At 40.9% G+C, this 144179-nt stretch overlaps 1 protein-coding gene across 1 annotated transcript; it reads left to right on the top strand.

Annotated features, from left to right (window-relative positions):
- Positions 1 to 32719: 32719 nt before the first annotated feature.
- On the top strand, positions 32720 to 90930 carry angpt1 (angiopoietin 1). Its single transcript, XM_034094526.2, has 9 exons — positions 32720 to 33598; positions 59604 to 59759; positions 60374 to 60495; positions 61612 to 61844; positions 68067 to 68194; positions 69550 to 69651; positions 72842 to 73014; positions 83546 to 83676; positions 88158 to 90930. Exons 1-9 carry the CDS (start codon positions 33191 to 33193, stop codon positions 88319 to 88321), a joined length of 1617 nt encoding a protein of 538 aa, XP_033950417.1. The 5' UTR covers positions 32720 to 33190; the 3' UTR covers positions 88322 to 90930.
- The last annotated feature ends 53249 nt before the right edge of the window (positions 90931 to 144179 follow it).

The following is a 144179-nucleotide window of genomic DNA, read 5'->3' on the forward strand; positions in this document are numbered from 1 at the left end:
ATTGAAACTTAATATTATTGCTTTCAATTAACCTAATACAATTATGTGTCATTTGTTTAAATAACACATTAAAGTCAACGTTTCACATTCTTTTCAGTGTATTTTTCTATGTCCTATGCACCATCCATTAAATAATTGTACTGCGACTAAAATAAGTAAAATCATAAAAATAAATAGTTTTTCATATTATATTTTTCCAAATAAGATCTTACTCAACTTTAGTGCATTGATCATTTGGTGATAAAAAACATATTTAATGTATTCAAAAATATTAATGTGTCCCCTATTAACCATCCACCTGTCATATTAGGAAATCCTCGGGCCCTAAAAAGGGTTTAAAAAAGATATATAGTATATAATGAGTTTGTGGAGGTTTGGAAGTTGTTAAAAATGTAGGTTTCACAAAGCTGCACATTATCACCAGAGCAAAGTACAATCAGCTCAGCGACAGTGCTGGCGTTGAATCACAGTTGTCAGTTTCCAGTCAGAAGCTGGATTGCATCTGGCTTTATATCAAACTCCCGAGGTGACAGCGAGACTGTGTTGATATCACAAGAGGGTGCTAGTCACCACACGACACACCAGCCTGCACTTTCAGGGAACTAAGTTACTACACAGTTTCACACTCAAACTCAAGGGTGAGAATGATTATATAAATCAGACTAAATATGTGTGGAATGCAGGGCCTTTATTTTCAATGACATCAAGTTCAAACAATTCCACCGTCTCCCTTTGTGACACTTGAGCATCTACACACCTAGGCTAAACCGCCCTTGGCATATCAGCTCTGTGTACTTTTATTCATCAGTCTGTTTCTAACTATTTTCTGCTGGAACCCAAGCCATTGGGTAAGTGCACCAGACTCATTGAACAAAGATAGAGATCCCTGGTTCTTAAACAGAGTCAATATGGGATTGTATCAGGCTCTGTCTTTGCCAGCAACCTTGTCAGGCTTTGGCTGAATTGGTTTGATTCCAATTACTTCTGAACATTTGAGGACTTTTGTTATTGTTGTTCTACTGCATTTACGGAGAATTTAGCAAACAAATCTGTAAAATCCTATAGAATCCTATAGAATCTTGTAGAAATAGAATGTTATAGAACATAATCGTATTTGTAAGCCATGCTAAATAATTCTATAGAATACTATAGAAATCTCTAGATCATTCTGTAGAATACTATACATTGGCACTTTTCTATAAACTTCTATAATTAAAACTATAACAATCTAAAGAATTCTATAGGACAGAACCGACTCATGACATATCTGTAGAAATCTATAGAAATCTATAGAAATCTGTAGAAATCTATAGCATTCAAAGAAAACATGCATGCCATTTTCTCTCTGATGCAACCTATACTAGATTTTATAGAATTCTATAGAATGATATAAAACTCGTCTTTAAATTGGAATAGAGAAAATCATAGTAATCTACATAATTTTGTGGAACTGAGCTACTTTGCAAAAGCTGTACGGGTAGATCCCTTTGAAATCTTTACAACTGTATACTGGATTATGTGCCCAATTAAATTATGTAACCAATACATAACCATACACAACCATACAACATATTGGAATGGAACTCTAAACTGTAATACTCTAATACACTGTCCTTGTATTCTGATGTAAATGCTCCAGAATTTCTGTGACTGCATCTGTATGTATACGTTGATCACTTTTGTTATGTAACTAATTATCTGTTACAACTGGAGATTAAAGCTAAGTGACATATAACAATATCTATTGTTAGTGTGAGTCTGTTACAAACAACTCATTGGAGTCTGAAGTACTCTACTCTGTTTTGCAGTCTATTATACACTGTAATAAAAGATCGTAATTTTACAGGAAATAACTGTACATTTGTATAGTAATTATCATGTTTTTTTAAATAACTTCCTGTAAAATGACAGATATTAACTATAAATTAACAACCCAAAACATTATTTTAAGTATTTTTACAACAACAACAAATAACGTTTATTTCCTTTTTTTTTTTACAGTAAATGTACTATTTACAGTATTTTTTGCACTTTCAGAAAATATATGCAGATGTACATAAAATAAAAAGTATTATCTGTAATTAAATATGTAACTCGTAATATAAAAGTGTATTACTATTATAAGACTTTAAGATATTTCTTTGTAATTTTAAGGTAAACATAAAACTGTCAAAAAAAAGCGTCAAATAAAAAAAACATAAAATGTAAGTAAAACATTTTTACATAAATCATTTTCTCAATATTTGATTGAATCCACCACAAACACAAAATATCCAATGTTGAAAGAAAAGTAAATAAATATGTTCTCATTAAATTCCTAACTTACTAAACATAAACATCTACAGTTGACAATATCATTAAAAAAAATTAAAATCATAGAAAGTGGAGAAATCTCTGCAGGGAGGACCGAGATTTAAAACACACACTGTTATTTACTCAACAATAAGTCACAGTTATCCTTATTTTATTTATGTGTTCTGTTGCTGTGCTTTTTTTTTCATTAGTCAATATACAGTAATAAGCCTTAGTCTTACAGTATAATGTATGGTTTTCGGATTCTGGCCGACAGCCAGAGCTACGGCACTTGAAATAGAATTCAGCCAAAACACGGCAGACAAGTCAGGCATGTTTGGAATGAGTCCACAACACTCCTGATTGGTTAATATAAACGTAATCGAAGAAACCTGCCAAAGAGAACTGTCCCCGCCTGTCTTTCACATTTGAAACATCCACGTCAGTTTGAGCGGGTCTCCTCCTGCGAGCTACAGCTGTCTGTATGTCTGCTGCAGGAGTTTATGGATTAATATCTGGATCGTTTTACATCTACATGTTAAATATGAGCATCGGGACATCAACAAAGAACAGAAGACTTGAGATCTGGTGAGTCCTGCAACTGTAATGGAGTTAAATATGTATTTAGATAATCCTTAGTTTGTGAATGTTTAATTTTTATTTAAGGTTACGTTTATTTTTCTAGTTAGCTGAATTTCTTCCCGTTAAGTTGGTATGCATCATTAATAGGTTGTTAAATGTTAAGAAGCCCTGAGATGCTGTTCTCATTCATAACACTCCGTTCGATGTCTCACTATGGGATGCGCCTCAACGCGTATGCAAACAAAAGCATCAATCTCATTACGTCAATCCTGATTGGCTGGTGATCTTGACGTCTACGTCAGGGAATCCACCCACCCTTTAAGTAGCTTGCGCTACGTCGCAGCGTCATTCAAACACCTCTTCTCGCTTCAGAGCACATCTCGAATATCAGTAAGCGGGCTAGCTTAACGGTCCACAGACTGAACCCAAGCTAACATTCAGTCGACGGGTACTTGCCGGTTACTTTTTTGCTTTGCAGAAGAATTGAACAAATATTAACACACCAGTTAATATTGTAATCTGCCTCGCCGTTTTTTCTTTCGAAATAACGGTAAGGTTTGATTTTTCTCTTCAAACAGTAACACACCTGTTGCTAGTTTATCCCTCCGCGCCGACACCACGGCGAGCGGGGACGCTAAACAGCTAACCACTAACGTTCGGCTAACTTGCTCGTTAGCTCTGCTCTATATATTATAAGCTAACATGACTAGCTAATGTCACACTGTGTGAACTAAAATACTTTTTGTATTACTACATCATACATGCTTGGTCCAAATCACTGCTAAAATTAATTATATTTGAAAATGTATAGTAAAGAAACACTCAGCGATGCATGAAATAACATAGCAAAACAATACGGGTAATGTTTGACCCATGTTGTGCCTTAGAAGTGTAGTGATACAAACATGATTTTTATTGAAAAAGTAAGAAAGGGAAAAATAAAAATTAGAATTGGTGTTGATCCAAAACAGGTTAATTGAGGACCTGGAATCCTGAATGGTTAAAGTAATTTATTGCAAAGATATTTACAATTAAAACTAATTCGGGTCACTTTTGACACATGTTGGTTGTATGTTGTGTAACAAAGGGTTAACATGACAGCTGTGACGTTCACTATTTTGACCAGTGGACAGTGAGGACTATGGAAGAGAAGATGTGATGGCTTTGTGTGGAAAGCTGCTGATGCCAGCCTGTGTCCCTCATCAGTCTCTTCAGGCAGCACCCAGCTATTCTTCCATCTTGCAGATGAAAAGACTTTGATATAGTAATAACTAACTTGTGTCTAACATAATATTGAATGTGGTTTAGTACAGTATTTAAAAAATACCCCACATTGTACATGTACAGGACAATCAGACCTTGTTCAACAAAGATCATCAGACAATTGTTTTGTCTTTGAGGTACAGCCACAGCAGAGAGTCTGAGTTTGAAGAAAACACTTAACATTTTATTTAGTGTTGTTTAATCAATCAATATTTACTGGTCTTGAATTTCCTCACTGGATTACAAAATGCTCGAATCTTATTGTACAGGGACATTATGCAGATTTAATCACCTGAAGATGAAAATATAGATTCATCGATATGTACCATTTTAAGGAAATAGACTGTTAGTGGTATTGACCGAAGCTCCGCAGCTGTAGCTAGGCGCTGCTAATGAAAACTCAAGTGCTCAATTTGTTGGTTTTTCTTTTTTATTAAGAATTGACTAAGCCAAGCATATCTTCCTCTTCGAAATCCCAGTTGTACTTCGCTAACACGCAGTGCCTGGGAGGGTGCGTTTGATTGTTCCCACCCTTACCTCACTTATGAACTAGGTCATGTTAGACAAGCAATCCAGTGGTTAGTTTTAGGGTAACCTCCATTGTTTGTTTTTTTATTTATTCACTTTAAGAGAAAGGGATTTCAGAAACAAGTCTCACAAGTTTGGCTCGAGGTAAAATTAACAAAAGCTAAATGTTGTTAGACTATGTTCCCCCGTTCTAAACTTATGAAATAATCAATGCCTTGGGATGCTCTTAACGTGTGTGTGTGTGTGTGTGTGTGTGTGTGTGTGTGTGTGTGTGTGTGTGTGTGTGTGTGTGTGTGTGTGTGTGTGTGTGTGTGTGTGTCTCCATCAGGACCAAAACCTCTCTCCATCAGGACCAGAACCTCTCTCCATCAGGACCAGAACCTCTCTCCACCTCACCAAGGCCCGCCCCCCCCACTGACACTTTACCTCAGCCACAACGCTGACTCTATGCATTACGTAATGGAGATCACAGGATGGTAAATAATGCAATGTTTAAATATTGCTTACTGCACATATTTTATGTTCTATAATTTATTGCATTCTATTTCTTAATATAGTTCGCTATCTGTGTACTTTAAAAAAAAATGTATTTGTATGTACGACACCTCCTCATACGTGTGAACCTACCTGGCAATAAACCCGTTTCTAATTCTGATCTTTTTGTCCTCTAGGTTGCACTACAGGTTGTCTACAGTAGCGCAGAATGGACAGAGGAAACATGATTGGGCCTCAAGTTTTTTGCAGCCAATATAAATTATCCTACAACTTGGGATAGGAGGGTGAGTGAACAAGTTATCCATTAGTTGGAACCTACATCCCCATTGTTAGACGTACTAAATCCTGCACACTGCTCCTTCAAATTGACAATGTGGACATATGTCGCCATTTTGCAATTTCTGTAATTTTCAGTTTAGAATGTTTCAAAGTAATCTTAGTAAACTTTTTGTTTCTACTGTTTATAAGTATGATGTTTAAATATGAAATGCTGTATTCATTAGTTGTACTATAATTCTACAAATATTTTTATATTTTAAGTTTTCAGAGTAATTGTTTCCTACAGAACATTTTGTGATGACATTTTGTTGAACCTGTTTGATTGGAAAATGTTAGAAAAAAGCTGTAAAATAACAGTATTCTAGCTGTAGAACTTTAGGTTCTGTATGTATTTTAGTGTTTGATCATACAAATCTAATAAAAAAAAGTGTAAAAAACAGTTTTTCTCATCAGAACTTTATTTAAGGCTTTTAATGTAACATTTTAAGACAATGGATTTTGAAAAGAGAGGAAAGTTTCCTCTAAAATCTTTAATGACAATTTCTGTATACTAATTGCTTTTGCACTTTATTTCAGTTAAAGTATTTTTACTTTAATTTGATGGTTTTTGTTTGGCTGCTGCCAGTCATTTGGCCGTTTTTTTACGGGTTTTTTGCCCGTAGAAGTATTAGTGCTGTACTTTTATTAAAGGTTATTGACTGTAAAAAGAGAGGCTAAATCTGTAAAATTACAGTGTTTTCCTGTAAGATCTTTAAGGAGAATTCCCATAAATTAATGTTATAAGTTCTGCAGAACAATTTTATAGAAAACAATAGCAATTTTCTATAGGATTCTATAAATTATTTGATGGAATCTATAGTAAAATTCATAGGTGAATTCTATAGAATATTTGCCAATATCCTGCAGTATATTCTACAGAACTTCTATAGAAACATCAATAGATTTTTCTATAGATTATTTTGCAGAATCTATAGTAGATTCCATAGGTAAATTCTATAGAATATCTGCAAACATTCTATAGTATTCTTCAAAGAAGTTCTATAGAACTCGTGCATAGATCTTTCTATAGTATTCTATAGATTTGTTTGCTTCCATGCTCAATACAATGCTTTAGTCAACATCTGATATTAATATTTCTGCATGACCTAACTCTCAGATAAGCATACTTAACTTATAAATGTTTCTAGGTTATTTTTTCTCTTTCATAGAGACAGACAAAACTTAAACTAAATATTACTTTCTGTCAGGGATGAGCCGAGCAGGTATGACCCAATTGCAGGACAGACAATGGTTTGAACTGAAAATATCTTTATTTCAAGGCTAACACGTAAAACATTAAACATAACTCAGGTCCTTGTAAACTCAAAGGCAAAACAACAAACAGAACGATAGTTACGGCTGTAACTACGGTTCTATGAGTCCCGGATGACCGCCAGAGGCGGTGCTTTAGCACTGGATATGTCCATCGCGCGCATGTGCAGCTCGAGTACCAATAACAACAAAGTCACCTGTGACCCACGTGACACCGGCTATATCAGCCGGTATTGTCAGAGGATCTGTTCCCCGAATCTTCTCGCGAGCACACAAGAATTCTGAGTGACAGGGAACTCTGGCGGTCATCCGGGACTCATAGAACCGTAGTTACAGCCGTAACTATCGTTCTATTTCGTCCCTACTGACCGCCAGAGGCGGTGCTTTAGCACTGGATGACCTATAACAACAATGTCATGAAGAATCCAAGCCCTTGCTCACCACTGGAGGCAGCGGAGCTCGGCAAAAGGACCACGCCCAAAGAATGGGGAGTGGCGACATTGACCTGATGACAACTGGAGAATGTGCCAGAAGACGCCCACGACGCCGCGGCGCAGATGGTCTCCAGGGGCACCCCTCTCAGGGCAGCCCAATATGTTGAGATGCTCCTTGTAGAGTGGCATCTCAGCCTGGTGGCAGGGGGCGGCCACTGGCCCCGTAAGCCTGTGAGATGGCATCGACAACCCAGTGGGGAAGCCACTGGTTAGAGGGCCTAACCTCCTTTAGTGCCGCCAGGGCAAACTCAAGAGCTGCTCCTCCTGCCGTATACAGGCAGTAGCCTTGATATACGCCCTTTGGGCACCCCCCGGGCACAGCAACTTCGATGTGCCGTACTCCTGAATGTCAAAGCGTGCCAGCTGGGCAGGCTGATTGAAGTGAGTTTGTGGAAGGACCCCGGGCGGGAATGCCACATTTGCCCAAAGGGCAACGCCTGAGAGTCTCACCTCGGGCATGTATTGTTAATGGAGAGGACATGCAACTCCCCGACTCACTTCCCTGAGGCTATGGCAAGCAGAAATGCTGCCTTTGTGGGCAGCCACCTAAGCCCCACCTGGGCCAGGGGCTCGAAGGGAGGAGGTGATAGGGCATCCGGCAGCAAGGGCAGGTCCCAAGCCGGAGCCCTCGGGGTGCAAGGGGGACGCTGCCGTAAAGCCCCTCTCATAAAGAGGGACACCGACCTGTGGCACCCCGCCGTGGCGCCGTCGACCCGAACATGTCGGGCAGAATCGCAGCCACATAAATTCAGAGTGGAGTGAGAACGTCCACTATCTAGAAGGGACTGTTGTCTAAGCAACAATGTACATGCTGTCCCCAAGGAACACGCACATTCTTGCCCCCCAGTTGGGGTAGAAAGTGCGTGAGTGCAAGCTGCACGGCCCGAAGCTCTAGCACGTTGACCCGGCGCGCACTCTGCTGGGCAGACCGCTGACCCTGAACGGTCCTGCCCTGCCGCACTGCACCCCACCCTGAGAGACATGCACCTATGGTGATGGTCTCCTGGCGGGATGGGATGGCGCCCAATGGGCACGCCTACCAGAGATAGGCCCTGCCCCTCCAGCGTGACGGAGAGTGGAGCACTGCTGCGACACCCTGACTTCACTGTGCCTGTGCCACTTGGCGTCCAAGTGAAGGCTGTTCAGCCACATCTGCATGGGGAAGTAGGCATCCCTCGGTTGGGAACCACTCCACCTGTGCGTATGCAGTAGTCAGCATATAGAATGGCAGCACCTTCAGGAATCTGTTGATTCCTCTGAGGACCAAGATCGGGCGAAATCCGCCGACTTTCTTGCTCACGAGAAAGTATGCCGAGTAGAACCCCCTGGCTAAGCAGAGGGTCTTACTGGGTTGATTGCGTCCTTGGACAAAAGGACGGACAACTCTTGGCCCAGAGCTAGGGCCCCTGCCGGATCGCTGATGACTGTCAATTAGACCCAGCCGAAGGCTAGGGGCCGGAGCTGCGGTCCGTACCCCTGGGTTAAGGTGAAAACCACCCAAGGGACGGAAGTACAGACTGCCCAGAAACTGAGCTGCTGCTGGGAAAGCAGCCGCCGACCACCCCCGGGATTTCAGAGCCCAGCCCCCCGGACCCTGGAGCCTCTTGGGGGGTTCCGGTAAGGCTCTGGGGCACGAGGCCGCCTGGAAGGCGGGCGACATGGAGCACGAAAGTCATTGGGAGGCGGTTGAGTGGGCCGCTAAGACCTCTGCAGACCACCCCTGTAATCCAGCGGCTGAGTGCGGCTGCTAGAGCGGGTCCTGGGCCTGCTGGGAGTGGGCACAGGTCTGCGAGGACCCGAGTGCTGCTGCCTGGTCTGCCTAGCTTGGGCGGCACACTCCAGTGCCTCCAGGGCAGCTGATCTAAACAGCTCCCCTGGCTCGACTGGTACGCGACGGAGGACTCTCCGTCAACCGGAGGAGGTGCGTCAGCCGAAGGAGGGGCACCAACCGAAGGAGGGGGGGGGGGGGGGGCCTGGCCCCTACACCGGGCCCAGGCTGAAGGGCCAAGAGGCGACTTCATCATGCCCCTATCGGAAGCTAGCCGATCCACTTTAGAGGACAGCCTATTTCTAGTCCTTCTATTGGGGGGAGCACACAAAGCCATCGCTCCCTCATGTCGCCGGGAACGGCCGAATTGATCTGGAGGAGTACGTGACAAGGAGAGGTGTCTGTTGGCTGCTGCCAGACGTTCCACCTCAGTGATTCGAGCCACTCTGAGCACCCGAGGCATGCAGCTACAGCTCATGCAGGCGTTTACCGTGAGAACCTCCCTCAGATGCTCGAATTTCGTCCCCACTGACCGCCAGAAGCGGCCGAGGCAGGAGGGGCAGCAGTCGTGGCCGTCCTCGGGCTCAAGAGAAACCCTACAGGCGCTACATGAATGAACCATTCTGTAGGTAGCCAGATGCAGCGTAGCCGGGAGCGGGTGCGGGAACACAGCCTTCACCAGCTACCTGCTTAATGGAAAGAGTCGAGCGTTGCTGCTACTCACCGAACAGAAAGAGGGATGTAATTACACCCACGTTACGGCAGAGGGAGCGGGAGCGAGATCACTGCCTTCACCTAGCTGGATTAGTAAATAAGGCAGTTTACCAAGAGCGGGGGCGAAAACACTGCCTTCACTGGCTGAGCTAGAGGCGAGTGCCAGATGCAGCGTAACCGGGAGCGGGTGCGGGAACACAGCCTTCACCAGCTACCTGCTTAACGGAACCAGGCAGTTTAGCGTCTACCAGGAGCGGGGGCGAGAACACTGCCTTTACTGGTTAAATTAAGACGAATGCCAGATGCAGCGTAACCGGGAGCGGGTGCGGGAACACAGCCTTCACCAGCTACCTGCTTAACAGAATAAACAAGGCAGTTTAGCGTCTACCAGGAGCGGGGGCGAGAACACTGCCTTCACTGGTTGAGTTAGAGACGAATGCCAGATGCAGCGTAACCGGGAGCGGGTGCGGGAACACAGCCTTCACCAGCTACCTGCTTAACAGAAAAACAAGGCAGTTTGGCGTCTACCAGGAGCGGGGGCGAGAACTGCCTTCACTGGTTGAGTTAGAGACGAATGCCAGATGCAGTGTAACCGGGAGCGGGTGCGGGAACACAGCCTTCACCAGCTACCTGCTTAACAGAAAAAACAAGGCAGTTTGGCGTCTACCAGGAGCGGGGGCGAGAACTGCCTTCACTGGTTGAGTTAGAGACGAATGCCAGATGCAGTGTAACCGGGAGCGGGTGCGGGAACACAGCCTTCACCGGCTACCTGCTTAACGGAGAAACAAGGCAGTTCCGCGTCTACCAGGAGCGGGGGCGAGAATACTGCCTTCACTGGTCGAGTTAGAGACGAATGCCAGATGCAGCCTTCACCGGCTACCTGCTGAACGGGAAGAGTAGAGCGGTGCTACTACTCGCTGAACAGAAAAAGGGATGTAGCTACATCCGCATTACCGGTAGAGGGAGCGGGAGCGAGAGCACTGCCTTCACCTAGCTGGGTAAAATAAAGAAGCTAACAGTATACGCAAGACGTTAGCCGAGCGGCTGCTGCTAACGATCAAGCGAGATCAAGTCAAATAACACACATGTTTAAGACCAGATAACTAGCTTCTAAAGAATAGAATAGCACAGAGCCGTAGTTACAGCAGTAACCATGGCCAGGGCTCACACGGCATCTAACCGTAGTTACAGTAGTAACTATGGCCAGTACTTACACGGCTTAGAACCGTAGTTACAGTCGTAACTCTGGCCAGTACTTGCACGGCTTGGATACTTACACAGCATAGAGCCGTAGTTACAGTAGTAACTCTGGCCAGTACTTGCACGGCTTGGAACCGTAGTTACAGTAGTAACTATGGCCAGTACTTACATGGTTTAGAACCGTAGTTACAGTAGTAACTATGGCCAGTACTTACACGGCATATAGCCGTAGTTACGGTATTGCCTATGGCCAGTACGCGCACGGCTTGGAACCGTAGTTACAGTAGTAACTATGGCCAGTACTTACGGCTTAACCCCGTAGTTACAGTATTAACTATGACCAGTACTTACACAGCTTGGAACCGTAGTTACAGTAGTAATTATGGCCAGTACTTACGGTTTAGAACCTTAGTTACAATAGTAACTGTGGCCGGTGCCTAAAAGTGTCAGCCAACGGCTGCCCACTAGACAATATAATATTGGGAGGATGAAATTCTCCTTAATGGCCATACATGCAGAGCACACGGCACACACAGTGAAGATTGTTCTCTGCATATCGTCCTAGTGCTAGGAGTCTAGTACTAGGAGCAGTAAATACCACGATATAGCGCTACTGCAACCATACCATGCGTTTACCGGGAGCAGCAGCGAGAGCACTGCCCTCACCGGCTGAGTTAAATAATGAAGCTTAACCGTACATGCAAGGTGTTAGCCAAGCGGCTGCTGCTAACAATCAAGCAACCAAGTCAGAACACAATGTTAAGACCAGATAATTAGCTTCTAAGAAAGAGAACAGCCCGCATAGAACCGTATCTGGTTACAGTAGTAACCGCACATGCCGAGCACACAGCACCCGCCGTGAAGATGTTCTCTGCATATCATCCTAGTGCTAGGAGTCTAGTACTAGGAGCAGTAATACAACGAACTAGCGCTACTGCAATCAAACCCTATGCTACAGGGAGCGGGAGCACTGCCCTGAGTTAATAGTTAAGCTCAACAGCAAGGTGTTAGCCAAGCGGCTGCTGCTAACAATCAAGCGACCAAGTCAGAACACAAATGTTAAGACCAGATAATAGCTTCTAGAAAATAGAAAGTACTTACCTTACTTTCTGCATCTAAACGAAAAACGGGTTTAAAATATGACACTCTTGGCTTTCCATACTAAATCGAATGAGGGACGCAGCCAAAGCTGGGACTCAAATGCTAATGATAGCTCGGGCACAACGCCACAAGCAGAACTTTCAAAAGAGCATAAGGGCAACTTTATGGGAGAGGAAGCGGGAACACTGTCGTCACCAGAAAGTCTAAGCCACAAACAATAAGACGGTAATCAGGACAACTTGGCTGGGAGCGGGTGTGGAAACACAGCCATCACCAGCAACAAGCTGACACAAACCTGTCTGTCGAGGCTCTGCACAGCCGGCGCAGCTCCTGGAGGACGCGTCTAACGACCCGTAGCTCCGACTGTCAGTCGCGAAGCTTCACGCGGCCAGCTGTTTGCAGAGAAATCCCTCAGATCAAACGTTCAAACCTGAACGCTGTAGGCTACGAAAACGTAGCCACGGTACCCTCGCGCAGCGAGAAGATGAAAAGGAACAGATCCTCTGACAATACTGGCTGATATAGCCGGTGTCACGTGGGTCACAGGTGACTTTGTTGTTATTGGTACTCGAGCTGCGCATGCGCGCGATGGACATATCCAGTGCTAAAGCACCGCCTCTGGCGGTCAGTAGGGACGAAATAGAACTCTATCCCTTTCACAAGACTCACAAGACTCACACAACCACCAACAGAAAACCAGAACTTAAATACAGGCAGAACTAATCAGAGGACTAGACACAGCTGGGCAGAACAGGAGAAACACAAGGGCACCAGGTGAACAGAATCAGACAGGATGGAAAACACAGAGACAGGAAGCAACCACAGACAAAAGACAGGGGATGCACACCTTTCAAAATAAAACAGGAAAACAGACAGATCGTGACACTCCAAAATAACACACAGAAAACACAGACAGATGGTGACACCTACTTACTCATTGCTTTGATGTAAGCAGTTATGAAGCAACAGACTGAACGTTTAACAAAGTTTTCACTTGTGCATTTTGGTAGATTGCCTTTTCAAGTTAATCATCACTATGAAAACAATATAATATGGTTACTACCATATTCCAGAAAACAAAACAAAGCTACGTAGTACGTACTACATCAGAGGTGGGGAACCTTTTTCCTCTCAAGGGCCAACAATTTTTACAATATCCTCAGAGGGCCGTACAAATTATTGAGCTCTGCTTAAAAAAACTAAAATCACAGCCCATTCATTTCATTCTGTGCAAAGAAAAAGCAACCTCTTAATCCAGATATCTCGCTATGACTCGCGTATGCATGCACGTGCACGGTGTGGCGTGACCACCAAAACAGAAAGATATGGACACACGGATGTGTGCAAATGTATTTAGTTTCCTATACATGTGAACATGATTTAAGTGTAGGGGTGGGGGGGGGGACCTAACCTCCTCCAGCACCCCCGGGAGGAGATTTTTTTTTAAATGTTGAAGTTAAAAGCATCAATCTGGTGCACTTTGAGAGGAACATTAGGAGATCTATGGATACATCTCAACACCCATATGAAACAGAACTGGAAGCAGATTTCTTTTTCTTTATGAATATTTGACAAATCACTCCCCTTTCAAACTGTATTCTTGTTTATTAATAACAACTTTTGTTTACTGTCATATAGTATGTTATACCTGTTTACTTTATTCTCTTGTTCTCTTGTCAACTATAATGATCATAAAGATGTGCCTTTACCTCACTGGTTGTAGAAAAAGCTTCTTATATTCGTTAGCATAGCTAGCTAACCAGATGCTAATAACAACAAAGTTATTGACTGTATGATCAGTATGACAGATGAACAGATCGCCACTGGGCTTTCAACTAAAGACACAGACGCGCACAAACTGCAGCATGTGTACGGCTCCTTATGGGTACTGCAGTTTCTGAAGTGCTGGAGCGGCTTTCTGGTGCTCTCCGTCAGAACTGCACCCCTGTCACTCGAGACACATACCACGTGGTGACACGTTAGGCTCGTGTTGTGTTCAAGGACCCTGATATTGGCCAGGAAAAACAGGCACGCGCTTGTTTAATTTTTTGCGGTCTAGATTTCTTACATTTTTTTCTTTTTTGCGTGTGTTTATAAATTACCTCGAGGGCCGTACCAAATTGTCTCGCGGGCCGTATACGGCCCGGGGGCCGGAGGTTCCCCACTCCTGTACTACATAGTAGCCTACTTTGCATGTTTGTTCTCTGTGGCTAACTGGACAAACAACTGCATACAGTAAACACATACTGGCCCAATGTGCATGTTCTTGTTCTTTGGTGTTATTTATAGATCTGTTACCCTTGGTGGACCTTTCTTACAGATTTGACGCTGGTTGCTTTAGTCCAGGGGACGACAACAGGCGGACCGCGGTCCGGATCCGGACCCAGACGCCGACCTATACGGACCCGGAGCTATAATCAATACATTAATAGGGGATTTTTCGGCGCCTCCCGCGTTTTTAACGCTGATTTGGGTGACTTGTGTAATTCGTGGAGAACCGAAGAGTTTTCGTTTTGGGGGTGGGGGGGAGGGAGTCCGTCCGACAGACGGACAACTTCTCACTTCAAAAAAGAAGAAGAAATCTAGACCGCAAAAATAATTAAACAAGCGAGTACCTGTTTTTCCTGGCCAAGGACAGGTTCATGAACACAACACGAGCGTAACGTGTCTTCACGTGGTATATGTCTCGTCTGAAAGGAGTGCTGAGCACCGGAACGCCGCTCCAGCCCTTAAAATATTGCAATACCCATAAGGAGCCGTACACATGCCGTAGTGTTTGCGTGGCTGTGTCTTTAGTTGTAAGCACAGTGGCGATCTGTTGTTATTAGCATCTGGTTAGCTAGCTATGCTAACGAATTTAAAGAGCTTTTCTACAACCAGGTGGAAGAGAGCTCTCTCCTGAGAGGCTCAAATAACCTCAGCTCAGTGAGGTTAAGGCACACCTTGATATGATCATTATAGTTATGAATGAGACTAAATGAAAAACAGGTATAAAATACTATATGACAGCAACAAAAAAGTTGTTAAAAATAACAAGAATAGAGTTTAAAAGGGGAGTGATTTGTAAAATATCCAAAAAGGAAAATATGCTACAGTTCTGTTTCATATGGGTGTTGAGAGATGTATCCATAGGTCTCTTCATGTTGCTCTCAAAGTGCACCACATTGATGCATTTAACTTTAATATTTAAACATTACACATATCCACAGTATTTAAGTAATGTTAATTGACAATAAATATTGTTGTTTTTGTACTTTCTTTCTTTGATTGGCAGTCAGTTGTTGATTACATGCAGACGTTGATAAAGCTACAGGTCACTTCAATATATATCACACTAATTCATGAAGCAACTTAGACATGTTGATGTTCCGGACCTTTGCATGGGGACATTTTCTCTAACTGGACCTCGTTGAATTTTAGTTGAAGACCCCTGCTTTAGTCATTGAAGCTAGCTTGGTTTTTGTTTTTAGGGATTGATCATTTGCTTGAATGTAATTTACATTTAGACAATACGAGCAAAGCCATGCTTTGAGATAAATGCCAACATGCTGAAAATAAAAAATGCTTAATTGTTGGTTATTAGGTAAATATACTCCTCAAAATGCTTGTTAGCAGTGATGACAAATTACAGATCAGATTGAATATAATAATGTCTTGCAAGTAATGAGTCGTAAACCAAGATTTTGGAGGAATTTACATTTAAACCTGATTATGACACTGAAAAAAAGGTTACTCAATCAACAAAAAAATTACTATTTATACTGAGGGGAACATGAATATGTGTACCAAATTGAATGTACCCAATTTCCAGCCCATGTTGGCACAAGAGGAAAACTCCTGGGATTACCAAATACTCTTGGATTAAGATTTAGGATCCATCCTCTTGGGACCAAGAATGTTTGTACTGACTTTCCATGCAGTACAGTAAATCCTATAATCGTTGAGATATTACAATGATACTCTAAATGGCGGACCAACTGACCTATTGATAACATTTCCATCCGTAGACCCTCACCACTAGAGACGATGTCAAGGGGCAGAACCTGAATTGAAAATAGCTTAATTTTGTTACGATCTGTCTGTGTTGGTGTTTTGTCTTGTCTAGATCTGTCTGTGGTTTTCTGTCTGCGTTGTGTTTTGTCTTGTTTAGATCTGTCTGTGGTTCCCTGTCGTTAGTTTCCCTGGTGTGTCTGATTACCCGATTGTGTTTACCTGTGGCCCCTGTGGAGCTATTTTTTGTCACATTAATCTGCATTTGGGTCCTGCTTCCTGCACACACCGTAACAAATGTATCATGTGTTATTCCATATGTGAATGCTAAAGGTGTTGTCTCATGTTATGTGGGATTGATTTTAGCTCAACTACAGTATAACATTCAGTGAATGACCAATTGGCAGAACCCAGGGGAAAACGTTATGTACTCAACATTTTCTTTTAGTGTGTGTATATACATTATACAGTAATGTGTACATTATGTAGTGGCGAACCATCAGGGCCTTCAAGGAATTCAGAGAATACCCTGGAATACTCAGATAAAACAAACAAAAAATCGATTTAATTATATATATATATATAACATGTAATAAAATGTATATAAAATGAATAAATGAGAATCGTATCCGTGTTGTTGATCTGTAATATTACAGTGTTAAGTTGATTTGTTTGTCCTTCTCGGACCATGCACTAATCATTTCAGTGGTTTTGTGTTAGAAAAGAAAGCAACCAATCAGATCTTGTTCTGGGTCTCTGGGTAGACCAACCAAGGTATTCTACATCCTCGATAGAATGCTCTGGCCGTTGCACTGAGAGTGTACGTTTGGACTGACAGTTTGATCAACCAATCATATATTGATTTGTAGCCAATGGGTGTATTCTTTCAGAGTTCCCCTCTGTTCCAGGGTACTCTAGAAGGACCGGTAGTTAACTGGCTCGAGACAGAGGATCTAGATGAATGCAACGAAGCAATTCATGCCGTTTTATTGTTTTTAACGTTGAAATGACAAGTGCAACAGGTGAAGATGAAGTTGTTGCGGAATTGTTGTGAGTACCTTTTTCAAGACGACAACTCAGTGAAATATAACAACCTATGAAAACCAAGAAGCAATGCTGCATTTAAACAAAAAAAAACCTCTGCACAAAGTTTCCATGGCTCATACTGGAAGTCAGAAACACAACTTCCAAGCGTGATCCAACAAAGCTTTACACAAGATCCTTAGCTTTTCACCTCTTTCTGTGAAATGAATGTTTAGCCTTTAGTAATTTAAGATGTTTTTGTAACTTGCACAATACTCACTGAATCACTCCAATTTCCCGCACAGACTTAAATGTTTGACTGAAAACCTGCATTCTGAGCGAGAAGGGCCAAAAGACAGAGAGCTAGGATTTATCCAGCTTATATTATTTTTTCATTGTTTTTAAATCACAGTGATGACCACATAAGTCTTCAGAGGTCAACAACTCCATTATAACTATACCTCTGCCTATTCTTTATATGGGCTGTTTAAAATCCCCGAAAGGTGCACACTGACAAGTCAATGAGTCATTCATTAACGTCACTTTTTAACAATATGTTGACCGTTTTCTTCCTCATTTCTTTCTGTTAACCCCAAAAGAACACTATTACAAGTTAAATCCAAAATGTTCTATCAAAGATACAGGGCCCTGCTTTTGCCAAGGAGCTATGTTGTGGGGATTTACACAAATCCTTGTTTTCTGCATGGACATCCAAGGTACAAGACAGAAATGACATGTCGCGTTGACAGTCCGAATCTGATTATTTAAAAAAAAAAAAAACCTATAGAGAGGTTATCACTCTGAGCTCTTCTCCAAGCATGAAGACGTTTTCTGGCAACCAGAGCTAAGCATAGGAAGATGTTCAGCTCATAACGTCTCTCTCACCATGGCAGGGGGAAGCAGTCTTGAGGAAGAGAGAAGAAATGGGCCAGCATGTAGTAGGGGTGGAGGGGGGATGGAGTATTGAAAGGCTGGCTGGTCCTGCGTGGCATTGTGTGACGGACAGGCTACGGATGATATAAAAGGTTCTGCCCTTACACGTTTGTTGTTAATTATCTGTTAGGAGGGTCCGGTTGGATGCATACGTAGATAGACCCCTGAAATTGTCGATCTGGCATCATTAAGAAGACTTATGACAAAAGTTGTATGGCTAAATAACTTGATTTCTTTTTTTGAGAATACTTCTCTGTTTTTGCACTTTTATCAACACATTTTACCTTCATAGTTTGTGATGTCACCTTTAATTCCTTGGTGATAGGAATGTTTGAATGTATAATTGTTCAAAATGAGTTAAGGGCAAAACAAAGCGTTTCTTCAGGTTCTTGGGATTTAAAATAAATATTTCGAAGCTATGGACTGATGCATTTTTGACATGCCAGCGCAGAGGAAATTAACTTTTACGTTAAATAAAACCTTCTACTGCCAATCAAAATGGGGCTTGAAATGGATAAACAAACAACTCTTATGAGCATTTTATGTTAATTTTGTTTTAGATGGAAACTCGCAAATCCTTAACCTTGCAGGCAACATTTCAGTTGGACAACATCTTTCAACATTAATGTGAGTCAAGTAACTTTTTACTCCCAAAAAACATTCAGTTGATTAATTAAAATCAATTCTCTCTGAAAGCACTTTTTCCCATCCACGCCCAGGAACCTGGGGTGCAAGTCCACCAATAAAACATCTTTAACACCACATTTTGGCGACCCATTGCTAAATCTTCCATGAGCTCATTCTTTATCTTAAAACAGAAACAAGATTTCAATCAACCTATAATCATCAGCCGTCGCCCAGCAGAGTTATGAAAATGTGTCCAAGATAAAAATCTATCTGATGTCCGAACTGGAACAATAAGATATGACAGACACTATTCATCACAAATGTATCAAAGGCATACTGTAGGACACCTTATTTACAGGCTCATCTACTGTGTTAAAAACTAAGGTTACTATTCATTGCCATGCATACATTTATCATCAGTTTAAAGAAGGTCCATGTGAATCCAACCCTTATGTCCTTACCCTACAAACGATAAACAATAAAATATTTCAAATGTCTTGAACGACAACTCATCTTATTTATTCGTAAAGGCAGTGTTAACCATTTGTGTTTATTGTAAATAAGAGCTTAAAGCAATGGTTAATATTATAATGTAGTAGGATGCAGTTTTGTTTTTATATTTAAAAACGTTGGGAAAAGGACAACATACATTTTGTTGCAGAAGCCTGGTCAGTTTTTTATTTTAACTTTGAATGGTTATCTGAATCCAAGCTATAGAAGATATTTCAGATGTTTAAAACTAGTGACTTATGACTAGTATTTCTGCTGGAAGCTCTGTGCCCCTCCAGGCCTGAGTTCTGTCAACTATTAGACCACTAGGAGCAACAAACAGACCAGAGAGATCGTCGAGTTGGTCAAAGCTCGATGTCACAGGGGTCATGTACCATGTGGTGGTGCTTTTGTTCCCCATTTGCTTAATTAGTTTTCATTTATTTTTACTTGGTAATAGCTGCTTTAGTGCGTGACAAGTTCATAGCCACAAACTCAAATTAGCACCCTCCCTGGTGTGTCCTGGAGGGCCTTCATTGATTGTGTTTAGTGTTGGCCTGCTGACCCATCCAACAAAGTGACATGATGTAAACCATGGGTGCGCTTCTGGCTTTATTTGACATGACAGACCTCTGGTAAACATATAAACAGCATTGCCAAGTTCATAACAATTCTCCACCTTCGGACTAATTTACTTTCGTCAAATTGATAAGGTCAAATGATCACTTGTGTGAGCACAACTTACTCTGATTTAAAGGAATCAATTCATCAATTGTGACAGTTTAATGAGACATTTGTTTCTGATCAGCAGCTGATGAGTTCACCTCCAAGAAGCAACTCAAGTGTCTCACCGCGTAAAGTGCGTGGGGGGGATGTGGAGGTCTGGTTTGTAGCACGGTCAATGTTTCTGACAGAGCACTGAAACACCCGTCCAAATCACCAGGTGAATAACTGCCAGTTTGCAGGGCGACATGTTAGACACGCTCTTTTGCTATTTGAGCTTTAATAGGCTGCTAATAGCCCTGCTTTCTGGGAGGTGTTTAAGGTCCACACTATACTCTGTCACTCACTCCCCTGACCTCATTGTGTTTCTAATGGTTGAGGCAAGCGTGGCCAGACACTGACGCAATGATGCTGCACAGGCCGTTTCCATATTCAGAGAAACTGTAGAAAAAGCCTCTCTGATTGTCAAGACGGACTTAATTTACTTCCTTTATCTCTATAATTTAAGGCTATATGTTGAGTTATCAGAGGATCTTGTGGTGCTATCAACATTTGGGATATGTGTTATTTATCTATTCATATCACTTTGACACTGCACACTATCCCACGCACTTGCTAAGTCTTAAGAAACGTCCTGCATAAGATCAACTGTTTAGCCAGAGACAGAAATGAATTGCTTGGCTCTGTGACATTTCACTTTATGAGTGTGCATAGGGATGTGGTCATTTTTGTTGGGTGCTTTATTCCATATAGATGCCATAAAAATATGATCTGACAAGCTTAAACATATTATTTCATAGCGTTATAAATCCCATTTTGGCACAGTAGCAGGATTGGCAGGAGAAAATCACTGCCGGTCACCAGCTGATATTTTTGCAAAAGAAGATAACCACCCTAAATGGTAAAATCATGTAATGTCCCTTTATCTTTTTGGTTTTATGTTTCGATGTTGAATTTCAATCAAAAGCTACAGAAGATATCCCTTTTGATGCAGATCAGCTTGTGGTTATCTAGTTGTGACTCATGTGCTTCTCAAACTGCAACAGAGTTTATTAAAAGTGTAATCCCATTTTCATGATGACAGTGAAATTACAGAAGATCGCTGTCTAATTTCTCCATCAGTTTAGCCTCAGTGAACTTTTGTCATAGTCACAATAGTGTGGAGACAAAAACAGAAATGCTTTAAAGAACCTTTGAGTTACATTTATGGGTTATCAATGGGGTGAAAACAAAACCAAAACAAACTAATTCCTTGAAATGACTGCAGGAATGTGAAACTTGGTGTGAAAATGAGGAAAGGGTCAAAACCAGAAATTCCACTGAAAAAAGATTGTTTTTTAACCCAGTTTATTTTTTGTGAAGCAATACAAATAGAAACTTGGTGAGATATAAACATATTGAAACATATGTTACATTTGAAAATATGTTCATATTGCTATGCATTTATCAAATATAGGCTAACCTAAGGAAAGTTAGTGACTCAGGTGGTGACAGCACATTATCCAGCAATTTACCTGACCAGGTGACGACACATTTTATTTTGTTTACCAACTTTCTATTTATCTTCTTTGCAGAGACAACATTGATGGTAGATCTACAAATGTTAATATTTGTTGGCAGCAAAAAACCTTGATTGGTGAATCAACTACATGATAAAGACAACACTGGTTTTTAGTGGGGTCACTTTCTCTCTTGAACAAGGAGCAAGCGACGGACTGTCAGAGCGGCAGATAATGAAAATATAAGAGTCACTTTGTGCTGTCATCAGGTGATTTAGATCCAGTAGACATAGAGGAGGCACAATTGAAAACAGACCATTTTGTGGACCTGGGAAAGTGGTCAGAGCCAAGATGTAATGACAGAAAAAGTAAAATCCCCTCTACTCTTAAATGTATTTGCAGCATCTAGCCAGCAAATTAGTTTCTGATGATCTCAGGTTGCACATACGTGCGTATAGGGAGAACTCCCAGACAATTTAAGGAAGGGCTGTGCAGTGCTAGACCACATGGGACCTCAGAGAAAAGGTATTTCAAAGTATCATCAGCATAACAACAAAATGCAATGTGAAAATATGATTGGTGCCCTGAGGCACTCCACACTTTATAAGGGATAATCCATCCGAGTATTGTATGACCAAAAACAGATGAGGCGAGAAGGTTAACAGATGCAGATGCTTCTGTTTGTTTCTGAGACCATGAAAGAGAGATTGGTCCCCTGGGGTTTGATGGCTATGTGAAGTTGATTTATTCTCTTAAGCAAATATTTACATCTTTAGCACATGAGACATGACCATTGCCAATGTTTTGGACTTCATGTGTGATTTTTCACTCACAATAGTCAACATGTGTGCTTCTTGTTGCCCTGCGATGACAGTTTAGTAATACAAAAAACAAAGATGAAATAAAGACACGATCATTTTTCATTCAGCATGCGTCTTCACTACTTTATAAAAACTGATATAAGCTGGGGAACGACATTCTCAATTCTAAATATTTCATAAGCAATCTTTAAACCAATGATTGATTGACTGTAGGCAATATTAAATCATAAGTCTAAGAGAACTTTTTCTGAAATCTTACAAATCAAACCAGTATTCTCCACTGTGTCTGCTACATGTAAGCTGCATTACATGTGTATCGCTTTATCATTCGTAACCCAGGTTTGAAAATAGATGTTGCATCAAGAACAGTTTTGTAGCGATCCATCTTCTCATGGGGCTTTACTTTATGCACTACCTGTCACTGCAAAGACTTTGCGAACATTCTTTGGCTATCAGCAAACTAACCCTCTGTCCATTAAAGGATTACTATTATGACAGAATCGACAAAACCCCGCTCTCTCTGGTGTTGGCCGTGTCATACTTCATAATATTCGCAAAACAGAGCTGTGAGAAGGTGTAGGTGGGAGGGACAGTGAAGTACAAAGACCAACACTTTGTTCATCAGACCTCTTATCTAACTGCTTCCCCTCCATCCTTCTTACAGTACGCTATGAGTCAGCTGAGGGGAGTGGGTGCTGAGGTATACGCTAGAGGTTTAATCAGCCCCTTCCCCATTCATCACCATATTGCTGGAAAGAATGCAATGCATCATCCTAAAAGAAAAGAGAGACAAAGACACAGAGGGCTATAAAACACAGGAAGTGTGTGTGTGGCAGTGTTGCCAATCCATTTTTGTGCACTGTTATGCACAGTCTATGGTTATGCTTCCTATGCATGTGAGTCATTCAATGTGATGGGCAACATGAGAACAAAGGCAGGGAGTGACTTATTTATTGCTAAAGCATGTGATCTCATACAAAACACACTTACACACTAAGTCAATATGTGTTGTTGATTCCACAGGCAGGTTAAGTCAAGAAAATAACACTGCGCTGAAGTCATGCCCTTTTCCCACGTCAGGAGGACCAACTGGCCCCATTACCACAGAAGAAAATACAACAAGACACATGGCAGCAAGCTGGCTGTGCATTAAATCGAAGAGAGCAAACAGAACTTGCCTGCGGTGAAATTAGCAGAATGAGTAAGAAGATATAGCTCAGCTTACTGTATCCCCTCTGATGTATGACACTGAACAATGTAGCCTATCCGAGACCAGCAAAAAGGGCGTCTATCAGCGTCCTCGTGATGGATGTCAAACAGTGGTCCAAGTAGCCAGGCTAAATTAGTTAAATTAATTAAAGCTACGTTACTGTCTTCCCCACAGCAGATCAGGTTCCATTGTTTGATAATGTTATGGAGCGCTTTCAAACACCAAGTCCAGGATGTCATGCCAAAAGTAACTGGGTTGCTGTGACTGACAGAAAAGCATGTTTCTGTTTATAACCAACATCAGATTGTGTAATCCTACACATATTATGAAGGAAACATGATGATATCAGCAGTCATCTGCTTGTATAATGTATCAGCCTGCTGTTGTCTACAATGTTAAACTTGACTTTATCTGATGTAGCTAAAGGATGGAGAGTGAACATAGACAATATTAGCTAACGGCTGAGGAATGTGATGGGTGAGGGTCCTAAAGTTACTGACTTAAGCTGGGAAAAAACCTTGAGATGATTAAAACACACAAAGAGTGGACACTCCATACAAAACAATATATTTTCCCATATATTTTACTCCCAACTGGCCCGCAAAGAAAATGATATTGAACACTTGAGTAAATACATTAGACACCCTCCAGGTAGAATTTGATGAGAGTATGCATGCTGGAGACGATAAAGGGAAAAACGTTGCGCTTGCCCCCAACGTTGGAGAGGTTCTGAAAAAATAGTACTTGTGTAGACCAGCAAATACACACAGATGAAGATCCTTATGCATTACACATAATGATCATTACAAGTGGTCATCTTCAGTTTCTACTTTTGGTTGGACGAAATAAAAGGCGTTTGAAAATATCCAAATATAAAATAAATGTTGAAAAGTTTGCCCTTTGTTCCTTATTGAGTCCCTGTTTTGCACAATCCCTACCATTAGTGTGGGTAGAGTTAGCATGACCCATGGATAAACAATTGTGATATTATAGGAAACATGCCATGTAGAAAAATACCATTATTTTTCTTTTATCATCCCAGAAGAACCAATGAATTATGTTTGTTCCAAAAGACAGAAATGTGCCTTCCATAACAAATCCACCTTATTATTTGGCCTTGCCGTTTTATATTCCTATTATCGTGGAAAGAGCAAAGGGATGGCAATGCCTTTATTCCTATGATTTTGTGCGTGTGTATGTTTGTTCTTGTCATTGTGTCTGTAGGTATCGGTCTGAGACACTGATCAATTGGTCACCACAAATCAATTGCGAGGTTAAGAAGGCAACATGCCTAATCAATTGCATGTGTCTGGAAGGTAAAGTTCATGTGATTGTTTCATTTTACATGTATTCTGTTTTTGCACATTTTTGTGTTTTGCAAACTACAGTTTATTTAGCACTCTAGATTAGAGGCAGAACAGACAGTTGCATACACAAAGTATCATTGTAGATATCTTGAGTGGAGCCAAACCCTCTTCTGAACTCTTCAAAAAGCATTGCAGCAGCAGCAAAGGTTACATGTTCTTTGTGTACTTGTGTTAACATGGGTTTGATTTCGATAGTGAATTGATAGCAGGGTTAGGGTTAGGGTAATTGACTTGATTGTGACACATTTGATCTCAGTGATATGCAGAAAAGGATTTCACCATACACAACAGAGGCCAAGTAAACAAAAAAGTGTGATTGAGAAGTTGGAAAAGGGCAAATCAGATGGGACCAGTACCAGTAACAGACAGAACGTCTTCAGGAATAATAACATCACTTTGAACCATGAGATCGAATTTGATACAATGATAAAGTAGTAAAGCGCAGGAAAAACAAATGTGGCTGAACTTGAAAATGGACCCAAGGCTCTCATCTTTCTTTTTTTCTTTCTTTCCCCCTGTCTGTTTCTATTGTTTGCTTATGTTTGTCATTTATTTTGCATCGCTACCATGGTGCCATACCCCCAACTGCAGGACCAACAGGAGAGTGGTTACCTTGACCACGGACGCCTCCTTTCTTCTAACTTCTTGTTTCCTTTCTGTTGCTCACACTGCTGGAGAAGAAGTGAGAGTGAAATAAAGCCCCTTGAAGTAAGAAGTGGAATAAAAGATTTAACATCATACTGACGGACAGAAACCTCCTTAATTTTCCGTTCACCTTGGCCTGAACTTTGCCTTGTGAGGCGAGGATGGGAGAAATTAAGGCGGGACGAGGATTGTGCATGGCTGCTTTGACAGGAGATAGAGGCCATGCATGTGGGGAGTGCGGACTTGGAAACCCGGGGGGATAACGAAGAATGACAGCCACCTTGTGCTAATGGCTCTACGGTGTCACTCTTTCATTGGTCTCACCCTGATGACATCATTGCTCCAAGCAGGAAAATGTCACAATGGCTTATTCAGGAAATCCATCAAATCATCTGCTGCTGCAGCAGAATTTATTGTGGGCCACAATGGGTGGAATGAGGCAGACTTAAACATCTCTAAGCACTGTGTGTTTATGTAGTTTTTTAAAAACGTATTTGTTTCAAGTTGAAGATAAAAAAAAGAATAAACTTACATTGTCAGTATTTTTTTTACTTTCAAAAGTTAGTCTAAGAACTGCTTTGAGCTTGATACTTATTGTAAACGAAGAGAATGTTAACATGCATTGCTGATGTTTTGCAAGTGTAATGTTCACCATCATCATGTTACAGCATCTTAATTGTAAACATTACATTACTATTTACCCTGAGGTAAACATGGATGCCTGTATCAAATGTCACTTTAATCCATCCAATAGCTGTTGACATGTTTCAGTTTGGATCAAAGTGGTAGACCAACCAACCGACCTTGAACTAAATCATTTTCGAATGTTGAATTTTTCTTCCTTGGAGATGGCTCTGTGAGGAGCTAAAGATTTCTTAAACACTATTCTCCAAAAGTGTAGCAAAGAAAAACAGTTCTTATTGAGCCTCTGTTTAACTATATACTCAGCTGGATAACAATTTTCCCCTCATAATCCTTTTATGTTTGTCTCTACAAGGAAAACCATTGGAGGTTGAGCCCCAGTATTATTTTCCAAAAAGGATTTCCGTAAGCAGGCTTAAAACCTGATCTTATTACTTTATAGGATTATTGCAAAGTTGTTTAAGTGGCGTCAGAGAGTAAGCCACCAGTGTAACTCTTCACTCCCTTCACATGCCCTTCAGCATATCCACTCCCTTCGCAAAACAAAATCTTCTCAAAGCACACACAAATGTATAAATCCTTAACTCTTACCTTTAAAGCCATTGAGTGTGAAAAGTGAAGCCATCACTCAACGAATTGCTAACAAGGCTATTGTGCGTGAGATTAATGGTCCCTCCAAGCCCCAGCATACCGGACTGTGGATCTTTCAGGAGGAACTCAGGTTATGACAGGTCGACCATCACCTCAAAACATGAGAATAATACACTAGAGTGACCCGTATTAATACTTGCAAATTCATTCAGCATTACCATGACACTGAGTTTGAATGTGTGTGTCCATGTGTGACCGTATGCATGTGTGTGCATACACATCTTTAATCACCATCACCATGACAAACGGTAAGGCTTAGGGGTGAAAGAAAAGGTGCCATCAGTGTTTTGGCTGGGTTGTGCAACCGTTTAATCAAATTCAAATATTCAGAGTTGAAAGAAACAGGCGAGCAGTGAGAGTTCTGAAGCTATTCAAGCATGCCTGAATGAGTTGCTGAGGTTTGTCTTTGGAGTCAAAAGGAACGCTTTTTGCCTTTTAAGTCCAGGGACAACTGCATTTATAACCCAGAGTGCGCTTTGTGTCTTGGCCAGGATTAGAAGAGTAAAGAGACCAAATGAATAGTGGTGGCACATTGTATGTGTCAAAGATTTAAACATCATTTTAGATTTCATAACTTTCAAGTATTTTTCATAGTGTAAAAGTGGCTTTTATATAGCCACAAATGTACTCAGAGCCATATAATTTGTTTCAGAAGTTGGGGGAGACAATGAAGTCTAAGGGTACAATATGTGTGTTTGTATTCATATTTGTCACATTTATGCAATATAGGCCTACAACAAGTTGAAATACCAGAATTTCCCTTTAATGAACCACAAGAATAAAACAAATGTGTTTATGTGTTTATTTAAAAAAATATATGAAATGTGCATAGGCCTACCTACCGTAACAGGAATAGGCCTACACTGAAACAGTTTACTTTGCTTAGTTGTAGGCCTACTCAAATGATTTTGTAAAGGTCATAGGCCTACAGATAAAACATTGAATACATTACATTTTTATTTTGTATTTAGGTGAGAATGCCTACTGATTATTACTTTGTTAAATTACATTTATATATACATATATTTTACCATATTGTAACCCAGGTTATTTTTGTATTTCCAATGTACATATGTTCCCTAAACGCCTCGCCCATCGGTAGATGTACCCACTAATAACGTCTCCCACCGCGAGATAATGTGTAGTGTAGACAGGTGTGTGACAGAAGCTCAGTTAGAACGGAAAGCTGCAACTAAACACTAGGAGAGGACAAACAACAGTTCATCTGTTAAACGGTAGCCTACTGCTGACTACAGTTAGTGAAGTTATAGTGGAGGCAGGACAAACTTAGTGCGTTTTGTCCCAATTAACGTTGTGGATTCAGTTATCCTGGTGAGTTAGCTGCAAGTTACCTTGTTAGCATTACGTTTCTGTAAAGTTGAACTGTATTATTTCACTTTGAGGAATCTAGTAAAGCAAAAATCTGTCCGGATATAACGTTTGTGTGATGTGAAGTAGGCCTATGGATTATTGAGCTGCAGCTCCCCAGTCCCCACCTGTGTTGACTTAATTGCGGCCTAGAAGCTAAGCTAAGTGCAACATGTAGCCGATAGCTGCTGGTCTAGCTCTTTTAGGACATATTTACGTGTTGGAATTTGGGGCTAATGTGTATGTGCTGTGAAAGTGTGTACGGCTGTATGACTACTGTTTGAGTTTTCAAAATGGAATAGGAGGCAGACATGTTTATTGAAGTTGCTGTAAAGGGTTATGTAAATTATGATAGGCAGTGAAACTGGACAGCAATCGTGCTTGGCCTTTATGGTTGCTGTTCTGAACGAATGTGTTGAGCCTGTTTTCTTCTTTTTCTATTAAGAGTGGTGAATACTTTCTGTTAATAAAAATGGAGCTGCTTCGACTCCTGCTCCTTGGTGCTTGTGGATGCCTTCATCTTGTCTGGAAACTGACATTTGAATGCTGTGCTGTTCCATAGCTAAGGTAAGAAGAAAAACAGGAAGCTTAACTAAGCAAGTTTATATTGCATTTGCCCTATTTTTATTTAGAAGATGTCACTTACTTTTCTGCTGGTACCAAGACTGACTTGGCAGCTGAACAGCAAGGATTACCCGAGGCAGGTAAATTAAAGGTTAAGAGGGTAACCTGGATTTGAAAAAAGGAAGTGTAATACATAACTGAAACGGTTTTAATAGATTGATTTGTATTCTATCCTTAGTCAGTGGTTGTGTTTGTTTTTGTGACATGGATGTCCTGACCGAACCTAAAGAATAGAGTTAAACTAGAGATCAAAGTTATCCCATGACCAAATCAGACTTTAAGATCTAGGGTATTATGGAAAACCAAATATAATGTATTGTGGTACCACGTGATGGGACATAATTCAGCTCTGGTTATTGTGTTGCAACACAGACCCGTTAGAGAGGGCACCAGAAGCTAGGTTCATTCATGCTAGCTTCACAGCAAGTAACAAGCTAATATCTTAACCTGTCTGAATGTTCTTTGATAATAAAGTGTGGAGTTCCATACTGAACACACCGCCTCCGACTCCCATTAATCGGCTCTACAGTATATATAACCAGATATTGGACCAGCAGTACAGATAAACCGCCAGGGAAAGATAGACATGTGATACCTGCATTGTTGTGACTGTGGCCGTTTCTTAATCTCGAGGATTCTGGCTTCCAAGCCAATATTTCAAGGATGCTTCGTCATCGAGTAACCCGAAGGACTGTTCCAATCTCCAGCATACTTGCAATTCCACCAAGTCCGCGTCCTTGGTTTGGGGGAAATTTCGAGGCTGCACATGGGTAGACTTCGCGTCCTTACAATCCCAACAATGCTTTGCGCACCGACCAATTTCAAAAACCCTTGCGGAGAATTGCTGAACCGACGCAGCACACATTTAAATGTAGGTATGTAGTGGCGTAGAACATGTGTTGGTAAATATGTTACTTTGTTACATTTGTTTGTTATCATCAAAAATGTGTTCCGTGAAAGTAAAGCAAGTTCATAATTAGATAGACATCGTGAGGTATTTATTTTCGGTACAGTTTATGTTGAAACCGTTAGAAAGAATGGCACATTTGTTAGCCTGTTCCATTCTTCTTCGTTTTCCGAAGCCGTGGCTTGGAAGTATACTTGCTTAGTTTCTGAAGGAAGTGACTTGGAAGTACGCGACTACCAAGCCAGCATCCTCGCGATTGAGAAACGGCCTGTCACTACCCGATCTGCAGCTCTGCCCAATCTGCAGTGCGCATGTGCGAGATCGTCCGCCATATTGGACAACTCCGGACGGCAACCCAAGTAGGACAACATTGACACAGTGGCTTTTGGCAAAGCTCAAAAAGAAAACTCGAGAGAGATGAGTTATTGTTATTACAACGTGACTTCACTATTATTAAACAACTATTTTTATTGGGTTCTTTTATTTGGGGTTAAGTACATTGTCAGAATAAGTGAGAAATGAATTTAACTTCTGTTAGACAGCTATCATACTGAATAAATATTTACTGTGAATGTATGGTACATGTTTGCTTGTCATCTTTTTCATTACTGCCTTCGCTTGGATGTTGCTTGGATAATACGTAGAGCCAATTGCAGTATTGTGTTTTAATGTCTTGCATCCTTATTTATGTCCACAAAACAGGGTCGCAGTTGTAAAACATTGCTCCAAAGCACAACTAGTGGTCAAAAACTTTAGTTGAAACTATAATAGTTAGGTGAACAAATATTAAGCACAATAGGAATGACTGGAATAAGGTCTCAAAACTCTTCTCACATCATGCATTCAATTGTTGATCACATGCGGAAGGCAGTGTCATGCTGATTGATGTTAAGCTATACAACATGTCCTCCCAAACTTTTGACAAGTAAAACATTAGCAAGATTCCCATGAAGGCCAGCTGCCTCAAGGCCTCTCACAACTGACATGAACCGCTCTGTATTTGACTGTCACCAGCAAAATTATTATTGCATTCCACCAAACTGGGTGTGTGTTTTATTCACAGGAAGTAAAGGACAAACGGCATGGGACCGCAAGGATAAACAATGTATTGTACTTTTGTAGCTTTGAAAAACGGGTTTGTTCTCTCAATAACTTTACATTCCAGAAAGAAATCAGATCTGAGATTACACCACTCGGTTACCGACACATACACATAAACAGCTTGTGCTTCATCATAAGCTTGTTCAGATGAGCCAATGCTGGCTGCAATACAGCAGAATATGAGCATATTGACTTGGATGTTGCAAAGTGGTTTCAAACATATTTTAATGAAAAGCATGGATACAATTTGGTATGAAATACTAACTTTCTATATAAAAAGATCTGGCTGAAATGAAACTAACTAGTAGATTTCTATCAGTTATAGATAGCAAGTAAATATTACATCTTAGAGTTGGTTGAATCTTTTCAGGCAACTCTGGAGAAAAAAGTCCTACATTTACACTTGATGGATACATACAGTACATGCTGTTTAGCAAAAGGGTCAATACATTGTTCACAGAAGACTAGACAGCACTTTTTTTCTTTGTTTTTGTAGATTTTACAGAAGTGATGAGTAGTTTTAATTTTTGGCAGTTACCTCCCACTCGGTTTCCCTTGGACACAGTAACTGGCCCCCATGTAAGGGCACCACCAAAGTACGTCAAACAAAGACAAGCGCTCCTAGAGATATTTGCACATGCTTTGTGTCTTGGCCAGTCTGGGTTATTCGAGGGTTTTGTTATCTTGGGTCTCCTTCATGCATTTGTTCACACCGCCCCTCGGCTCCCACACAGAGGTCCCAACTTTTTGCAGCCCCCTGCTATCACTGAATACACACACTCTATCAAACACACACATGCAGGTTCGCGCAGACATATTTAGTATAGCATATACGCATGAGCAGGCACATGGAGACGGTAAACACTTGTACACATTGCCACTTTTAGGAGCACATGCACACTCAAGCACATGCACTGTCACACACATTTGGATGTTTTGGACCAACAAAGGAAAGTTGAAGTCTGGCCAGAATTCAGCGAGCTGTGTCTCCCAGAATCAGAAATTTAAATGGGTGTCCAAAAGAAGGACTTGACCTTTGATCTGGTGCCTTTCAGCGCTGTGTTTCCTCACTCTGCTCCTTCTTCTAGCCTAATGATGGAGACACATTCCTACTTCCCCTGCTCATTCTTGGATTTCACTTCTGTTTCTTCCTGAAAACATGACAACAGAGTGTGTGGGATGGAGACATACTGTACATTAAATGCAGAATCTCATTCAAATTGGGTGAGTTTTTCAATCAAGACATTTTCAATTGTTATTACCGCAAATTAATCCAGATAATACTGAAGTTAAAAGCCTAGGAAAGAGAGAAAAAAAACCTGCAGTACAGTTACTACTAGCACTCCTTTTTAAAATGTAAGTTTGAATACAGTGTTTGAATGACAACTCAGCCAATCAATATAATTCACTAACCAACAAGATTACTGCTGTGGTCGTTTGATTGAAGTGCCTAACGCCACTAAGCTGCAATGATCACCCAATGCACAAAAAAGTTCAATCCATAATCTAACCCTAGCTGCCGTTTTTGTGCGAGACGGGTCACAGACGATTGCTAAGTATATTTTACTTATTTTATTTAAGTGATTGCGTAAATCGGTCAAAATTCCTTTGGGTTACACAGTTAATTATTAATATTCCTTAACACTTTAAGGGTCTTGGGAAATATAGGGCTTCAACCTCCATTAAAAGAGGAGAAGAAGATCTCACTTGTCATGATCTAAGTTTTCTATTGTCAGGAGGAGACAAAAGCAATTTGAGTCAGACTATAAAAAAAAAAAAGAAGAAATACACCTCCCTCGCGTCTACTTTTGATATAGCACCTGTCACTGTACAGTATAGAAGGGAGTAGAGTTAAATCTCAGGAGCAGATAAATTAAATGCACACGTTTAGACAAGTTCTTTCTGTCAACACAGGGGCGAAAAGGCAGGTCAACCACATGAGCCTCGAGCCAGCAGAGCCTGTAAACCGATCCTCGTAGTCTAAGCACATCCTCTGTGTTGGGGTCCCTTTGCTGCCAGGCTCACACACACTGGTGCGTGCACACATACTTGCATTCCTCTGCAGGCTCTGCGAGGGGCAGGCGCAGAGTGTGCTGTATGTTTGGCGCTGTTCTTCAGAGTGAGCGTCTCTCTCACTCTCCCCAGTCGTTAAGTCAGACAGCAGAGGAGGAAGGGAAGGCAGAGAGTCCAGGGGAGGTCTGACGACACCATCTCAGCTCGCTCGGCACCTTATTTTAAATGCACAGATGGATCAATGCAAGCACACAGTCTGGCTTTGATTTCCTGGAGAAACATCAAGATTTATAACAGAGCTGTCACACTGCAAGACATGCGTGCAACTTTCCCGGCCAGGATGAAAACTTAATCTACGTTTCCAAGGTGAGAGAAGCAGAAGCTTTCAATGCTGGAGGTCCAATGTAAGGATGGATGACACGGGCTAACAATGTTCCTCACCACCTTCTGATCCAGCTTTAAAGGAACATCCAGCTAAACAAAGAAGATAAAGTAACTGAATTCACCTGCAACCTTTACTCGAGGCTGATATGATGCTGTGGTACAACTTTGGCCGGCACTTAATCTCGCTGGGAGCATTTCTGGTGATCGTGAGCTGCGGAGGAGGGGAGCAGCGGAGAGGGACAGAAAGCAGCAGCACAGGTGGCAGCAGCAGCAGCAGCAGCAGCAGCAGCAGTAGCAGCAGTAATGGAGGAAGTAGTAACAGTAATTACAGCAACAGGAAATTTCATAAGATCCAGCATGGCCAGTGCACCTATACATTCATCCTACCTGAGGGAGACGGAGCCAGAGGAGGCGCCTGCAGGGAGGCGAAAGCCGGTAGCCCAGAGCACAACTCTCTCCAAAGAGACGCTCCGCCAACTGAGCCGGAGTTTCCCAGCCAGAAGATCGAGCAGCTCGAGCACATTATGGCGAATTACACCCAGTGGCTTCAGAAGGTAAGGATGCATTTTTTTATCTGATTATCGGTTGTTTGATATTGCGTCACATTTTCTTAACGGCAGGTCAAATGGGAATGCAGTTACATTTGTCTTGTTTATTTAGATTCATGCTGACAATTGTACGTATTGAATCACGTCTACAACAACCCTGCATGGGGCCGGCTCTAGTTTCTTTTGAAGTGGTCACGCTGTAGTTTATTTGTTGTGATATTTGTGTTTCCATGGGTGTGTGGTCTCCGCAGAGTGTCTAGTTTGTGGCTTCACGAGATAACTTGTTTTGGTTTCTGGATGAGGCTCTCAAACTAAATCCAGGCCGTGTTTGCTGTTTTCTTGTAGTCCCCTCATTATTTGTCACAGTGTTTGTCAGAAGAAGTGTTTATGTGCTTTAAAGGGAAAGGATTTTTGTTTGGGTGATTCTATGTTGCCAGACTCCAAGTGAAATGAGGAGCAGGGATGGCAGTGAAAAAGTGCACAGAAAATGGTGATAAACTGGATGCAACATATTGTAAATTATTATAACATCTCAAAATAAGTTTGGTCAACTCACAGGATAGCTGTATTTCCTTTGTTGCTGATAATTTACATTTTTTAAAACAAGGATTTTATCAGAAAACAGAATGTGTATTTAATAATCGATAAGACAGAGTAAGCAACATGATTGATACTATCATCCCTGCTATGCTGTTATGTAACTGTGTACATTGGCTGATTTGAACTTTTTGTTCTGGATGACTCACAGCTGTCTGATATTCTGGCTTCTCTAGACATCTTGTACTGCTGCGACTCCGGTCTGCCGCTATGTAGCCGACCAGCAAACACTATCTATTTTTTACAACTTACTCTTTATTTTTCCCTGAGTAAACTACCCTTTAAGTAAATTCCACAGATGTCCCATTGAGTTGCACGGAGCGTCGGTCATAGAGCAGAGGTAGTTATATGTCAGTCGCCCCCTGTTCTCCAGTGGGCTGTCTCTTTAATGGCAGGAAGTCAGAGAAAGAGCCTCTAGAGACACTCAGAGGAGGAACAGACAGAGAAAGAGAATGCTCCCTTTATTTATTCAAGCCAAGGACGTGCGAGTACAACTCGAAAATCCGGACTTGAATAAAAGAAGAAAACTTTGATTCTTCTGTATAATAAAAGCAACATAATCTTCATTTTTTTTTTTAGAGCTGATATTATGTATAACAACTCACATTTAATAAGTCTTTAACAACCAAATTACTATTTATTTATAGAGCCACCAAGGTGTGTACTATGTTCAAATATGGTTCTACTGTAATGTTAATGGGTTGCAAATCGGGAGGCCATCACTGATATGGCTTGGCAGGCACTTTGCTTTTCTAAGCTTTGAGACTTTGTGTCTCCAAAGAGAGCGAGACTATCTTCCTGAAATGAATACTTGAATCAAATAAACAAACTTCCAATTTCGGCATAACCGGCTCCTCAACTTTCTAAAATATTGTTCTCAAACAAGATTAGGAGGCTTAATCTGTGATTAATTGCTTAAAGCTAATGGTTTATTTTTTTGTCTGCAAATCTTTTGCATGCACAGATAACACCTGATGGATTTGATTGATTACAGAGGGACTGGGAAAATGAATCACCCTGAACTTCATCAATACCCCAACTCTTTTCATTAGCAATAAGCATGTCCTCCCCAAATCTGTCTGAGCTACGCTGGTGTGTGCCTGCTTTTCATTTACTCTCAGAAAGTAAACTTCTCACTCCTCAGGTTATAGGAAATAGTAATTCCTCATCAATTACCTAGGCGTTGGTCGTAGTATGTTACAGCAAGATGTTGATTGAGTTTGTAATTAGGGAGGTGTTGTATTGGAGGCGGCTCCACCCTCCTGCAAAGGCAGATGATGTTACTTAAGCTAGAGCAGATACAATTCCGATATACTGTATGAGGTATTTTGAGTGTACAGTTCAGAATCTGTGAAATATCAGCTTATCATCGGTATTGTATATTACAGGCTTTATCTCAGTTTAGTGTAGGAATTCAATGTTTATGGTGTATGTCAAGGTTTAAAACGTGGTGTACATGTACTGTATATATATTCACCATCAATTGAGTTTTTAGATTTTGAGGGCTGAACACATATGCTTTTATCTAATCAAAGAAACAGAAATGCCTGCACCTTTTTTTTTATTGATGAGTTTCTACACCAGTGTGCTATTTTAAAGTCTGTAAACCTGTGTGTTTCTGCATTGCTCCCAAAAGCGATCCATGTGTCAAGAAAGGCCAGGGGTGAAATAACACCGGCTTTATCTTTGCTCAGTGGACCTCATCCGTCTGTGATAGTACAAGTGATACTATGAAAACACAACGGCAGCGTTTGTAGACTGAAGGTTTGACTAATGAGACCTCTCGTGTAACTTTCTCCTTAGATTTGAAGAAGGGTGTGTTTGAAAATGTCTGCCATCACCATTTATACTGTCATACCTCTTTCCTGACATTCTGGAGTTTTGCTTGACTGCACATATACTTCATTTCAAATGTAAAAATAGTTTAAATTATTTTAATTTTTGAATAGACATCGCTCTAAGTAATGTCTGATGTTTGTAAAACATAATTCCCTGAAAGGATGGGCTTTTGGAACATATCAAACTTTAAAAAAACACAAAGTAAAAGATTAACAGAAGAAAGGAATTGGCGTAGACATTTCAGAGGGGACACTTAAACACACAGTGGTAATTCAGCCTAATTGCACTACATGGGGGGGGAACATCAGGATGCAGTTAACATTTTTCATTGGACAGAAGATTAAGTGTCCTGGCCAGTCTATCTATCTCAATCAAGCAAGCCTGCTTGTCTAAGTGAAAGCTCGCCCTGATGTTGCTCCAGCCAGTCCTGATGAAAGAGACGGACGGAGGAGACCGATCCAGATAGCACTCCCGTGGTTCGGTGCTCAGTTCAGTGTGGGGGATAGAAGGGAGAGAATGATGCAGCAAACAGCTGTTGGGGAAGCATTTTAAGTCAACCCAGGGTAGAGTATATGGACCAATGATTACTTCACTGTTCTTCCAGCAAGGCAAGGAGCCTCAGACAAGCTTGGCTCTGAACTCAGAGAGAAGATGCAGCAGAAAACAACTTCAAACATAAAACAATAACAATTAGTCTTTAGTTGTGTATTACATTTTTAACAGAGCATGGAAAAAAAAGGCAGTGCTGGAATTAACAGAAAATATATGATCAATTATCAATGTAATTTTTGTCTATCCCAGACACAAGTTGTCAATTGTCAGAAGATTATTTAAAAAAAGTTAGATTGACCTTTTGAGATACATTCCTCAATTTGAAACATTCAGCGATGTATGACTCAAACATCCACAATCTTACTGCAACCACAAATCAAGTTTAAAAACCAACTAATCAGATAAACTACATGAAATTACAAACTGGAACGACAGTCAAATGCAAAAAAAACAACCTCAAACTCATTTAGCAAAAACTGCTGTTACATTTTTTTTTTATTGGCTGAAGTTTTAGGAAAAGAGACATTCAAACAAGGGATATTAAGAATTCAATACCTGCTCTGTCATTTAAGACAATTTTCATCTTTCTTAAAGTGTTGAGTTTTGAAAATAAACTCTAATCCCAGTAAAATGTTGTTGTAGTTATGCTAGTTTGTAGGGGTGTAACGTTTCACAAACATTTCGGTTCGGTACGTACCTCGATTTTTAGGGCACGGTCCGTTACGTTTTCAGTACAGCAGAAAAAATGACCACAAAACATAAAATATATTTAGATTTTTTTTAATTATTATTAAACTGTGAATAATGTATTCACTCAAATAAATACAAAATAAACATTAAGGTGCAGTATTTCGATTAACTGAAATAATCTGTATTTGAACTTTACTGTACTAGTACTCACAAAACATAAACTATTAGTTTTGGGTTTTTAATTATTATTAAACTGAATATTCACTCAAATAAATACAAAATATAATAAAATAAACTATAAAGTGCAGCATTTCGATGAACTGAAATAATCTGTATTTGAACTGTACTGTACTAGTACCTAAGCAGCCAGTTTGACATTATGACTTGCTTGTCATTGTATTTTCATGTTTTTGTAAAGAAAGATTAACTTGTCCACATTGCTTGCTGAAAGGGCAAAAGGGCAAAAGGACTGGCACTAACAATGTCTCCTGCTGTGGAGAACACCCTCTCGCTAGGGACAGAGGTAGCAGATACAGCCAGGTAGCACTTTGCTAACATGGCAACATAAGGATATTTGCCGTTTGTAATAGCTTTGGCTCGGTCTGAACTTTTTGCGAGTGGTGGAGGCTTAAATGCTAGCGGGAGTTGGGTTTGCACTTCAGTCTTTTTTCTTTTGGTACCGGTGATATTCACGTTCCGGTGATGCCTTTTCAAATGAGTGTGCAAGTTTGATGTATTGCCAGCCGCGTAACCAATTTTAGTTGAACAATGCCGACAAACAGCTTTGGTTCGGTCCACCTGTCTTTGTCCGTCATCCTTGTACGTAACTGCAAAACCAAAATGTTCCCAAACCGGAGACTTCAATGATGCTGGAGGATTTTCGAGCTCAACTTTATCTGCTTTTGCCAATTTCGACAGTTCCTCAAATTACTGACTACATTTGAACTCATCCCTGTGACCAGCTCTCATAGTATGCCTCTCGTTCAATGAAATGACTTGGTCGCTCTATGACGCGTTGAACCCAATGTGAGCAAATTACTCTGAATGCTGCGACGCAGCACCTGAGATTACTTCCAAAAAGTTGTTCACGTTCTCAATTTTTTACGTTTAACGCTATATTCGTTCGGTACACTTCGGTACACACGTGTACCGAACCAAAGGGCCCGTACCGAATAATTTCGGTACATATACCGTTACACCCCTACTAGTTTGGCTTCTTGATCAGAAGTGCAATGAGGATTACTCTTGTTGGAAACATGACAATGGATGGGTTTTAAGGATAAATATAAGGCTGACTCTATGAATCATGCATTTTACAACAGATTCAGAGAATATCCTCTCTTCTTTCATTAATATTTCAAGGACAATGAAACTTTGGCACAGTTAAAAGTTTAGCAAGCCAAATTTTGTTTCTGCTTTTCTGAGAGAAAGTAATGGATCCTCTCGTTTCCCTCCTGGCGGAGATGGTAACGAGTGGTTGAGAGCAGTGTTTCTTGAGAAGGCTGGCCTGTGCCAAACTAAGCTGTTGTACAAAGGGAGGGGAAATAACTATCCACACTGTCTTATCCCTGTGAAAATCCCATCATTATGCCTCTCAAGAAACATGTACTCTGCTGCATAAACAGTGGTTTAAAAGGATATATCGACATGTGGGCAGCAGCTTGTTTGCCTTACATACTGGGAGTTCATATGAGAAAGAATATGTTTCTCTACTTAGTGCTATCAGAGGGCCACACAGCATGCCTAGGGATCCAAGGAGAAAGCTATCTATTTTAGGGGTGACTGCCTCTGAGAGTTTATTTTCACTGATAATGTGTGCCAAAACTAACAATTGGATGATGCAGAAAGGCTAGGGAATGCTCCGAGGAATTGAAAGCTCTTCCTTCCTGACCCCAAAAACTTGTAAAAAGGAAACCATGTAAATTGCTGAAGGACACTACAATAACAGCTTCCAGAAAAGTTGTCTCGGCCGCACTTTCACTATGACTGAAAACGGAAAGGAAACAGAGCTCTCTGCTTAGCATGTCATGGAAATAGGGAAACACATTACAGCCATGCCACAGTGATTCCACATGGACAACGGAGCCCAACATTGTTAATGTTTCCGATTTTCAGCAAAAGTAGCATTTAGTGTTTTTGTCACAATTTGTCCAGCCACGTTTCTTTTAAGACCCCCTTTTTTCCAGAAATCATATTTCACTGCAGCCCCTAACATACTTGAAGTTTTGATATTGGGCAGGCAGGTATTGTACACCTAACCTATGTCCTTTTTTTAATCTCAATATATGAAGTCGTGCATTTTACTGTGCTTTGAGTCGGTCTAGTTTATCTTTTGCAGCTATAATGCGAGCATGTGGTTCCTTTTCCATCACTCATTTCAGTGAATAGCTCTCTGGTGGGCACTTTATAGGGAATTTATTTTTGTTTTAATTATAAGGTTATACATTTCGCTAAATGCTTGAAGGATTTATGATGTCCCTTCTGAAAACCGTGTTGCTTGAAAGCTTGTAGCTTGGCACCCACTGATGCATCTGTGAAATAAATTGAGTTTCCTCTGATAGGTTTGTGTTTCCATGTGCCCTCGAGTACATTCATTTCCTTCATTTGGTTCCTGGAGGCTTTGTAAATGTGAGTGCTCTGCAATGGGGGTGATTTCTTTAACCTGAATTATTTAGTTATTTTACACCACTTTAAGAAAAAAACCTCTATAAATATAAAATTGACATACTTTTACCTCAATTCTCTTGTTCCATGTTGAATGAGGGTCAATAGTCACTCTCGTTTACCTCTTTTTGATATTATATTGTACCTTAGCATTCATATTTTCTTACAAAACAACTCAAACAAGAAGAAAATCTTTCTTTATACAGTAGGAATCATTATAAATAATGTTATTTTGGGATGGCAAGTGGAAGTCATTTAGAACTGAGTGTAATTTATGGTCAGAAGAGTTGCCAAAAGCACAAGGTTCATGGCTGTATCTCTGCCACTACTAAGGTTGAGTGATTATGAGCCAAATATTAGATAGTAAACGCTTAGATGGAGCAAAACATTAGACATTATCGTCAATCTGAGTGAACAGTTAGTGGGCAAGTAACGTAGTGTTTTCACAGCCTGCTGCACAACTGTGTTTGAACCTATTTCAGTCTTTGAACCGGCTGTTATCTTTGTTGTATTTTAGTTTTATAATGACTCTTGATAAGCAAAGCAGAGGATAATGCTTCTCAACCGTATCTGTGGGTATTTATTTTCCTTGAAACTTCAGGTCAATTTAAGTTGTGAGCAGTAAATCAAGGTTTGATAAAGACTGAGAAAACTGAAACGGCATTAAAAAACAAAACCGCATCGAGAAGTTGAGCCTCTCTCAATAGATACCCCAGGCCGTCTACACAGTGTGAATTTACAATAACGTGTCAGTCACTGTTTCCTTTGGGTCTTTTTTTTTTTTACAGCTGCTTTTTCTTTCAGGGAAAAAAAACAAAACATGAATGTCTAGGATTGCTGGTTCTCGCACAGAGCAGGAGAATGAACATCTTGAATTTACTGCAAATTGTGCAGCTGTCGCTTCATTCCTCATTTTTATGTTCATTACATTTTTAAGTTTACTCTAAGTAGTTCTGTTTGATCCCCTAAATCTCTATGTTAATTTTGTAAAGTCCTGAAGCCTCCCCCATGCTACCTCTGAGGCCGATTCTCCCCACAGCGTCTCTTTGACTCACCCCGACAGATGTTGCTTTTTGTGTGGATATCGTTGTCTGTCAACGCTGGAGAGCCTTCCAGAGGTTCCAGGGGACAGAGCCGTTTCACCTCTTTATTTTGAGTTCAGCCCTACAGATTTAGTGTTGCTAGGTTTTCCAATTGAAGTAAAAACTAAATAATCACAAATGCATGGTTGAAAGACATTCTTTAATCTGAAAGTAAAGGGCTGTAGAATCAGTCAGAGTTGATGACAGGAAGCAAGTAAAGTTGAAGAGAGATAAAGAAGTAGATCAGGACAGAGTGCAAGATACAGGGTGAAAAAACTAAGTGTCCCATCTAGGAATTATCTCACTTATTTATTTTTGACAGTATTTGTTCTGTGGTGTGGTAGAGAGAAGTGGATGAATATCGTGTGATGTATTAACTTACAATGTAAGACCTGCACACAGCAATGGTAGTAAGAACAGAACTCTGCATAATGTCTTAATATAGCCCTGTCTATTTTCTGTAGGTGGTTTGGACAATTCAGTGTTAGGTCTCGGTTTAGCGGTTGAGTTCTTTGACTCGTGTGACACCTCATTCAGCGTTCGCACAGACATACGTGCACATATTCACACATACAAAAACAAAAAGATATAGACGCGCACACATACATTCACTCAATCTACATATATGTTTTTAAAAAACACAATCTAAGCCCTGTCCAAAGCTGTGTTTGCCTCGTCTGGGAGCCGAGCCAGGCTTCTCACACTCAATACCAGGACTGGAGTTGGCACAGAGACTACAGACGTGACACAGTGAAGTGAGTTATATATCCCCACTTTCGAAACATAACACCCTTAAAACATGGTACAGAACAAGTCAAAAGTCATCATAAAATAATTTACATTTTAGAGCTTTCACCACTCTTCCTTTCCTTTGTCCTTTCAGCTTGTTGTGTGCCTTTTGGTGCCACCACAGTCAGTTATGTCAAAGCAATCCATTTGCTGATGGAAAACACCTGCTCACACTGTTTCTATTAAATGCGATATTTAAAATGGGTACAATGCATCCATCATATTGCAGGCACTTTTATAAAATCATTTCAGCAAGAGATTCTGTACTTACCATTTATTTAAGATCAGTAATCTATTACAATTTAAGGCTTTAAAGATTGCTGTTACATTTGTATAATGATTCATTACATAATTGCAGTTACGACCTGGCTGTTTATTCACAATTTAATTTAAGTGTTTAGGATGAATTATTAGTTAAATATTGTGTTATTAACAGCAACTCACTAGCCCTAAACTGTGCTGCTCTACGGTGTTCTAACAGGAAGTTTATCATAAATCTATCATTGATCGAACAGATGTATGTGCTTTTTGAATCTGCGTTTAAAAACCAAATACAAATGGTCTTTGATGTTTATTTAAATTGACATGTTTGCAGTGGTTGTGAGACGGCTAGGCTAACCCCCCAGAATCGTGTGTGTTTGGTTATCTTTGCATGTGTGTACAGACACATTTGTGTCACTCTAATTTCCATTACATTATCATGTGTTTGTTTTACGACATTGTTTGACTTTCATGAGTCTGTTTGGATGAAATGGCCTTCAGCTTAACTGATGGCCTGTAAAGGATCAAATGAAATGTTCCTTCTCTGGACTCATACAGTCATAAGGTGAAGCTCAGACAAAAAATCTGTCACATTTTCTTAGCGACTGTCAAACAGCACTTCTGTTATGAATGTAGATGTATACATTTTTTTGTGTTGTCTAGACTAGCCCAAGACATATGTCAAACCAGAGAAACTCATTTCTAACAATGCACAAAACACAGTTCCTGTCTGCAGTTCTGCAGTTTCATGAATAGAGTATTTTCCCTATTTAATAATAGTAAACAGGATTGTGTAGAACTCCTGCATTGTGGACAAATCACTCATCTTAGGGTGATCCGGACCAGCCGACGTAGTTTTCATTACCAAGGAGGTGTATTTGTTCCTGCTGGCTTCACTCTTGATCAATCAATCAATCAATGTTTATTTATATAGCCCAATATCACAAATGTTACATTTGTCTCAGTGGACTTCACAGTTTGTACAGAATATCAGTATGACAATACAACACCCTCTGTCCTTAGACCCTCACATCGTACAAGGAAAAACTTCCGGAGAAAACCCACAGTTTAAAGGGGACAATGGGAGAAACCTCAGGGAGAGCAACAGAGGAGGGATCCCTCTCTCAGGACGGACAGACGTGCAATAGATGCCGTGTGTAAATTGAAAAGATAATACATTTGCAACATAGGTAGTCCAAATGTTTGGAAATGCATGTGTGTATAATAGGAAGATGAATCCACGAGGATATCCATCCAGGACCGATGATCCAGGACACAGGACCGCAGGATCATCCATGACTCCGGATCCCGGCGTATATAGACACCAAAAAGAAAGAAATTTGGGGAAGCTGGGTTAATCGGAACATGAGAGTACACAGGTATAGACAGAGAGAAGGAAGAAGTAAGATGTCCCCCGACAAACTAAGCCTATATCAGCAAAACTAGGGGCTGAATCTAATCAGCCCTAACTATAAGCTTTATCAAAAAGGAAGGTCTTAAGCGCACTCTTAAAAACGGATAGGGTGTCTGCCGCCCGAACACAAACTGGAAGCTGATTCCACAAATGTGGAGCTTGATAATAAGCTTGACAAATGTTGGTGTTTCAAAGCTCTTTTTTGACCTTGGAATCAGCAGTTTAAATACTCACCCAACGCCCACATATTATATCTCTTATAATTGCTCAGAAAATGTACACAGTACAACATTACAACATTTACATTCCATTTGACGGGCATGTGATATGATCAAAAGCTCCACTATAGTTACCTTGTGGAAAGATTGGTGAGTTAGGGAAAATTACGCTATTTAACTAATGTTCCTGCCATACGTTGGACCAGAGGATTAGATCGTAAGGCTGTTTGTGTTTGCTATAAATATTCCAAACACAAAGTATGCATCTGGTGGTGAGTTGGGTCGAGTGGCGGGGGAAGCCTCTGGATAGACCTGGTAAGCCCAAACGTGTAGTTCGGGTGAACTGGGAACGTCTGGAGGAGGCCCAAGTTCAGGAGGCCTTCAACTCACACCTCCGGCGGAGCTTTTCGGGCATTCCTGTGGAGGTTGGGGACATTGAACCAGAGTGGTCGGTGTTCAAAGCCTCTATTGCCGAAGCCGCGGTGGGGAGCTGTGGTCTCAAGGTCCTAGGTGCCTCAAGGGGCGGTAACCCTCGAACCTCGTGGTGGACACCGGTGGTCAGGGAAGCCGTCCGACTGAAGAAGGAGGCCTTCAGGGATTTGTTATCCCGGGGGACTCCCGAGGCAGTTGCAAGGTACCGACAGGCCCGAAGGGCAGCAGCCTCATCCGTGGCCGAGGCAAAGCAGCGGGTGTGGGAGAAGTTCGGAGAAGACATGGAGAAGGACTTTCGGGCGGCACCAAAGTTGTTCTGGAAAACTGTCCGACACCTCAGGAGGGGGAAGCAGGGAACCATCCAAGCTGTGTACAGTAAGGATGGGACGTTGTTGACCTCAACTGATGGAGTGTTGGGACGTTGGAAGGAACACTTTGAGGAACTCCTGAACCCGACAACTCCGCCCTCTATGTTAGAGGCAGAGCTGGAGTATGACGGGGGATCGACACCAATCTCCCGGGGGGAGGTCACTGAGGTCGTCAAACAACTCCACAGTGGCAAAGCCCCGGGGGTGGATGAGATCCGCCCGGAAATGCTGAAGGCTCTGGGTGTTGAGGGACTGTCATGGTTGACACGTCTCATCAACGTTGCGTGGAAGTCGGAAACGGTACCGAAGGAGTGGCAGACCAGGGTGGTGGTCCCCCTTTTCAAAAAGGGGGATCAGAGGGTGTGTGCCAATTACAGAGGCATCACACTACTCAGCCTCCCCAGGAAAGTTTACTCCAAGGTACTCGAAAGGAGGGTCAGGCCGATTGTCGAACCTCAGATTGAGGAGGAACAATGCGGATTTCGTCCTGGTCGTGGAACGACGGATCAGCTTTTTACTCTCGCAAGGATCCTGGAGGGGGCCTGGGAGTACGCTTATCCGGTCTACATGTGTTTTGTAGACTTGGAGAAGGCGTATGACCGGGTTCCCAGGGAGTTACTGTGGGAGGTGCTGCGGGAGTATGGGGTGAGGGGGTCTCTACTCAGGGCCATCCAATCTCTGTACTCCCAAAGCGAGAGCTGTGTCCGGGTCCTCGGCAGTAAGTCGGACCCATTTCCGGTGAGGGTTGGCCTCCGCCAGGGCTGCGCTTTGTCACCAATCCTGTTTGTAATATACATGGATCGGATTTCGAGGCGTAGTCGTGGGGGGGGGGGTCTGCAGTTCGGTGGACTAAGGATTGCACCACTGCTTTTTGCAGATGATGTGGTTCTGATGGCTTCATCGGTCTGCGACCTTCAGCACTCACTGGATCGGTTCGCAACCGAGTGTGAAGCGGCTGGGATGAGGATCAGCACCTCCAAATCTGAGGCCATGGTTCTCAGCAGGAAACCGATGGACTGTCCACTCCAAGTAGGGAATGAGTCCTTACCCCAAGTGAAGGAGTTCAAGTATCTCGGGGTCTTGTTCTCGAGTGAGGGAACAATGGAGCGTGAGATGGGCCGGAGAATCGGAGCAGCGGGAGCGGTATTGCAGTCGCTTTACCGCACCGTTGTGACGAAAAGGGAGCTGAGCCAGAAGGCAAAGCTCTCTGTCTACCGGGCCATTTTCGTTCCTACCCTCACCTATGGTCATGAAGGATGGGTCATGACCGAAAGAACGAGATCGCGGATACAAGCGGCCGAGATGGGTTTCCTCCGCCGGGTGGCTGGTGTCTCCCTTAGAGATAAGGTGAGAAGTTCGGTCATCAGGGAGGGACTCGGAGTTGAGCCGCTCCTCCTTCGCGTCGAAAGAAGCCAGTTGAGGTGGTTCGGGCACCTAGTTAGGATGCCACCTGGGCGCCTCCCTAGGGAGGTGTTCCAGGCACGTCCAGCTGGGAAGAGACCAAGGGGTAGACCTAGGACCAGGTGGAGGGATTATATCTCTTCGCTGGCCTGGGAGCGCCTTGGGATCCCCCAGTCAGAGCTGGTTGATGTCGCCAGGGAAAAGAAAGTTTGGGGCTCTCTGCTGGAACTGCTACCCCCGCGACCCGACCACGGATAAGCGGGAGAAGATGGATGGATGGACAAAGTATGTTTGATGTTGTTGAAGTTTGTGGAAATTCCTGTGAGATGTGCTAGGATGTTTTGCTTTGTTGTCTGAACATAATGATCCCGGTTTAGTTGCACTTGCTTTTGATCACCATCATCTCCTTTTTGACTGTTTATAGGATGCGAAGTTGAAAGCAAATGTAAATAATATTCGATAAATATAAATATTATATAATATTATTCGACCCCGAACAGTTAACTGAAATGTACATATCCTATAAAACAAATGTAAAAAAAAAATTGGGAAAAAAAGTATTAAAAAAAAAAGAATTAGAAAAATAAATAAATACATGTTCAAATAAGTATAGAAACCAAGTCGAATTTGTCAAATGTATTGAACTGGTGATCACAGTTTGAACAGTTGACAGCTATAGGCCTACAGCTTTCATGATTAAAACTTTGTTTTTAAATTAAAGAGGGATCATACACGAACAACACAACGGGTTAGGTTAACGTAACCCTATTACAACAGAGATCAACAACCTATAACAGGGCCTATGTACAGAATGCAGCTATTCAATACTCACTCTTGTTTAAGAATATGAGCATGTCTACATAATCAGGGGAGAGGCGGGTGCGGAGGCGATTCACAATCAGGCCAGCTGTAGAGAAGACCCTCTCAGCTGGAATTTGGGCATAAGATGAGGTTTGAGTCTGCGTGATCTGCGTGTAGGGAGGGGCAGCAGCCATGTCATTAGCTAGAACTAGCTAGATCTGATGGATTTGGACATAGAAGTGAGTGAAGTATAACTGGACACGAGAGAGAGAGATCAGCACCTGCAGCTCTGCCCGCTGTGAGGGACCCGTGAGCGGAGCAAACCACACCTTTAGACACACATTTAGCTATGGCACTATCGTATACATTGAATTATTCCATTTGATAATATGTAATCAACTTAGGCACCCGTCCCAAAAAAAATTAAATATATATTCATAACTCATATTCGAATACCTGAATAATTTCGAATATTCTATTAATCGTTCCCATCCCTAGTTTATACACAGATCTTGTGCACTTTAGCCTAAGAAATGCAAAAATAGAGAGAAACCTAGGCACACGAAGCCAGGGATTATACATGCAGTGCACTTTGTGTACTCCATACTTCTTTAAATCCTCCTAATCTTCCCTTATGTCTTATTTAGTATTTCCTTATAGAAATGTATATAAATCATCCAAAAAAGCAATGTTTTCCAAATTGCAGTCAGATTTCTATGCTTGTTTAAATAACTTTAGATGCATAACTCACAAATATATTTATCCTGTGGCTTGTCTGAAAAGACTTAGCAAGCTACAGACAAGACACAAACATGCACATTGTCAGTTTTCCATCTGCTGAAGGTCAGGCAGCAGCAAATGCTTCTAATGTTGCAGAATGACATTAACATAATGGTTGCTATAAGCTGCATTTTATAACTTAAAGCAGCATTGTTTGTTCCTTTTCACAACGACCATGTTGAACCACGTGAAATTGAAGCAGCTCCATGTTAGTAAAGCTACCGCACCTCTTCTTACTGCTCAACTCTTGTTTAGATTTAGTGTCACTTTAGAATCATTTAACCTCTTAAGCCCTGAGCCTGTTTTTCAGGTTTCAGGCTCGAAAATGCCACTAACACAACAAAGACTATATCTTCACTTCTAAAAGGGGTACATTAATAATCTTTTCTCTCAAAGCAAGGTTACATCTGTGAGTTGGATGTAGAAGTGTCAGAATCAATATTGATGTTTTTATTTTAAAGTAAATTCAGATGGAACACAGTAAAAACATGTAAATTCCGCCTAAAAAAACCAAACATTACTTATAGTGAAAGCCACCCTTGAATGATGGGCTAGTAGACTAAAAGCTTTAGGAATTCAAACTATAACATATAAGTACCCTGTATCAAGATTGATGCAAAACAAGTGAAATTTGACCTTTTTAGAGAGGTTTAGAAAAATAAAGTCCAAGCGGACTCACCTCTGGGTAATTTGGGAACCATCAGTTCCATTTGAACTTTTTCACTGTAAAAATCATTTTATTACTTTGAATTATCACTATAGGTATTCATTCCATCCAAATACAACTGTTGTGAAAAAAAACCAAAAAAAAAACATAGGCCTACTCTGTTATCTTCTTACAGTGAGCCTCTGAATTAGCCCCGAGCGAAAAATGCTAACCTATTACTGCACCGAAAATCACTCCTAGCTCCCTTATTACTTATCCTAGCTGCACATCCAACACATTGTTTATGATCGTAAAGACACAGAATCTAACGGTGCCCACCTCAACACTGAAAGATAGAAACTCGCGACGTTATCAACAAAAACGTACATCAAAACAAGTGGCGCTAGCGCTAATTCGCTAGGCTAACATGGCTCACCTTCCTCTGGTCTAAACTGGTCTTCAATGGCATTAAAACGATAAAAACGATGATGTAGTTAATCCATAGGTTAATATTCAATGTGGCTGTGTCCCCTTTGAAATGTTCTGATAATCTATAAGCAATAAAACAGCAATTCCGTTATCTGCTGTCCGCTCTGTGCTCCATGCGCTCTGGGTCCTGCAATTCCTGCTTCCGTACGTAGTAAATAATAAGTAAAGTCTGCTGCGTAATGTACTTAAGCTGGCTGGCATTCTTTATACTTTACGCAGGACCATATCTCTGGAACCCATTGGTCGATTTGGGTGATTTACACCTTTTTCTTAACCATTACATCCAATAGAATCGATGGGCAGTTCCAAAATCCACGTAAACATTACCATTGCGGACGTAATAGAGAAGCAAACGAAACATCTGAAAGTACAAGCCTGGACGGCAAAACTTTATACCCAGTATATTGCCATAAATATGATGATGGATTATCAGTAAAAATGTCTACGTGACACAAAGACATTGGATTAACCTTGAGCAGCGTTTTTATTCCGTTGAACACAACTTTTGATCACAAATCAAAAAAGGTAAGACGTAATTATTGTACTGTTTTTGAAACCGGATGTTGTTTACTTTCTCTTTTCTGGCTGATAGCTCCAGGAATTCGAGGTCGTACAGTGATGACATTACATGTGTGGAGTCTCAGCTTTAAATCATATATCTTGTTTGTGCAGTTAAGATAGTAATAAGGGCATTTCTACCGTGAGTTCTGTGTAAAAAAGCGTTCGCATTAGTTAGCATTTTTTCGCTCAATTCTAATTCAAAGGCTTGGTATTACTCTTGTGTTTTTTTTAGCTAACAATTGTTCTTATTGTCAGTTAGCGGAGTTTCTTACCTTTTTAAAAGGGTATGAAACATTAATAGTTTCATAAATGTTAAGAAGCCCTGAAACATAGTCTTGTAAAAAAACGGTGGGAGGGGTCCATGGGGGGACTTTCGGTCTTAAGAGGTTGAAAAGTTCTACATGAATAGACACACAGTCCAATCTGCCTTAATAGGTATTTTAAAGTGACAAAGTAGCCATTTATGTGATTCATAGCCCTTTGGGTGTTAGCAACTAGCAATAGCAACAGATGGATAGTGGAAAATGACTCGTTGTAACATGATCTGGAACCGATGCGATAGCGTCAATCTGTCCTTACTGATGAAAACAATGCAGAGGATGGAATAGAGAAGGGGGAGCAGAAAACACAAGGAAATGGATAGATATAAAGAGTAGCAGAAAGGGAAAGTGAGAAAAAATGTAAGGCTGTGGTTGGTGTTCACTGTGGTGATTGTAACCCTTAGCGACAACAGCAATGGTTTATAACATCTGGAGTCCTCACTTAATGGGATGTTGGTATGAAAGATAAACACGAATGACGTTGAAGACCGTCAGACCCATACATTTTGATTAGAAAAGACACCAAGCTTGATAGATAGTGTTACTGGCACACAAACTGGAAGACTGGAGCCAATTATTTCCCTGACGCTTTGCCCAGCTATGGCTGTTCAACATACAACAGTAATGTTTCTGTCATGACTGACCTTAAAACAAAACATGTCTTTCTGCATCTTAATTCTACAGCTTTTTGGCAGAGGAATGCCCTGCTGTGATGTTTAGAGGGTACACTGGAATGCTATCTCAAATATTTTGATGTAAACGCCTCCTCCGTGGGATGGTGGATTTTTGGTATCCCTGTGTGCTTCAGTAAAAGGGGCAGACTGACATGGCCCATATAATTGACACAAAAAAGCCATAATCGGGGACGTTCCTGCTTGTATGTGTCCCTGAGGAAAGATTCCCGTGTTGGACAACTTGCGTCAGAATAACAACTGCCCCTCTGATGCTACTCACTGTTTAAGACCTCTGGATGAGTGAGCAGGTCCGAGTTTGTTTGGTTGTTTGGGTTTCGATACGCATTCCCATGTCTTGGGTGAATGCAAGCACTTCCTCTCCCATATGGCCAGATACGCATAATTAGTTGGATTCATTTTTGGGTCCATTTTGACATCAGAGAGCATGATTGTAATTGGAGGATTTGTTAAAATATACATTCATGCTTAGGTGAATTTATTTTTGTTTTTAACATGGATAGAGACCACAATACTTAAAACATAAAATACATGTATTACTTAGTACAGTGTTTGAACCAAGATTGTCAGAGGGGGGGTCAATTGGGTATTTTTGTACTCTTCTAAGGGATTACTGCTTCCTCCAATAGGGACAATATACAATTGTATACAAACTACACATCCAGTTAGTGATACAAACTAATATTAAGATAATACACAAATAGAAATTAGATGCATTACTGTTCATTGCCAAACTTTTTGTATTTGTTAAAGCTCAAGATATAATAATTTAAATAAAGCTCAAGAAAATAGACAAATATAGTACATTCACACACAAGTGGCATTATTGTTTATTGAGTATTATTATCCTCATTGTTGATTATTCTTTCCAATTATTATAATGGAACACTGTATTGCCCCCAACAATTAGTTATTATTTACTAGTGTTAGCTGTTGTTCAGAACTGTCAGTACTCTACTGCTATAGCAACAACATACAGATAGCACAATACAATTTATCGATGGAGAGATGTGTGTCTTTTTGTCATTATCAAAACAATGAAGGGTGGCCTTTTTCTTCCTAAAATATATTTGGCGTGTGTAGACATGCCTTGAGTTGATTTTTCATTTTCTAGTTTGGCCAAAAATATGTGTTGGTACAGTTTATAAGATTACAAATGGTATAAGCTGGGAGGTCTGCTAGCAGCTGTGTCCTTACATGACATTATTATTAGGAAAGGTAGGAGTTTTGCTGTACATGGGTTTATTTTCTGTGGCTTAAACTCTGTAACGTTTATTTAAATGTGTCCCATCATGCTAAAAACTTTTCTCAGCTTTCATATGTTTCTCTAGAGCAGGGGTGGGGAACCTCGGGCCTCCGGGCCATATACGGGCCGCGAGACCGTTTGGTACGGCCCTCGAGGTAATTTATAAACACACGCAAAAAATTTAAGAAATCTACCGCAAAATAATTAAACAAGCGAGTGCCTGTTTTTCCTGGCCAAGGTCAGGGTCCTTGAACACAACACGCGGCTCCGGCACTTCAGATAAGGAGCCGTTCACATGCCGCAGTTTTTGCGTCGCTGTGTCTTTAGTTGAAAGCCCAGTGGCGATCTGTTCATCTGTCATACTGATCATACAGTCAATAACTTTGTTGTTATTAGCATCTGGTTAGCTAGCTAACGAATATAAGAAGCTTGTTCTACAACCAGTGAGGTAAAGGCACATCACTTTATATGATCATTATAGTTATAAAAAAATAAGAGAATAAAGTAAACAGGTATAAAATACTATATGACAGTAAAAAAAGGTTGTTATTAATAAACAAGAATACAGTTTAAAAGGAGAGTAATTTGTAAAATATCCATAAAGAAAAATAAAATCTGTTTTACAGTTCTGTTTCATATGGGTGTTGAGAGATGTAGATCTCTTCATTTTGCTCTCTAAGTGCATCAGATTGCTGCTTTTAACATTTAAAAAAAAATAATCTTCCAGAGGGAGCATGCCCCCGGACCCCCCTAGAGGAGGTTAGGCCCCCCCCCCACTTAAATCATGTTCACATGGATAGGAAACTAAATAAATTTGCACACATCTTGTGTCCATATCTTTCTGTTTGGGTGGTCATGCCACAACCGTGCACGTGCATGCATACGCGAGTCATGGTAAGATATCTGGATTAAGAGGTTGCTTTTTCTTTGCACAGCATAAAAGAAAGGCCAAATGAATGGGCTGTGATTTTAGTATTTTTAAGCAGAGGTCAATAATTTGTACGGCCCTCGGAGGATGTTGAAAAAATTGAAATGGCCCTTGAGAGGAAAACGGTTCCCCACCCCTGCTCTAGAGATTGCAAAATAAACTTCCACGTACATGCATTCAATGACTTGAGATATATGTGCTGCTACTTTACATCTGTCTCGACCAACTCTGAGAAATTCCTTTCCTGAATGAATTTGCATCGTAAAAGCAAGCAAGTTTTCACACCACCCTACCGATATGAATAGTAAAAAGCAAACATTTCTGTTGGATGTGCTCAAACTTGCTCAAGCACTTAAGTTCAAGGCTAAATATTTAGTCTATTTTTTTATGCTAACATTTTTATTTCTTTTTATAAAACATGTGCAACTTTTGAGGTTAATTGATTTTACATATAGACGTGTGAATTATTTTGCTAATTATTTGTGAGGCTCAAATTAATTATTATAGTTATATTTGATTTAGAAAGACCCCTTATGTTATAAGCTTCATTCATTTAGAGATTTAGATATGGTATATTTGTTTTCATATCAGTCAAGAAGAAAGCTAAACTTAGATCCAAAATGACTTTTTTTTTATCTTACAGGAAAACATTTTATATTATACGCTGTCTTTTCTTGTCCTAGAGCAGGGTTGTCAAAACATTTTTCATTGAGGGCCACATTTAATTTTCTTGCTGAATATGCTTTAAGTAAAAAACAGCCTACATTCCAGCTTTCCATACAGTTTCATTTAGTTTGTTACAAAGTAGATTGGCCGCTTTTATTTTAAAAAATGTTTGAAAATGGGACCCAACGATGGGGCTTATTAACAAATGAATACTGTGTAATATTTGTACATTTATATTCAAGAACTACATTATAAGACCAGCAGAAGTTTAATGTGTGGGCCATATTCCATTGTACTTTTAGAATTTGCTGTGGGCTAATTAAACATTTACCACGGCCTACAGTTGGCCCCCGGGCCATAGTTTTGATACCCCTGTCCTTGAGGAAGATGAAAACAGAAACCCTACCGAGTGCTATTCGATTTTTGGCAATTTGACTTCATCCTAATAAACACTTAAATCTCCAATTTGACTCAACTAAAGCCACATTTCTGACATTTTGTGTTTCGAAATCATGATTTAGGACTAGATTCTCCCCATTGTTACTCATACTTTCTTGAAAGCTTTGTTTTTTCTTTGTGGTTAACTATTGTTCTAACTGAGTAAATTGACAGCTTAGAGAGGTCATTAGTCATTTGAAGATTAAACATGATCAAAATGTGACATTACATTTTCCACTCTGTTTGAACAATTTGTGGTTTATTTTAACACTGAATAATGATTTACAAGGCCATGTCACATGCATTTGACTGAATATGGAAAATCGATTTGGCCTAAAGAATTTACCCTCGGGTTCTGATTTGTTTTTCCGTTGAAACAACAAAAAAATCAGCCAACCTTGACAACTTAACAATCGGCCAAATATTCTCGCTTTCTTTTATATTCTGCCCTGATGACAAGCCATTTTGCCAGACAACCTTTGAAATGGTTTGCATTTGAACCTGCCAAATGATTTTGGGCACCTCCAAGTAATCACAGTGATCTACGCAGTAATTTATACAGAGAAACAGTTGGTTTGTTTCGGGTTGTGTACACAAGGCTCATTATATCCTTGGAAATGCACAACCAAAAACAAATCGACACAATAGCATCTTGACAGGAAGTCCACAGGGAAGAAAAAAGGTAAGATAAATCTAAAAGGAGAGGGAAAAAAGAGTCTTAGAACTGCGGGTGCTGGCTTGTTTTTCAGATGGCAGTCAAGTCTCTTTGGCCAAAGAAAGTCCTGATCAACAGAAAACGGACAGAGCAACAGATATGAGGCAAGGGCTGGACCACCCACCTCACTGCAGACCTGTGTTTCTACCCTGTATGATGATATTTCACCATTCACTAAGCTACACCCCCCTCAGTAATGGTTTGCTACGCATGTTGGCTCTCCTGTCTTTCACATCACAAGTTTACTTGATGATGATCGCAGATCTACCACTTGATTTCATACAGAGGTATACATAGAATGGCTTTTAATTTCTAAAAACAACTGGTCTTAGTAGAAGGAGAAAAACGTTTATCAGCTGCGTTGATGTACACCATGGCCCTGGAATTGTTTGAAAAAGGTTGTAAGCTATTTAGCTACAAGCAACGGTTGCACGTTTGAACAGATTAAAAAAACGCACCCTCGTTTTTTCGTTTTTGAAAAGCTAAAATAAAGACCCTTCAAACTATTTATTTTATAGATATTATCCCATTTTCACAATTTTGCATTATTTTGAATAATATTGTTTTCAAACATCAGGCCTGGAGTAACAATAGCTAAGCTTTGATTTGGAAATTCCTGCTTGGTGGAGATGACAAGCGAATGATCAATTGATCAAACTGCCACTTCAAAGGAAAATCAAAACTGATTATTTGTCCACTAAGGCATAGGGCCTGTTGGTTTGTTTGTTAATTTTCAGTCTGTCTACTACTCTTTCGTTCTATTCACATTCTATATGAGGAAAGAAATGTGGCAGCAATTGAGTTAAGGCCTGGATGTTGGCCACCGAGGTGAAGGTCACAGAGGTTAACTGCGAGTTCAACCTGAGTTGTTACTCACCTAATCTTGACAGAGTTTAAGACAGTTTAAATAGTCTTAATACTTTTTCAAGGTGGATTTTAAAAACAAACAAGCCGGTGAGTGAATAAGACAGTTTTCTAAAAAACAAACACAGGTTGCACATATATTTTACAAAACCTTAGAGTCATACAAGGCAGTAATTCAGGATATCGCTTCCTAGGCGGATAATAGGCCCAGGTTTCAAAAAGGGGTGTCAAATTCACCCTTCATTGCTGGTGGACGATAAGAAGGTGCAAGTGTATATGCTGGCATTCATTCCAAAGTGGTTGTTTTACACCAGGAGGTGCTGATTTAAGGGGTGGGTGGTAGCGGGTAACCCCCATTCTCTAGTCCATTAAAGTGGTCTGAAATGGATCCAGGCCTGAGCGTAAGGGATGCATCCCAGAAGCCTTACTGCCTCACCATCCCCTCCACACACACACACACACACACACACACACACACACACACACACACACACACACACACACACACACACACACACACACACACACACACACACACACACACACACACACACACACACACACACACACACACACACACACAGCCAGAGATGTGACAGAGCTACAGCAGTAAGTGTTTTATACAGTCCAGACTCACTGTGTTCTAACTCTCAGTGTCTCTCAGCGCCACTGCCGCTGTTTAGAAAAAGATCAAGACCCCCTTTTTAGAATGGCTAAATGGAAAATGTCAGAAAAGTGGTAAACATTTGCAGTAATCTGTAACAATGTTAGCAGGGGAGTATCATGTTGAGGGATTATCCTGTTCTTGGCTCTCAAGCGATGGCAATTTAACATTTGTACCTTGACAATGTACAGAATAAGTGTGTTTGGTATTTTAGCCGTTGGATTGTGTGCCTTTTTGTCTGTGAACACTTGACCCTCTTTATGACCAACATTCATTTTGCTCTTAAAATATTCATCCTGGTACATGCTTTATGTTGTACAGCTTGTCAGTTAGGTTCTAGACAGCCCCAAGCAGCTTGCTTAGTGATTAGCCAATTGTACCTCATAAACTGTCAAAAGAGACCATTCAGTACATGCAGTATACTGCATTGTGAGGTTGCAGTTAAGGTTTAATGGTTTTCCATCCTGATGTCAGGCAGCATCATTAGCAAAGTCAAAGGAAGTCCACATGAAGCCAGACAGTGCCAAACACAGCACCTTAAAACATTCAGTGTAAAGTAGCACTTAGGGAAACATAAACTTGTGTTTATGTGACTCTCACTTATCAAACAGCGATTTTGTGAAACCAAGTTAAGTTGTTTCTAAAAGCAGAGCATGGTATTATTTCACATTCTGGAAGGTCCCGTCCAGAAGTATTTATTTCATCATATTGAAGTTCCATTTAAATGTCTTTCTCATTTTGCAAAGAGTTAACCAAAGGGAATTGACAAAAGTTACAAGTTTTCAACCTGGAATTGTAAGTGTAATCGTGAAAAATAAGTGGAACATTCTTTTATTTACATATAAAAAGCTACATTTAGTACCAATAAAACTAACATTCCTCTCTCAATTCACTTTATTTTGAAGCTACAGCCTTTCACCATTGGGTGGTGTCTTATGTCGGCAAACTTAAGGTTAATTTTGCAGAGTAATAGACACTACTTCATAAACATTATACTGTTTTACTCTTGTGGAGCTGTAACCATAAAGTATTTATTTATATCATAATTTCACTTGCACTCCCAGTGTCTGCTTTGTAGCAGAAGTTACCAAGTCACCCTTTAGAGACCCGGTATAAAGATTATCTGACCCCTTAATGTATGAAATTCCATTTCTACTACATTGTTTGAAGCCTACTGCATATATCCCACTAAAATGGTTACAACCGACTTTACCTTTAAGGGTGACTCCATTTAGTTTAACCCAGAGTTGGTGGGCTTTAACCAACCCTAAAGCTTTTAAACCATGTTTATTTATCTGGAACATGTTTCTTGTCAATCCCAAGATGAAAAATTCCCCAAAAAGCAGCACCATGATGGAAATACATTTGTTCCACGAGAACATATTTGTATATTCTTGAGAATATCAATCGGTGGCTTTGAGCCCCATTTCTTAGTAGAAAATAAAGCACCACAACCCATGAATTCTCATTATGCACTCGTATTTATTTCAGCATCGTAATCCATTTCCCAACTGACACAAATTTGCATTTCAGCTCTGACAATGAGAGAGTACTTGCCCTGTGTACTTTGCATGGTTGGCAATAGTTATTATTGGTAGTCACTGACTATAAGCAAAGCATTTAACTGGAGCCAAGGTTAGAAACCATTGAAATAACCCAACACCCACATAGACCCATTTTACGGCTTCCTGATTGGACGTGTTTGCGTAATCTTGTTTCTCCTTGGTACTTTCCATTTATGAGCCCCTCTAGATCCACCCTTGAGTCACACACATTCCCTAGGACACAAACCATAAAGTGATCGCTCGGCTTAGGTTTTCATCTGCCATCTGTCCCCTCAATACATTTAGTCTCAAGGTGACTTACAATGTGCAAAGCCTTTTTCGGTCTTCAGAGAGTGGACACAATCAGATGAGTAGCTGCACTGAAAGGCTGCTGTTGTAAGCACAAAGAAGAGAGATTTAATTTGAAATGTGATGGTCTGCCTAGAAGGATTTTTAGCCTACACCATCCACAAAGTTTGGAGAATTTACATTTCTATATGTACTAAAAAACGTTTCCAAACACAGGCATATTCTCTGGGTCATTATCAGGCAGAGTTATCCATCATCACTTGAGCTTTGTAGATTCCAGACTCAGTGTTTTCTTTCCATTTCCTCAGGCCAGACTATTGGAGGATGTGTCAAAAGTGACACTTATATCAGCTCTATATAGTTCATGATTAGGGGAAGGGGTTTGTTCCTGAAAAAAAACTCTGTAAAACTTTTGCCAAGAGATATTCCATGCTTAATATTACATCGAGAAACGGCTAATTCAACTTGACGGACCTGTGTAAATGGCAGAGAGCTGGAAGTTGTTGTTGAAGATTTGAGACATCCATCCTTGTTCAACTGGTTCATTATTTGTTAGACTCGGATTGATTAAAAATGTTTATCATGTCATATTTTCTTTATTAAAGCAGAATAATTATGCTATTTTTCTGCAAATCAATCTCATAGAATACTTTGCAGTATTAACACTATACTGCTGTTTTCAGATATGTATAATGTATACAGATATGCTAATATTTCAGTCATGATCACCAAAACAAAAATATACTTTACTTTGCATGGTTAACCTATTAATTCTGTGATCTGATTATTAGATCACATTTTTTATTGATAGAACTCCAATATACAATAGTCAAGATTGAGCCAAAATGGAAACCCCCCAAAAACAGGAGATCTCGCCAACCTTGCTGACTTTTCTAAATTCAACCAGAATGATTGCAAGCATTAAAAGGCAAGCTAAACTTAGTTGAAACTTGCGCAGTCACCAGCTGCTCTTTGTCTTGTAGCACACAACTAAATATTTTCCTCCACAGATTCTTTCCTCTGTGTGTTAGGAATTTAATTTGGGCTACAGTACAGGATGGGAACTGTTGCTAAGGACACCAACACATATGATGTTTTGCTGTTTGACTCTGATTTGTCTTGGCTGATGCGTTCCTGAAACATAGCTGTTAACATACATCCTGTTGATAAGCCAAAGCAAATTTAAGAATCTCTCTACTGGGCGATTATTGAATCACTTATGTGTGTGTTCAGACAGTGAGCTTACATTGTAGATAATAACAATCTAATGATGTCAGTTTTATTTATAAAAACAAAATTATCCTTAGACAGCCAGGCTCTCCTATATTTGCTAAGTCAAATTGCGCTACATTTTCTACGAACAAGACTCAAGGAAACGTTACGACTTTGTGGAGTTACCTTAACTTAGTAAACTTCTAAAATAACAATGTACTGCTGAACAGTACACAGATGATCCATATGGTTAATTCCTGAAGAATAGTATCCAACACAAACTTTCATCTTGTCATCTCGGTCTCTTTGCCTGCAGGCTAATCACCTACATCTGGCTGTGCCTATAGTAACTTAACTCATTCTACACTTGAGTTGTTCAAATATTCAAATGATGGAAAACATGTTTGATGTGCATTTGTTCACATGTACAATATAAACACTTTCCAGTGCGTGTCCAACGGAAATGTCGATTTATTTAGTTGTGTTTGCTTATTGAATAATTGTGTATCTTGATTATGGAATCTTGTGTGGCATCCTTTAAGCTTGCTATTACTGTGAATGTGATGTGTGTAAGAGACAAGAAGAGAAAGGGTAGGGAACAATGCCTCGCATCAGTGTTCCTGCCTGGTGTCAGTTATTAAACATCGTTTTACCATTGTGCCCTACTGTGATAGACAAACAAGTTGAAAATGGGTTTAATTGATTGCCAGATTTACTTCTGGGTTACAATTGACCTAAAGGCTCCATGTTATTGTTTTTGTAAATAATACATTCCTGGGATGCACCTTCAAGTATACTTTACATCTTTCTGTACTTTTCTTTGGTGCAGATTGAGAACTACATCAAAGAGAGCATGAAGGTGGAGATGGCTCAATTGCAGCAGAGCGCCGTCCACAATCACACTGCAGCCATGTTGGAAATGGGAACCAACCTTCTTTCTCAGACGGCTGAACAGACGCGCAAGCTGACTGACGTTGAGACGCAGGTAACACTTTTAAAACAGACACTTACACTCAGGCTCACAAACATGTTGATGTGCCCCCATTCAATTCGCTCTTTATGTCTTTCTCTTGCACACACACGCTGAGAGGATCCATCCTATGCGTCATTAACTCAACAATTCCACAATTCACTGCCCCAAAAAGGTTACAGAGCACTGGCCAAACACAATGCTGATGCTATGTAAATGCCTAACCCTCCTGTGACTTATGTGGCTCAGTTTCCTTTTAGTGTTTATATGGAGGATTTTGAGTGGGAGGTGATGGAAAGTTGTGAAGTTAGCGTTGGGTAATTTTTGCTAAAGCACTACAAAGATAACTGTTTGCAAAGTTAAAAAAGATAATCATAGCAGAGATGAAAATCTCCTAAGTATAACCATGTGTTTGGGGAACACTTGAAAAATGAAAACAAAGTTGATGGTTTCTATGTGCAGTGTGTTTTTCCAGTGTCTAAAAAGCCTTAGATACAGCCCTGCATTTTTTGTTTCTCTTTAGGGTTTGGTGCACATGAGCAAGGTATTAGCTAGTATTATTGCACATACTATGTAAAGAGGCATTATATAATCTACTGTATATATCTGTGCATTTCTTATCATGACAGGTTCTGAATCAGACATCGAGGCTCGAGATCCAGCTGCTGGAAAATTCTCTTTCCACTAACAAGTTGGAGAAAGAGTTAATGATCCAGACCAATGAGATCAGCAAGCTGCATGACAAGAACAGGTAAACAGACAGCGCTTCGAGCAAACACACACACACACACACACACACACACACACACACACACACACACACACACACACACACACACACACAATACCATAAATTCTGCAGGAGGAAAGAAATAAAGATGATACATCGACACACAGAGAGCCGTTCTCTACTGCTGTTCTCTGCTGGATTGTGTAAACAAAATCAAAAGCTTGCTCCCAGCTTTCATTGACTACCACATAGTTTGACCATTTTGTAAAACATTATTCAGTTGTATATACAATATCATAATCATTTCTTGCAAAATCATGCAATTTAAAATGTTGCTTTTGGATATAATGTCTCCAAATCTTGATTGGTGCTGTGGGATTGTCTAAGATTATATAATGTTTAAAAGGGTTTGGTTCCCATCTCTCCTTGCAGTATCCATAGAGACTCAATGCAATCACTTTGGAAGAAAATGAAAACATAGCCTAGTCTCTGGTGATACTGTTTTTTTAGTTATTCCTAAGCCATATTGAGATAGATTCCTGAGGGGACATTTTCGTAAGCTTCAGCAATTATGACATTATTTCATCTTGTGCGTGTCTTCTGTCATTTTTCCTTTACCAAATCTATAATGGTGGAGAAGATATGATCAGTTGATGAATTTGATGTCAGCTTGTATCATCTTTCAGGAATTAGATCGTACGCTGGTGATTCTCAGATACTGAACAGCTTGTTCATTTACCTCAAATGAATCCCAAAGTATATGATGAATGTATATGTTTATATTCTGTGGGGCACACAATCCTCAGACATCATTTTCTGAAGTCTTAAGCTAAATTCATGTTTTCTTTTCCCATATTGCTCATTGGGAAATGGTTTTCAAGTAAAGGGTGTATATCACCACCTATTGATATTTATTACTCCGTGTTCATCACAAAATAACAGCAGGAAGCAACAAGAGCGAAAGAGGGATTCAGCTGAGACATAATCAGTGAGTAACTGGTGATATAACAACAAAACAATCTTAAATCCGCACAACGAAATCTCATTCCAGCGGATTTGGATGTCCTGAAGGACCATAATAATTAGCAATTTAGCTATCTTATAAACAAACTGTTCATCCTGTTTTCCTTTCCGTAGCCTCTTGGAGCAGAAGATGTTCGAGATGGAGATGCGACACAGGGAAGAGCTGGATACCCTGAAGCAGGAGAAGGGGAGTCTCCAGGTCCTGGTGGGGAGGCAGAGCGGGGTTATCGGGGAACTAGAAGCCCAACTAAACCGGGCCTCAGGAAATGGCACGGCCCTGCAGAGACAGCAGCAGGAGATGATGGATACCGTCCATAACCTGCTCAACCTCTGCAACAAAGATGGAGGTAAGCCAACTGGAATCAAAGGGTCACATGCAAAGAAGTTTGGAATCTTTGTTATAAATATGCTCTTACAAAATGGCCATCGCATTAGGAGCATTGGCAGTTTTATTGTGCTAAAACCAAAAAGCCAGGTAGCTGAGCATGGCCACTGATCCCAGCATCTCAAAGAGGGACCAATCAGTGAAATACTGGAATGGTTTAGATGCTGACAATAAGCCTTTGTAGGCCTACTGTGTTTTGAAGTTAAACTGAGTGAAAACAAGAAATCTTTGACAACCTGGACATGAGGAGAGGACCTACCGACTGTTTTGCCTTCTTCTCACCTAAGATATGTTGTATGTTTGATTACATTGAATACTTTATAGAGACCCTCATGGTCCCCAGAGGATAAACAGAGGATAAAGCTTACTGACTTTGGTGATCTTCTCACTTTTTCACTTGCGCCTCCATGGCATTTGTGGTTTAGAGTTTGCTGTCCATTACATGAATCAGCGTGAAATGTAGTCACCACAGGCAAGGAGTATTTCGGTTTTTCACTACTTTTTGGAGTCCGCTTGGAGGACACATTCCACATATACGCAGAAAAGAGCTATGCTAATACAATTAATTTTTTTTTAACACTAGAACCGCCAACGGGTACATTTTACCCACAGCTGTTTTTTTATTGTATGTAACTTTTTTTCAATAAAATATTAACGTCTCCCAGTCCGTGACTTTTCCTGAAAGTGTGTTATGTAACACCCTGTGTTGTTAAAAATTGTCAATATGAAGTCAGATTGAAAAAATCGCCAAAAAAATTGATATTTCTACCTATTTCCGCCAGCGGGTAATATTTACCTCATAGAAATGCAGCGCTCCTCGCACTATTGATTTCGCGATCAAAATGATCAAAATACTACGGAGGGAAGATATGTTTGTTTGGAGGGGAAGCTCGCGAGTGTGTGTGTGTATACGTGTGTGTGTTTGTGTATTTTTTCGTTTCTGTGTATTGTGTTTGTTTCCCAGAGAAAACCCTCACGAGAAACACCGGCTGTTGTTGTGCCTGCTGTGATGTTAAATTACTTGTAATTTGTAATTATGCCGTTACAAGCTTCAAAGTTATATTTATCGTCTGAATTTGCCGAAACAAGTTTAATATTCTGAAAGCCAAGACTTTGTTTAATTTAAATCAGATGAAAACAAACTGTAACAGACCCTGCCGTGTTATCTATGATTACTATACTCTTACGTTCATAATTTCAGCCGGAGGTAGGGGGGGCGGCGCTGCTGGAACAGCAGATTGCGAGTGAGAGGTGCTTGTCTTCGTCCCTTTACAAGCTTCAAAAATGTATTTATCGTGTGATTTTGGAAATAAAAGTTTCATATTCTGAAAGCCAAGACTTGGTTTGTTTAAAATCAAACAAAACACCCAAACCCTGAAAAAATTGTTTTTTACGTAAATCCACGTTTATTCTGAAATGAGCCGTTGCGACTTCCGACTGATTTCGATAGAGCGGGTCACATATAATATGAAAAACTGAGAGTCCACAGATTATATTGGTATACATGTCATCCCTGTGCGATCAAAACTCACCGTTCTGTATGGTACATTGTACCTTGGAAATCAATAGCGGGTAAACTTTACCCGTTGGCGGATATAGGTATACAGCGACCTCTGGCGGTTCTAGTGTTAAACCGGTATGCGAATGTTCATATTGAGCCTTCGCATACAGTTTCTGATGAAGAAATGTGCGTCACATGGACCCAGAAGTACTCATGAGTTTTGGAAGTATAAGACAAAGTACAAATGGTCTGGTTCTACTTTGAAACCCTGAGGCAAATCAAGAACATCAACTGTGCACTGGGTTGGTCAAACCGAGCGTAGAAAGGTTTATGTTTATGTTTCAGCAGAGGAGAAGGCTTGTCAGTAATCTGTTGATTGGTTTTTAGTCTGATCCAAAGTTTGTCTACACCCACAAGCAATGACCGAAACACAAGAAAATGCCTATTGACCCTTGCCAGACCACAATGTGAAAAGCTGCATTTGTGGATTGGCTGATCAAGGCTATAACTATAAAGCAGCTTTTGTTTTTCCCACTAACTTCCTCTAGTCAGCTACAACATCTTTGATTTTACAATCCTCATGAAATCAGGATGACACCAGTTCTATAAACCTTACCCCATACTGAGAGACACAGGGATGCGATGGCTATTAAACCCTGCATCACTGAGAGCAGCATGAAGAAAGAAACACGGTTCTTATTGTAACCTGATGTGCTCCTCTTAAAGAGCATTGGTGCCTCTCATGAACCAGCATGTTGCTCTTCTTTTTTTCTTGTTGCAACAATCACTGGTCATGCTTAACTTCCTAAAGTCTGAGAACACTGCTTCTCCGAAATGTCAAGCATTACTCTGGTCATGAAGTATCAGGATTATGTTAGTCCTCTGAGTCTCTCCCTTCTGTTAACAGAGACCAGGGATTTCCCTTTTGGCCCTTCTTTTGACCCTGCAGGAATTCAACCTCTCATGTTCGGTCAAATGCAGTGAACTCATTTACCCCTTTTTAAGCCGGTTAAAGGCCGAACCAACTTGATCCTAACATTGGCCTTAAACCCCATTGGTCACAGGAGATTTGACATGAATTCTGTGTCGGGGGATCGGTTGCAACTTCATTTCCATTTGTGGACTTCCTGCACAGACGCCTCGAGACCTCACAGTGCTTCTTGAGGTTTCCCGTCAGACAGGAAGCAACAAGGATATGAAGGGATGTAGGAGTCATGACTGGATAACTACTAGACATGATTAACACATTCTTTGTATTTATCATGCTGCTCCCTTTCATTATTTTAATGTTCCCTGCAGTAGAGGTCACGGACGGCCTCCACTCACACTCCATGTGTTTAGTCTGGTAATTAAATGCCACATACACAAATCCAGAGGTCTTTTGAAACCTTTTTGGCCTTGATCTTCATGTTAAGATTCAAGTGTTTCCTCATGCACCACTACTAGTTTTTAAATTGTACTGGCTTTGTAATCTGCCAAGTTTCTTTATTTTGCCACCTTTTTATGCTACTTTTATTATCAGTAGGGTCAGTAGGGCAGGGCACCGCAGCGCGTCCCACTGTCTGTGATTGGTGGTTACCTTAATGAGAAGCGATAGAAATGGAATGTTGTCACCGCCGCTCTGTGGTTGGTCCTTTCCTCTTCCATGGTGGCGTTGAAGGTTGAGGCGGGCCGGCGGGTCAGAGATCTCCCCTTTCTTCACCCCAGCCTGAATAAGTCAAACTGAAATAGCTCCCCGGGGACCTCCCGTCCAAAGGAGGTGAAGGAGTAGGTAGATCTCACCGACCATGGGACCAACTGCCACTGCTTTTCGACAACATTTAAAACACAGTAGCAACAGAGCTCTTTCTTTTTCCATTTTCGGGGGAGTGCTTTTTTTTGTTTGAGAAACGGATCGGTGTTTTCATTTGCGGAAACGGTTAGCATTTCATGCCATCGAGTGGCGTCTGCTTGCGTAAGTCTTTGTTTTGAAACCTGAGCCTGAGTGTTTCCTTTTTAAAGCCTGAACTGAAATCGTCTTTGACTTTGCTTGGGGGAAGATGACATATTTAGAAAAGGGAGTTTAACACTAAATCTTCATAAATGTATTTCTTCCCCAGCTGCCATTTGTGGCTTTCCTAAAATCAAAGCTTCCAATCTTTTCTTCAGCCGTTGCAGTGCAAACTGTGCCCTTTTAAGATTTGTTGATGTGGCCAGATGCGTCAGTGGAGCTCTTGTTTAGGTTGTAATCATTACCCAAACCTCATTAGGGTGCAATGAGCCACACACTGTGATTAACGAAAATTGTCCTCAGCTTTGGAACACTGTACACATTTCTGGCTGCTTAATATGATTTTGTTTTACAGTGTTCTATTATCCCACTAAATGCAAAACATTCATCATTTTTACAGCAGCTTACTCGAAGTCAAAAACGGTGGAATTATCTTGGGTTTCCACTCAAAGCTCAAATGGCATTTACGTGTTGTAATGCCTAAACACGACAGTATGGTAAACCACTTCATTAGACATCACTTTACGATCCAAACCTAATTTTTGAATGCGGCACATGATTATTTTTCTGCTTCACTGACCAGCAGAATGAGCCGACACGTATTGTTGCAAAGACCCTGTAAGGTGTTTTTTATTTTCACAGAGGGAATTAGACTGTTTTATTATATGTTGCATTTTCACACGTCTCTGAAAACTGTTAAATGGAGCAATATGCAATTTGCTTTGCCAATTACATTGTAAAAATCTATTTCCAAATGATCTTATAATTCCTTATACTGTAAATGTATTTGCTAATGCTAAGTAGTTTTACTTGAGTGATTGGTTGCTTCAGCAGGATATGGGAAGAAAAAGGGAGTATGATTTCTATTAATAAAGAAATATAGCTTGAAAGTCATGAATTGTGCCTCACTACCCAGCAACCTTAATCATCTCCCCATAGGAAACAAGCACTGCACAAGTGCACATCATTGTTGTGAAGTTTACTGTGGGAATGTACTATAATATAATATTGTTTCGCAGCCTTCATATATGAATACACAGGAGAAATTTGCTGGATTTTGTTTGGAATCACTTAAACTCTCAGCAGCATTCAGAGACTGATTGTAGTCACATGGGAGCAGTGATGTCCATGGCAGTCCATTAGGCTCCATTACTCACTCTCTTTAGTTTGAGTATTTGGGATCATTTGGCAAGGGTACTGATTTATGCAAACACCCAAGCCCTGCTGGTCTTTTCACATGAACCCCCTACTGAATACGAGTCCCCACTGAACCACAAAATAGTTTTCTGTAAATAAATATTGGGACATAAATAATATTTGTAGAGCTGGGTAGCAAGCTGTTCAAGGGAGCCGCTCCTACACTTGAGCATGGCGTCCCTCTGCTAACTGTCTTCCTCTCACCGAGGGGGATCTCAAAGCAATTGTGAAATGATTGTCCCCACTGTTCCAGATCGAATGCCAGAAAGTTCCCCTCTGTCAATGATCTCTGTGGCCCCTAGAACATGCCCTGCTGTCTGCCGGCTTGGGGTAAATTACCGCCTGACAGGGCCGCTCTTTGTTGAATTAGAGTCTGGAGCACGAGGGCCCACTCTGTCAACCCGTCACAGCAGGAGATTCTTGTCGCCGACACTCAATACTTTGTCAAAATGCTCAGATTGTACACCCAAATGAGCGCCCTGCTCACTGGGATGTCCTGCACTGAGGAGGGGGGATCAAAGCGAAGGCGATGGATCGCTGACACATTTCGCTTTGCCCTGACATCTTCTTTGACTCAACCATTTTTAACCTTGAAAACAATGGTGTGAAAATTGAGATGAACCCCTTAGATGGGAGTAGGACGAAAGAGAGAGGGGAAAAAAAGGGAAATCGGAAGGAATTTCCATCAATATAACAAGGGCTAAATATAAACCACTTGTTATAACAGGAAATTGAAATGTATAGCTTGTAGTATTTTGTCCTTACCCCCATGCTTGGTTTCAAAATAGTGCCGCCATAATTATCCACAGATGGATATGGATGCAGCTGGTCAAAGTTTGAGGCCCTTTGTCTCAAAAGTGGGAGATCATCCAGTTGGTGAAACGTTCTTTTTCTCACTAATAAGTTAGTTGCCCTCAGATTTGATCTGGCCGTTACGAGATACTCGCAGTGCGACCTTAACAATTAGCTTCTGCCTCAGACCCCTTATTGTTTGTCCTCTGAAATGTTCAGATCTGAAATATGATAAATTGACTTGTTAAGTGGTCAGTCGCAATTCGTGATTTCATAAAACATTATAGAACTATGATTTCCACACTTGTCGGACAGAAGAGGTTGTATGCAGGGTAAGAGTTTTTAATTGCATGGATGTTTTCCTTTTTTTCAGTGCTATTCCTGTGTCTGGATCCCTTCTTTTATCATAAAATATTCTATAACATCGAAGCTTTGTCATCCTGTCAGTCAAAATCTCATGTTTCTGATAGACAGCTGGCATGTTCTATAAAAAAGTGGCTTTAAAGAACAGTTTGACGGCAGAGAAAACATGAGCATGTTTCCTTAAATGTGACCTTTAAATCAAATTTATAGCATTTCACAAGTAAAGATCCAAAAACAACTGTTCAGTGGCTCAATAACTATTTTTTAATTTGAGCTTGATTTGTATTTATAGAACTTTAAGTAGTGTAACACAGTGTCCCTTTTTGCTTATGTACCCACAGTCGTGCCTAATAGCACAAAGGTTGTTGACGAGGAGAAGAAGTTTCGAGACTGTGCCGACCTCCACAAGGCTGGCTTCCATAAGAATGGAGTCTACACCATCCAGATCAACCCTCAGGAGACCAAAAAGGTGAGAAGCCTCAATATCAGCCAGCGATGCACTCTAAAGTGAAATCCTCTGCCTTTTCATCACTTGTGGGTTAATTGGATTAGGAATACCCATAGCTGAAAATACACTTGGCAGCTTTGTGATTGCACAAGTTTAGCAGGTGGTTGTGAAACAGGACACTGAGCTGATCAGGATGGTTACGTGTGTGTGTGTGTGTGTGTGTGTGTGTGTGTGTGTGTGTGTGTGTGTGTGTGTGTGTGTGTGTGTGTGTGTGTGTGTGTGTGTGTGTGTGTGTGTGTGTGTGTGTGTGTGTGTGTGTGTGTGTGTGTGTGTGTGTGTGTGTGTGTGTGTGCTCTTAACCTCCAAGCAATGCTTACATATTCTTGGGAGTGATGATTCAATAAGTGAAGAGGTCGGCAGGAGGTTTGTATGTTTGGGTTTCTGTCTCAAAGTCAAACTCGGTGCTGCTGGGCTAATCGCACACATTTTAAATCTACTTTTTGTGAAAGGGCAATTATAATGTTGTGTATTGTGAAAACAAGCTTCATGCCTCTGCGTGAACGTTTCCGGCAGCAGTTTATTAGCTTACCTTTCACTATTATATCTCATTGGAGTTAGTTAGCCTATAGCTTGATCACGTTAGCACTGACTCGCACTAGATGTTGCTTTTCGTTCATGTTACTTCAACACCTGCCGAGTCATTGGCAGCGCCAGGGTACTCGGCATTGTTTTTGTCCCACATTATATTTAAGTAAGTAATGACTAAGTTGTGCTTGTATACCATGAATGATGAGCTAGTCTTGGGGGAGGAAATTATGTCAAGGGTACTTCCTTAATTATACCCAGGCTGTGTTCATGTGTGTTCAGCTGTGTGGGCTGGCTGAGGTGAGAGACCTTCTCCACTCCACCCGGGGTCTCCTCAAAACAAAGAGCAACACAGCAGATAGAGCGCCAGCGATGCATTATCAGCTTACACACGCTGAGGTCCAAGGTCAAGGGCCACATTACACCCAGGACCCCCTCTTTGATCCTACAGAAACATGGCCGCCTGATGAGGAACATCTCTGGGGAGTTGGTGAGGGATAAGCAGACGCTGATTAAGTTTGAGGAGGACACAGATACGACACATTCCCAAAGATGATTCATCGTCAAAGCTGGGAAGAGGCGTGTCTGAAACCAAATCATTGCCCAAATGACCCTTCATTGTTTGTTAATGCCGTTGAGAGTCACATTTAAATCTCAATCCAACAGCTTGTTAGTTCAATCTCTTCTGAATCCAGAAACAAATATACAAAGACCTATGTGTGCTTTTGTTCCAATACCCTAATACACTTGTTTTTCCCACCCTCCTTTGCTCTTTCTTTTACACTGTGTAGGTGTATTGCAACATGGAGACAGCTGGTGGTGGATGGACGGTCATCCAGCGCAGAGAAGACGGCAGTGTGGACTTTCAGAGAACGTGGAAGGAGTACAAGATGGTAAGACGAGACTAATGTGTGCACTCATCCGTATCCATTCAAGCAAGACGATAATGGTGGTCCTTAAGACAAGGCAACACGCAGACAACATAAGGAGAATGCACAAATCCATATCAATGAATAAAAAAACTGCGCAATGAGCCAAACATCCTGTTTCTAAAATATGCTTCTGCAGGGGATGATGACAAATAGCGTGTGCTTTTTGGACCCAATTGAACATGCTGAAACTAAGAGGCAGGATGTCATTCCTCCTCAGCAGTAGCTCGCCGTCGTTTTTTGTACTGCCAGTATTGCCAGGGGTATCTGAGATTTGCTCCGCTTCTCAGCCGAGGCTTCAGTGACATGCTGTTATTCTTCTTCTTTTCAACAGGAAATGATTACCTATATCTGCAAACAACCCATGTGTTTAGTCTCCATAGCGCTGTGCCAGCTGTTTCATCTGTTTGTCATCAAGGAGAGATCTATGCATATTTGCATTAACGGTGTTAACATATCCGAACCTAAGCTGTGTTTAGACGGTACATTGGATTTATTATTGCTGGCAGTTGCATTGCTTGTGTTTGCTGAGTAAGACACCTGTGTGTACCTTTCAATAGCTGTCAGTTTATTGTTAAAAGGAGTATGTTTATTCTATCCTCTGTAATCTGCTTTATGTTACTAGTTTAAAATATTTCCCATGTCTCCGCTTTTATTGATGTACAATTTAACAGTCAATGGGGAAGGGTTTCAAAGAGCTTGTGGGACATTATAAACCACATAACTCTTAAGTTGGATCAAATAAAAGCACTTACACGGGACTAAGCAATGGTGGAAGGATTGTGCGTAAAAAAGGAACACACTGAATGATGATAATAAGTAAAAGGGACAAAGTAGAAAAAAAATAAGGAAATGTGAGACCTAAAAAGTAAGCACCGTAGAGAAAGACGTGGAAGCCTTCCAGCTCCGAACAGGTGTCGTAGAGAGCATGGAGTGCATTTCAGTACATGAGGGCAAACTCATGGACCTTGGCCGACATGTACAGTGCTGATCACACAGCTTAGCATTACTGTTCCTCTCCTTGAAACGCCTGGATGTGATCGATGGTGTTTTATTGTGTTATTAATGTTCTCATTGTTGGTCTCCAGAGGCCTGCGCTTGCAGATTTAAAGTACTTGGAGGATTTGTAAATCTTTCAGTAACAACTGACATGTTTCTTTGTGGGGCCGTGGAGAGAATTTTGGCAACAGGGATGTCGTGCAAATGTTAAAATGAGATTTTAACACCATCAAATGTTTTTCCATTTCATTACCAGGGGACACAGGTCACAGGAGACCTTGCAAATTACATTCTCAACTCACTCTTTCATCTTATCAGCATGTGAAAATGGTGTTTGTACAGCAGTTTGTCCTAACCACTGCTCTACAAGCACCCCAGGGAGTAGGTGGGAATCTCAAGTAAGCTGTCCATCACACTTGGCAAGTTATCACGTGTGCCGATGATACTTGTATGAAGTAAAAAATGTACATTGAAAAGTTTGCTTAATTACATTACGGTTGAAATTGAATCATGATCTGGTTTGTTTCTTAAACGTTTTTTTTGGATGGGTCAAACTTTTGAACTATGCATTTAAATAAAGGGCAGTGCCGAGGAGATTCAGACTCATGTCTAAAAAAAGACCGCAAATGTATAAACTGATAAAAGAGAGTTGGCTAAAAGTAGGAATAAACCATTTAAATGGTTAACTCAAAGTAACACATTCTGTCACTTGAGGTTGTATAATGCAAACTTGACCAAAACCACCTAAACATTGACAATTCAATGGTCTTAAAAAAAGATTGTATTGGTAAATAATAATTCCATATGTTAAAATGTATGTACATTCAATTATAATCCATTGCCAGTACCAGAGATCATCTGATAGGGCCGCTTTGAAGGTATGTTGGACAGAAAAGGTCTATTGTTGGAGAGGATTGGACTCTCTGTTATGTTACTTTAGCTTTGTGTATGCAACAGTTGCTCAATGATTACAATTACCTTTCCAGACAGAGTGTAACTGAAAAGCAACCCAAAGCGATCAGTCCAACAATGTGACTAACCTTCTCCTCATCTTTTCTGAGCTGAGTGATATAGATCAGGTTTGCGTGTCATGGAAAGTGAAGAACCGGAACAATATAAAGAAGAACTGTCAACAGGTTCTTCTCAGCCTTTCCTCCTGCCAGAGTTATTGAAAATAACCATGGTCCCATTATGAGGCTTTGGGCTGAGCTGAAAGACAGTCAGAGGGGAACATCCCATCAGGAGTGAGATCAATTCTAGATACAAAGAGAAAAAAGGAGAGAAGCCGGTAATGGACCCCAGTCACTTTCTCTTCCACCCACTCGGCAGGACATGCCTCAGGCTTGAGGAATGCCCCATATTTACTTTCCCTCCTTCCCATTCCTCATCACCACACATGCTCAGCACAAACAGACTTCTCCCTGACTTTGCCTCCCTAGCCCATGTCACCCCCCCTTTCCTAATCTTTAATGGAGCGGTCCAGACTGTCCTGTCATGCTGTAATGTCATCCTGCTTCGTGATATTCCCCTCCGCAATCCACTGCTCTCGCTGCTGTCAGAAGCACTTTGCCTGTGACCGGGACCGAATACAAATGTGTACAGTTGTTTGAATGCAGTATGTATTTTGGGAAAGAAGTATTTAAATAGTAATGAGTTTAGCATGTGTGACTTGAGTGGAATACAGAAATGGAAAAAGGTGTGTGTCTACTTCAGCTGGTACCAATTTAGGCACTTGTAAGTTAGACTATCCATATGGAGGACAAAGCCAAAAGCAAGTTTTAAAAAAGTTGCATAAAATATGTTAATATACAATATGACAGATGTGTGGCTTTGTCACTGACATCTGGGGAAACAAAAAAGAATGCTTGAATAAAACAATTATATTTATGAAGTACAGAAACAGTTCTGCTGGTGGATAAACAACCACATTATTAGCATTTTGTATTGGTCTTTTCTCTGATTGACAAAAATAGATCGATGAATAAATGAGGAAATTCCTTCCCATCCATTCCACAATACCCTAGAGTGGAGATTTGATCATTCTAGGAAAAGAGGGGACATGGCAAAGAATAATCTCAAATCTATGATTTACAAAAAGGGTTTTCACTGCTATTTCCACACTGATCGTCATCATGTTTCTCTTTGTACATTGCAGGGCTTTGGGAGCTTGTCTGCAGAGCACTGGTTGGGGAACGAGTATGTTTACCAGTTGACCCGCCAGAGGCAGTATGCCCTCCGCGTCGAACTGACGGATTGGGAGACGGACGGAAACCAGGCCTTCTCACTATACGACCGTTTCCAAATCGGCAGTGAGAAACAAAACTACAGGTAATGCTCCTGATGTTGCTACTGATAGACATAGATTTGACCAGGAACACACAGACTGACAGACCTTTTTGTCTTTTTTACAGATTGTCACGGTTGCTGATAAATATACTTGTGTTTGAACTCCTATTTGGACCACATTTTACAGTGATACAGATGTCAAGCTGAAATCTGTTAAGTAATCTGCAGAAAGAAAATGTGCGACGCTTATTGCATGGTTCTATTGAACTATCTATTGGCAATCTTGTCCACTACTTTGATTCAGACTGAATTATTAAACATGTTTGGATGAATCTTCCATGACATCTGGCACAAACCTCCCTGTCAACCACTGTATAATTTATAAGCACCTTGGGGATCTCTTAATCTTTAATCCAGAACCATCTTTAGCCTTGATTACTGCATATCGGAAGATTGTGTTGCTGTGTCTTCAGCATATGTAACTAATAGGATGAAGGAAGGAGGAAAGGAGTTGTATAATTGAGCTCTCCAGACACTTCGATCATGTTGATCTTGTTATGCAAGACTGTGGCGAGGTTTTCTTCACATGGCAAATTCCTTCCAAACCAAATCTATAGCTTGTCATCTTCTCTACATTACAAAGTTTCCTTTGATTGACGCTTTGTCCCAGTGTGTTGCAGGGCCGAAGGTTTCTGTTTTCATTTGAGGGGGTTAATGATAACAGGCCTCAAACTATGGCAGATGCTTGGCCCTCTCAGATGTGGAACACTGTTGCAAATTCCCAGTTCCAAGCAATTGCTGGCTTCACAGGAGAAGGTTCTGACATCTCCAATTGAGCAGCTTTCACTTGAAGGCTGCTCCTCTCTGATAAGAGGTCCCTTAAGTTGCGAAATGTCTTGCGTCCAGCTTCGAATGAGGAAAGAGATTCTGAAGCTTAAAAGCATTTACCTCAACCCTCCAATGCCTTGCACCCAAGTGTTTCCCTTCAGCTGGGGGGGCGGGGGCGTCAGGCTTGTTGTCATAACTAATTTTCTGAATTGTCTTGCGATGACAGGAGTTTCAATTCACAAGGTTTCTGTTTGGACGAGCTCATACCTGGAGTGGGCTTAAAATGGATTTCAATCAAGCGGAAGAGATCAAGATGTTTTTTTCTTTGGACTTTAACAGAGTTGAGGTTTTGTTTGACCACAATGTTAGGACTCCATCTCTTGTTGCTGTACCTTTTTTTTAATCTCTATTTCAGGCTTTAAAAGTCATCCTTTCCTGTCTTCTCACATATATTTAATAACCCATATTTGATATTCTGTTCTTGCATTAGAGAAAACAACAATTCTTATTTTGCAGATGCAGCAGGCAAAGAGCAACCCTGGACCTTTTTATTCAGGCTTATACTGTTTGGAAATCCAATCCGCACACAGATATCTATAAATAGATTTTCTCTTGAAAAATAGTTGTGGAATGATCATCACACTCCTCTGAAACACAGCCAAAACAAACCAACGCAGCCATGTTTTCTGCTTGGCACCTCCCTGCTTTTAAATGTTAAAACAATCTGCGACAAGTTTCCTGGAATATCAGAGATAGTTAGTTGGATAGTAAGTGATATGACCATGGGTTTTAGATTATATTCTTTCATCCATGGTCGTTTACTGGAATAGATTGTACCATACATGCATCAGCGCAAATTAGAATTTTTTTATAAAGACCTCATTTGTTATTGTAAATGTCCGTGTTGTGCTCTCTGTAACACACACACACACACACAAGCTGTAAAAACAAAAGCACATAGACAAGGCCATGCAACATGCAAGCACCAGTAGGTAGAATAATTGAATAGTCTTAGTCCAACAATGCACATTTATCATTTATTGAGAATTACTAGGAAAGGGTTGTCTTGCTGCCAGCGTCTTGGTTTCATCTATATACTGTGAAACGCAAATGACTCAACTTGCAAAGAGGGAGGGAGGTGTGCAATTATTCCTTTGTGAAATATAAGGCCCTAATCCTTTATAAATGAAGTCATATTCGTGGAATAAATGTCATATTTATCACTAACACGCTAAAAGTCTGGACCTGCCATTTATCATATTACATTCATCTAATTCATGTTGGCATGTCCAGCATAATAAAACTATTATATCAGTACATTCAAAATGAGAAGTTTGAAATAACTTGAATCATATTTGTAACTACATTAAAACTCGTAGATGCCATGCACTTGTTTTCAGAATGTATGCTCTTAGAAGTACAGCATTAGAACAGAAACAGATCAAGAAGCCTACATCACTGCCATAGCAGCCAAATAAAAGAAGAAATCTACATCTGCACAGTGTTAGCTGACATCAGCCATGTTGTTTCAAAGTTAAACAAACAAATCCTGTGGACAACACTTTGAGGGGTACATTTGGGTTGACCAAGCTTCAAAGTTCCCACTGAACCACAACCTCATAATATTGTGAAATGAGCTTTCTGCATTGTGACTTGGGCCACGATAATTGCAGAGGTTACTGTCTTTGTAAACAACTGAAAAATGTCCCTATCATCAAACCTAATTAGGTTGCTGTGATACAGCATGGGTTGCAGAAAACAAAACAATACAATCAAATATAATATAATTTGATGACCTGCAAATATTGTTGTAATGATAGTCATCAGATCAACACATTCAGTTAATCGCTCTCATTTATCAAAGGTTATTTTCTGCGAAAAAGGGCTTTGTGCTAAATATCAATATAAAAAGAAAGAGTTGAAAAAAAAGAAAGGACAGATGCAATGAAGAAAAGTAAAATAGTGATTATGGCACAAAATAAAGAAGAATGCGCAATGTTACACAAGACGAAGTGCTTTAACAAGACAAGACGGAGCAATGACCAATCAAACAATACAATGGTATACATTGTTATTACTTCTTTATGGCTAATTATAAAGAGACCAGCTGGAGTGCGCTAGAATTACACAACCGAAAAAAATCTGCCCCTTCCTTCAGACTTCCTTACAGAGCCCCTCCTCCAACACACACGAACGCGCACATGACCAATGAGGGCACGAGATAAGTTTGTGCACAGATGGAAAGCTGACAGGCAATGTAGGTCATCCAGTTACTTTAGCCAGGCCGGCTAAAATGATTGGTCGTGCTTTTTACAGTACTACGGCTTCCACAGATGATATATTTTTATATATTTATTGTCAAAGCATTTCATTTATTCATTGCTATCGGGATGTTAAGAGCATTCCATGGAATATAACAAAAAGTGTTTCTGAAGTGAATTACCTAACATACCTTTTAAGATGTATTTGAATACCAAGATACTAAAGTAAATGTTAACTTTTGTAGTGTTAGCTAGCATCCAGTGGATAACTTTATATAACGGGACTAGAGGCTAACTTAATATGAAGGTCATTTGAAGGTATCATAGAGCGTGGGAATTTAGTACGATTGTTCTCCAAAGTTGTGGTCATATTGTTTCCATACAGTAGTAAGTTTTGCCTTAAAAAATAGTTTTTTGGCAAAACAATTAATAAATAATAAATATATATATATATATATTTTGTATGTACCTCCAATGTCCCCCAGCTGGAGGAATTTACTTGTATGTTTGTTTTTAAAACAACCCAATACATCTTTATTTAATAATGTCTTGTGTTCAGACAGCCAAGTCTATAAATCAAGTAAAAAATACACATTTGCACATATTTATTTTTCATTCATTCATTTCATTCATTTTATATCCTATAATTCATTCATAGCATTCTATTTCCATGTAAATTACTGCTTTATTTTATTGCTATTTAACTATATTTTATTACGGTGCCCTTAAAGATTTTTTTGTTTTATATTTTTTGTCTGCACCATGACATCAAGTCAAATTCCTCGTATGTGTGGCAATACACCTGTTTCTGATTCTGTTTCTGATTTGTGTGGTAATGGCCCAGTTTCCCTGTGGAATCAGATAGATATTGTAAGATGTTTTTCATGTGAGGATTAAGGAAAGAAATTGGCTGTTAGCCGGGCTCCAAAACATGGCAATTTATCTTTCTCCCCCCTAAACCCACCCCAGACCAAAACTGAGATAATCTAAGAGATCTCAATCCTTCTCTTGAATTACATCCTTGTAATATTATTTTTCCGAGGCTTCCAACAAAGGAGATGAAGCAACAGGCAGAAAGAATTATCAGCAGGACAATTTGTTAGAAATGGACAATATGTGGTGTGTTCTGAATGGTAATGTTTCTTTTTTATAAACAACTTAAAGTATATTGTGGAAGTATCATTGTTCTAACATAGTCTTAGAAAATCCAAGAAAGTAAGATGGATTACAATAAAACCAAGATACTGATCACTCACACAGAGCTTTGTTGTTAAGGCTGTACAAGGGCAAAATAAAGTGTTTTAATGTAGACAGGTCATAACACACTGACTGAATACATAAAGCAACAAAACAAACACTCAATAAACTGTCTAAAAACTACAAAAACTACTTACGTAATCTAACTCTATGGACGATAATAACTCTGGACGATAATAACTCTATGGACAATGACAAATGATCTTACGCTGGAACGAACAAGACAATCTGGCAACGAGACAGGGGAAGACGAGAACTATATATATACTAGACAGACAACACCAGGTGAAGACAATTAGACAATCACAACAGCGGGAAAACAGACAAGGCAGGAAACGTACTTTAGACACATGAGGGTAGACAAGACTATCAAAATAAAACTGGAACCTTAGGTTCCTGTCAACTTAGGTTGATATGGATGAAATCATCAGCTGCTGAGCTTACATACCAACAGATCCATCTCCATGACAACTGAACACACTCCTTGTGCAGATGAAGTCCTGAAACACGGTTGAAAGCTGTCATCAAATCATCACATTACATTTTATTTATATAGCCCAATGTCACAAATTGTGAATTGGCCTCATGGGGCTCTGTAATCTTTACAGCCTACGACCCCCTCTGTCCTTAGGTCCATGCAGCGGCTAAGGAAAAGATTCCTCCCTAATGAACATGGAAATGTGTAATTATTAAAAAAAACATATATGAACAAGATGGATCCAGGTGGATGTTGAGCTGCTTCAAGATATCGGATGAAAAAGCACCTTTTCCTTGAATTGAAGTTGTAATGCCAGATTTACAAGTAATGATTGAATTGTATGCTTACCTGGACACATTTTAGTTTCCAAAGGTTTAAAGGAAAGTGTCAAAGCTCTTTTTCTAGTAGTATATTGCGGGGCAGTTGTGGCTGAGAAGGTAGAGTAGTGGACCCCGAATCAGAAGGACTTTGGGTCAACCACCAGCACTGCAGTCAACATATTGAAGTCTCCTTTGGCAAAATACCTAACCCCAAATTGCTTCCGATGGTATGGCCAAAGGTGTGTGAATGCATGTGAAAGTATTGCTTAGCAGCCTCTGCCTTTGTATTAATGGATTAATGGTGACTAGTATAAGTAAATATGGAGTGAGGGTTCGTAAAAACTGGTAAAGCACTAGATAAATGCAGTCCATTTAGCATTTTAATGGAATTAAATTTCGGAAACCTCTGCAATAGGGAACTTTAATTACATGCCTTGTCCAATACATGTAATGCAGAAACCACTGAAGATTATAACTACACTACTATCTTATATGAATCTACTATATATACCATTTTCATTGGTTTATATGCGTCTCAATGGAGCTAAATGACACCCGAACACTCATCTCTTGGCCTTGCAGTAGGAAACGACCCATTGGTCAGGGTGATTAACCTCTGCAATGGGCCAATCAGACTGCAGTTCAGGAGGCAAATGACTGCCAGGTGTGTAACAGCATGAGCTGGACCCTAAGCTCACTGGGTTTCACCTTAATGTATGGAGATAAATGAAACCAAAGCAGACTAAGAAAAGTTGCATTTTTTTGTATCATTTTCAGCTGAGATTGTATTGAACATTCACACCTTTCAACAATTTTATAACTGTTGTTTTCATCAAAGTATCCCTTGAACTTTCTACAGCGAAGCATAGTGTACATTCCATTGCAGACATTGTTTTATGAGCTTTTCCTCTTACTGTACATCTCGAGAGAAATAATTGTATAAAGTCACTTTGTGACAGCAATATCCTCTGTTCAGGGTAACACGGTGTGTTGTAAAATGGGAAGTGTCAGATAAAAGTAAGACTGCGAATGTGCAACACGTTAGCAGATCTGAGGCCCCACACCAATCCCAGCACGCTCAGCTGTAATGCAACACATATCGTCTACGTGTGGGGAGAAAGTGACACACTTTGGGAATGACCAGTTCCACGGAGTCCTTCATAGGCACTTCTGTTATTAAATTAACTGCTTTTCTACCAGTATGACATTTGATTTATGCTTTTTCAAGGCGATTTCTAAGGAGACTGGCATGTCTAACAAAACTCTTATCTTGTACAATTCTATTGCTATGCTATTAAGTTTCTTTTTGTATATTAATGTTATGCATGTGTTTTTATGTGAAAGCTTGGACATTGATAAAAAAAACACGGCTAATGGAAACAAAAGTTAGCTCAAAAGTGGGAAGCCTTAATTTTTGTCTTGGCTGTAAATGTTTTAATAATGTCTAGCAATAATGTTTGTGAAGACAGATGGGGATAAAATATCAGTCATTGTATCGTAGTCTGACTTGGAAGGGCTCTCAGATAAACATAACTCAGTCATCTGATTCCTCACCTGACCCCGCTGAAATGAATTTCCCACATAGTTTGAAGAAGTTATACTCCAGAGCATAGACTCATTTTGAAAATTGAATCTGCATCTAAGCTTAAAGGCATGTTTTCCCCTAAAATTACTGAGAAGAATAAAAACAACACTTTTCTCCCTAACCCCCAGTGCAAATAGTTGTATATACCCCAAGTTTTGAAGTTGCTCAGTTGGAGACATTTGCAGCCTCGCCTCATACAATAATGTGTGGAATTGTAATTGTGCTGCTAAACACAATTGGATAATAACCTATAAAAGTTCAGCATTGTTTTTTTGAAACAGTGCCCCACTGATCTGCTGTAAACAGTTATAATTGGAATGTTTTTTCTGCTGACACAAGCCCTTCATTATCTCTAATGACCAGAGCCCTCTCTTTAGATGCATGCCTGCTTTCTGTCAAACTCTTGCTGCCATTTGAATTTTCCCAAACTCTTGCTGAAGGAAATATAAACTAAAATGATACTGCAGCTATATTCCCATTTTTCAAATGTATAAAATAATTTGTGGAACTGGAATCTAAAATTCAGGATTGGCGTTTCCCATGGCAGCAGTTAGCCAGCATCTGATTGCTTATGTTGCTATAAGATGCACTGATGCTAAGCGGAACGCATCATGTAAATCCTTTAAGTGTTGCGTCTTGCATTAGTGATTTTGCTTTTAACATTCAAAAATTGGGAGAGTCCCTTTTGATTTTTCAGTAGAAATTGGCGATAGCAATCTATGCTAACTACCTTTGTCTCAGAAAATGATAGCTAGTTAGCCTAGCTTGCTTTTTAACCAATTCAACTACAAGAAAACACTTTTACCTCATGTCATTTTAACACATAAGAAGTGTGACTTAGCTCTTAGCTGGCTAATGATGGCCGACTTTCTTTTATGACTTTATAAAATCGTAAAAGTTTAAGTTCACAAGGGTCAGCAGGTATCAAATATCAGCTTGGAAGTCTTAATATCTTGGTGAATAAGGGAGGGAAAGATATATGCATAACAAGATCAATGTAAACAAGAGAACTTCTGCTTATGAGGACATGCACTGTTGCTGTTTGAACTTTCTAATGTGTCAGAAGATCACAAACAAGCCGGCCTCCCGGGTTGATATTGGAATAATTACACGGCGGGTCATGAAGCTCCCTCCCCAGGGGTGTCATTGAGTAAAACCAAATGATTCTGCTCACAGCTCAATATTTTGGTTACTAATGAGCCTTGACAAATGACATAACTAAGTAACTTTAATAGGAACAATCTGATTTGCACGCATTGCCTGTTAAGTTCCTGTTCTGGCTGAGCATGTGTCTGTCCCCTGATTCATTTCATTAACATGATTTACTACAAACATCTCTCTTGTCTTTTTCTCTCTCATTCTTAGAAACAGGCCTCAGGAAAAGCATCTCTTCCTCTCGAGTTCATTACTTGGTCTTTTCATTCCCCCACTTATCCTTTAAGTGCATAATGGATCCTGACAGGAAAAAGTGCAGATGTCCGTTGAGTTGGGGATTGTTGGTCCTGTAAATATGCAGCGCAGCCTGTAAACACAGCCGCAGACTATTTAAAGCAGCCTGTCAAAGTGTCATGCTGAAAATCCCTCTTCATGATGCTCCTTGGCGATTTGTCAGCGCAACAGAGGTCGCAAGAGCTTTGGAAGACGGAGGATTAATGTGGAGCACAGTCTGTTCCTTATCAGAGCGGTAGCAGACCTCATCTTTGAAATTGCATGTTTCATTCCTCGGAATCAGGAATTAGCTGATAGAAGTCATGCTTGCCCGTAAGTGACTCGGTGTGAGACATCTGTTGCCTTAACAACGGTTAATACTTCAGCATGTGTCACAGATGACGTACGTACGTACACACACACACACACACAGTGAAACCTGCCCATTTATGCACACACCCAAGTGCTTACAATATACTCGCAGGCCCTTATCCAAACTTGCCATATCCAGTGGTCATTCGGTGCCACTGATTAGAAACATGACTCACCCTTACATTGTAGGGTTATAATGTATTGGTTTACTGGCTTAGTGAATTCCCTACGGCGACCCTCAGTCACACGTTTTACTCAGCTGTACAAATCAGCCATTTACACAGCTGTCCAAATACAGAAGTCTTTCACGTTAAATGACTTTGTTTCCTGGGGAGTCTTCCAGTCTCCTTCTTTGAGCCGTTGAAGCTGACGCCTCGGAGCTACGCGCTTCACAAAGGCTGGTGGTGCATACAGAGCGTCTCCTGAATGCATAACATATTTTTGCATTTGTTTCTTTCTCTTCGGAAAACCCAAACTGGGTGCGGGGTTCACTTCACGCCCCATGGTCCCCTGTTGTCAAGAAAGGAACTCGGGAAATTGCTTTCCCTGGGAGTGAACCGTACTTAATAATATAGACCTCATCGGCACTCTTTGGATGTGCAATCATGTTCTTTTGGGAACGAGTGAAACCGAGAGGGCGTGAGAGAAACAGACATTAAAAGAAGAAAGGCAAGTGTGTGATGCAACAGGTTAGGGGAAGGCGTGCAACTGTAAAGTTGGCGAAGGGATGAAGGAATTGTCCGATCCGCCTGCAGCACTTCCCATTCACACCTCGAGTGAGTTCACAGTGGGACATACCCAGAAGAAATCAGTTTTCAATTAGTGTGTTGGGTGCAAAGGAATTCAACATGGGAGTGACGGCGTATCATTCCCATAGACATGCTGTTTGTTGGGAAAATCCTCAGAGTGAAAAGTTGGCAAGGAATATTAGTACTTGCTATCTCTTTGAATATTGCATTGCGTGGATAGTAGCCATGTGATTACCAGCAGATATTTATAATAACACCATCACTCAACAATAGCTTTCTGTTTCTGTAGCACATGTGAAATGCATTGTGAAATGTCAACTAATAGGATGTGACTTTTGTATTTATTCAGAGGAACGTTTGTGCCAATAAAAAGATGCACGTTGACATTTGTTCACAGCACTGACTTGTTTTGGACTAGCACAGGAACTGGGTAGCATAACCTTAACATAGAAAGGCGATGACACCAACTTCAGAAACCCTTACTTTATAACTATTAACATTCTGGTTTGTCTTTTTAAGATATATATATCTCTAACGTAAGTTTGCTAGAATGATGTACTTCGGCCGATTATATTGGTAATTGAGAGATGGATGTCATGAGATGCCTCCATGTTGAAATCAACAGTACGATGCCCCAGCCTTTAACTTCACCGCTGTCTTTAAAACGTCCAATTTGGTAAATATTTAAGATGTTAAGCTTCGTGTCAGCCGCCATACAGTGTAGTAAAGGTTCGGCACAGTGTGCACTCCAGTTATTGCACAAGTATCGTAATGCTTTTTCAATAGAAACTCCTTTGAATTGGGCTTGGTAATATATATATATAAATGATGGCCTAGCAGCAAAAATAGAGCAGTATGTTTGGTTTCATAACATTAATAAATGTTCTAAAACAGTAGAAACCATGTAGACAGGTTGTGTATTAGTCGGTAGTCAGTCAGTGTTTAAGGTGTGAACGAACACACTCTGGCCCTGCGCATGGAAATGTTATTCCCAGACATTCCTTACACTAATGCTCTTTCCTCTCCGTCTCTCTCACTTTCCATCTGTAATATTTTTAAATAATCTTTCTTTATTTCCTTCTTAATTTGATCTTCTGTCCTCCCGACTAATGTTGTTCCAGGTGTGCTACATGTACTCAATCAAAATAAAAAATAAATGCCTCTCAGGAGACACTTCTTGCAGCATGTTATGTCTCCTTGCTGTCTTTATTGCTTACACTGCTCCCTCCAGCACACTCCTCTCCCCCTGATGTGTTTTCATGTCCTGACTCCCTCCTCCTCCTCCCGTCTTTCAGGCTGTTCCTGAAAAGCCACAGTGGGACGGCAGGCAGACAGAGCAGCCTCGTGATCCACGGAGCAGACTTCAGCACCAAGGACATGGACAATGACAACTGCATGTGCAAGTGTGCTCTCATGCTCACTGGTGGTAAGTGCAGCGACAGTGCATCACAGTGGGAATAGTCATACATTCATTGTTCTTTAAATAACACATCTAAATGCTCAACTATGTTCACTAGCTGCTCACGTAATGACCGTCTGCCATCAACATCTATTTTGAAAGGGAGTCCTGATCTAAACAGCAGCCTAAGAAACGTCACATAAATGAATAAACATCAGACTTAAAACAAAACTGCACAAAAGTTCAAACGGCAGCAGATCCTGTCTCGTTTACTATGAGTTTTGGTTTGCCTTTTATTGCAGTGTGTTTTAATGTCAAATGCACAGTTTCCTTGTAAAATGAAGTTATTCATTTGCCTCTGTATTTCTAAAAATAAATAAAGGACACTAGGCTTATTTTACAAACTATTTAAAGTGCCGAATGCTTTGCTGATTGTGTGTGTGTGTGTGTGTGTGTGTGTGTGTGTGTGTGTGTGTGTGTGTGTGTGTGTGTGTGTGTGTGTGTGTGTGTGTGTGTGTGTGTGTGTGTGTGTGTGTGTGTGTGTGTGTGTGTGTGTGTGTGTGTGTGTGTGTGTGTGTGTGTGTGTGTGTGTGTGTGAGAGCTGGGTGAGGGACATTACAAAGGTGTGTAAATCTATTCTATACAACACCGTTTTGTTTATAATTTGAAAAGGATTTTAAAGCACAACAATATTAAACAAACAGCGTTAACACAAATATCTCGTAACGTAGATCCGACCTCTTCATTCTGCTCTTTAAGTGCACCAGAATGATGCATTTCAAATGTACAACATGTTCTTTGGAGCATGCCGCTCTGATGTGAGCAACATACCGTCACCTGATCCACTTAAAGCAGCTCCAAATGATCATTTAATCATTTTCTGTCCTTTTCTCTTCTGAATAAGTTTAGCAAGCCTGAAGTTCTCCTGTTTCTTCCCCCATTAGAATTATATTCAGCAACTCCTTCTCACTCTCAGCTATTAAATTAGGGAGTACAATGTCATAGAAATCATGCATAAAGAACAACATATGCCATAGTTGTCATGACATGAATCTTTAAATGTGTTTCTTTATGGCAGCAACAACTGCGTACAATAGCATGATGTAGCCATTCTAAAAAGCAATTTTCTCTGATTTGCTTTTACGATCAGTCCCACCATGTTCACTGCCCAGTCATTAGTCCAGGCCATTGTGATCACAGCCTGCTTTTGACATGCTTGCAACAGGATAACATGGCCACTTATACCTCTATCTGCACCTATTAGCCTATATTCTATATCCCCACCCATGCACTGTGGTTGGCAACCAGCACGATATAAAGATCCCTGGGCGCGGCACCAAGTGTCAGGGAGATTTCAAATGACTCTGCTTCCCCTGCTGTGTAAGGGGAGCCCGGTGACCCTCGCTGTCACCTCATAGCAGCTCCATTGCTGTGAGAGCCTTGACCTGGTACTAATCAAGCATTGTAAAGTGCAAATTTAAGATCAGGTTTACCTCTTAGGTCATTTTGAATGCACTGGGTTAAAGGGAACTGGCATCCGATCACTAATCAACACCCCTACTCCCACTTGATTCATAGCCTGCCTATGGCCAGCCATAATGGAGGCATGACAGCATGTAGCCTGAGTGGAGGCCGAACGCAGCCCTGTGCTACAGTAAATACAGCATATCAGTTGATTTATTCCCTGCATTTAAGTGATGTAAGTGTCTGGAATATACAAGAGGAAAAATACTTCTGCTACATTTATGAGGACAACTGCAGCATGCCGTGTGAAGAGTACAGAGGAGGATATACTGTGGACACACACACACACACACACACACACTGTAATGTATATGTTTACACAGCACTAGAACACACATAGGGGTTCAGCCCTGACAGTAGTAGGTAGGGAGATCCCTGTCCCATGAGAACAAACTGAAATAGAGACTTCTTTTTTTTTTAAAGAAGACATCCCCACTGTTTTTACGAGTCTTTTAAAATCTCTGGTCTGGAAACAGAGAGGGTACCGATCATTAATCCCAATGTTTATGTGTGCAATAAAAGTCGTGTGGTCTGCAGTTTATCAACAAGTGAGCTGATGGCAAGTGGGAGACATTCACTGTGTTCTGCATTAGCATTCAACAGGGAGTCAAAGCAGTGTCTCAATAACATGAAACGACAGGTTGCACTTTGTGATGCTGTCAACCCCCGTACCGCCTATGTATCAACCACACGACACCAGATGTACTACTGCTACCGTCTACTATTTCTCTCTAACTTTCAACATTTTTGGTTTTCAAGTGGTTTGAACAAATTCTGTTGAGATTTAATTATATCTTACAAGCTTTTTGAACGTTTTCAGGGCTACTAACTTGAGGGTAGGGCTGCACGATATTGAAAAAAACTGACATATATGCGATATATATTGCGTTTTTTTTAACTATATTTAACCGGATGAAGGATTTTAGTCACGGACGTCTGGATCTTAACTGGTTGACTCATCATACCTTAAGTCATGATCTAACATGTCATGATAATGCATGTTGCTTACCCTCAAATAAGGGGGTTCATCTGTGAATGAAGAAGAGAAGAACCTTTTTGTATCCAAAATAGTTCCAGATGGCAGATGTTGCTTTTCTTGTTGGAAGTAAATCTTCATTCTCGCCGGTATTGCCCTCCTGTGCCTCGCTCATTTTTTACCGGTGTTTTGATGGTCTGCAAACTAGCGGGGCGGGGCCTGCTGCGATCTGATCAAGAATGATTGTGATTGGTGGTTTGCTGTGCATGCAGAGCCCGCATGTCACTCACGGCATGTCGCTCACGTTTTCCTTTTGTAGCAAGCAGCAAAATAATTGTAACATGACGTGTTTGAGTTAATGTACCTACTTAATATCGCACGTCCTAAAAAAAAAAAGGAAAAAGGAAAATAATTATAATTATAAAAAATTAATAAAATCGCACGTCCCTGAGATGTGAATATCGCGGTTATCGCCATGACACGATATATCGTTCAGCCCTACTAGAGGGTGGTAGAAACACATTTTATGCACAGAATCAACATATTAGCGACTAACAAGGTGTTTAACGTATTGCATTTTTACACGTCCAGAACATTGTAATTGTAATCCAGTAGCTGTGTATTTGTCACCACAACCGATAACTTGTTCACTCTGCATAGTTATTTATTCCATTTCTAATTTAATAAAACATTTACATATTTAACCTTTACCCATTTTTGGTCCATCAACACATGTCTGACAGAGCTCCCCAGCTTGAGAAACTATACCTATAAAAAGCTAGTGCAATTGCATTACTGTTTCCAACTGCTTTCAGCATCCTGAAACTCTAAACAGCTGTAGAAATGTAAAGAGGTGTCCACCAGTTGCCATGCTATGTTGTGTACGTGTCTTATGCTGTAGCAGCGATCAATGTAATGTATAATGTGTGACCCCTGCTAGCAACAAGGGCAGAACGCTGCTCCTGATTACTGACAGGTCTTTTGAAAAGGCAGGCTGTAGGCCGCCGTGGTATTTAAATGTGAGAGGAGAGGCACTACGATGTGTGCCATGCCTCGCATATGTTCTATATCTGACTGTATCCGCGAGGACCTGCTCCCTGTTCAGATATAAGATATCTAGGATGGAATGGATACGTTTAGTACATCTGTCATCAGAAATATATAATATTAGTAATAGCATGGCAACACTTTATTCATAAAGTATATTCACTTGAATTCTTTAAACATATATATATACTCAATTTCAAAAGGTGGCAGGTAAGATATGCCAACACAACACAACACAACAAAACAAAACAATTAGGCTAAATATAAATGAGCTTCAAGCAAGGAAAGATAAAAGTGAGGATCACTGAGTCTTTAGGAATCTAAAGAAGCTGCATGGTGGATATTTATGGGCAGGGTTTTTCCACAGATTTAGGCGATAATGAGAGAAGGGCGCCTCTCCATACTTGTCAAAGTGTTAACTGCTTCTATGGCCTTAGCGAGAGAAAAACAGTTGCCCACCTGCTACAACATTTAGAACTAGCAATACATTTCTTGAAATCCTTCTACGACAAGAAGCTTATGTGCATCTTAAATTGTATAAAAGGCCTTTTAAGTCCAAGCACGTCTACTCTTTCCCTTTTAGGGAAAGTATCAAATGTGTCACCCTGGGAGCAGAATAAATGTTTCCATTCCATTCAGGACTTTGATGTCTGCTGTGCTGGAGCTCGTGCACATGCACACTCTTTGCTTTAAATAGAACGAGGTACGGAGAGCGTTCAGCAACAGGTACTGGCATGCCACTGAACCATGTGGCAGTAACACATTGAGCAGATAGCAGTGAAATGGTGTCCCGTGGCCCAGTGGGAGAGGCCATGGGAAACTTCCAACCTTTACCAAGGACACAACTTATGATAAAGGAGAATTTATCAACACCTTGACAAAACAATACTTAATGAAATCCCTTGTCTGTTGCTAAAATGCTTTGTTTGTCCTTGTTCTTTCCCCACTTCTCTCTACTCAGGTTGGTGGTTTGATGCCTGCGGCCCGTCCAACCTTAACGGCATGTACTTCACCCAAGGGCAACACATAGGGAAGTTGAACGGTATCAAGTGGCACTACTTCAAGGGCCCGAGCTACTCGCTACGAGCCACGGCCATGATGATCCGCCCCCTGGACTTCTCCTAGTCTTTTGAACTTTGACCTTCCAAACGGCTATGTAGAACATTATTTTATCCTCTAGTCTCATCTCATTTCGCTGGCTGTGGGAGTCATCCTATAAATCTTTTTGTATTCTACCTGGTCCATCCCCAGAGCAGTGGTGATGGCTGTGCTGCTGTTGCTTGCTCACCTTTCCCCTCAATGAACTGGAAGTCAGCCACGAGGAGGAAGTCATGCATGGTTCTGAACTGATCTCTGTTCCACACAGATTCACAAACTTGACAAAAATAGTTGGGTTATCTCACGTGAAATGTGTGCACATTTTGAGCACAATGCATGGTGTCAAACTAAATATTTTTGCATTTTTGTTTTGGACCTGCGGCTGTAATAATAATGAGGACTGGAAGTCTTCTGAATGGAAAGCAGCGCTGACTCTTAAACTGCGGGGCAGAACTGGTCTGGACGAGAGATATTGCTTTTTAAAAAATGTTGCTCACAGAGCACATAAACGTTACCCTTGTATTATATATTGTGTTTTTTAGTATATTTGTTATCCCAACTTTAGACGGCATATAAAGGGAGATGAAATTGTATTTTATACTGTACAGTGTATTCTGAATGTCTATCTTTATTGTGGATAAAACACTTGGTGTTTAAGGTGACATTGAACTTCAAGTAATGACTTTTTAATAGTTACCAATGTCACAGTATTTGCTGGCATTTACACACGAGCTGTCTCGACACAGTGTGATGATTTGTAGAGTTTAATATGCTGGGGTTGTTATTGGACTGCGATCTATTTGCCTTTTTTATTGGCCGAGAAACTATGAATACCTGCCAACATTCAGATTATGAGCGATCACCTTACTTCTGCTGAATATGAAAAACAAGGTCATTAATACAGATGCACATTATTAGTGATGTATAACAATTATAGCTGTGTGCAGATGGAGAGGGGAGAGAATGCATGAACAACATTTAATACACAGAATACTCCCGAGTGTAATGATGAAGTATCGCGTCATTATTCCTCTATATTTACAATGATGTAAGTGCTTATATTAAGCTGGTGTCCCACATGTACAGAGTGCTAAAGATAGAGGTGGAAGTTCATATTAATCAATCTTATTTCTAACGTCATGAAACATTAACATTATAAAGACTGCTCCTAACCTCTCGGCTTAAGACAAAGAGCAGATCTTTAACACAAGTCACATCCAAGAAGTTTCTCACAGACATCCACATGACACAGCCTCAGCCAGTTTCTGTTTCTCATCAAAGCAGCTTTGGAGAAAAATAAAAGCAGCTGTTATAGGATGTGAAGCATGAAATTAATGATTCCAACAAATAGTTTGAACACATATTTCATAACTTCAGCTTCAGAATCTACTGTGGAATATTTACTAAAGGTACATGTGGCGAGGACAGAGTGTATCTGGAACTTGTGAAGCCACAATTGACATGTTTATTACCATAACAATTGCATAATTTAATGTGTGTGTACGCAAAGCAGCTTTCCTGAGGAAGGCTATTCTTTTTTTCTGTTGATCTGCCAGTAGTACAATGGTGTTTTGAAGTTGAGCATAAAACATAGACACTAGGATGATAACCCTGGAGAAATGTGCCTTTGATAACTCTGCTTTTACCTCATCGAATTCCAGATTTGCAGATTTATTTAAACATATTTTGTAACATGTGGAAAGTTTTGTGTTGCTAGATTAAATAAAAGAGAAAATCTTTTCATAATGTGTTAAGGCTGCACTCTTTGTGCCAAATTAATGTAATGATAGAGGGGTTTAACATTAGGGTTGCAAGCTTGCTATTTTTAAGTTGAGATCTCCTGATACAAACGCTACATTGTATCCCATACAAAGAAAGTACATGTTGAAGAAAGAAAAGATCAATCACATAGGTGTTCTTCTCGGGCTGGCCAACAGAGGAGGCCGAAGAACTCAGCTTGTGTACTTAAGTAAAAGTAGAAATACCAGAGTGTAGGAATACTCTGTTAAAGTAAAAGTACACAAGTATTGGCATCAAAATATACTTAAGTACAAGTACTCATTCTGATGATTGTTCCAATTTTGAGAATAATATAATATACATGTTTTGATTATAATGATTGATCATTAAAGTGTTCTCAAAGCTGGTAAAGGTGCAGCTAGTTGTAATGACTTTGTATACTGCAGGGTAGCTTGTGGATTTACTACAGGTGTGACTAAAGTTCAATTTAAGAGCTGATTATATTTCACATCATTAATCCAAATCTGTAAAGTAACTAAAGGTATTAAGATAATGTAGTGGAGTAAAAGTACACAATTGACCTCTGAATTGTAGTGGAGTAGAAGTACGAAGTAGCATGAAATGGAAATACTCAAGTAAATGTATTTAAAGTATCTCAAAATTGTACTTAAGTATGGTAGTTGAGTACATTTACTTAGTTACTTCCCACCTCTGCTGGTCAATATATTGAAATACATGGATCATGTTTTCATTCACTTTGTCATATCGAAATCCACATATTCTTCAAAATCTCAGTGTAAACATTCTATAAGAGCAGCCACAGTAAAACTTACAGTATCGTCACAATATTGATATCGATGTATTTGGTCAAAATAAAGTGATATTTTACATATTCACTGTGGCCCAGATCTACTTTATTCATCCTATGTTGGAACCAAATGAGATGTTTCAAACATTAAACTACCTCTCTGCCCAGGACGTAAAGTAACTATTGTCTCAAATGGTGACTCTCTTGCTAGCATTTGGCAAAGACAGATTGCTAAAGTGTCAAACGATGCTGTCGGGACACTTAGTGTCTCCTCATAGTTGACATTCCTGGGCCTAATCAGAGGTTAAACAAATTACTGCAGTCTGCAACCCACTGGCGTCCTTCAGCGCCTGCACTGACCCGACACCCTCACTGGAATGTGTTCAATAGACCTCTGGAGCAGTGGAGTGTGAAGAGAGTCCGCACACGCTGGCAAACATCTATGTGGGTCTTAAGCTGTGTCCTTTGTTGGTATGAGGATAGAAGAAACAGAGAACCACTTCTGAACCAAGGGAAGTTTGTCTCCGGTGGATATTTATGATGTCAAATAGACGTTTCACTTGTCTACTCCACATATGCACGTCCACACGCACACACGAACAGGCCGCTCTGCTGAGCGTGGATCATTTCCTGTTTGCTGAGGAAGAGGAGAGGGCTGCAGAGGCGATGGGACTCCCTGAGGGTCTGAGCTACATACAGACGGACAGCGCTGGACCTCAACCAAATCAGATATGACAGAGTACAGTACCTGCAGTAAGAACACTCGGGGCCCTGGATCCCCTAAAGAGACCACCTGCTCACATGGAAATGAATAAAAACATTAAAGATACATGGACAAAGGAAGTGGAAGTAAAAATAGATCATATATCTTTTGCTCATCTGCTTCGTATCAGATTTGATCATAAACCGCTTTAAGAATGTGCTTCTAACTCTAGTATTATTAATCCAGTACAACAGTTTTGCATCAGCACAAACCATTATTTGTAACAGCTGACATTGTTGGACTTAAAAAGTGAAGTCACAAAGCTAAATTAATCCACTGTGTTGATCAGCGATCATTGTGTTGTACTGGAGTAGAAATTACGTATTAAAATATGAGTAAAATGACAAAAAGGTAATTTAGATTTAAATCATGTAAGGTGCAAATAGTAAAGCAAGGCAAATAAACTCAAATAAAATCAAAGAACACAAAAGAACCAGGTGAACACAATCAGGTGGGAAGACACAGAAACAGGCAACACACTATCACTCCCTAAGCGTCCAATAGCGACGTTTGGTCAGTGTCCGTGGCGTCCAATTGTGACGCTCCGGCTCCTTCAGCGTCATAAAGGGACGCAAATAGCTTTCAACTGATTGCAATGTATTCCCATCTGCGTCGGGATTTGACGCTCATGGAAGCACAGCATTCGTTTATGCTGCTGCCCTTAAAGGCAATGTGAGCGTCTATTCCCATTGGATAACGGAGAATTGTACACCCGGAAGTAAGTACTCCTCTTACTGTCGATTGATTTTACAGTGATATCTGCACTACTCATCGACTAAAAAACACCAGATTATCCTTGTTAATTACACAACATTGATTGGTTTAAATTGTGTGCAATGCTTTTGTATTTTTCCCCTTCGATTCGGAGAAACAAATATTTTTTCTGAGTAAAGGATGGCAGAAGACACTACACTACCCAGAATCCCCAGCTATCGTTTGGACTACACCATGTGCTCTGTTTGACAAACCCCGTTTTTTTCACCATTCATTCCGATGGCTAGCGTCTATGTCACATGATCTTCAAATTTCTCCCTGCAGAAAAAGAAAACATGGCCGAAATTCGTTTTATTCTCGTGGAAAATGCCTATTTTAAAGTTAGTTTGGCCATTTGATGTCATTTGATGTCATTTGATGCGAGAAATATGAGTTGTTATTTCAGATTATGTGTGCAGTGGATGTACATGATCTTTAGTTTGCTAGTTATTACGAAGATTACTTCAGGAAATCGCGACGTTTTCATTGTTACCAAGGTGGTTGCTAGGGACGCTGCTATCGATATTATTTCTGTTATGTTGTGTAACTGTTTAATGGTGTTATCTTTATTGCTACCCCCTTCCCCGTCAATGTATAGTGTTGGTCCACAGCCTAAACATATTAGTTTAACAAAATCCGCATCTAAAGATAGCCTACGTTATTTCCCCCCTGTGCAATTCCAGTCTCACATCTCACAGCACATCGTCATTAACAAATACCGGAAACAGACCGAAAACATTTAACAAAAATAATAATAATACTTTATTCCGAGTGTGCTTGCTTTTCTCTTTGAAAGTCATCACATAACGGCATTGTAATGCACGGTTCGGCTGCATTACATATTACATATCTGCCGTAGTTCTGTATTTATAGAGCCCTGATGAGAAGACAAACATGAGGAACTGAAAACGTGACGTGGATCATAAATATATCAGCCATTAAACAACATCTTACATTTCTTTTCACACAATACGTCTCCTTGCAGTATCAACACTAATTCGGCTCACTTTTATATTTGATCCAATTGGTAGATAGGCTGTATTTACACCATAAAGGTGCACAGCTGATATAAAGGGACACCTAGTGGTTAAAGCATGTTATTGAATTTAATTATTTTTATTATTAGATATTAATACGATCCCTATAAAGTATATTCATTACTCGTTATTCTCTACTAATAGTTAATTAAAGACTGTATGTAATGACTATTTTGCATATCCCTTTCAAGATTTCAAGATTTTCTAAGGTTTATTGACATATCATATAGGCCTACACAACTGTGGTGTAGTTTTACACTGAATGAAAAACTTGGGTTGCAGGTTCCTCAATAGTGCATTACAAGACATCTATCAATATTTGTGCATACCTCCAGCAATGTTAACTATGTTGAAGCACTTATTTTAACTGATATTATACATAATGTGTAAACAGAATAGCCAGCATGTGTAGTTCTGGGGACGGGGTGGGGGAGGGGGGACGCGGTGGACCCGTTCAAATCTAGTTTTGGACAGTCTGCCGTGGTTCCATCCCATTTCAAGTGCTGTTCGAGAATTGGCTTAACCCTCGGAGCACACTCTCCAATCACAGAGCTTGAGGACTATCAGGGTTTGTCAAACAGAGCACATGGTGTAGTCCAAACGATAGCTGGGGATTCTGGGTAGTGTAGTGTCTTCTGCCATCCTTTACTCCTGGGAATGGACACGCTCACATTACCTTTAAGGGCAGCCGACACAAACGAATGCCGTGCTTCCATGAGCGTCAAATCCCGACGCAGATGGGAATACATTGCAATCAGTTGAAAGCTATTTGCGTCCCTTTATGACGCTGAAGAAGCCTAGGAGCATCACAATTGGACGCCACGGACACTGACCAAACGCTATTGGACGCTTAGGGAGTGAGAGTGTGTTGCAACAGGAAGTAAACACTTGTGAAAAAATAGGAAACACAGACAGATTGTGACAAGCTGCTATGTGAACAAGGCTAGTTAATAATTAATTATCAGAATATTGGGAGATTTTATTTTTCATGTAATTTAGCTAACACGACTTAAACATTATAGCTTGCTTTTGTGATTCCAGTTTTCTTATTTATGGTATGGTATTTATGGTTGTCCTGAGCTTTCTGATGCTGTTTTCACATTTTCACAATTTCCAGGGCTCCGAAAAAGCCTTCACAGGCCAACTGCTGTCTTCAGACTTTTATTTGGAAGTGTGTTTTATCACTGCATTGCTGTAAGTTGAACAGCATTGTTCGAGGGAAATGAAAACCCAATGCTTTGGCTGTCTACGACATTGACATCATTCTTGCCTGTTCTTAAAAAAACGACTGTGTTTCAATGTTTTCTTTTTGCGGGGCAATCTACAACATCAGCAAACAAAGAAATCTGTTTAACCACATAACTGGCATAAGATCGACCACTAATAAGGCAAACATGTTTAAAAGCTGAAATGGCACTAGGGAATGAACTCGTAAACGTATCAAATGCAAGTCACCCGGCAAAAATTATATTGAAGCTGACATCAATGTGTGCAACTCCAAGTCATCTACTTTTCACTGCAGTAGAGTGTAATACCAAGTCAGCTGTGTGGTCTCCGCAGAACTATTAAGATATGCTGTTATAGAATCACAGTTCTTCTTATTATGTGCAGGACATTAAGATGTATATGTCAAGATAGATGAGGGACTCCCTCATCTAGAAAAACTCAAAAGAAGCCTGATCTGATAGATGGTCTGTGGGAGTGAGAATGACACTTGGTGTACACAGAGGGTGTGAAGCTGAGAAAGGCTGCAGGTCCCGGCAGGAGCCATTCAAACTGATAAAAGCATGAAGGCTTTTTAGTTGGACGAAAAGAGCTTAAGAGTATCTTTCTCTTTGAAATTGTAAGTAAAAGCCAAATCCTCTAACATGGATCCCAGAGAGCCTTTAAATCATTTTAAGACATCCTGAGAAGGTCAAGCTAAAGCATTTACTTGATTGTTTCAAACATAAAATAAAGTCTTTTTTTTCTTTTACCGGAAAACATTTGGAAGAATAAACCCGGCGATCCTATTTTGGGCTTTTGATTTCAGAGCTCAGTGTTGGTCACATTATAAAAGTTGATGTAACGAGTGAGAAGTGTGTGTCCAATTATTGCTCCAGAGGCTGCTGCGGTCAAAAGTAATGAAGTGTGATTGCTGACTGACGCGATGCTAGCCAAAAGCAACATGTTTTTATAAGATCTCTGGTAACAAGACCATGTCTCGAATAGACCAGATGTTTTACTTACACACTCGATATCTCTAACATACAGTGGATGTAGCATGCACATCTCAAAGCTTTAAAAACCAAACTAAGTCTAATTTTTCTAATAACATTTACTAAGGTCAATATAAGTCAAGTGATGTCAATTTTAACTGTATAGCACTAAATCACTTATTTCAGATAAGAGAAAATTCCCCAAACAAAATTCCTTAAGGGGAAACAAATATGGGAAAAACTCTGAGCTACTGAGAAAGGATTCCTCTCCTAGAAGGGACAGACATCAAATATGTTATATAAATACTGTTGTGTTCTGTGTTTATAGCTATGGTTTAGAGCTGTGTGTTTGTGAGAGCCCCTAGTGGCGAGTGATAATAGCGCAGCTTTATTTATCACAGGAAATAGTCATACAGGAAGTTGTGTCAGTCGATTGGGAAATTACGGGTGTTTCTCAATCTCGAGTAAAGCTGCTCCAGAGCCACTATTTCAAGCATACTACGTCATCGAGTGCCGCCGAAGTACTGTTCCAATGTCCAGAAATACTTGGAATTCTACCGAGCCCGGCGTACTTCGTTTGGAGAAATTTCGAGGCTGCACATGTGTAGACGCCGTGGTCTTAAAATCCCCACAATGCTTTGCGCACGGTCCAATTTCCCCAAATCTGTGGTGGAAAATGTAAGGCAGGGCCTCTCATATGACGCACACCTATAACCTGCACACTTGCTAGCCTGTTCCACTCTTTGTTTTCCGAATGCCAGGAAGTATTCTTGCCTCGCTTCTGAAGCAAGTGACTCGGAAGACATGCGCTACCAAGCAAGCGTACTCGAGATTGAGAAACACCCTACAAGTGGAAGTCCAGTTTTGTTAGTTCCACAACCTGGTTGCATCCATCTTCTGGAGACTTGTTAAGCGTCTGTAAGTAAATATGTTAGTTGGAACTATATTAATGTAAGACAGTGTTTATTTCATCATTGGATTGTGTATTTCATACCTTTATTATGTGATGTTAAACTACATCTGCACCACTAGGCCTAAGTATGAGGGGCCGTACAGGCCATAATTCATACTGGTCCTCTCAAGCACATACAGTACATTCTCCTTTTACATACATATATTTTCACTCTTAGATACACGCATTCTCCTTTTACATTCATACATTTTCACTCTCACACACATTTTACACTCACACATTCGTACATTTTGCTCTCATATTATCATATTTCAATGCACACGATTCATATATTGTCACTCACATATTTATAAATGTTTCACTCTCACATGTACATTTTGCTCTCATATTCATATATTTTAACGCTCATATTTATACATTTTGTTTGCATATTCATTCAATGTTTTCATTTAATATTAAAAATAATATATGCATATCTGAAGACAATATATTATGTATATGTATGCAAGAGAAGAATGCATGTATGTGTGAGAGAAAGTGTAGTGGAAACGGAAGGAGTATGGTTGAAACGGATAGCAGCTAGGTCATGATCGCGCTGGACCACTATTGCGGTAAGCATGTTGTAACTTCCGTTTGTTGTTGTCATCTCCGGGTATCCCGTGTGCCTGTTCTGTTGCTGATAGCTTATTATCTTAACTTAATCGATCGTTTTAAAACTCTTGATCACGGCAACTGCCTGACATTGTAATCACACGTTACTACAGCTTAAGCACTCACAACTCTCCTTCTCTTAGCGACTGTAACTCCACAGTTGCCTACACTCTTTTCGGGTTTACTAACGGTAGCTACTTTAGCTTGATAGCTAGCCATGGCTTTTCCCCCACCCTCGGGTGCTATTTCCTGCTCTTCCTGTCTCATGTTTGGTTACTTCCCTACCTCCTTTACTGGTAATGAAACATGTGTTAAATGTAGTATAGTTGTTAGGTTGGAGGTGGGAATCATAGCCATAGAAGCCCGGCTCCGCATCTTAGAAAGTAACTCAGCTACAGTAAAGCCCATGTTAGCCGGTGCGGACCGGCAAAAGGTAGCTCCTCTTAGCCGTCCCCCGGAAACTCCCGAGCAGCAGGGAGACTGGGTGACTGTTCAGAAGGGGAATAACGCGAAACCCGCAGGTCCCCACCAACCCGTTCACGTATCTAACAGATATTCCCCACTCAGCGAGACACCCGCTGAGAATCCAACTCTGGTTATTGGTAGCTCTATTATGAGAGACACGTGAATTTAGAGACCGAAGCCTCCACAGTCACATGCATTCCGGGGGCCAGAGCGGGTGACTTTGAGGCGCATCTTAAACTGCTGGCTAAAAATAAACGTAAATACAGTAGGATTGTTATTCACGTCTGTGGTAATAATGTTCGTTTACGGCAATCAGAATGCACCAAACTTAATGTGGAGTCGGTGTGTAGTTATGCTAAAACAATGTCGGACACCGTAATCTTCAACCCAGTCTCACGGCATTTCGTGTTCACCAACACGATTTTTAATCTATTGATTCGTGTTCACCAACACGATTTGCCCCTTTTTTTCGTGTTGCACAGCACGATTTTAAAAGCAATGTATTTCTACTGGTAATGTGTTTCGTGCCTGCAGGCTGCAGCACGTCTTTTTCTCCGGTCGGGTCGAGGAAGACCGGAAGCTGTGTGGTTCATAAAAACATGTTCTTACTCAATATCAAGCCACAGTTATTGCTTTTATTTTAAATCGTATAATTTCGGACTTTTGTTGCCGTCTGTGAGGAAAATAAATGGGGCTCAGAGCCTCAGGATACTGAAATCTGTATTTTTTAAATCTTTTTTTCCTTCTAATTTGTTATTCTTTTCAAAATAACACACTGTTATTTACTCACCAATAACACACAATTATCCTTGCTTTTATTTATTGGTTTAATTCCATAATCTCGGGCTTTTTTGGCATCCGTCAGGAACTGAATTTCAAAATAAATATAACCGGAAACAGACGTAGGCATTTCGAGCGATTACCCAAGATCCTCAGCAATGGTTTTAAGCTCGCTGATTGGATGTGTTAGCCGCAATGCATGCTAGGATTTGGTGTTTATATTATATGAAATCCGGAAAACATTTGAAAAGAATAAAATAATACTTCATTCCGAGTGCTCTTGCATTTCTCTTTGAAAGTCATCACATAACGGCATTGTAATACACGGTTCGGCTGCATTACATATTACAGATCTGCCGTAGTTCTTTATTTAGAGAGCCCTGATGAGAAGACCTTTGGAAAAACTGGAAGAAATGCCGCCGAAACTGAATACTTGACGTGGATCATAAATATATCAACAATTAAACAACATCTTCAATTTCTCTTCACACAATACGTCTCCTTGCAGTATCAACACTAATTCGGCTGACTTTTACATTTGATCTAATTCATAGATAGGTTATATTTACACCATAACGGTGCACAGCTGATAGAAAAGGACTGTCGTTTTTAAAGATATTACTGATTTTCTTTGAATGTAAGAATGTAAATACTGAGTCTGAAATAGTATAGCAATATGCTGTAAAATGATGTGAAAGCATGCATAAAACTATACATCTTCAGATGTTGTACATACACACTAATAATACAACGTTATTATGGCTGTGTGTACCTTGTGTGCACCTCCTAGTGGTTAAAGCACGTTATTGAATTATTGTTTGTATGTGTTATATTTGATTAAAAAAATATTAAGAGTACATACTTTCATAGGGGGAAAGTATAAATATAGAAATATAGAATATAAAAATCAAGAAGATACTATAAGTGATCTCTACAATAAAACAGTTTAGTGCAGGATGTACAAAGATATTAATAGGAGGAGGTGCAAAACAGAAAAACGGATTAACCTTTATTTAAACATTAAATAACAGATTAAGGTATTTGGGGGTATCTATCTACAGATAAATATTAAGCCTGACAAAGTACTTAACGTCTAATATATTGCTTTCCTGCAATGTTAACTATGTTGAAGCACTTATTTTAACTGATATTATACACATTAATTATACTCTTATGTATGTAGATAGAATAAGAAATGTGCAGAATATGACAGTTTAATGGTGGAGGTACACACATATTGATAGATGTCTTGTAATGCACTGTTGAGGAACCTGTGACCCAAGTTTTTCATTCATTGCATAACTACACCGTAGTTGTGTATGATATGTCAATAAACCTTTGAAAATCTTGAAAGGGATGTGCAAAATAGCCATAATATACAGTCTTTAATGAACTATTAGTAGAGAATAACGAGTAATGAATATACTTTATTACTTGTTTCCATTCATATAAATTGCAGATACATGTTTAGTCTTCTCAAGCACCAACTATCAAATATCTCTCCTGATTGTTGGCACTTGACAATCACCTTACCTGAATTTTACTCAGGTGTAACTAAAGTCTGATTTAAGGGTTGTTTATATTTCACATAATTAATCAGAATCTGCAAAGTAACTCAAATAAATGCAGTGGAGTAAAAATACCAGGTTAACCTCTGAATTGTAGTGGAGTAGAATTACAAAGTAGCAATGAGCTGTCATGTGGGTATATATTAATGCTGCGCATTATGGACACAAGCGATTTTCACCCATTTATTAATTATATGTTTTACATTTGATAACACCAATGTGTTTAATACGGGCAACTTTTAATTGTGGGAAAAACGAAAACGTTCAGTAGAGACGTCCCATAGAACATTTTGCGAAACACAATAGACAGCATGTGTAGTTCTGGGGGGGTGTTCGATTCCAGTTTTGAATAGTCTGGCGTGGTTTCGTTCCATTTCACACAGCTGTTTGACGCTCTGCGTAACCTTACGGGGACTGTAGTCCTAAACGATAGCTGGGGATTATGGGTAGTGTAGTGTCTTCGGCCATCCTAAACTCAGAAATATTGACAATCGCAATGATGCTCGAAATGTCCCTTATAGGCCTACGTCTGTTTCCGGTTATTTTTATTTTGAAATTCAGTTCCTGACGAACACCAAAAAAGCCCGAGATTATGGAATTAACCCAATAAATAAAAGCAAGGATAATTGTGTGTTATTGGTGAGTAAATAACAGTGTGTTATTTTGAAAGGAATAACAAATTAGAAGGAAAAAATATTTCAGATATTTCAATATTTCAGATTTCAGTATCCTGAGGCTCTGAGCCCCATTTATTTTCCTCACAGACGGCAACAAAAGTCCGAAATTATACGATTTAAAATAAAATCAATAATTGTGGCTTGATATTGAGTAAGAACATGTTTTTATGAACCACACAGCTTCCGGTCTCCCACGACCCGACCGGAGAAAAAGACGTGCTGCAGGCAGTAGAAATACATTGCTTTTAAAATCGTGCTGTGCAACACGAAAAAAAGGGGCAAATCGTGTTGGTGAACACGAATCAATAGATTAAAAATCGTGTTGGTGAACACGAAATGCCGTGATACTGGGTTGTAATCTTCTCTGGTCCCCTCCCCAATCTGATCAATGATGATATGTATACTGTAGCCGCATGTCATCATTTCAGCGCTGGTTGTCTTGGTGGTGCCCAGCAAACAATGTGGGCTTCGTAAATAATTGGACAGCCTTCTGGGGAAAACCTGGTCTGATTAAGAGAGACGGCATTCATCCTACTTTGAAAGGTGCAAATCTCATTTCGGCAAACATTTCAGGGCTTTGTGGACGTAATCCACAACACACTCACTCCATAATCGTCCGGGAGCGACGTTTGGTCAGGGTCCCGTGGCGTGCAGTTGTGACGCTCCTAGGCTCCTTCAGCTTCATAAAGGGACGCAAATAGCTTTCAACTGATTGCAATGTATTCCCATCTGCGGCGGGATTTGACGCTCATGGAAGCACGGCTGCCCTTAAAGGCAATGTGAGCGTCCATTCCCATTGGATAACGGAGAATTGTACACCCGGAAGTAAGTATTCCCCTTACTGTCGATTGATTTTACAGTGATATCTGCACTACTCATCGACTAAAAAACACCAGATTATCCTTGTTAATTACACAACATTGATTGGTTTAAATTGTGTGCAATGCTTTTGTATTTTTCCCCTTCGATTCGGAGAAACAAATATTTTTTCGGAGTAAAGGATGGCAGAAGACACTACACTACCCAGAATCCCCAGCTATCGTTTAGGACTACACCATGTGCTCTGTTTGACAAACCCCTAGTTCTCAAGCTCTGTGATTGGTTGATCTGTGTCTGCCCAAGGACAATTTAAGGTAAAACCTAATAGAGGTGTCATACATAATAACCTAATAAAAGTAAATGTAACAACTACTACAGTGCAACAAAACAGGAAGATTAAATGTGGTCTCTTAAACATAAGATCTCTAGCATCTAAAGCAATATTGGTAAATGATTTAATATCAGATTATAATATTGATATATGCTGTCTCACTGAAACTTGGTTGAGACATGAAGAATATGTCAGCATAAATGAGGCCACTCCACCCAGCCATGTCAACACTCATATTGCTCGAGGCACGGGCCGAGGAGGTGGAGTTGCAGCAATCTTTGACTCAAGTTTACTTATCAATACTAAACCAAAATTAAATTATACCTCTTTTGAAAGCCTTGTTTTTAGTCTTACGCATCCGACCTGGAAAACTTTGCAGCCAATCTTATTTGTTACAGTATATCGTGCACCAGGTCCTTATTCAGAATTCTTATCAGAATTCTCTGAGTTTTTATCAACTTTGGTTCTTAAAACAGACAAAGTAATTATCGTAGGTGACTTTAATATTCATGTTGACGATGATAAAAATAGCCTTACTGTTGCATTTAACTCTATATTAGATTCTGTTGGTTTCTGTCAGAGTGTAAATAAACCAACCCACTGCTATAATCACACTCTCGACCTTGTTCTGACTTATGGTATTGAAATTGAGCAACTATTAGTCGAACCGCATAATCCTGCTTTATCCGACCATTTCTTAGTAACTTTTGAAGTACTATTACGAGACTACAAAGCATTAGTCAAAAGCTCTTGCAGCAGAAACCTATCTGTTAGTGCTATAGCCACATTTAAGGAAGAGATTCCACCAATACTTAACTTGATAGCATGTCTGCATGTAGGGGAGGAAACTTATACAAAATGTACACCACCCCAAATTGATCATGTTGTTGATAGTGCTATACAGTAGATGCGCTGTGAATAAAATTAGACTCTGTTGCTCCTTTGAAAAAGAAGAAAATAAAACAACATAGATTAGCTCCATGGCATAATGCCGAAACCCGCAAAATAAAGCAAAAGTCTAGACAACTTGAAAGGATATGGGGTTCCACTAAACTTGAAGAATCTCGTTTAACTTGGCATTTTACTCTCAATGAATATAAGAAAGCACTGCGTAAAGCGAGAGCAGCCTACTACTCTTCATTAATAGATGAGAATAAGAATAATGCAAGATTTCTTTTCAGCACTGTAGCCAGGCTGACAGAGAGCCACAGCTCCATTGAGCCTTCTATTCCCATAACACTCAGTAGTAATGATTTTATGTGCTTTTTTAACGATAAAATTGTTACTCTTAGAAACAAAATTAATGACCTCTTGCCTTTGACCAGTATAGTGTTATCAACAGCTCCCGGAATCGTAAGTTCTAATATTACACTAGATAGTAAACTAGAATGCTTTTCAGCCATTAACCTTGAACAATTACATTCAAGGATTCTCTCTTCTAAACCATCAACGTGCATGTTAGACCCAATTCCAACTAAGCTGTTGAAGGAAGTTTTTCCATTAATTAGCACTTCTTTATTAAATATTATGAATATGTCTTTATTATCAGGCTATGTTCCACAATCATTCAAAGTAGCAGTGATAAAACCGCTTCTTAAAAAGCACAACCTCGATCCAGAGGTTTTAGCCAACTATAGACCTATTTCTAATCTTCCGTTCCTCTCAAAAATTCTTGAGAAAGCGGTCGCAAAACAGTTGTGTGATTACTTAAAAAACAATGATTTATTTGAAGATTTTCAGTCGGGCTTTAGAACACATCATAGCACAGAGACAGCTCTGGTTAAAGTCACAAATGATATTCTAATAGCCTCAGACAAGGGACTTGTCTCTATTCTTGTTTTGCTCGATCTCAGTGCTGCATTTGATACTATCGACCATGATATCCTATTGCAAAGACTAGAGCACTTAGTTGGCATACAGGGAACTGCTTTAGGCTGGTTTAGGTCCTATCTATCTGAACGCTCTCAGTTTGTACGTGTTAACGATGAATCTTCCACGCAAACCAAAGTTAGCCATGGAGTGCCACAGGGCTCAGTGCTCGGACCTATTTTGTTCACATTATATATGCTTCCGTTAGGCAATATTATAAGGAATCATTCTGTAAACTTTCATTGTTATGCGGATGATACTCAACTATATTTATCAATCAAGCCTGATGAAATTAATCATCTAAATAAAATTCAAGACTGCCTTAAGGACTTAAAAACGTGGATGACCTTAAACTTTTTGATGTTAAACACGACCAAAACTGAAGTTATTGTACTTGGCCCGAAGAATCTACGAAACAAATTATCTAAAGATATACTAACTATGGATGGCATTAATTTGGCCTCCAGTGAGACTATAAGGAATCTTGGTGTTATATTTGATCAGGATTTATCCTTTAATGCCCACATAAAATCAATTTCAAGGACCGCCTACTTCCATCTACGTAACATTGCAAAAATCAGGCATATCTTGCCTCAAAACGATGCAGAGAAACTAGTCCATGCATTTGTTACTTCTAGGCTGGATTATTGTAACTCTTTATTATCAGGGAGTACCAAGAAGTCAATCAAGTCGCATCAGCTAATTCAAAATGCTGCGGCTCGTGTACTAACCAGAGTTAGGAAAAGGGACCACATTACTCCTGTTCTGGCTGCCTTACACTGGCTCCCTATAGAACACAGGATATAATTTAAAATTCTTCTTCTCGCCTACAAAGCCCTTAATGGGCAGGCGCCATCTTACCTTAAAGAACTCATTATACCCTACTGTCCTACTAGGGCATTGCGTTCCAAGAATGCAGGGTTGTTGGTTGTTCCTAGAATCTCTAAAAGTACAATGGGAGCCAGAGCCTTTTCTTATCAAGCTCCACATTTGTGGAATCAGCTTCCAGTTTGTGTTCGGGCGGCAGACACCCTATCCGTTTTTAAGAGTGCGCTTAAGACCTTCCTTTTTGATAAAGCTTATAGTTAGGGCTGATTAGATTCAGCCCCTAGTTTTGCTGATATAGGCCTAGTTTGTCGGGGGACATCTTACTTCTTCCTTCTCGCTGTCTATACCTGTGTACTCTCATGTTCCGATTAACCCAGCTTCCCCAAATGTCTTTCTTTTTGGTGTCTATATACGCCGGGATCCGGAGTCTTGGATGATCCTGCGGTCCTGTGTCCTGGATCGCGAGCGCTGGATCTTGAGTCGTGGCTGTGGTCCTGGATCATCGGTCCTGGATGGATATCCTCGTGGATTCATCTTCCTATTACACACATGCATTTCCAAACATTTGGACTACCTATGTTGCAAATGTATTATCTTTTCAATTTACACACGGCATCTATTGCACGTCTGTCCGTCCTGGGAGAGGGATCCCTCCTCTGTTGCTCTCCCTGAGGTTTCTCCCATTTTTCCCTTTAAACTGGGTTTTCTTTGGAAGTTTTTCCTTGTACGATGTGAGGGTCTAAGGACAGAGGGTGTCGTATTGTCATACTGATATTCTGTACACACTGTGAAGACCACTGAGACAAATGTAACATTTGTGATATTGGGCTATATAAATAAACATTGATTGATTGATTGACCTCCAACTGCATTCCATATGAAAAAAAAAAACGTTTCGTAAAAGATAAAATCATACTTTATTCAGCAGTGCTTGCTTTACTCTTTGAAAGTCATCACATGAATGCATTGTAATAAATGGTTCGGCTGCATTAAATATTACACATCTGTCGTAGTTCTTTATTTTTATTTATCTAGAGATCGGGCTCAGAATAGACCGGAAACTATTATTTTACCGTTCAGTTTGAATTTCACAATAAAGTTAGTGGTAATATTTTGTTTTGATATTATTGTTTTTTATTAACTACTAAGACCATCTTTTATGTGTTGCTGTGGGTTTTTTCCATCGCTTTTGTGTTAGAAATATCAAAACAATAACTAAATATATCCATCGTAAACTCAACCAGAAACAGCAGTATATTTTATTTTGTTAACACTGTAAACTTGACAGCTTTTTAACCTAAACCACCTTCTGGTTAAAGCACATTATTACACATTTAGAGTAATGCAATGCAGGTAGATTGTGTTGCTTTTTAATGACTGTTTAAAATGCCTTTTTCTTAATGTCTTTTATTATTATTAACTACTTGTTACTTGTTGCTAGGGATGCTGCTATCGATATTATTTATGTTGTGTAACTTGAGAAGTGTCTTGAATGGGAACTCGAGAGGTGACTCGAGAGGGGACTTGAGAAGAGACTTGAGAGGGGACTCGAGAGGGAACTCGGGAGGTGACTCGAGAGGGAACTCGGGAGGTGACTTGAGAGGTGACTTGAGAATTGTCTTGAAAGGGGACTCGAGAGGAGACTTGAGAGGGAACTGGAGAGATGACTCGAGAGGAGACTCGAGAGGGAACTCGAGAGGGGACTCGGGTAGGAACTTGAGAGGAGACTCGAGAGGGGATTTGAGAGGAGACTCGAGAGGGGACTTGAGAGGAGACTTGAGAGGGGACTCGAGAGGGGACTCGAGAGGTAAGTCGAGAGGGAAGTCGAGAGGGGACTCGGGTAGAAACTCGAGAGGAGACTCGGGTAGGAACTTGAGAGGAGACTCGGGAGGGGACTCGAGAGGGGACTCGTGAGGAGACTGGAGAGGAGACTTGAGAGGGGACTAGAGAAGAGACTTGAGAGGGGACTCGAGAGGGGACTCGAGAGGGAAATTGAGAGGGGACTTGTGTCGGTCGGTACGCCGACAGGACACGGGGAGCTGGCGTCGGCTGGAGAGCCAGCAGGAGACGAGGTGCTGGAGTCGGCCCGTACGCCGACAAGACTCGGGGAGCTGGCGTCGGCTGGGGAGCCAACAGGAGACGAGGTGCTGGAGTCGGCCGGTACGCCGACAGGACTCGGGGAACTGGCGTCGGCTAGGGAGCCAGCCCTGTAGCCGAAACTGGAGTCGGGCCCATGGCTTCTGGGGCCGGTACTGAAGCCGGAACCATGGCTGCTGGGGCCGGAACTGAGGCCGGAACCATGGCTGTGTCGGCCGGTTCTGTTGCCGGAACCATGGCTTCTGGGGACTGTACTGGAGCCCGAACCATGGCTGCTGGGGCTGGAACCAGGGCTGGAACCATGGTTGCTGGGGCCAGGACTGGGGCTGGAACCATGGCTCTTGGGGCTCGGGCTGCTAGCTTGGCCTTGCGACTCCTTCTCTTAGCAGCTGCCTGAATACTCCGTGGACCTCCATAAGCCAGACGAGTTCCAGAATACGACTCCTGGACAGGAGCAGGAACTGGGGCAGAAGCATGGGTTGACTCCAGACGGAACACACCGAGACATTTGTAGTCAGCAGGCTGGAAATCACACACCCAGAGGAAGTTAAAAATCCAGCCAGGTAAGAATTTCACCAAGTCTGGTTTCTCCATAGCCAACCGGTGCGCCTCTACCAGAGTGGCCTCCTTCTGCAGAACACTGGACGCTCCCTTCCACCAATCATAGCAGCAAGCCAAATAAAAGGAAACATTTTGTAGTTCCACCTCAAAAGGATCATCTGCTGGGTCCATTTCTGGTTGGTTCGTACTGTCACGGTTGAGTGAAGGAAGCAGGACCCAAATGCAGATAACTCTGATAAACCTTTATTTCAAGGATAATGAAACTAATATAGACAAAACAGAACACTCACCAGTGAACTCAGTCACCAAAAGACAGGAAGAGACAAGACTAAATACAGGGAGGGGTAATCACGAGATGAGAAAGAGCCGGGCAGGGGAGGAGAAACACAAGGACAACAGGTGAACACAATCAGACAACTAGACACACCAGGGAAACTAACGACGGGAGGAAAACCACAGGGAAAAGGACCAGACAATAACCCAGGAGGAAAACATGACAGCAAACACCCAAACATACAAAACTACAAACGTGACCAAACATGAGAATCGTGACAGAAGGGGCGTTGCGGATTTCTGCAGGGAGGGAGTTCCAGAGTGTGGGGGTGGGGGGGCAGCGACACTGAAGGCACGGTCCCCGAAGGTGCGGAGGCGTGAATGGGGAATGGAGAGCAGGCCAGAATCTGAGGATCGAAGGGTGCGGGACAGGATATATGGGTGGAGGAGATCTGTGAGGTACTGAGGGGAGAGGGCATGGAGGGATTTGTAGGTGAGGAGGAGGAATTTGTAGGTGATGCGGGACTTGACCGGGAGCCAGTGGAGGTTGAATAGAGCCTCCACTGGCTCCCGGTTTGATGCCAAACTCAAACTATATGCTGCTTATAATAAACATATTAAGAAACACGTGAGTTGTCTGACTGAACATTATTAATGTATACATTATTTATCAATTTTTTAAATTATGAATCAATTTATTTTATTGTATTTCCTTGAGGCTGGGGAAGATATCCAGTATGTAGTTCAACATGCAAATGTTCTAATACAAGTAAGTATAAGTATAACATGGAAAAGGAAATAAAATGTGTTTAATAGGAGGATGTGGATTTATTTTCTCTCACCTTGTAATTACACAATCAAACCATCTATAATTTAGCTCTGGCCTTCACTCACATTTTTTTGTTGAATTGTACACATTTTTCAAAGCTCTATTGACTGACAGGCAATGACTGGGACTGATGGAAGAATCTGTGAGCAATGAACTAGGAGCAGAGAAATAATCATATTTTAAAAGACAGCAACTTCATAAGAGGCCAACAAGAGTGACAGAGGCTGCGGCCACACGAGGACGAAAACGGTCGTTTGCGTTACTGTGTGTAGATTCAAGGGTTTTGGTTATCTTGTCAATTTGTTTGGTTATCCAGGCACAGCTGTGCGTGACTCCCTCGGGTACACTGGCATGTGTTTTCCTAATGTAGAGAGCATTGATTAATTAATAAACTACACACTGAGTCTAGATCCTGACCAAATCCTTTTTTATTGTTGATCAAATGTTTTTCAAAAATGTATTCATACACATTTAAAAAAATACAATGTACAATCACAACCAGTACAACACAAATTACAAAAAATACATAAAAAACAAACAACAACAACAATCAGACAAGAGGACAAAACTATGGAAAAATAACCCCTCCCATCCCCAGATCCGGACCATCCTTGTATTATTGCTCATTCAATCTATTATAGCATGCTAACAAACATGGTACTTACTTTATTTTTACAGATCTGCATGGGAGACGATGGCGCGATGCAGAGCGCTGTCTGTGATTGTGCACGGGGGATGTACAAATGCAGCCACGCTGCAGCATTGGCAATATGTGCCATGTGGCAGATCGCTCCACAGATGTTGAGTGCCAGTGGAGGAAGCCTGGCACTTCCAAAGTAGTCCAGCCGGTGTCTCAACTTTACCAACAGTGAGAGGAGACATACAACCCACTGGCCAGAGACATCGCCAGTGAGGATGTAGACTGGTTCAGGTCTGCACTGAGGGGCGCACAGTGTGGCATGGCATGGCTTTTGTCACCTGAGCCAGAGCCGCAGCCTCAACATCAGGCCATTGTCACCGTGCCGGAGCTGGTGAAGGGGCATGGGGGCTTGAGGCAATTCTTGCCTCAATGCGACTGAGCAGAGACCAGCACGCTGCCATCCAGACAGCCACCGTAGGACAGCGGACAAATCCTCAGTGGCAGTTACACAGGCGGGGCAGGTTGACAGCCAGCAAGTTTGGTGCTGTGCTGCGGTCGGGACTTTCATCCACTCCATGCGGTGAAGGCTTTTGTGCAGGCCTATCAGGTGACAGTGTTCGAGTCTGGTCTCTTTGTGAGTGAGTCTGTGTTTTGGGAGCATCCCCCGATGGACTTGTGCAGCCATCTGCCCTGCTGGAGGTGAAGTGTCTGTATGGTGTATATAGGATATATATATATTTGTATACATATCTGTAAATTGTATAATTTTATTTGATTTAAAAGTCTTTTTGATCTCTCTGTCTATAAACACAAACTGAGTAAGATTGACAATAAAGTTGACTTTGAAAAATATATTATTCTTTATGAAAATAGTTGACTGTTGGAGAAATGAATCCAAATGAAACGTTGGACTGAACTACAACTACGCCTTTAAATCTCTACGGACTGTTTTTCAGTGGGATGGCAAGTTCCTATCTTTAAACATTTATTCGTTTTTTCTCATAACAGATTTGATTTTCTGAAGTTAATTTAACTTTGCCAACCATCTAAGGTCATTATTAAAAGGTACAATCAATTTGTTTAGGGTTGACTAAAATAATGATAAACATTTCATTTGGATAATTTACTGACAGAATAAGAAACTCAATAATGCTCTACTCACCTGTTCCCTTTTTATAAAGTGAAACAGTTGAAACGATAGATTTTAGTAAACTTAAAAACAACCTTCTCCAAAAGCTATCAAGGAATATACCGAATACTTATTTTAGAACTTTATTACATATTATTTGTATATAGTTTGAATGATCCATAATTGACAGAAGCTTGTGTTTACACTGACCTGTTACTCATATATTAATGTCTTTGTAACTTCAGTAAACCACTACCTCACTCATTTATTTCATTCATCACGGTTCAGTGAACTAAGTGACACATGAACCGGTTTGATCATTATAACAACGTAGGATTGCAACTCTTTGAAACTGTAGGTGGCTCTTAAAAGAGCCGTTGTATTTGGGTGTGCTGGTCTCAGGTCAGTCTAAGCCCTCTCTCCGCGGATGCAGCTGGATGTCCTTGGGCATGATGGTGACCCTCTTTGCTTGGTTCATCTTACTGGGGGCAGCTACATGGATGTCGGTGCAGTCCACAGTCATTGTGCAGTTGAAGGCAGAATGAATTTATTATTGACTCCGAATGAAGCACAACTTCATGTCATACAATACATTGACTTTATTTGTAATTGTGTATAAAAATAAAGCATTGATTAGCAAGCAGGACCTGCAGGAACAGAGCACGGTGATGGATGGAGCTGGGAAGAGAGAAGAATAAAGAAAACAGATCAACTTTATTATCGGATATTACAAATTCAATTTCAAAACAAGTTGCCGCTCCTACAGTTTTCTAGTGTGTAAAGATGATTTCACATGACCTATGCAAAATATCACACTCAATACACGTGTGTCTCTGGGGGGTGCATTGTGCCTTTGATGTATATAAATAATATACCATAACCAAATACAGATTTCCACTGTACGTAATAACGTACAGTGGAAATCAGGTTTCCAGAGCAGGTCAGTGTGCATGTTCCTCAGGGTCTCAGCAGTTACAGGTGAGGGAAAGGAAATAAAAGAGAAAAAGGTCAGTAACAACACTTTAAAGTAACAACACTTTGAATAATTATCTCTTCTAATAATTTTCTCTCAGTAAGCACACAACTACAGTCTTTCCAACAAACAGATTGACTCACCCTTACTGTCATCACAATGAGACACGTCCAGAAGAATGTCATGCAAAGCTCCCTGCCTGCCGTCGACTCTCCCTGACTGCTTCCTTAGCACCCGGTGGATGGCGCAGTAGGCTACTCTTCAAATGTTTCACGAAATACTTACCATCTACTCTTACTCTTACTTCATGTAATAAAATAATAACTTCATGGTAAGGCTACTAAAAATGACAAGGCTAAGTAATGTAATGCTAACTAACGTGCTCGCTACTCGTCACTACTAGCTAGGTATGTTCCATGCACAACATGTATATTACCTATGATATTACCTGATATGTCTGATCCAGCGACTCCTGGTCCTTTCATCAGACGGGAAGCGATAGAACGAGCAAGTGGTATGATCACTTTTGTGATTATAACCTGGTACAAAGCACACAGGCATCTTGTAAAAGTGAATTTATTTTTAGCAATCTCTTATTTATTGGAGGGAATAAATCAGTTATGAGATCTTCTTCTTCTTCTTCTTCTTCGCTTTAATTACGAGTCGCAACCACTTGGAGCATTATTGCCTGTGACATCACTTACGAGACCCAGAATGGGATTTGGGATTTGTAGTCTTTCTAGTTGCGTATTTTTCAGTCTTATATTTCAACAGTTTTACGACAAAATGTGACTTTTTTGACATGGAACTTATTGTTTAAGATTGACAAACATCATATGTGTAGTTCGTGGCACAATTCAAACGGGATCAAAAGATACGTTTTCTCTCTCCATTGAATTCAATGTAAATTGTTCGCTTCCGGGGTCCCATGGGCCGGAAGTAGATGGGCGTGACTTCGCCTCTCTATACGATTATTTTCTGATAATGATGAGTCAATAGCCCCGCTTCTCCCCACCTCTGCTGCTCACCCCCGCGTCAAAGTAAACTGCACACTGAATTCAGATTATTTATCTTTCTCTCGATATGGACCTAAACGCGAGTGAAGTCTAATCTGACAGGACGGAGACACGCAGCTCTGCCCACCTGCAGCTCCTCCCGCTGCAGCAAAATACACACTTCAAGTCAGATCATCACCCTTAGCTATTTTAATGACCTCTCAAACTCCCTAAACTAGTTATAAATATGTTTATTTTTACTGTCGGCCGGGTCACTCATTACTGGATCAGCTGCTGCATGAGACAGACACTGACGCTGTCCGAAGAGAGGGAGGAAAAAGAGAGGCTCCGTGTATTTTATTATTATAATATATAGAGTCGTTATTCATTTGTTTTAAAGCTCAATAAATAACAAAGAAGACCTTTGACCGGCACTTTTATAATTTTGTCTGGAAGATTTAAACTTTAATACACGTTGACTGGCGAAAAACTCTGCCCGGTTCCCTCGGCCCCCACCGCGGAGAATAAACAGAAGGGCAACCATGACAACCATGCTTCTTCGCTGCTTTTGTGGAGGAGTTACAGCGCCACGTACAGGCTCCTGCATATGTACTGCAGCTTCTCCAGCGGTTGGAGCTAAACGGAGCGGTCTCGTGTGGACAGACACTATCCGGATAACTATTGCGTGTGGACGGAAGCTTGTTTGCGATTGCATTTATCCTATGCGTTTAGCCGTTCTCGTCCTCGTGTGGCCGCAGCCAGAGTGTGTCAGTGTGATGAAGGATAGTTGTGACCAGCTATCCAGGCCAGAGTCTAAAGACTTTCCAAGGTGTAAAATGCTGCTGCTGGAGTACTAATAATAATAATAATAATTCATTTATTTTATATAGGCGCCTTTCAAGGCTCTCAAGGTCGCCGTACACACACAAAAAACAAGATACACAATACATAACACCAGCATAAGAGACATAAACAAGACAATGCAGTATATAAATCAATCAAATAACCAAATAAATAAAAACAGAGGATGTGTGATGGATAATGATCAGGGTGGATATGCGAGTGTGAAGAGATATGTTTTGAGGCGTGATTTGAAAATGGGGAGAGAGTCAGTGTTGCGGATGTCAGGTGGGAGGGAGTACTAGTGCTGATATCATGTCTACCATCCTCTTAAAATACTCTGTCCAACAATATAAGTCTCATGAAGAAAGGTATTTTAATGCGTATTCCAAATTGTATAAACGCTAAACTAAACTAGCATGGTAAACATCATACCTTCTGAGCATTAGCATGTTGGCATGTCATTGTGAACATTTTAACATGCTGGTGTTGGCATAAGCCAGGGGTCTGCAACCTTTTTGACCAAAAGAGCCATTTCGCTTATTTTTTCAAAACATTTTTTTGTCTGGAGCCGCAACACATATTTCATAGTTTTTTATTGTTATATCAGACAAAAACTACAGTTTTTTGCATTTATTATGCTATTTATTACATGATATAAGACTGTTAACCTCTAATAAGAAACAAAGAACTCTTATAAGGAGAATTAAAAATAATACACAGGCCTACTTTAAAATAAATTAAACACAGCACTTGGGGAGTCCTCTGCACATTTGAAGGGAAAAAAAATATTATTAAAATGGGCCCACTTTGAAATAAATAAAACATATAGCTGCACCCTAAAAAGAGTTAAAGGTAGGGTAGGTAAGAATGGAGAAACCAGCTCGAGTGCGCTAGAATTTGAAAATACACAACCGGAAAATACACAACCTCTTCCTTCAGACTTCCTCACAGAGCCCCTCATCCAACACACACGAACGCGCACATGACCAATGAGGGCACGAGATAAGTTTGTGCACAGATGGAAGGCTGACAGGCAGGTAGGCCATCCAGTTATTTTAGCCGGGCTGAGGCAGATGATTGGTCGTGCTTTTTACAGCGCTACGGCTTCCACAGATTAATTTTTGTATGTATTTATTGTCAAAGCATTTAATATATTCATTGCTATCGGGACGTTAAGAGCATTCCATGGAATATAACAAAAAGTGTTTTCTGAAATAAATTACATACCCCATTGAATTATGACTGACGATCGTCAGCTGTCTTCCTCTCCCTCGTAAAAGCTGCACCACCGTTGACAACTTCTCTCTACATATCAGACATACCAGTAAACCAGCATCGTTTGCTGTGAAAGCAGATAACTCTGTCCACGCAGAATTAAATCCTGTGTTCCTCCGGTACTTTTCTTTGATTTATCCATAGTTCGCTCATCGAGCCGGGGTTATTCGCCTCCAAGAAAAGGCGATCGCGCGGGACCGGAGCAGGATGTGACGCATATTTTAGTTGACCTAATTAAAACCGTTTTGTTTTTTATTTATGTCTCACAGTATCACCTCAAAATACAAGATACGAAACATTTTCAACCATGCAACAAAATATAAATAGTCCTACAAATACTTTTATTTTATTTCCTTCTTATTTTTGTCTAAACTCAAGGGAGCCAGAGCAGAGGGCTTAAAGGGCCGCATGCGGCCCGTGGGCCGCGGGTTGCCGACCCCTGGCATAAGCTCAAAGCTCATGTAGCTCAAAGCACTGCTTCAAATAACAACTCCTTATTCTATTTAAAGCTGTTAGCAGTGACACAGAAAACATCTTTAACATAAAACAGTGCCAATTCAATCCTATTAATATGTAAACACATGCCACTCCAAAGAGCTCCCGTTTTCTTTTTTATCATACTCCTTCTGTTTCCATCCTCTTCATCATCTTGTAAAACACTGTCATGACACCTGTCACATAAATCCAAACCAGGGACCTTTATCCTCCTTCGTCTGGCTCCAGCAGGGCTCTCTGTTATCCTGTCGGTCCCTCTGCAGGGGACGAGGGTTTCCTCTCAGCCTCCTGGCCAGCCCTCTCTGACCCCTGTATTAAGTTAGCTTTAATTTGTTGTCCTTCCATCTTTATTTATCAAGGCCAAGTTTATAGTCAAACATTAACATACAGCCTCTTTTCGGAAGGAAGTATTAGTGGATTACAGAGTAGTTTACTTTTCCTGGGCCAGAACAGATTTGTGTGGCTGGCCTCTTTGTCGAGGTCAGCATTATAGGGAGGCAAGAACCCTCTGCACTTGGATCAAAACTGTAGCCTAGTTATCATTTCTCAAGAGCCATATGTTGAGCTGTTACAAATGTTAATTTGCCTGAAAAAAAAAAAAGACGCCATCCTTTACACTCTGCAGATTAGAGGTGCAAAACATCCCCTGAATTATGGCAGCTGTTTCTTTGACACATTTTTCAAAAATAAACTAAGCTACTGCTGCAATCAAGATGATAATTATGAATATATGACTCACTTATACACTAGGATGTTGATTTGATCATTGCAAAAACAGCATTCCAATTATGTGCCAAATCCCTCCGAGCATAACACACATCAGAGTTACTTTCAGAGGACAGAAAACAGCTTTCGAGACCCTCACAGAGGCATTCCTGCAAAATTAATGCACATTAGTAAGGACGGCCAAAAACAACAATCTCAGAACAAGCAGTGAAAGGTAAACAAAGCAGCAACTCCCTGTGATAAGCACCAGGAGACACAGGTGCAGTCTCTCCACATTTGGATTTCCTGTACCTTAAGTGGGGTCGACCACCTGGTATATTTGGCCCAAAACTTAAGAGTGGACTTTAATTCAGGAATTGCACTGGATTCCCACCTGCACAATTCATACATTTGAAGAGGCTGAGATGGAAGGAAAACTATCTGTAGACATTGTACATTTACTAGAAATTATCAAATGGTTAATGGCTCTTTAATGAACATTATCATCACTTTTAGCACCCATGGATCCACTGTTTGGTGTCTTGCACTCATTTTGTCCCTCTGTTTTTTGTCAAGTGTCTCACACAATGTCTCTCATAGACCATAATTGACACTAAAACGTGCAATTACTAAGGCAAGAAAATTGATCAAACAGGGTGAAATAGTTAGCCATAATACTTTATTTAGTATAAGATGATAAACCATGCTAGACAGTGCACATCATTGTGATTTAATTCAATATACTGTGTGACTGTTGCTGATGTGTTTTTCTACGAAGTTTATATCAAGTAAAAACTTAAAATAGTGAGTTGAAGAAACCGTTTAAGTTAAAGCCTTTTATTGTCATTGTACAAAAAATACAACGAGATTTTAGAGTGCAACCCTGTCCCAGTGTGCAATAACATACATGACATTAAAAACACGGCAGTAAGACAGACAACATAAACAATTATACGGGGGGAATAAATAGTTAAAAATGTTGATATGAAAATAATTTAAAATGTGTATGAGCTGTATATGTGAAGATGGTTACGGTTATTGCATTAAGGTGGTTGAGCAGCCTGATGGCCCAGGGGTAGAAACTGTTTTTTAGTCTGCTTGTCCGTGATTTGAAGCTCCTGTATCTCCTCCCAGAAGGCATGAGAGAGAACAGTCTTTGACCCGGGTGAGAGCTATCCTTTATTATTTATTTGCTCTGCTGAGGCAGCGGGAGGTGGAGATGTGTTCCAGAGAGGGCAGGGGGCAGCCAACGTTTTTTGTGTGTCCTTGTGGAGTTTTACAGTGCCTCAACAATGAAATCACAGCAGCCTCTGCTGGTAGACTCGCGCCCTCACAGACTGTTTGCGTCGACTGGCATCCAAATTGTTCCAGGTCCCTGCAGACCTGGGTTGCGTTCCGATAATCCAAAAATCAGCTCCTAAATTCTAACCCTATCTCCTATTCCTTGACCTCTGAGTGAAACATCACGGGGTTAAGGGATAGTGGATAGGAGAATTCCAAAGGATTTAGGAGAAGAGACTGCGGTGCTTTAGAGAATCCTGGGCTGCAGTCGGATAGTTTAAAAATCAGCTCCTAAATTCTAACCCTATCGTCTATTCCTTGACCTCTGAGTGAAACGTCACGGGGTTAAGGGATAGTGGATAGGAGAATTCAAAAGGACTTAGGAGAAGAGACTGCGGTACTTTAGAGAATCCGAATGCACTTTCACTATCCGACGTGTTTATGATGCGCCAGCGGACGTCATTGTGTGCGTCTGCTGCTGTGGGGAAACCATGGAAACCACAGTTTTCTATACAGCGGACTACAACATGGATGTTTAATAAGAACGAGGGACTACTGTGAACTCATCTAGAGACTCTGCACCGTGCTCTGATGCTGCTGCTTTGCTTTATGAACGGGGACAACAGAGAAACATATTCTTCATGACCAAAGTTGGAATTGAAATACAAAAGGAAAGTGAAACTTCTGCTCGTCCCCCTCTCCCTCCGGTCCACATTAATACAAATGATCCCAATAGGCCTACGTATGATTGTATGAACTAAAGATCTTAAAATCAATACAAATGTATTTATTATAAACGTTAGTCCTTAACATCTATCACTGTGTATATCACCATTCAAACATCTTTTAAAAGTTGAACAAACCCCACACAGCTCAGTAAAGACTGAAATGTTGACTTTATTTGATAACTTCAGTGAAAACTAACGTTCATATTTCTCTTTTTGATTATAATACTGATGAACGTTCAAAACAAAGCACTTTGGCAACTTACCACCTACGTTTTAAAATGCTTAATAAGCACCGTAACTTTCATGATATCATTTCTCGGTCATAATCGGTTGTTTCCGTGAACGGCCGACTGTTGAGTGACGGCAAATGCTGCGGCTGCAAGGCATTGTGGGGCAGCATTTTCGCTTCTCCTGTCGGTTAGGGAGGTCCAGTGGTTCCTAAGCTAAAGGAGGTTATAAAGGAAGTTTGAAACCTCCTTTCCTATCATTCTCATCATTCTAGAGAATTCGAACAGCACTTATCATGGCTGCCACTGAGGGACTTCCGGGTCATTTCACTCCTTTAGGAAGGTTCCTAAGCTAAATGGACTATTCGACTTCAGCCCAACTGCACTTTCACTATCCGACGTGTTTATGATGCGCCAGCGGACGTCATGAATGTGCGTCTGCTGCTGTGGGGAAACTATGGAAACTACAGTTTTCAATACAGCGATGGATGTTTAATAAGAACGAGGGACTACTGTAAACTCATCTAGAGACTCTGCACCGTGCTCTGATGCTGTTGCTTTATGCTTTATGAACGTGGACAACAGAGAAACATATTCTTCATGACCAAAGTTGGAATTGAAATAAAAAGGAAAGTGAAACTTATGCTCGTCACCCTCTCCCTCCGGTGCACATTAATACAAATGATCCCAATATGTATGATTGTATGAAAAGATCTTAAAATAAATACAAATGTATTTATTATAAACGTTAGTCCTTAACATCTATCACTGTGTACATCACCATTCAAACATCTTTTAAAAGTTGAACAAACCCCACACAGCTCAGTAAAGACTGTGAAATGTTGACTTTATTTGATCATTTCAGTAAAAACGAACGTTCATATTTCTCTTTTTGATTATAATACTGATGAACCACATACGTTTTAAAATGCTTAATAAGCACCGTAACATTCATGATATCATTTCTCGGTCATAATCGGTTGTTTCCGTGAACGGCCGACTGTTGAGTGACGGCAAATGCTGCGGCTGCAATGCATTGTGGGGCAGCATTTTCTCCTCTCCTTTCGGTAAGGGAGGTCCAGTGGTTCCTAAGCTAAAGGAGGTTATAAAGGAAGTTTGAAACCTCCTTTCCTTTCATTTAGAGAATTGGAACGGCAATTAACATGGCTGCCACTGAGGGACTTCTGGGTCATTTCACTTGGTTAGGAAGGTTCCTAAGCTAAATGGACTATTGGAACGCAACCCTGCTGTCAGGGCCGTTTCTTCCTATAGGCGGACTATGCAGATGCATAGGGCCCCTGCGGCCACTAGGGGGCCCCCAAGTGGAACGTTTTTTTTTTTATTCATTAAAAAAACAAAAAAAGTATAATTCATACACACAAAGATGAACACAATTAGTAGAAGCGGGAGGGCTGAAGCTTAGCTTAAGGAAAGTAGCCCTCCCGTACATCATCCTAATACAACATCGGCATTATTGCGTCAAAAATTTATAGAAATGAAGGAGTACAAAGAAATAAAGAAAACAGGAGAAAAAATTAAATAAAAGTTAGGGCAGGAAAACAATAAATGCATATATATATGTATACAGTATATATATATATATATATACTGTATACATATATATATGATTTTTTTTTTTTTTAATATATATATATATATATATACACGAAAACTAGATATAGGGTCATTTTCTGCACATGTCAATAGCACTTTCAACTATCGTTTTTTAGAAATGAAAATACTATATATAACTATATACATATACCCATAAGTACACATGTACTTGGCAAATGAATAATAATAATATATGCATAATTGCATATAAACATTGTGAACACTTATTTTCAAGTGACTTTTTTACATTCTTATGTTCACGCTGTGGTTTGGAACTGCTTTTGAATATTATTAGGCCTTTTGTTATGGAAAATGTTGTGCATAACCGGTACTGTTTTAAGCTGTACTCTCTCAACACATTTTAATAGATTGAGGTTTTTTTAAATAACACCACAGACTATTCGTAATACTTTTTTTTGGGATGTTATTATTTTTTGTAGATTTGTTGAGTATGTGTTTCCCCATATTTCGGAGCAGTAGTAAAGGTAAGGGAGAAATAGACTGTTATAAAGAGTATCTTTTATTCAAGAATGTTCTTAGTATGATACAAAATACCTATTGTTTTTGACAGTTTAGTCTGTACATAATTTATATGGTGCATCCAATTGGGTTTTTCGTCAACAAGCAGTCCTAAAAATGTACATGCACCAACTTTTTCTATCTCCGTATTGCAAATCCGTATAACGCAGTCATTTCTACTCTCCGACTTTGTATTGAATAATGGCCCGTCCACACAGCGGCATGCGTTGACGCTTGCCGGCGGGCATGTCTGAAACTCGACCAACAACCGATTACATGAATCTCCCGCCCCTGACACACAAGCAGCGGTTTGATTGGTTAGAGCTTGTACTGGCATATGATTCGATTGGCTGACGCTTCTGCCGAGGCGTCAAAAGTTGAACATTGCTCAACTTTTGCAGAGAGCCACGCCAGCAACGCTCCGCGTCGCTTCCCACGATGCAGTTCGGCGAAAACGGGAATAATCTACAATACGAACAAACCATTTTTACCAAAACAAAACACAAGTCTCATAAGAACCATCTACATGACCCCTGAGCGAAAAATGCTAACCGACATTGACACAGAAGTCAAGATAAAAGATACCCTTATTACTTATCATAGCTACACATACAAGATATCCGATTAAAGCTGAGGTTCCACAGATTATATAGGTATAGTATCATCACTGAGTGATCCGAACTCGCGACAGGGGAAGCAAACTCAGACATCACAACACGTACCTTTACGGAGCTTCTAGGGAGATCGTCTCACTGTAGCTGTCAATCTCATCAAAAGACTTGTTCAATGGCATTAAAACGAGAAAAAACGCGGCTGAATCGGTTAATCCATAGGTTGATAATGTTTCTGGGTAATAATTCTTTTAATTTATAATCCATAATTCAATTTTTATGTAAAAATCGGAGGGTAAAAGTTAGCTGCTAATGGTAGCCACCAGAGTTATCGCAGCTTCCGGTCTTGGCTATGCGGCAGTCTCACACACACACATTACCAAATAAGGAGTATGTGGGAGTTCCCCTCGATTCCATTGGCTCTGATGGTTAGAAAGAGATGTCAATCAGCAAAATCGAACAAGGGGGGCCAGAGATAGGTCAAATCCACCCAAATGACCCCAAAAGGGTGTTTTTTTTGCTAAATCTGTCTAAAAAGGTCAAATATCACTTGTTTTGCATCAATCTTGATACAGGGTACTTATTATATGTTGTAGTTTGGATTCCTAAAGCTTTTAGTCTACCATCCCATCATTCAAGGGTGGTTTTCACTATTTTTGGACGGACACAATAATTTACATTTTTTTACTGTGTTCAATCTGAATTTACTTAAAAATAATTTACTTTTAAATAAAAACATCTATATTGATTCTGACACTTCTACATCCAACTCACAGGTGTAACCTTGCTTTGAGAAAAAAGATTATTAATTTAACCCTTTTAGAAGGGAAGATATGGTCATTTGTTCTGGGAATGTCATTTTCGAGCCTTAGACCTGAAAAACAGGCTCTGGGTTTAATAGCTGCAAAACAGTTACATAGTATTTCTAATTCTGCATTCACAATTTTAACAAGATCGCCAAGTTTATAATGGAAGCAGAGAATTCAAAGTTCAGGTTCGGCCTCGATATATTTGGCGAGAATTAAAATGAGCTGTCTTTATTTGTAGACAGCCAAGCCCCCTCCTGTGTTCGGTGAAGCATTATATGCTTAAAAATCCAATGTAGGATATAAACACGACTAAACTGCAATGATAGCAAAGCTGTGGCTTGGGTTTTTGGGGTAATAAAGTCCAAATCATCATTGGGCTGTCAGCCAATGAGTGACGTCTGAGGAAGATGACAAATGTAAATTAAACATTTTTGAGAAAATGCTGCATTTCTTGCATTTATTGACATAGAGGAGCCTTATTGTTTACCTTTTTAATATCATTTTTTGTAATTTTAAATTGCTTGGTTTTCGTGAAATTAGCCTGTTTCCCTATTAAAGTGTAACAGATTGATGCATCTCCACAGATCATCTTAAAGGCTTCGGAATCCCCCCCCAATTGTAGTTAAAAAACTGTAAAAACAAGGGCCCCCAAACAACATCTTGCATATGGCCCCCAAAAAGCTAGAAACGGCCCTGCCTGCTGTCATATAAATACAAGCAGCCTCGAAGGTAATATCCAGCTATGCTTTGAAAAGGTATATTTAGGAAAGCTCCAGGTGGTGCTCCACAAAAGAAACAGGCTTTGAGGGCTGGCAGATGGTTTCAGTGTCCTAATGTGACTTGTTTTACTAAATCTATTATAGTATCCAAAACTCTGACGCAGGAGGTATATTTATAATAAAATGTCTTTCTTCACCAAAACTTGAAGTTGGATGTTTCTTACTTTTTTTTTTTAATCCTAAAGCATGACTGTGCATATTTATATATACATTACAGAGATTAGTTTGAATGAAATAAACACTCGACCATTGGTTTATTATTAATTTCATTTTAACAATCATACTACATATTCAATAGGAGGCTTATGTGACAAACAGTGTTTTCTTCTCCCTGAGACTTGGCCATTTTAGTTTTAAGCTTCTTTCTTTTTGAATGCATTATCCTGTGAGATTCAAATATATATCTATAAATATGATATATAAAAAATACAAACTTAAAAAAAAAACATATATTATTTAGTATCAAAGATAATTAATGAAGGATGGATTATAAGCCAATTGTGTTTGTAAAGGAAGCCTCTCAACACACCGTGAAAGCCTTTGATTACTTGAGGTCAGAAACCAGTGCACTAGATCATTAGCAGAAGGCTGTATCCATCCTGGTGTTGTATTTCCTACCCTAACACTGCAATGAGCCCGTTTGTCCTGGTGGAGGAGCACTAACCCTGCTCTCAGAGAACTGTATGTCATGCTGACTTGGTTTGAAGTGACGTCCTGTGCTTCATGAGTCACTTCCACTCTCCATGACAGACTGCAAACAGCTGCAACTTCTGTGTGCCTGTGTGTGTAAAGTTATATCTATAAATAGCCTTACTCTGCAAACACATATACAAATATATACAGTAATGTATGTTCACATAAAACACTGCTTTCAAAATAGCACTAAACACCCCCTGTCAAGGCTCAATTTAGCCAAGCATTACATAACATTACATTGACGAGAGCCTGGACCAGAAGCTGCGTCGCTTTCTGGGTCAGGAGGGGACGTATCCTCCTGATGTTGTAAAGAGTGTGCATGACGTGGGTTTTTGCAGCGATGTTTGTGAAGGATAGTTTGTTATCTTGGCCAGGGTCACACCCAGATTCCTTGCAGTCTGAGTCGGGAAAACAACAGAGGGGCCAATGTTGATTGCTAGGTCAAGAGTGGGACAATCTTTTCCCGGAAGAAAAAGCAGTTCAGTCTTGTCAAGGTTGAGCTTGAGGTGGTGAGCAGACATCCACTGAGAGATGTCTGCTATACAAGCAGAGATGTGTTCTGGGTTTCAGAACGGGGAAAAGACTAAATTAATTGAGTGTCGTCAGCGTAGCAATGGTATGAAAAACCATGCGGGCTAATGACAGATCCAAGCGAGTTTTTGTACAGAGAGAAGAGGAGGGGAACGAGGACAGAGTCCTGAGGGACCCCTGCCCTGTAGCTAACGTCTTGATGTGGATAGTGCTAATGTCTGGATGCATGTTGCTCCCTGCTCTCTTCAGTGAGACGGTGAATTGTGAATCTCACTGAATTGCAAGATTAAACCCCCTCATGCGTAAGCAGGAGATCCCTGTCTCTGCATGTATCACTTTCTTTCCTGGTTCCTGGAAACAAGCGTCTTGCTTCTTTTCTCACCTCAGCTTAAGTGTTTACTTGTATCATTGAAACTCTCTGTTTAAACAGTGGAAAAGATTGTTAAAGCTATATCTGACAGCATTGCTTTTTTTTGTCATTATTTCAGTACAGTTCAATTGGTTTTATTTTCATAAACGGTTATCAACCGTTAGTGCCAAAGCAGTAGGCTATAATATATGAATTACTGCAGTAGACTACAACCACTACTTGTTTAGCTAGCATAAACTCAACAAAGCTAGCGTTAGCTGGCTAACTGACGTTATTTTGCCTCTAAACTGCACGATATAAAAAGGTGGTCTTCAAAGCGGATTTAATCCTCAATCACAATAATAATATTCAAAGTAATACTGGGCAAAATGTACCGTTGATTGACACGCCATGTCAGCGGTAGCGACACGAACCGTTAGCGAACCGTTAGCCCTGCAGTCATCCGGTTCGACCTGACTGTGGCTGTGACTGTGTGACTGACCCGAGCCTCGTCCTTCTGATAGCTCCGCCCCTTCACTCCAACCCCCCCTCCCTCCCCCACATCTACAGGTGAAAATTACTTTTGTGACACATTTTTCGCAAGAAGTGTAGCAAAAGTCAAGACCGCAGATTCGTCGATTTATACTGCCACAGAGCAGATTCGTCAAGTTGTAATGACTGATTTGAGAGGTTGTAATAACCAAGTTGCAGTTGTAATGGAAAATATATTTTAAAAATATGTATTTTTCTGCAAGTAAACATTTTCATTTACAAGCTACAACACTTTTTTTTTTTTTCTGTAACTTCAAATTTGGTTCACAGTTACGTGGATATTTTATACAAGTGTAAATTTGGTTCACAGTTACGTGGATATTTTATACAAGTGTACATTTGGTTCACAGTTACGTGGATATTTTATACAAGTGTAAATGTATGCACACAAGCTCAGATTTTTTTTCTGCAAGTGCTCACATCAGGTTTTACACGCTCTCGCATTTTGCACCATATCTACCTTCATAAAAATCCAACCCCTGCAGGGGGGTCTGGGGGAGATTTTTTGAAATACTAACATAAAATACACATTCTGGTACTCTCTTGAGCAGAGAAATAAATAAATCTATCACTACATGACATATTACACATATGACATACGGCAGTCTCCGTCGGGACTTCCTGCAACAACACAATGCCGTTATCTTGATTCTGATTGGCCAGAAGACATTATCAAAGATGTTCTATTGAGAAGACGATCACGACGTGACAAAAGTTTTCAAAACCGTTTCTAGTCTTCGGTATTTCCAGACAAATACTGAAATCAATCTTACTAACTGCTGTCTGTGCAATTTACTCCGTGCGAGTTGGCGGACTTTATTTAGCTTACTTTAACATCATTTTTCATGGTGGGGCTAAGCCATTTCTTGGTATGGCTGAGCCTACTGTTACAGGGTGGTTTAGGCTAGGTTGCAGCTCCACCCTGTGCACGTATTGTGCCTGTGTTATATATCTGCCTCAGGTGAATATACCTCAGTTATATGATTGCCTGCTCAATGTGAATACACGGCGTTGAGACACAGCCTGACATGCCTTGTTTATTAATGCACATACATCTACAAACATGGTGTCAGAAGCTCAAATAGGACCCAGCTGTGGATTGCATGCTACTGTCCGTCGCTGAGACAGAGTGCGTTTATTTGTTTTGGTGAGGTTTAGCAGTTTCAGTTAGCCTGTTAGCATTAGCGTCACGTTGGAACAATGAGACAGCAAGCGCATTTCGTGGAATCTGCAGGCAGTGGCAAGTACTAAAGCTATCACTACATGACATATTTAAAAAAATGAATGCCATTTTTGTTTTTTGGTACTTTGTTCTGAAAGCTGAACCTGCTGCTCCTCACAGAGAGAAGCAATAGAGTCTGGATGCATACCGCAGCAAGGAGGCGGATCCTAAAGGGGGCGGATCCTATAGGGGGCGTTTCCTAAAGGGTTATGAACCCCGCCCCCCACGTATTTCTTAAAGGTATATGACGCTCTGTTTCTCATTTATTTTAATGCTTTGAATGAATCATAAACGAACTTTGAAAAATAATAATAATTCATTTGCATAAAGAATGAAGAGTATACAACCCACAGAGAAGACACATTCATAAATTGTAGGCATATCATTTTTTACTGTTTGTGCAGTGGTAGTAATTATTATTCAAATCAATCAACTACGTTTTATGGAAGATATTGCTGTATATCATTTAACAACATGAGTAGAGGTTTCTGTACACCTAAAATACTGAAGTTGAAGTTACTGTCCTGATGTGTATCATTCATTTGTTCATGTTGTGTCTGGTGGTAAGATTAATTAACGTATTTATTATTTTTGAAACATTACAATACACATCAAATACTAAACATGAAATGTATAGTACATACCAATACATTGTACAAAGGAAAATATACAGTAAAGAGGAAAGTCTTCATTAAACATAAACATTTTATTGGGTGTTCTAATTCAGCAACCACAAAATATGTGCCCAGATTTAATTATCTCTGACTTCATCAACCAAAAGATCAATTTTGATATTTAACATGACATACTCAGAAAGAAAAACACTGTCTGCCTTATACAACTTTTGTTGGTCATCTTTGAATATCATCCAAGTTTTGTAGATGGACAATTTTGCTATTATTAGTATAAGGTTTACACTAGGCCAGGGGTGGCCAACCCGCGGCTCTCGAGCCGCATGCGGCTCTTTGCCTAGTTTCATGCGGCTCTTCAGTTCATATCGAATTGTATGTGTGAGTTTGGGGGAGAGACACTTGACTCCTGACTAGTGTTGCACGGTGTACCGATACTTGAAAGGTACCGCGATACTCTGCCGTTAAAAACGTTACGATTCCTCCGTTTCATTAGTATTGGTACTTTAAGAATGACGGGGGAAAGTACTCCGGTGAGAAAGTGCCGTTTTAATAAGAGCCGTGTGTGTTGCTCTGCTTCTACTGCCCTCTCAAGCACGCTCTAAGTCCCTCCCCTCTCTCGTGCACGCGGCCACGCGCTCGCTGCCAGAGCATGTGAGAAAACGAGAAGCACGGCTGCAAGTGGGAGCGCAACTGCCGCTGCGCCTCGGCTTGTTGACAAAAAAGACGCCAGAAGCGAAATTTGGAAGTATTTGAGCTAAATCTCTGACAGTGAGGGAAAGCCTACGGACACCACGAGGCCTGTCTGTGAGAAATGTATTAATTTGATTTGATACGAATTCTTGTCATTTATTTGATTTATTGTTCTCATTGTTTAAAAGTTTGTGTTATGGTTCTGGTGTGAAATAAAGCACAATTACATTTAAGACTGTTTCCCTTTTTTTAAGAAAAAGAATCGGAATAGCAATTCTTGACTTGGTATCGAAACCAAAATGTTGGTATCGTGACAACACTAGCTACTCCTGACAGTTAAACCTGATATTTAGTAGGTCTGTTAAGTATTGCATGCTGATAATTCTGACGTAATTTGGCCGGTCAAAGTTGTTTGGGCTCGGATAAAATCGCTCCGTTACTTTCGTCCCGGCTCTCCCTACGTGTGTATGTGTGGTGTCAGGTGTCAGTATGAGAGGATGACAGCGCGTCTAATTTTGATGTGGCCCAAGAGCCAATCACAATAATACCTGCGATGCAGTGAACCAATCACCTTTGAGGGGGGGAAAACCTATCGTTGATTAAACACTATCCAGTGTTTCCCCTACCATTGTCTTGGAGGGGCGCTGCGCCCCGCCAACGGAGCCCCGCGCCCCCACTGAAATTCAAGGTGATAATAAAAAATAGAAAATAAAAAATATATATATATATAGCACCAAATTGCAAATAATCTATAACTACTGTCACTTTTCACATTGAACATGTGCTCTTTTATTAAATAAACTAAATGCTTTCATCTTAAATTGAGTTTAGTGTTTTTGACCCTAAGAAACACTGATGCATTAATCAATAACAATAATCCACAGCTCCTCTATCTGCTCCAGAGGATTTAAAAATATATATCCCAATGCCACAAAAATGCATCAGTGACGTGGTTGAAATCTTGTCTCCAGAAAACAAAAAACTGAAACAATATCAGTGACTGTGTGTTTGATATGGCTCTTTGCAGTAACATAGAAAAAATGTGGCTCTTAACCTCTGACTGGTTGGCCACCCCTGCACTAGGCTATATATGTCACTATGGGGTGTGTTAAGACCCAGAATGATATTTGGCTATTTCTGTGTAAATTTCACTTTGAACAGAGACAAGATAAGCGTGTTGGCCATGTGTTGCACTGGAACCAGACACCGCAAAGACTTCAGTGGCAATAACTCTCCTTACCAGCAGGCGGCGGTAGTGTGTATTCATCATTCAAAACAGGCAACAACCGGAAAACAGAGAAGAAGAACAGACTACGTGATATAAACAAACAACAAATAGCTGTGCGTTAGCTTCACCTTAGCATGTGTTATTTGCAGGTGTTTGTTGAGGTTTTATTATGACTGATTTTAGTAAGTAACGAAGTAACGCGTGTCGGGCAATGTTAGTAACTGTAGTGTGATTACTGAATTATAAAAGTAGCGCGTTACACTACTCCGTTACCGACAAAAGTAATATTATTACACCCAACTCTGAACATAAGTATGATTAAAACGAGCTACGCCATTACCCTCTCAACAACAAATACATTATTATTATTAACAGACAGAACAGACATGACTAGGAACTCTCAAGTAAACACGTGTTTAGTTTAATTAAAGCCTCTCATTTTTGGTATAGAGCTTTGAAATAGGGCTTTGAATTTGAAACATTAAGGCTTCTACACAATTTCTGAACACACGATGGCAGCAGTTAATGCAGAAAAAAAAGAAAAGGCACAGTAAAGCTGAGAGTCATTCACATCCCTAGAATGCGCGGGGGGCGGATTTCATAACCCTTTAGACAACGCCCCCTATAGGATCCGCCCCCCTTTAGGATCCGCCTCGTCTGCATCCAGACCATCCAGACCCATCTCGAGAGAAGAGGGAAGAGGCTGTGTAAATTACTTTACATAAGGGTGGATAGCCCTCATTGTTCTGTGTGTCAAAATGAAGACAGCCCACACACCTATCATCAAACCGTGGGGTCTTATTTCATTACGTGTTGATTTCTATCAACAATGTTGTATCGATGTATATAGAGATGTACTACCGCAAAAGTATTCTCCGTCGGGACTTCCTGCAACAACACAACGCCGTTATCTTGATTCTGATTGGCCAGAAGACATTATCAAAGATGTTCTATTGAGAAGACGATCACAACGTGACAAAACCGTTTCAAAACCGTTTCTAGTCTTCAGTATTTCCAGACAAATACTGAAATCAATCTTACTAACTGCTGTCTGTGCAATTTACTCCGCGCGAGTTGGCGGACTTTATTTAGCTTACTTTAACATCATTTTTCATGGTGGGGCTAAGCCATTTCTTCGTATGGCTGTAGCCTACTGTTACAGGGTGGTTTAGGCTAGGTTGCAGCTCCACCCTGTGGACGTATTGTGCCTGTGTTATATATCTGCCTCACGTGAATATACCTCAGTTATATGATTGCCTGCTCAATGTGAATACACAGCGTTGAGACACAGCCTGACATGTCTTGTTTATTAATGCACATACATCTACAAACATGGTGTCAGAAGCTCAAATAGGACCCAGCTGTGGATTGCATGCTACTGTCCGTCGCTGAGACAGAGTGCGTTTATTTGTTTTGGTGAGGTTTAGCAGTTTCAGTTAGCCTGTTAGCATTAGCGTCACGTTGGAACAATGAGAGACAGCAAGCGCATTTCGTGGCATCTGCAGGCAGTGGCAAGTACTTCCGGCATATGCCACAGAGGCCGCTACTCTGTGGTATCTGTGGCAAGTACTTCAGATGCCACAACTTGCCGAGGCATCTGCCGCTGCTCAACGGGAGTTGCCACAAGATGCCACGGGCCGTCCACACTACAGCTTCGACAGCTTCAAAAACGGTTTCCAACGCGTCTACCCATTCACTTTGAATGGGGTGACGTCACGTTGCCTCGCTTTTCGCCGAACTGAATTGTGGGTAGTATAGCGGTCCGTCTCTGATGCCGGAGTAGCCAGCGCCAGCCAATCAAATCCCATTTCTGAAAATCTGACTGCTCAAGCCCTAGCCAATCAAACCACGTCTAAGCTGGGAGAGATATCCCGCCGTTCATTTCTATATTTCAAAAAAGATGGAGGAGAAACTAATTATCGCCATAGCAAATCACCCGGTTTTGTATGACCAGACCCTCTTCACCTACCAGGATACAAACCGGAAGAACCAGTCATGGAAGGAGGTGGCAGAGACAGTGGGTGAAATTGGTAGGTTTTAGCCTGTTTGGGGAGTTTAAAATCGCATAAAATCCCCGGGGTTTTTTGCTTTGTATGTCGGGGGCGGGAGATTCATGTGATTGGTTGTTGGTCGCGTTGCTCGAATAAAATCCCCAAGCTTCAGACACGCCCAGCTCCAAGCTTTTTTTTAAGCTGTAGTGCACACTACAGCTTCAAAAAAAGCTTGGAGAAGGTTTACTGTAGCTGCCACTCGCCTTCCGTGGCAAATGCTGCTATTTAAACCCGTATTTATCGTGTAAAATGTCGCTGTTTAGGCATGACTTTATCGAACTGATCTGTACACAGGACTGATGATCTGTACACAGGGTTGGGTTGTAACGGAATCAGAACGGAATACATGTAACGGCGTTACGTAATTGTGAGGGAAATATTTTTGTTTAAGTGTTTGTACCAAAAAGCATTTTGTGTTTCACATAGGTCTGCCATAACTTAGAGCAGGGGTTTAAAGGTTTAAAGGTTAAAGGGTTAAAGGTTCCGCTTTCCTGTTGGGGGACTGTGACTAACTGCCAGAGGACTTTAACAGACTGTCTTTGTCTCTGAATCCATGTGTTTTTGTGATTATCGATCAGAAGACGCGCGAAATAGAGGCCCCTCCCGGATTCTCCGGTAGATCGTCTGTGTTTTCTGTGTAATGCTTTAGTGAGTTGGAGGGTTTTCTCATAGCATGTTGTGTAAACGCTTTGAGCTCACTCACGGCCGTTAGCTCTCATTAAACTCAGTGTTTGATATAAAGCGGACTCCAGCCTCCATTCCTTCCATCTACATTGCTGAAAAGAAAATCTCTCTCACAGATTGGCGTCACGGACAGGCACCTTCAGATCTTTGAAACATTGGTGAGTACATTTCTATTTTGAGATTGACTCGCCAGCGTTTGAGATCAACGGTGTATTAAAATTACCTGAGAGAACTGAGCTGCTGCATTTTTTTTGGGTTTCTCTACTCATTTACATCTGGAGGCTAATCTATAACCTCGGGAATCGGTGTAAAGGGGATATTGTCCTGGCCGATTTCCCCGTGTTTGTTGCTGGGACAGGTGTCTACGAGCAAACACGGCTTATGTGAAAACTATGAGAATATTTGGGGCTAATGATAACCTAGGAATATCGAATTTCATCGATCTCCTCTGTGTGTGCTTCTTGGAATTAACTCACCAGGCAATTACACACAACAAATATTCAGAGAAACTTTTGAGAGATGCACCAGCAAAGTGGATTTTCTGAATTAGAAGCAATGTCGCAAGATTTGTATTTAAACAAATCGCCGAATTTAGGAGTTTTCAGAGGATAAATAGCATTTCTGCTGAGGTGCCGATTCTCCGCCCCCTGGGGAGAGCTGCACGTAGAAAAAAGGAGCATACAGCATTATCCGCGATTATTGACGCTTTTGAACTAAAGAAAGTGCTCAATGTGTGGTTTGAGAATGTTGTATGAATTGCTGAATTTGGCTGTGTTTGTTGATACACGAGAATTATGAGTATTGTGGGCTCTCATAATTAGTGGCCCCTCTGAAAGTCTCCCTAATTCGGATTAAAATAGGCTGGAAGAGTTTTTGTCAGGCTGAGTTGTTGAGAGTTTTTATGTTTGTTTGTCTAATTGCAGTGTTTGTTTTATTGTACTAACCGTTAAACATGGGTAATACTGTCTCCGCAAACGGGTCCGTTGGTAAGCGGGACAATATTTCACGCACCAAGACACTTACAAAGAATCCTATTACAGACAGCCACTACACGCACATGTTTTCCCCTAATATGCCGTCAGGAATTGTCGGAAGAAGCTTGGATTGGACTAAAGTTATGCCGTTCACATCGTTACTTTGTGAGCACTCGCAACAGAATAGTCAAAAAGGACAGATTCTGTTTGATTGGCCGTTAACGGGCACTTTTGACATGATGGTACTGTGGCAAGCGTTCAAATTAATTGAACAGGAGGCGAATTGCTCCTGGGATGCAACGTACATGAAGGACTGCGTTAAAGCTTGGATGACTATTGCAGAAAAAAGAGGTTATGATGAGCGGAAAAATGAAAAGTCTGTGGGCACCGAGCGAGGCTCCATTGAACTCAAAGCTTTGATTGAACGAGTTTCTAAATGCGCAGCTACTTGTCATTTGCTTAGCCTAGAGGCTGCTTTTGATGTTAAATCAGAAAACATGTCCAGAATTAAACAAAGACACGGAAAAGACGTCACAGCCATTGCGAAATCAGTCATGTACGATTGGCTGAAAAGACAAGGCAAATCTCCCAGTACAGCTCAATTCATTTCCATTTTAACGGACACGGGGCTGCTGGAGGGGAAGCAGGCTGTGTCTCTCTGCACACAAATGATTCCCGCGATAGGACTCTCAAATTCCGGGGCAAGAAACTCCGAGGACGATTTATTAATGTCAGCTGCAGCTATCATGAATAAAAATCGTTTGACATATCAGGAAGGACAGTATAGAGAAAGGGAGCAGCAGGAACACAGTGCAGCGGACAGTGAAGAGGAAACGCCAGAGAGCAGCCCATTACACACGCCGGCCTCTGGCTCCGCAACGAAAATGTTACACGCTCCAAACACGCCGTACGGCACCAGTTTTAAGAACTATGTCCCTCATAGAATTATCACAAGACTGCAAACATCTCAGGATAATAATTCTACTGGAGCTATGACAGCACCGAAAATACTGATAGGAGATGTTCCAGTATATAAGCCTTGGACACCCACAAATCACGCTCCAAGTCCGACTAAAAGCCCAGATGAGTATCTGTCGTGGTTGACTAATGTCTGCTCAGTTTATAACTGTTTGGTTCATGATGTTAAACAGCTGATAATCCTAACATATAAAGCAGATTGGTCGACGTGTAAAGAGGAATTCAAATTCCCTGCCTGTACGCCTGCGGGTGACTGGCCTGCGACACAGACACGGGATATGTGGATCGAAACGATAGCTGCTATTGCAGTCAAAGCATGCGCCAAAACTCACACAGATTTTTCACTGGTGACGGCTTGCGTACAGAACCCAACAGAAATAGTCCCAGATTTTCTCCAGCGTTTTATGACAGCCTGGGATCATAATGCGGGCATTAAAAGAGAGGGCAATGATTTGTTCGCCATACAGACTTTGTTGCATAATTTAATCCCTGAAACAGCTCAGGCGTATATAATGGCTACCCCGGATTGGCAAATTAAAACATGGAAATCAACCCTCGCAGTAATACGCGCGTTGTACAAAAATCAGATATTTCTGACCCCCAGAATTGCGCAAAAGTTGCCTCCAAATACACAGGCTTATCAGAGTGAGGATAACTCGCAGCAGTTTCAGGGACAACATCGCACACAGCAGTATCAAAATCAGAGACAGCAGCAGAATAGAAATCCCAGAAAGGTGATGCCGTGTCACGTCTGTGGCGCAACAGATCACTGGGCAGGACAATGCGGACGGCGCTGGCAACCACAGCAGGACGCACAACCTTTGCCTGCTCTTCCCCAGCCCCCTCGCCAACACCCTGCATTACTGCCCCCCCCTCCCCTGACAAGTCAAGATGTCAGGCAGGCTCAACAGGGGCAACACGGTCAGCAAAGTCAATTTAATAGACGATAGAGGTGCCAAGAAGAAGAAATAGGGTCAAATTCACAGCATTTCCCCATTCAAGCAGCAACAATTCGCCTTTCCAATAGCCCGCGTGAAGATCCGATTATGCCCGTTGATTTCAGTGGTAAAGTGGTAGACATTTTGATTGACAGTGGAGCAACATTATCAGCTGTGCGTACGAAAGAAAAAGTGTGTGAAGCAACCAATAATTTTGTCACAACAATGGGAGTTTCTGGCATCCCTATGTCCGAGCCCGTTTCAGAGAAAACTGATATTTCAATTGAAGGATCACATGTCCAACACTCTTTCATTATTTCAGATGGAAGTCCTATTAATCTAATGGACAGAGATTTGCTTTGTAAATTACAAGCAACAATACATTGCACTCCAGATGGATTGTTTTTGACTATTCCTGACAGCAAAGTCTATCAAGCTGTCCAATTCATTCAATCATCTCAGGACAACCTTTATTGTTGGTCATTTCCAGATTTCAACATGATTTCTGTTTTTTCAACAACAGGAATTCAGAAAATTGCTAGCATTTCCCCTGCGTGTGCCTCTTTAATGTCCCTTATGAGGCCTGTATTGAATTGTCACTGCACAGCTGCTTTTAACCCATCAGACGACTATAAACTATCAGTAAGAGGTTTTTGCAACATCTCAGATCAGTTGGAATGTGAAAACGTTATGTTTATTGGACCCCAGGGTTGCGCATTGCCCCTAAGGCTTACAACCAAACAAGAGGCTCTTTATGCTGCAGACACGATTCCTCACCTCGCAATAGGGGTCACTTCAGGGAGTGACCCTGAAGAAGTGGGGGTCATGGCAGCTCACTGCCATGCTCTGCTGAGAGCTACAAAGGCTTCTCACACACACACACACACGATCTGATTAACCTAGGGGAGGAGCATTACATGCTGCGTCTCTCTGAGCAACCTTCTCTCCCTCAAAGCACATTCCTTCATCTACAGCCACCCGAATCCACACAATATGGACCACCTTCAGATTTTTCTGAGGTTCCTGCCACATTATGGGCTAAACACAAAAATCATGTGGGGTTTGTTTGCTCAGCCCCTCCACACAGAGTCACACTTAAAGCCAATGCCAGATTGCCAGCTATCAGACAGTACAATTTACCCCATAGAGCCATTTTGGGGATTGAAGGAGTCATCCAGTCTCTGCTCGATCAAGGCGTATTAAGATATACAAGTAGTCCTTTTAACACTCCCATATTGCCAATTCCCAAGCACAATCGCCCTGATGAGTGGCGTTTTGTCCAAGATTTGCAAGCTATTAACGCTATTGTCATTCCGACAGCTCCCATAGTGCCTGACACTAATTCAATTCTTGCATCCTTGCCGTCAGATTCAAAATTTTACACAGTAATTGATTTGTGTTCAGCATTTTTCTCTGTTCCTCTGCATCCAGACAGCCAGTATCTGTTTGCATTTACTTTTAAAGGTAAACAAATTACATACACGTGCCTCCCACAGGGGTACGTCGAGTCGCCTACGGTGTACGCAGCAGCGGTTAAGAGAGATCTGGACACTTTGGTCCTTACAGGAGGTAGTACCTTGCTTCAATACGCCGATGACCTCTTGCTGGCTTCTCCCAACATGGACGCATGTCGCATCGACTCCATTCTGCTCATGAAAAGACTTTCTGAATGCGGACACAGAGCATCCCTGGCTAAGTTGCAGTACTGCCAGACTGAGGTCACATACCTGGGTCACATTCTGAGGGATGGACACCGACTCCTCTCGCCAGCAAGGATTTGCCTTTTGAACAAAGTGGCACCACCCCGCACAAAGAAAGACATGCTGTCTTTTTTGGGCATGGCTAACTATTGCAGACACTGGATATGCGAGTACGCTGCAATGGACTCTGTCTTGCGTGCTGCCACTCTGCAGGCTGCTCCTAACATTGTTCAATGGTCTGAGGACATGCACACAGCCTTTCAGGACTTAAAGAGAGCCCTGACATCAGCTCCTGCCCTGGGTCTCCCTGATTACCATCAGCCGTTTCACCTGCATGTCCATGAGAAGGGGGGCTTTGCAACGGGCATCTTGGTACAGAAGCATGGCTCTAATTTCCGGCCTGTTGCATACTACTCGTCTCGACTCTCCCCTGTGGTGCTCGGTATGCCGTCATGTCTGCGAGCAGTGGCCGCAGTTGCAATTGTTATCAAACAATCCTCTCCTATTGTACTGGCCAGTGACTGTGTAGTACATGCTCCACATGCAGTTTTACATATTCTGAACACCTCTGCTACTCAGCATATGACAGCAGCAAGGCGCTCTGGTTATGAAGCAATAATTCTTTCAAGCCCACACATCACACTTAAACGCTCTCCCCCTCTAAACCCAGCTACGCTGGTGCCAATTCCAGATTTTGAAATCACACATGACTGTGTCACAACGATTGACATATCTTCTTCCCCCAGAACTGATATGTTGCAAACTCCTATCCCTAATTCAGATATGATTCTATACACAGACGGGTCTGCGAGCAGGCCGTCTGACACAGTACACTTAGCAGGCTATGCTGTTGTAAATGACTGGGAAGTTTTAGAAAGCCGGGCCTTGCCAAATGGCACGTCGGCTCAGGCCGCAGAGTTGTATGCTCTGCTGAGGGCGTGTATTTTGGCTAAAGACAGTGTTGCAACCATTTTCACAGACTCCAGGTATGCATTTGGTGTGTGCCATGATTTTGGTGTCTTGTGGAAAATGCGCGGTTTCTTAACATCGGCCGGTAAGCCTATTCAACATCATGCGTTAGTAGCTCAGCTATTAGACGCTATCATGCTCCCTACACAGCTAGCAGTGGTTAAGTGCGCTGCTCACACAAATTCTGATGATCCTATTTCGCGTGGAAATGCGTTAGCTGACACCGCGGCTAAACAAGCAGCAGTTTCCTCCTCTTCTATGGTGCTCCAATGCCCCTTGACACAACCCGCAGAGCCCATTTCTTTGCCTTCCTTTAATGATGTCGCGGACATGCAAGCCCGCGCTGATGTTAGGGAGAAAGATTTATGGCTAAGACGAGGTTGTACACTTGACGCTGAGTCCAGCTTGTGGCTCCACCCAGACGGACGGATGGTCTGTCCACGTTCGTTCCTCCATGTTTTGGCACATGTTGCACATGGCAAATCACATGTAGGAAAAGGAGGGATGAATGGGATTATAAAGTCCCAATGGTTTGCTCCAGGCATCACACTAGCTACACAGACCCTTGTAGACAGATGCATGATATGCCAGCAGACAAGACGAAGAAGTGGTCAAATTCAGCATGAACACTTACCGCCCCCCTCGGGGCCCTTTGTAAATATGCAAATTGACTTTTCACATATGCCACCATGCCAAGGATTCAAATATCTTTTGGTAATAGTGTGCCAGTTCTCCAAATGGACGCTAGAACAGTTGTAAAGTGTCTTCTCAAAGATGTTATTCCTAGATTTGGTGTGCCCACAGGAATTAACAGTGACAGAGGTCCAGCATTCATTTCGAAGATAACCCAGAGTCTAGCTACAGTGTTAGGGTTCAAATGGCAATTGCATGTTCCCTATCACCCACAGAGCTCAGGCCAGGTTGAGAGAATGAACTTGACTATAAAGGAGAAACTCACTAAAACAATGTTGACCACAGGACTAAAATGGGTAGACGCGCTGCCGCTAGTTCTGTGCTCCATCAGAAGTTCACCAAATGCAACGACAGGGCTTAGCCCACACGAGGTATTGATGGGAAGGGTAATGTTCGCAGGATCTAGCCCCCCAGTAACACCCCACAAACTCACTCTTTTGTGGACAGAGGATTACATGACTAACTATGTCAAATATCTAACTGACATGTTGAGAAAGTTTCACAGGCAGGTGGCTGACAGGCTCCCCCAGCCGGGAGAGGAGCCCACCCACCCCTTTCAGATTGGTGATAATGTACTAATCAAATCTCTTGAAAAAGATGCTCTGTCTCCCAGGTGGAAAGGTCCTTTCCAGGTGTTAATAGTGACCAGAACAGCACTGAGAGTACAAGGGAGACCGGAGTGGATTCACGCTACAAGATGTCGTCTCTCCCCTCTACCGGATGCTGGCGTGTGAAGGCAGTCATCATCATCGTCATGCTGGGTCTTCTGTACCTGGCCAAGGTCACCCTGCTAGATGGAGCTGTGGGAATCCCAACGACAGGTGGCGAGGGACCTCGCCCGTCTGAGGAAGAAAATAAGGTGCTCTTATCTACGAGCGCAGACGACTTGACCACTCAGGGCCCAGACCCTGAGGGCAAAACGACACCAACGGGCAAATCAGTGCCTAGCGACAAGGACAGGTTGTATCCAATCACCACACAGACACTCAGTATGGTGCGAGAGACACAACGAGAAAGAAAATGAGGAAGAATCAGGAGGATTGTCTCCCTCCCTGATCACAAATCAAAGACTATTTCTTTTAACTGTCCAGCTTCAATATGTGATTCATCTAACTGTATTATTGTATATTATGTGTCCTCAGATTGGTCAACATGGGACTTATATCCAATGGACCAGTACCGTACAGACGGAGTGGCGTCGGGAGGGGTGAGAGTGGCACTCGACACCATTGAAAACATGCCCCCAGAACTGTGGTGTTGCACTAGAGAGCAGTATAAGGCAATGATAAGGGATGAAGTAACATGTAGAGATAGGGAACCAGCTTACCAGGTTTCCGATCCAGGTGCTGCTGTGTGCGACCTGTCTGAACCAGAGGAAAAAACAAATGTTCCATCCACTCCAAGTAAACACTCAGGAGGTGAGGTAGATTCTTCAAAAAAGGCCTTAATCACTCCTTTTAAACAAACTAAAACTAATTCTGCAGTAAACTTAATGTTAGACTACGCCCATGAACGTAATATTAGTAACTGTTGGCTATGCCAAAATATGCCAGAATCCATGCATTCTCCCATGTTTAGCCCAATCCCGTTTGCAAGAGCAGACTATAAATTAATCAGCTGGAACGAAATTTACTCTAGGATTAGCGATGAGGCTGAGGACTGCTATACTCCGTCATACCCAACAGACTCTGATAAACCGTTACAGTACAAGGGTCTAGTCTCTCTCATTGTTGAGACAGTAAATACAAATTATCTGCCTGACGGTTTCAAACGATTGATGTTTTTAAAACTAGCTCTGGTACAAACTAATTGTTCGGTTAATTCCACAAGCCCAACATGTACAAAACAACCACACCTGGCATCTTTGCTGGTTGAAGCTTTGGTAACAGTGGTGCCCTGGTTTGGCTCCAGAACAGTGAACTCCGTTGAGGTTAAAATACATGATTGCACGAAACCAATACCCTTAGGCAATCCCCCTACACGTGACTGTTCAGTATATGTTCCCCCAATTTCAGTACACGAATGGAAGAATGTGTCCATCTGTTTCCAGAATGAAGCAGGATCTCACACCTCTCCGGATGTGGGACACAGCGACTGTAATACCATAGTGAGGGTAACATTAGCCAGAATTCCCCTCCCACAGAGAGTTTACTTAGTTTGTGGCGACCGGGCTTATGGCTGCGTACCATATGACGTTTTTTATGGCACCTGTTATCTAGCCTACCTAATTCCTTTAATCCGTAAAGTAGAGGCAAATGAGATTGCAGCGATACTTCCCTCTCTACACAGGAACAGCAGGTCCATTACAAAAGGACAACAGGTAGCGAGCCTACTTTTGCCCTGGTACGGCATTTATGTTAGTCAGCAGGAAATCATGGCATTGTCCAAAGTAGTGGAGCATCATCTAAATGTATCAAGTATCGCGATGTTAGCGGAACATAAAGAACTGCAGGAAGTTAGGACAGTAGCACTACAGAATCGCATGGCGCTGGACCTCCTCTTAGCTGCCCAGGGGGGCGCATGTAAAGTAATTGGTGCGGAGTGCTGTTCCTTTGTCTCTGACGCCACACCTGAAGTTACGGATATGGTCCAGGACACAGCTAAGGGGATAAAAGAATTGCATGAAACTCATGGGTTTACACTTGGGGATTTAAGCGGAACTCTTGGGTCCTGGGGAGCGGGGTTGGTTAAATTTGTTGTTACTGTTGCAGTGTTTATCTTGGTTGTGCTAATCCTAGTGACCTGTTTGATCACTGTAATTAAATTAGCCATACGCAGGGTTGCCAAAACTGCCCTCCAGGCCCCACAGAGGCTAGTGGGGTACTCTACTGTAGATGACACAATGTTGATGTACGACGCCGAGCTTCCAGACCCATGGGTCTCCGTGGCAGCTCCGGTACCTTGGGTACCTCCTTTCAGCGATTGATAAATTGATTAAAGTTGACACTCAGAATAAAGAATAAATGTTTTGACTTTTCCTTTCTCAGGTTGTTAAGAATAAATGTTTTGACTTTTCCTTTCTCAGGTTGTTTTCAATAAAATGTCTGACTTCTCCTTTTCAGATTTTTGAACAAATGTATTTGAATAAAATGTATGTAGTAAAGTGCCTTACTCTTGAATAAGTGTATTGAAGTAAACGTAAAGTAATGCTAAAAATGGAGGACACTGTAGCTTTACAGATTACAGATTGATCGATTCATCACTGTGAATTTATACCTTAACTGTGAATTTTTAACTGAATCCCTATTGATTCTGATTTTATACCTCAATTGGATTTCTTATAATCCTACATTCTAATTGTGTTTTAATAAGTAATTGCCTTGAAGTAAATCTTTAAAGATGTAAGCTGAATTTGAATTTGTGTTTGATGAATGAGATTAACTGAGGGATAAATGATAAAAGATCTTGTTTTTTGAAACATATAGTTTACTATTATATTTTTGTATTGCATGTGTTATTATTGTGCTTTTTGACAAAAGAAATCAAACACTGAAGAAAGATGATTTTTCTATTATGGTTGTCTGTATCAACCATTGTGATTGGCTGTTCCAATCTTATTCTGTTTTTTGATGTAATTAATGTAATGAGGAATCCACCCAACTCTGAGGACGTTTTATTTGATTCAAGTAGTGACTGAAAATATTCTTAGACTAATGTTAATTGGTTATCAATGAATTGATAAAAGTGTGGATCTGTGAGGGAAATATTTTTGTTTAAGTGTTTGTACCAAAAAGCATTTTGTGTTTCACATAGGTCTGCCATAACTTAGAGCAGGGGTTTAAAGGTTTAAAGGTTAAAGGGTTAAAGGTTCCGCTTTCCTGTTGGGGGACTGTGACTAACTGCCAGAGGACTTTAACAGACTGTCTTTGTCTCTGAATCCATGTGTTTTTGTGATTATCGATCAGAAGACGCGCGAAATAGAGGCCCCTCCCGGATTCTCCGGTAGATCGTCTGTGTTTTCTGTGTAATGCTTTAGTGAGTTGGAGGGTTTTCTCATAGCATGTTGTGTAAACGCTTTGAGCTCACTCACGGCCGTTAGCTCTCATTAAACTCAGTGTTTGATATAAAGCGGACTCCAGCCTCCATTCCTTCCATCTACATTGCTGAAAAGAAAATCTCTCTCACAGTAATCAGAATACAAAAATCAAGTAACCTAACCCCCTAAACGCACCAGGAGCGTCTGCGTTACGGCCACGCCGCGGCGTTCGCAAAGATCGCGGCGTTCGCAAAGATCGCGGCCACTCTAGTCAATGGGTGCTATTCCACCAGACGCTCGAAGCGTCCCAGAAGCTCCTCGCCGCAAGGAATTTCTAAAATATAGGATGAATCCTATTTTTGACGCGGCGCAGTGCGGCGCAGGCAGGAAGTGATGAAAATCACCTTGTTGTCTGCTTTGCTGGTTGAGGGGGTGCACCCAAAACCGGCTCCTTCTCCTCCCCACCACCACCGTCTTTCAAGTAGGAGAATACATGCCAGCGTTCTCCTCCGGTTTACAGGCACTGTCAATTATATATATATACAATAATTATGATGATGAATGCATATTTTTTTACCACTAAAATACAGCAACACATCTTTGATTCATGTCGTTTATAACTGGAATATTACAATTATTATTAACTGTGTCTGTAGTCTACAACACAACAAAATAGGAAATAACAACAATAAACCCGATTTAAACAGACACAAACATAAACCATTTAACTACGTAGCCTACTACTTGTAGAAGTACAAATGTCCAGGAAATATTCCAAAATCAACAACAACTGCGAGGCTGCACACACGACGCTCCGCTTCCGCAACGTTTTGAAATGCGCCTGGTGTGTTAGGTCGCAGGAGGAGGTCGCAGGAGGAGGTCGCAGCGTGGCGCAGCGTGACGCAGCGTGGCGCAGCGTGGCGCAGCCGCAGCGCGGCGCTGACGCTCCTGGTGCGTTTAGGGGGTAACTGTATTCAGCTTGCGTTACATTTGAAATACAACTAATCTGATTACAGTTACTTTCGTAAACCTGAAGTGAATACATTTTGGAATACTTATTGGAATTATTGGTGGAAAAGTTTAAATTAAAATTTGCCGTGCAGCCGAGGTCATGGACAGCAAGTTAAAAACCATGTCACTGGGCAGCTCTGGACCTGGGGACAGCATTAATGCCACACGAGGACAGGGATATGGACGGAGGTCTGCCAGCAGGCCATCCGAGTCCACCAACACATCTGCACAACCACAGAGCATGAGAGACGCTGGTGAATGCAAGTACTGTGGCACACGGTACAAGTGTGGGCGGCACCTGTGCCCTGCTTTTGGTAAATTGTGCCGCTCGTGTGGCACTGCTAACCATTTAGCAAAAGTATGCATGAAAAGAGGCCAGCAGGCATGCCAGTTGAATGCTGTGGATGACCCGTTGCCATGGGAACTGGAGGACAGCGATGAGAGAGACGTGTACACAGCGGAGAGCGTGGGGGCTGTGAACACTCAAGGTAAAAAGTGGTTTGTCAACCTGCCACTGCAAAGTGGGGTTCAGAGGTGCCAGCTCGACTCTGGAGCCACTTGCAATGTGATGAGCATCAAGGACAAGACGAGACTGGCGCCTAGAACACCTCTTCTGAAGAGTCTCACCAGATTAAAACTATACAACAGTGAGTAGATGAGCTCATTAGGTGTGTACAGCACACAATGCGTCATTAGGGGTAAGACACACAGACTGGACTTTGAGATTGTGCATACTGGCCAGAGGCCCTTGCTTTCGGGTGAGACATGTGAGAGACTTATGGGCTCAGACCAGTCTCATAATACACACATGCACACAGAAGGATTCAAACTTGTATTTCCGGATACATACTTGTGTTTTTCAATACACACACAAATGTATTCCGTTTCATATACATGTAAATAAAATCCAAATACAGAAAAAAGTTTTACATATGTATTTTTGATCCTCACTTATTAGTTTCCCGTTTAAATCCCCTGAACCTGCAAACACAAACAGCTTTCTGTGCACGGATCGCTTTGCATTCGTGTGTGGGTTTTTTGAGACTCCCCTGACGGTCAGCCGATTCGTACTTGTAATTTTTTCTATCTATAGCCAATCAGATGTCTCCTTCATTCTAAACCAATCACACGAGCGCGCCCCCCACGAGGGTAAGATTACTTCATATACGCATTTTGCGCAGTCCGGTCAGCTCGCTAAACAGAGGGCCGAGCATCAGGTGATCATGCAGAGCTGCTTGTCTCCATCAGACTCAGCAGCTGATCTGATCTCTCTCTCGCATCCGGTTACTTCACTCGCGTTTATGTCCATATCGATCAGATCAAGCTCTCCTGATCGGCCTTTATAGAGAGCACCGATCAAACTATTAAGAGTGAATATCGGCCGATAATGACCGGCGGGGCTCTCCCCCGTTAACAGATCACTGTCTAGCACTGACTTCGTAGTGCACTGATCGATTAGGCTAAGCTAACCTGTAGCTGCTCCCTCCACACTCACAACAACTTCATACAGACATAAATAAAGCAGCTGTATTCGCCATACAGGAAACACACATTTAAAACGGTTTTGCCTGCCGTTTTTGTGTACACAAGCATTCATCCATGGTTTGGAAAGTGGCGCTGTACCTTAATAATATAAAGGCTTGTATTTTCGTGCATTTTCTGTTCGGAAAGTGGCGCTGTACTGAGAGTGGAGGTGTCCTGACATTAGCGCCTGCAGGCAGGCTCCATGGACCTGTCGGCTCCGGACTGCGCAAAATGCGTACATGAAGCACTACGTCATGAACGCAAGACATCTACCCTCGTGGGGGCGCGCTCATGTGATTGGCTTAGAATTGAGGAGACATCTGATTGGCTATAGATAGAAATAATTACAAGTACGAATCGGCTGACCGTCAGGGGAGTCTCAAAAAACCCACACACGAATGCACAGCGATCCGTGCACAGAAAGCTGTTTGTGTTTGCAGGTTCAGGGGATTTAAACGGAAAACAAATATGTGAGGATCAAAAATACACATGTAAAACTTTTTTCTGTATTTGGATTTTATTTACATGTATATGAAACGGAATACATTTGTGTGTGCATTGAAAAACACAAGTGTGGATCCGGAAATACAAGTTTGAATCCTTTTGCGGATCATGAAATACAAGTGTGAATCCTTCTGTGCTCATGTGTGTATTATGAGACTGTTCTGAGCCCATAGACTTGGTCTGATACGCTTCACCATTCCTGAGGAGCTGAATAAGGTGGAGCACTGCAGGAAGGGAGACCTGACCAAGGAGTGACTGGTCAGCACCTACCACGACGTGTTCACCAGCCCTGTTGAGTCTCTGCCCGGTGATATTCACTTTGAGCTGGACAGCACTTTGAGCTGGACAGCACTGTGGCACCGGTTCAGTGTGCTCCCAGGAACGTTCCAGTGGCCCTCAA

This window comes from Pseudochaenichthys georgianus, chromosome 11 (assembly GCF_902827115.2).
Source record: "Pseudochaenichthys georgianus chromosome 11, fPseGeo1.2, whole genome shotgun sequence".
NCBI lineage: Eukaryota > Metazoa > Chordata > Actinopteri > Perciformes > Channichthyidae > Pseudochaenichthys > Pseudochaenichthys georgianus.

Coding starts and splice junctions, on each gene's coding strand:
- angpt1 (XM_034094526.2), top strand. CDS start 33,191: ATGATGCTGTGGTACAACTTTGGCCGGCACTTAATCTCGCTGGGAGCA. Junction 61,845..68,066: donor CCTCTGCAACAAAGATGGAG/GTAAGCCAACTG, acceptor ATGTACCCACAG/TCGTGCCTAATAGCACAAAG. Junction 68,195..69,549: donor ACCCTCAGGAGACCAAAAAG/GTGAGAAGCCTC, acceptor TACACTGTGTAG/GTGTATTGCAACATGGAGAC.